General features: G+C 42.2%; 15 protein-coding genes and 1 long non-coding RNA gene across 28 annotated transcripts; 7 read left to right on the top strand and 9 right to left on the bottom strand.

Annotated features, from left to right (window-relative positions):
- Positions 1–4,270: 4,270 nt before the first annotated feature.
- Positions 4,271–10,419, bottom strand: LOC102706186 (uncharacterized protein At1g51745-like). 3 transcript variants are annotated; one of them, XM_006652687.3, is made up of 4 exons: positions 9,789–10,419; positions 6,787–7,802; positions 5,629–6,197; positions 4,271–5,511 (listed from the first exon to the last, which is right to left on the bottom strand). In XM_006652687.3, the coding sequence occupies exons 1-4, from the start codon at positions 10,019–10,021 to the stop codon at positions 4,861–4,863; spliced, it is 2,469 nt and encodes an 822-aa protein (XP_006652750.2). In that variant the 5' UTR covers positions 10,022–10,419; the 3' UTR covers positions 4,271–4,860. The 3 variants fall into 3 exon arrangements, with proteins under 3 accessions (XP_006652750.2, XP_006652749.2, XP_006652748.2); XM_006652686.3 differs by having other exon boundaries at positions 4,271–4,739; positions 4,846–6,197; XM_006652685.3 differs by having other exon boundaries at positions 4,271–6,197; positions 9,789–10,418.
- Positions 10,420–13,270: 2,851 nt separating this feature from the next.
- LOC107303970 lies at positions 13,271–20,121 on the top strand. Its single transcript, XR_001549995.2, has 4 exons — positions 13,271–13,440; positions 13,582–13,719; positions 19,299–19,397; positions 19,604–20,121. It is a non-coding gene; the product is annotated as an uncharacterized LOC107303970 (long non-coding RNA).
- On the bottom strand, positions 14,063–17,564 carry LOC102706837 (transcription factor EAT1). Of its 2 annotated transcripts, none has more exons than XM_006652688.3 (4): positions 17,343–17,564; positions 15,789–16,706; positions 14,494–14,913; positions 14,063–14,397 (listed from the first exon to the last, which is right to left on the bottom strand). In XM_006652688.3, the coding sequence occupies exons 2-4, from the start codon at positions 16,668–16,670 to the stop codon at positions 14,302–14,304; spliced, it is 1,398 nt and encodes a 465-aa protein (XP_006652751.1). In that variant the 5' UTR covers positions 16,671–16,706; positions 17,343–17,564; the 3' UTR covers positions 14,063–14,301. The 2 variants fall into 2 exon arrangements, with proteins under 2 accessions (XP_006652751.1, XP_015691323.1); XM_015835837.2 differs by lacking the exon at positions 17,343–17,564 and adding an exon at positions 16,812–16,966.
- Positions 20,122–22,107: 1,986 nt separating the features above from the next.
- On the top strand, positions 22,108–27,301 carry LOC102707114 (altered inheritance rate of mitochondria protein 25). Its single transcript, XM_015836875.2, has 11 exons — positions 22,108–22,571; positions 22,959–23,045; positions 23,427–23,468; positions 23,580–23,624; positions 24,828–24,893; positions 24,958–25,014; positions 25,127–25,188; positions 25,319–25,439; positions 26,079–26,156; positions 26,345–26,451; positions 26,539–27,301. The coding sequence occupies exons 1-11, from the start codon at positions 22,182–22,184 to the stop codon at positions 26,567–26,569; spliced, it is 1,086 nt and encodes a 361-aa protein (XP_015692361.1). The 5' UTR covers positions 22,108–22,181; the 3' UTR covers positions 26,570–27,301.
- A 4,502-nt stretch (positions 27,302–31,803) lies between these two features.
- On the top strand, positions 31,804–46,229 carry LOC102704420. Its single transcript, XM_015836359.2, is given in 19 exon segments — positions 31,804–31,884; positions 32,944–33,456; positions 33,458–33,481; positions 33,577–34,421; positions 34,548–34,716; positions 34,831–35,155; positions 36,118–36,373; positions 36,461–36,707; positions 38,282–38,625; positions 38,842–39,369; positions 40,286–41,349; positions 41,352–41,381; positions 41,384–41,484; positions 41,626–41,982; positions 42,176–42,413; positions 42,854–43,852; positions 43,937–45,405; positions 45,498–45,619; positions 45,725–46,229. Coding segments are annotated over 19 exon segments (8,040 nt in total). The 3' UTR covers positions 46,053–46,229.
- A 4,673-nt stretch (positions 46,230–50,902) lies between these two features.
- LOC102704978 (P-loop guanosine triphosphatase YjiA-like) lies at positions 50,903–54,122 on the top strand. The gene is made up of 10 exons (XM_015836335.2): positions 50,903–51,172; positions 51,438–51,503; positions 51,693–51,873; positions 51,965–52,161; positions 52,295–52,345; positions 52,421–52,512; positions 52,622–52,689; positions 52,939–53,024; positions 53,162–53,266; positions 53,643–54,122. The coding sequence occupies exons 1-10, from the start codon at positions 50,915–50,917 to the stop codon at positions 53,778–53,780; spliced, it is 1,242 nt and encodes a 413-aa protein (XP_015691821.2). The 5' UTR covers positions 50,903–50,914; the 3' UTR covers positions 53,781–54,122.
- Positions 54,123–56,232: 2,110 nt separating this feature from the next.
- Positions 56,233–59,212, top strand: LOC102707393 (cell division cycle 20.2, cofactor of APC complex-like). Its single transcript, XM_015836199.2, has 6 exons — positions 56,233–56,994; positions 57,089–57,361; positions 57,476–57,745; positions 57,852–58,442; positions 58,537–58,694; positions 58,842–59,212. The coding sequence occupies exons 1-5, from the start codon at positions 56,854–56,856 to the stop codon at positions 58,684–58,686; spliced, it is 1,425 nt and encodes a 474-aa protein (XP_015691685.1). The 5' UTR covers positions 56,233–56,853; the 3' UTR covers positions 58,687–58,694; positions 58,842–59,212.
- A 1,252-nt stretch (positions 59,213–60,464) lies between these two features.
- LOC102707669 (clathrin interactor EPSIN 1-like) lies at positions 60,465–65,270 on the top strand. Its single transcript, XM_006652690.3, has 11 exons — positions 60,465–60,815; positions 60,935–60,986; positions 61,617–61,696; positions 61,781–61,859; positions 62,024–62,107; positions 62,206–62,351; positions 62,708–62,926; positions 63,290–63,393; positions 63,787–63,977; positions 64,117–64,723; positions 64,828–65,270. The coding sequence occupies exons 1-11, from the start codon at positions 60,775–60,777 to the stop codon at positions 65,019–65,021; spliced, it is 1,797 nt and encodes a 598-aa protein (XP_006652753.1). The 5' UTR covers positions 60,465–60,774; the 3' UTR covers positions 65,022–65,270.
- Positions 65,271–67,680: 2,410 nt separating this feature from the next.
- Positions 67,681–69,897, top strand: LOC102707954 (myb family transcription factor PHL11-like). The gene is made up of 6 exons (XM_006652691.3): positions 67,681–67,822; positions 68,285–68,361; positions 68,468–68,528; positions 68,639–68,717; positions 69,178–69,247; positions 69,341–69,897. The coding sequence occupies exons 1-6, from the start codon at positions 67,687–67,689 to the stop codon at positions 69,752–69,754; spliced, it is 837 nt and encodes a 278-aa protein (XP_006652754.3). The 5' UTR covers positions 67,681–67,686; the 3' UTR covers positions 69,755–69,897.
- LOC102705530 lies at positions 67,681–71,999 on the bottom strand. Of its 6 annotated transcripts, XR_005811672.1 has the most exons (6): positions 71,602–71,999; positions 71,446–71,487; positions 71,173–71,343; positions 70,586–70,912; positions 68,625–68,783; positions 67,681–67,981 (listed from the first exon to the last, which is right to left on the bottom strand). XR_005811672.1 is itself a non-coding variant. In XM_040523454.1 (4 exons), the coding sequence occupies exons 1-4, from the start codon at positions 71,821–71,823 to the stop codon at positions 70,694–70,696; spliced, it is 654 nt and encodes a 217-aa protein (XP_040379388.1). In that variant the 5' UTR covers positions 71,824–71,999; the 3' UTR covers positions 69,890–70,693. The 6 variants fall into 6 exon arrangements, 2 of the variants coding, with proteins under 2 accessions (XP_040379388.1, XP_040379389.1); XR_005811670.1 differs by having other exon boundaries at positions 67,681–68,783; XR_005811671.1 differs by having other exon boundaries at positions 67,681–68,800.
- Positions 72,000–72,244: 245 nt separating this feature from the next.
- LOC102708236 (ubiquinol oxidase 1a, mitochondrial) lies at positions 72,245–74,649 on the bottom strand. The gene is made up of 4 exons (XM_006652692.2): positions 74,227–74,649; positions 73,954–74,082; positions 72,699–73,187; positions 72,245–72,595 (listed from the first exon to the last, which is right to left on the bottom strand). The coding sequence occupies exons 1-4, from the start codon at positions 74,542–74,544 to the stop codon at positions 72,536–72,538; spliced, it is 996 nt and encodes a 331-aa protein (XP_006652755.1). The 5' UTR covers positions 74,545–74,649; the 3' UTR covers positions 72,245–72,535.
- A 1,807-nt stretch (positions 74,650–76,456) lies between these two features.
- On the bottom strand, positions 76,457–78,037 carry LOC102708516 (ubiquinol oxidase 1b, mitochondrial). The gene is made up of 3 exons (XM_006652693.3): positions 77,601–78,037; positions 76,873–77,490; positions 76,457–76,759 (listed from the first exon to the last, which is right to left on the bottom strand). The coding sequence occupies exons 1-3, from the start codon at positions 77,916–77,918 to the stop codon at positions 76,700–76,702; spliced, it is 996 nt and encodes a 331-aa protein (XP_006652756.1). The 5' UTR covers positions 77,919–78,037; the 3' UTR covers positions 76,457–76,699.
- A 1,404-nt stretch (positions 78,038–79,441) lies between these two features.
- Positions 79,442–82,069, bottom strand: LOC102705815. 2 transcript variants are annotated; one of them, XM_006653671.3, is made up of 5 exons: positions 81,730–82,069; positions 81,187–81,317; positions 80,533–80,658; positions 80,235–80,362; positions 79,442–79,876 (listed from the first exon to the last, which is right to left on the bottom strand). In XM_006653671.3, exons 1-5 carry the CDS (start codon positions 81,956–81,958, stop codon positions 79,561–79,563), a joined length of 930 nt encoding a protein of 309 aa, XP_006653734.2. In that variant the 5' UTR covers positions 81,959–82,069; the 3' UTR covers positions 79,442–79,560. The 2 variants fall into 2 exon arrangements, with proteins under 2 accessions (XP_006653734.2, XP_040379298.1); XM_040523364.1 differs by having other exon boundaries at positions 79,450–79,876; positions 80,533–80,628.
- A 1,135-nt stretch (positions 82,070–83,204) lies between these two features.
- LOC102708793 (putative protein Brevis radix-like 3) lies at positions 83,205–88,111 on the bottom strand. The gene is made up of 5 exons (XM_006652694.3): positions 87,920–88,111; positions 84,562–85,019; positions 84,320–84,464; positions 83,710–84,173; positions 83,205–83,557 (listed from the first exon to the last, which is right to left on the bottom strand). The coding sequence occupies exons 1-5, from the start codon at positions 88,022–88,024 to the stop codon at positions 83,479–83,481; spliced, it is 1,251 nt and encodes a 416-aa protein (XP_006652757.1). The 5' UTR covers positions 88,025–88,111; the 3' UTR covers positions 83,205–83,478.
- Positions 88,112–94,940: 6,829 nt separating this feature from the next.
- LOC102709073 (GPCR-type G protein COLD1) lies at positions 94,941–100,385 on the bottom strand. The gene is made up of 13 exons (XM_015836820.2): positions 99,925–100,385; positions 99,718–99,825; positions 99,419–99,539; positions 99,171–99,300; positions 98,493–98,571; positions 98,327–98,415; positions 97,253–97,345; positions 97,017–97,043; positions 96,827–96,913; positions 96,422–96,493; positions 96,015–96,145; positions 95,480–95,682; positions 94,941–95,405 (listed from the first exon to the last, which is right to left on the bottom strand). Exons 1-12 carry the CDS (start codon positions 100,238–100,240, stop codon positions 95,529–95,531), a joined length of 1,407 nt encoding a protein of 468 aa, XP_015692306.2. The 5' UTR covers positions 100,241–100,385; the 3' UTR covers positions 94,941–95,405; positions 95,480–95,528.
- Positions 100,386–101,660: 1,275 nt separating this feature from the next.
- Positions 101,661–105,889, bottom strand: LOC102709359 (growth-regulating factor 3). 4 transcript variants are annotated; one of them, XM_040523481.1, is made up of 5 exons: positions 105,451–105,889; positions 105,154–105,377; positions 103,911–104,307; positions 102,088–102,509; positions 101,661–101,990 (listed from the first exon to the last, which is right to left on the bottom strand). In XM_040523481.1, exons 1-5 carry the CDS (start codon positions 105,537–105,539, stop codon positions 101,983–101,985), a joined length of 1,140 nt encoding a protein of 379 aa, XP_040379415.1. In that variant the 5' UTR covers positions 105,540–105,889; the 3' UTR covers positions 101,661–101,982. The 4 variants fall into 4 exon arrangements, with proteins under 4 accessions (XP_040379415.1, XP_040379413.1, XP_040379414.1 ...); XM_040523479.1 differs by having other exon boundaries at positions 101,709–101,990; positions 102,075–102,509; XM_040523480.1 differs by having other exon boundaries at positions 101,709–101,990; positions 102,075–102,509; positions 105,154–105,371; positions 105,451–105,888.
- Positions 105,890–117,362: the final 11,473 nt, after the last annotated feature.

Consider the following 117,362-nt stretch of genomic DNA (forward strand, 5'->3'; position numbering starts at 1 on the left):
GTCGCCTGATCCGCGTCGCTCACCTCCGCGTCGGTCCAGATCAGGAAGCCGCAGTCCGATACGCGGCTGCCGGCGCGCCGCTCATCCCCGCCGTCGCTCCAACTTGCGTCGTTGGAGAGGGAAGATCATGTGTGGTTGCAGGAGCACAGCGCATCGCGTGCCGCCGCCAGAGATCGTTGCAGCGCCGGAGAGGATGGACCACGTGCGGGCTTCGTCTGCTGCTGCTACAAATAATTGAAACAAATTATAATTCTCTAAATTAGGTTGGGAACGAGAAATTATCAGGACTAAAAGGAACAAACACAAAGATAGTAGTGGTTGGCTTGATATGTGCAGTCGACAGGATGTTCATCGGTGCAGCGAAGAATGACACGGCGCCGGCGAGATAGGTGATCACTGACGATGAGGTGATAATATCCAGATGCAACGTCCCATGGAAGTAGGCCACCAAGCTAAAGTTTGCGTCGCTGGGAAAGCTGCATAGCGCCATCAAAACTGGAAACAGGAGTAATATATTGTGGACTTCAGTTTCTGAAGATAAGCTTGTGTGCTTACCAGACTTGCTCAAACTTACTCTCTTTTTTTATGAATTTGACTATTTGAGGCAATACAGTTTGATTTTTGCTTCTGAATTCTGATCGAAATCTTCTAGACTCAATATTATGTGCAGGATTTTCGGGTTGGTCTCTTTTAGCTGATTTTTGTGTGTCAGAAAAACGGCGGGTTTTGAATGTACTAACGCTTCATGCTGCCGAGGGCATGCAGTTTAATATATATTCTAGTTGTTGTCATTTGGGCTCTTTTAAAAATGGTTAGCATGTTTGATCGGTCGTAACCATGCCTGTTGCAATGGCACCTCAAAGCACTACATAATTAAGCACAATGACTTATTGTTAGACTATCTGTTTACTTTTGCTGTTATGCAATCAACTATTTAATTAACAAACATCATTTTTCTCTGTTTAAACGTGAAAATTAGTTCATCTCGGTCTTAATATGTTACTTTGTGTTTGTATGTGTAATTATTTTTAAAGTTTGTCTTTTTGGTTAGTGTTAGTATACTTGGAACAAAATGTGTGCTTTAAAATAACTAATATATTCTTTTTAAATATAATTCCGTTATAAAGCATCGGCATGAAAGAGCAAGCTGTCTTGGTAGTCACACCCTGCAAACGCCAAATGGGCCAACTGGGACGTCTAGGAATCTAGCGGTGGTTGCTTCGTCAAATCACGAAACTCATTCACTAAAAGGAATTGTCTCGACTACTACTCTGTCCAAAAAAGAAAAAGAGTATTGGTTTTTAGTTTGAGCGTTTGACTATCCGTCTTATTTGAAAATTTTATTAGAAAATTGAAAAAAAATTAGTCACACGTAAAATACTATTCATGTTTTATCATGTAGTAACAATAAAAATATTAATCATAAAAAATTTTCAAATAAGACGAAGAGTCAAAAATTCTAAACAAAAACACAGAAATTCGTTTATTTTGAGACGGAGGTGGCAGAAGTTAGGGTGCTTTTCTGTTGATGGTCAAGATGATCATCCATATTTTAAGAGACATGGTGATCTAGATTTATATTTGGTTAGATGGATGGATGACCCAATGTTTTATTTGGTTGGATAAGCATGGATGGGATAAACATATTTAATTACTAATAAATAATATTATTAATTAATCAACGTATATCTTATCCTAATTAGTATAAATTAACAATGAAATATATCTATCATCACTAATTAACACTAATTTAAACTTGGTAATTACTAATTAATAACCAAACATGCTAATTATCACTAAATCATCAGTAATAAACACCATTAGTAAAGGTGCACGAGCTCATCCAACCAATTTAACCGGACCCATCTAGCATTTTTAGAGAATATTCTCTTCTTGGGTCATCCTATCTGTTTTGCCCGCGAACCAAACATCAAAAGATTAGATGACCATCCCCATTCAAGAATATCCAGCCAACCAAACATATCCTAAATCTAAATTTAGGGCATATGATATCGACCACAAATCAAAGAAATGGCGCAGACGCTGGCCTTTGGAAGGACCTGCAACATGCGTCAACAATGTGATAACATAGAGTCGAGCATTGGATCAAGTCCTGCTAAAACTTTCGGAAGGTTGCCAAGGACAAATTTATAAAAGAAAATTAATTTATGAATAATTTTTTTATGCAGGTATGGTTAGCGATTTAAATCTAAGACTGAAAAATAAACTATGATAATAAATCTTAAAATTAATTGAATATTTAAATTTTGGTTTAAAATATAAGTAGAAGCAAGAAGACGAAATGACTTTACTTAGTCACGGTGGGACTAATTAAATAAACATATCCAATATACCAAAAGTATAAGGAATGGGAATATCCGAGCACTTGGAACTGCACACAGGAATACAGGATACAAAATAGAAGTGGATTCCATGCTAAAACTATTGTTATTTCTCTTTTTTTTTGTCGAACAAAAAAAAACTAATTGCATGCCCTTACCTAGTACTTGCCTGCACGAATAATTAATCTCGTGAGACAACACACAAGCAGGGTAACAATTCAGCTTCAGTTAGGATGCCCAAGCCAAACTTCGCTGAGGTCCAATTCAGCTTCTTCTTTCTTTGCATTGAAAAAAGATGGCTCTGCCTTGCCACGTTTATTGACAACTGTTGTTGTCTTGTTGCCCTTGACTGGATGATAGACTTGCAACAAGCCAATAACCATCTTTCAGCTAAGATGAGGCGTATAATCTTGGGCACTCCCTTCCCCCGTGGCTAGGTGCATGGGATCGCAATGAATACGAATATATCATATTTATTGACGGCGCAAAACACAGCAAGTCTTACGTTGATTATAAATGTTTGGTTTCAGACTGATGAAAACATGCATAAACCTAGTAAGTGCTTAACTAAATACTACGGAGTACTCCCTCCATGATTAAATATATGACGTTGGTTAATTTAATTTTAAATTGACCAACGTCATATATAAAAAATAAGAGGGAGCACTATTTTACTGCCACCATCGAGAGCTAATTTTACCATATTTGGAATTGCAATTTTCGTACTGAACCGCAGATTACCCCCAAAGCTTTAGATCTTTACCTCACCGTCAGACGCGTCAGTGTCAGTCGCAGCAACTCCACGGCGGGCACAGCTCCTGCACGTCAATTCATAGGCAATCAACTCGACTCCAGGGCCGTAGGGAGAAGATTACCGGCTCCATTGGCGCCTCCAACCCCACCGGCCCACCCCGCCTGGCGGGCGCTCCGATCCACCGACCCCACGGCCACCCGCCTGGTCAGCAAGTCCCTTCGGCGGTGGCGGGGAGATGGGAGAGACCGGGAGCAGCTGCCGGGAGAGTGCAGACCGGCGCTTTCATCTGCGGCTGAGATTTAGGAGGCGGTGGCGGTGGGCAAACTATAATAATATTATTTGTTAGGACGCTAGATAAAAATTTTCATAATTTTCTTAATCTTCTAATATGATAAATTAATAGTCAATCTTGTATGTCTAAAGAGCATTTTAGACATTTATTAGATCAAAGGTATATTGTAGAGAAAACTGTTAACCAAGGGTATATCTTAAAACTCGACAGGTCGTTGAATCGATACAAACTCAATGGTATGGAGTAGATTTTCTCTTTAAGAAATTATCGATGATCCAAATTTCAAAATTTTGACTAAATCTTATTCTACACAATGAATATTTTTAACCGGAGGGAATGTGCTTATGGTCTTTGGGTGATTATTTAGCTTTTTCATACAAACGACATATTTGCAAAAAAATTGTGAATAAAAATTATATATATATATATATATTGATTTAAAAGCTAAATTAAAAATAAACTTAGGTAAAAAAAATCTCAAAATCAATTTTAAATTTAAGCTTAAAAATTTTAATTTTTAGTTATAAACAGAAGCAAAGATAAGGATATTACGTACAAGGCATGCTCACGTGTCACGTGTGCTCGTGTTCTTGCATGTGTGATCAATGCTAACACCGGACAAGGAAGCAGATGTTCTAGTGGTAAGCAAAAATATTGTTCCGTTTTCTTGTACACGTGATCATCAATACTAACATACAGCACATGTAAATTGACTTTTCCCAAAAGTATCCAGGAAATAGAGATGGTTATGCACTGCGATAGAACAAGAAGTCAAATACTCACTGGGATAATGATGTCCTTGCATGAAGATGTGTGCGTAGTATATCACACTTACAATCCTAGATCTGTCCTTGACACACGAATGCCATATATAACAAAGGATTGTAAAAGTTTTCAGAACCACCAAATCTGGTTATTGACATATACTTGATAAGACGGTTATCAGCGAAGGCAAATTGTTTACATCACTTGGTGTACCTGTTCTGATATATTACATCAACTACCTACGTATGTGCTTCTCAGATTCTGAACGTACAGGTGAAGCATGTTTCCTAAACAGTAAATAACTAGTACATCTAACTATGGGTGAAGCAATATACATGACACTATTGATTGTTGGCTATGTATGTAAAAATCCAACTAAACAGACATTGGATAAAATGCTTGAGTTAGTACTTTACAGTACAGGAGACAGCCAATCCAAGTAGTGATCACCATTCTTGTTGCTCTGTGAATAAGCTTCAGGGAGGCGATTGACTATTCTCCGGAGGAAGTATCCATCAGATGCCTAACCAAGATTTGGCATCTGGAATGAAATACAATTAATAGTCCTCAATCTTTACATCAGCCACTGCAGTCAGAGATCAGCATGTTTGATGTATCAATAGTATGCCACTGCACTGCCAGAGAATGTACATATAAAAGTTAAAGTCTGAGCCAGATCAAACTATACCAACCATAGCAGGCTAACACTAAAGCGGATCCCGTATGGCAGGACTAGCCATTCTGACACGGTGAGCGACAGAAAGAGATGGCCTCCCAACTGCTTCCATTATCCTACTGAAGACGACCTTTGCAGGAACACACGTGACAAGTGGAATTGATCCCTCTGGTTTAATCAAATCACCCAAAATGTTGTGCAGCTTTGCTTGGCCACCTTCTCTCTGACGCCTTTTTCCAATTGAAATGGAAGAAAGGGCTCTGACTTTCTGGCTTGATGAGCTTCCTTTTTTGGAATTGGACGGCTTCTTTTGAGATCTATGTGACAATGGGCTCCGAAAACTGGTGTTCCTTTGTTTTAAAGACCTATTCTGCTGACTGAAAGGGGTGGAAGACCTACTAAACGGCCGTTTCATATCCCACAGGCCCTCATCATCACCACCATTCAAGGTCACTCGTGTCGAATTAGAACGTGGAACCCTTGGCATTGCAGTCCTTCTGCCTGTACGCCAAGCAGGTGATGCTGATGTGCTATGTTCCAGAAAATCATCATTGGCCAAAACAAGGTGGTCAGTTGAACCATCTTCTAGTATTTCAATCTGGATAGGATGCCCAACAATAGCTTTGCCATTCAGTCTGCTCATCAAAGAAACCAATGGAACACGCTCCCCCTGGTAGCCAGCCTGTACATTCAGGTCAACATTAAATAAAATTGGTCCCACATAACCAAGTTGGGAGGCATAATTTTGTCGATATAATGAAGCTCCTTCCAAGAAAGTTTTCCTGCCAAAACAAGATACCTGATCTCCATTATTATTACGCGGAGAAGTCATGCAATAAGTTTCAGAGTTGTTGAAAGAAGTGTAATTCTGTTCAAGATCCCTTGTAGGTGTCAAGGATGAGGGGTAGTCTTCACCATAATATCCAACTTCTGCATGGCCCCTAACTTTATTAGTTAAATCTGTGTCATCGTAATCATAATCCAACTCTTCTTGGGTCTGATAAAAACTTTGACTAAAATACTGATGGCTGGATGCGCCAGTACTCTCCATATTCGGATTACTTCCATTGACCCTATACAGTGACCCTTTCAGTGAACTATTAGATCTGTCCAACAATAAATTTTCATCTGTCTTACCCATAGGCCTCTTCAATGCATTACGTTGGTTGCGTTTACCTTTCATATTCCACTGGGATACACCTAGCTCGGATGAGCCATCATCCTTTAAGACATGTTGTTGAGGAATACCAGTAGAAAAGGTCAGTATATTATCACCGGCATCACCATCCACATGCTTTGACTTTTTAGAAGCATGAATGGAATAAGGATCGCATGCATTTGACTCTGGGGACTGCCTCTTCGCATACGCTGCCCATAATATTATCACAAGGTATCAATTTGTGAAGTATCCAGAGAAGTAAAACTAAATTAAGAAAAGGCATTCGAATCAAATATACTGTTTCCAGAGTCATGATTGATGATACATGCAGTCAAAACTTTTTAAGCTTTGGTTTTGATACCTGTGTATGTAGAACGGGCATACTAAAAGAACAATGCATGTAGATTTGTCCAGCTAATTATTTGCAATATGAGAATTTACTAGGGTCCATAAATATTCTATAATAGAAATTTCAAGCCAAAGTGTATTTTTGCGAATGTGTCAGTGTCACTCAAATGATCGTTCTTTATGATTGATGGGAGTAAACAGGAAAAGAAGTATATGACACTGTGCAGCAAGATAGAAAGCATTATTGCACAAAAATCTTTCAATAATGAAGTCCCACCTCATGCACAACTACATGATCCACAGTAGCTGATTATATAAGTGATTATATAAAGAATATAGGAAATTTATGAATGATCAGGAATCAATATTCCACACATGACTACTATTGTGTATTTGTGTCTGTCAAATAAAACAATCAAAGGAACGGCAGGGAGAAATGGAAGCACTTACTTTGCAAAAGTTCAGCATCATCTTCTGTCTCAGTTTCTGAACATTCCCTTTCACAAGAATCAGATCCTTGTTTCTCAACAAAATCCGAAATTGTTTGCTCTGCAGAAAATGAATCAGGCAGTTTTAGGTAACCTTCAGTCTCAAAATGTGCTCCTCTTGAAGTCATTTGTATCGGAGGTATATCTCCATGGTAATTAGTTTCTCCCGAATCATTAGACATATATGTCGACCAGTTCTGTTTCACCTTATATATAGCAGTCCGAGGGTCATTCCCTTCTTCCATTAAGACAGTGCCAGAATCATCATCACGCTCAAACGGATGAGGCAATTTCACACTACTCTGTACAACTTGGGCAAGTGGCCGACATCTGTCATGCTTTTTGACAAGAGATTCTTCAAAAACACTTTCCTCTGATATTTTCTTTTTGACAGATGTATTTTTTCCACCACTTTCTACATTTGATCCTGCTTGCATATGTTCGAAATGAGAAAATCCATTGTTCTGATTACTGAGAGTATTTTCTGCAGCCTCCAAAACAAGAGATTCTGGAAATTCTCCTTTTGGACCAGTATGTGGAAAATTCCGTTCAATTCCTTTTGTCTTTCCAGGGAGATTTGAGCTATCTCCTTTTCTTTTTTTACTCTTTTTACTTTTGTAACGAGTACTGCTCAGATCTTTGCACTGTTGACTTGCTGAGTTTCCTAAAGGAAACTGAGGTTTTTGTGTATCGTTCTTTGAGTAATATTCTGAAGAACAGTTATTGAAATCTCTCCTCATTTCAGCAAAGGGAACACTAGAGATGTCACCACTTCTGAAATCTTGATTCTGGTATTTTGGCGCGAGCTGCTTTCTCTCCAATTCAAGAGCGTGAAGAATAGCATCTTCTCTGCGGGCATATTTTTCTCTTCTCTTCACAGGAGTTCCTCGAGAACACAACGCCTTCTCAATACAAGCATCAAACTCCCCGCACCTGAATGCCTTGACACGCTTTGATTTCTCAAGGTTATACCAATCACTGAAAAAAAAAAGGAAACAAAAAAAGACACGGATCAGTACAAAGGATTGTAAGAAAGCCAAATCAATGCCAAACAAGTCACTAGATACTTTGAATATTCTTGCTTTCACCATGAATGAAATAAAATGCACCTCAAGATCAAGATTCCATACAGAAATTTTGCAACTGAAAGTTAATGCATGCTTGAATAGCAGGAAACCTCGTTCCCCAACACATTGGGCATTTCCATGCCGTTGTGATCCTTCTGATGGAGAACTGACTAGATATTTCGAGCAGTAAAGTAAATATATAATGTTTAAACAAGACTCTCAATATATCCGTAAAAAGAGTCGAACTTGGAAAGCTTAAATAACACCATTTTTATTTTATGCGCATAAACATTCCAAAAACAGGTATCGGAGGATCCAATCAGGGCATGCACTTCTTTTTCATTTAGACTTCATTGAAAACATTGAATATCTCTGGGATTATCTTTCAGAAACATTTCATTCCATTGTAGCAGCTAAGATAAACAGTAGCACAGAAGCAAGTTAAGGCAAAATAGCAATTTAGAATTAGTTTTTTCAAAGGAGGATAAATTTCTGGTTAGTACATCACAGAGAAAGTACATATCAGTATGTCATAAAGTATTCATCTCTTTCAGTTCTAACTTCCAAAAATGCCTAATAAGTTGGCTTTCTCAGTACATTCAATAAAAATGAAAATGCAAAAACATCATAGCAAATCTGAAACATGCTTACAACTTATTTAAGCTGTATAAACTGTGAGAAAACAATTGGTGGCCCTTTTTCAGCTCTGTTAAACACTTAAACACATGATAGTATCACAATATTGTATTCATATGTCTCCAAGGAAGACTATAGAAAACATCACCACAGCACCTAAACTATTGGAGTTGGAAAAATAATCCACAGAACCAAAAGCCAGGTCTGCACCTAAATTGCCAGCATCACTTGGTTCGACCTCAGAAGACAGGATGAACAGAAAACATGTCTGGACATCCCTCCATCCAGGTACAATAGCTAGATTGTTTATATTATAAATCATAGGGAGGACAACATTTTACATCCTTTTTATCAAAGCCCAAGACATATCATAACCTACTCTCGTTCTTTAGTAGAACCACCAACTCGCAATTAAATATGCATCACATAAAGGAATTTAACTTTTCACATCAAAAGAACATAAATATAATTTCATAAAATTATTAAATCCCCATGAATTAAATTCATTCGTCCAATATAACAAACAAGAAGTGCACTGCACCCCAGAACAATTAACGATGGGTGTTAACATATCATATCATCAGCCTACCAATAGTACCGCACCATATTGGTTCAGGAATGATCCTCTATACCGTATATTGTCTGACATTATTTAGGGCCCCTTTGAAACACAGGATTGTGAAAACAGCAGGAATAGAAAAAAAAAATAGGAATGGAATGCCATGTCCACTAGATCCCTATAGGAATTGAAAACACAAGAAAGTTCAAAACCATTCTTTGATTCATACATAGGAGACACACAGGAATTTAGAGTCATGGGAAGAAGAAAACATGAGGTCCTACCCCATGTTTATTTTCCTCCAAAATCTCTATAGGATTGCCCAGCCCATTGGAATTTCAAGCAAAGGATAGGGTGCAATCCTTTGTTTCAAAGGCTCTCATAAGAACTTTTTTCCACAGGATTGAAAACCTCCAAAGCTTCTATGTTAGTTCTGAGTAATAGGCAATTCACGGATGACTTATTTAGCGAGAACAAAATCATTAGCTGACTGTTGTCATTTTAAATACTCTATTGATGGTATTTCGAGCCCCAACCAACAAAGTATTCCCTTGTTGGTCCTTAACCAAACAACTCCGAATCTAATCAACATTGAATCCTAATCAAGCATTCTGTTGTAAAAGGGACACTAACCGAGCAGTAGAATTATAGAACTAAGCAACAGAATACATAATTAGATTTGGGGGGTAGAGAGAAACTCACACGCTTGCATCCTCACGGCCGAGTAGCTTGACCGGAGTTCCAGTCTTCGGCGACATTACCTGCGACGCCGGAAGCTCGTCCGGTCCGAGTATCCTCCCTGGCCACCATGACCCATTCCGTCGCCGCACCCACACGATTATCCCCGGCGAGCAATCCGTGATGCCGCCGGTTTCCGCCTCCCCACACCCCTCCCCTCCTCCTCCTCCCCCTCCTCCTCCAGAGCTCCGACCCATCCCAGTTACCAAGTACGAAGCCCCAACCCCACCAGACCTAACCCTAGGTCTCAGCTCAGCCCGCTTCTAGAAGCCTCCTTCGCCCCGGAGATCTGCCCCCCATTCAAATCCCAGAGGGCCGCATCTGGAGGACACCCGCCCTCTCCGCGCCCCCGCCTCGGCCGGGGGTAATTTAGGGTTCCGGCGACCTGCGAGCAGCTTCGGTCTTCTTCCTCCTCGGTGAGCTCTCTCCTCCTCCCCACTTCCCGACGGTGTGTCCCGGGGTGGTCGCCGCCGACGAAGTGGACAGGTGCCGGCGCCTCCCGAATTGTAAATTTTTTTCCACCTTTTTCTCTCCTATTTTCCCTATCAAAATGTGCAGAAAGAAAATACCGATAGTGTGGCGAAAAATTGTATAAAACCGAAGGGAAAATAGACGGGAGCGTTTTCTTTTTCCGGGTTGGTTTGTGCGGGTGGTTTTGGTGGTCCAACGCGTGGGGCGAGCGAAATAACTGCAGGCTCGGCCGGTCGGGCCCAACAAGTACATGGGCCGGCGGAAGCCGGAGACACGGATTCCGTAACCGGGGCACCGCCTCTTGTCTCTCTCGAAAGTCGAAAAAAAAGAAAAGAAAATAGAATAATTTTCGCCAAAGCATATATATTAGAGCATCCAAACAGCTCATCCATCTCATTCTCAATCCTAGAAATAAAGGATGAAGATTAAAAGTTAAACTCCAGCAGAATATCTATCTCATCATCTATTTTTAGATGTCATACTGTTTTCTCTCCAATCCTCCAAATAGATATAAAGGATGTTATATAGATAATCTGCTAGAGTACAAAGAGATATAAAGGATGAAAATATTTTATATGATCATCTAAATAAAGATATGGATGACCAAATTTAAATGAGTTGTTGAGGATGCTCTTATGGTCTAAATTACACGAAACTGTAGGGTTTAGTCACGTGGCACGTAATCTGCATATTATGATATAATTTTTTTTACAAAACCACGCTATCAACCAATTTAACTTAATAATAAAAATATATAAACCTAGGTGATCGGTGGTGATTGGAACACTTTTATATTCGACATAAATTTACGTGTAATTTTATAACCCTGGTTGCATTGGATTAAATAATGTTTGATCAAAAGTGTTACTTTACGAAACTCAGTATCCATAATACCTATATTATATAACACCTATCATAACTCATGTAGTGTTGTGAAATTAGGTCCATAATACACGTGGTTTGTAAAAAATTATTTAAAAGTATAAGAAAGGCAGTTGTGTTGTACTTCTCCATTCCAAACCATAAATACTCTAGATTGTGTTGCAAATATTAAAGTTATATTAAAAGAATTTCCTTTTAGTAACTTCAGTAGTTAATTTTTTTAAAAAAAAATTGAATGCTTGGATTCATTTTTCAAACACCTCATTGGCTTAATGATAATCGAAGTGATTGGAAGTACAGGAATCAGTGTATAAATGTTTATATTATAGTATAAAATTGAAATGCTTGAAATATTTATATTTTGGAATGAATGTGATACAAAGATATGAGTAGAGAGACAGCAAGTATGAGGTGATTGTGTATTTGCATTCATGAAAGTGGTGCATAAAAATACATAGAAAAGCAATAATTTGTACGCGATGTTGCTGTTTTAAAAGGTATAATGTGCCTCGTTCATATCAGCAAGGATACATAAATTTATAATCTGAACAACGTATGACAAGTAGCAATTACTGCCTCCATTTTTAATTTTTGACGTCTCAAAATTTTGTACAAATATATAAATTTTAAATTATGTTAGGCTTTAAAATATATAATTATGCTTAAAGCAGTTTTGATAATAAAACACAACACAACAAAATAATTAATAAATAAGTATTTTTTAAATAATATAAACAATCAAACATAGATAAAAAAACCAATATTGCTAAATAAAAAATCGGAGGTAAGTAATACCGAATCCATACGATCTTTTACCATTAAAGTAAAATTGACAATCTGAGTTGTGCTTTAAGAGTGGAAAATTGGTGCAAGAGAACAAGGGAAGATGGCTGCGTTTATCGATGGGTTAAACCCATATATCCGTCGTGCCATCTGGACTATATACAGTGGATGTATGGTACCCTTGATTTGTTTTGGTTTGTTAGCCGAAAGTTTGCTCAGCTAATCTGGCGCATCAGCACGCGCAGCAAGTACTTGAACACTATTCCATTCGTAGACTGCCGCGTGCGGCGGAGCTCTCCACGGTTGCCAGGCCTCGGCTCCACCGCTGGTTCATGTCTCGTTTTAGTTTTGTTCTTTTTCCTCGCGTGGCAAAATAAAGTCCGTTTATCGGATATGTTTCGTATGTATTTAATGTATATCAACTTGTTTGTACTCTAAAACAATAGTTGTTTGCAGCTTCTAACGGTCTTTATAAGCCTAAATAATAAAAACACATACAAAATCATAAATTTATATGAATATACTCTACGCTGCATGTTAGACGTTGCTTTCGTAAGTAGCAAAGTAACCATTCTATTTTCTATGCCTTAAGACGCAAGGTCATCAATCTTATTAGCTGATATATTATGGAAATCCTACCACGTATTTCTCCATGAGAATATTCTAACATTTAACTCCATAGTATTATCTAGGATATACACGTATGTTAATTATCGCTACCCACTAAGTATAACATTTTTCTAGTTTAATCTTTTTAATGAGAATGTTTTAGTGGTAAAAAATATTAGGGAGCTAAAATAAATAGATTATCCAAATTTACATGACCCAAGAAACTGTGTACAACGATTTCTCTCAGTAATCTTGTTTTTCTAAAAGTTGTTTGAATTTACTACTGTGCTAGAATAAGGTAAGGGCATTCACTTCATTACCAAAAAAATTAGAATGTTACCAAATGTTGGGAAGGTTGGATGGTTTTAGACCCCAGTAAATATTGGTAGAAGTTTTGTGAGTGGAAAATTCTTACCAAAATTTGCCAGGGCTGTGTTGGTAAGTATTTGTTTAGTTTGTTGTCTTACCAAAAAGCCTTTGTTACTAATTACTAATACTGTGATAATGGATATGGGTTATTATTAAACTCTTGGTAGCAAATCAAATCCGGCGAAATGCAAATTGGTAGGCCAAATTTTAGATTCGAAACAAACCCTTGGTTTATTTGTTTTCAGCCTTTCTCCTCGTCACAGTTTATAAACAACACTGTCGCTAACCCTTTACTCATCTGTAGCCCAGCGCGCCCAAACTGCTTCCCGTTCCCTGGCGAATCACTGGCTACCCGCACCGCGCGCTCCCCAAATTCCATGGCCAATCTCGTCCTAGCGAGCCTCCCTCCACGCGGGCAGCGGCTTCTCGACCATCCTGGGTGACGCAGGAGGTGCTGTCGGAGCGACGGCAGCGGCACCCACGGCTGCTGCAGATCTTACCGGTAAATTCGTTTTTGTGGGTTTTCAGCGGCAGGTGGTTGGGAATGTCTAGTCTAGTGGCTTCGTGCAGTGCAGGTCACAATGGCATCGCATCTCGTGCTGATTGCCTGATTCGATTATGCGTGTCCATGATCTGCTTGTAGGAACGAGGGCTCGCTGTGCCGGAGCTGTGTTGCCCGCGAGGTGTTCGCGGAATTGCGTGGCTCGAGGAGAACATAGAGCGGTCTGCCATTAAGCAGTTTACCACAGATAAAGGAGATGCGCATTATGTGAGCTATAAGGTAAGGATGTGCTAAACCTAAACAGTTCCCCTCTTGGTCACTGGCTCACTGCACCAACCTGCAATTTGATCATACGCCTTTTGCATTTTAAGGATTCTGATTATTCTTCCTGGTCATCATATTCGGCTCACAATACGATAGTGCAGTGAGCTGATAAGCTATTCAACTGTTTGGCAAAAGTTACATTCATTTTACCCATTTTATGCTTATGTATTCCCTTTTAGCGTGATGTCATCTAAGCTACTCAACAAAACATGCCTAAATCAACTTGTGCAGCTACCTTAATATTTTTCAGATCGCATACAGTTACCATATGAAATAAGTCCAAAATGCACCAAACATATTGAGACAAATACACAAGATAAAAGCATCGAAGCATTTCTAGTCAGGCTAGTTAAGGGATACAACCGGACAGCAGGAAGAAAAGTAGAGACATGGCTAAATTGCTAAGAAGCTTTTCTAGGTAGCTAATGCTAAAGATAAATTCTCCTGAACCCGGGTCAAATAAGTTTTCTCAGCAACATAACTGAAAAGAAAAACATTATAGGACATTACTTGAATGATCAGTACTTTTGCTAAAGATTAGTTGAATATGTCAATGGCCTGGTGTTGCATCTCCACTGCTTGAAGGAGCCTCTTAGCTACTGCACATGCATAAACAGCAGAACCTTCCGATACCTGAGTTACCATGGACGATGGAGCATTACTATTGATGCTAACAAGTAAAATGGAAAGAAATCTTGATTCTACTTTAAATATATAATTGTTAGTTACCTTAGTGTTGAACATGAATATATGGTGATCACCTATAATCCCACCGACTACATGGATGAGCTCAAGCTGGAACTCATCTAGTACTTTTGCTGCATGAAGCAGAGAGTTGGTTTTCTTCTTTTCAGTGAGCTTGATGTTTACTTCATCATCCACTATGCGGACATCAACATGGCATTCCTTTGATCTTCTCTGAACCCATGAGCTCCTTATGGCTCCATGGAGCTGATTGTCTAGATCATCCCTCAGTGTCTTCGTTGATGAGCTCTCGCCATCACCAGCTGCCTCTTGATCCAACTTTACCATCTTTCTCCTGTTATTTCCATGCCTCTTCTGTTCCACCAGGATCTTCAGCTCCTTCACCGTTCGATTGAGCTCATCTATGTACTCAATGGCATCACCAACTATTGAGGCCCTGTCATTCTGGAGCACGTTTTGCAACACGTTAGTGCCACCACCAAGAAAATTAAGTGCTACAATCTTGTTGAAGGGTAACATTGCGAGGATGATAACATTGTGGAGTGTGCTGGCACATAACAAAAAGTTAAAAAAAAAGCACATGAAATATTGAACTGAATGTTCTGTTGTTTTGTCCTCACTAACTAGAAGGATTACCCCACTTGGTTGGGATGAACACAGTTAATAACATGGCGCTGTCACCAGCAATGTGCATCATAGTGATAAACTGTTTTTTAATCACGCTGAATGATATACATGAGGCAGCATATTCCATACACATATTCTGCAAAACTTGGCAATGCTAATTGAATAAATTTTGGACAGATAAGTTCTTACACCAGATTTATTACTACCTCCGTCCTATAATAAGGTCATTTTTCGATTTCTATGCCCAATGCTTTGACCATTCGTCTTATTTGAAAAATTTGTAGAAAAACTTAAAAAAATTAGTCACACATAAAGTACTATTCATATCTTATCATCTAGTAACAAAAAAATATTAATTGCAAAAAAAATTCAAATAAAACGAAGAGTCAAAACATTGTATCTAAAAACTGACAAACGACCTTATTTTGGGACGGAGGTAGTAATGTGTTTTTGCTGATCTATAGAAAACATAGATTTGCTGAACTGGAGCTATATTGGTGTTGGAAGTTTTTGAATCATTAGTTCTCTGAGAAGAAATGGGTGAGGATATTTAAAATTTGATTGTTTTTAAAGAGACCAACAGCTACAAATATAATTTTTAAAAAAATCTGAGTGATTGTCTGTTCATGTAAGAATCCCCAAGTTATTTGAAGCCTAAACAACTAAATTGCAAGACAATGAATAAGACTAACCTTGGTAGGATTTGGGAAGAGCATTCTTAAAGTCCTGAACTTCACATTTAGCTGCTCCCGCCTCTCTCTCTCAGTTGCAAAATTAGCTTTTCCCTTGACCTTTCCGTACTCGCCCTTCCCTCTCCTGCATTCCAGTACACTGTCAAACTGCCTGTCATCTATATCCTGAAAAAGATCTCCTCCTACACTTCCAACACCAATAATCACATCTCTTTCATCCTCACTGGGAAACAGCCCATAATTTTGGGGCAGTGAATGGCAGATGTCCTTTATTAGATGAGATTGAGTACCATGATACCCTAACTGGAGAGCTGAGTCACTAGCAAACATCAACTCACTCCCACTGTCTGGAACTGCTGCCATTCCTGTAAGTTCACCGTTAAGATCCAAATAGTTAGTACCATTCAGTGTTGTATCACCGAATACGGGTGTCGTTGCAGGGAATGCTGGAGCCATTGTGCACTGCATAAGATTAAGGAGATCTGGTGCAGGTGTGTAAACACCATTTGGATAAAGTGCAGAGTCATACTGCTGGATCTGTTGCTCCACCAATATGTTTTGTGGACCTCCGCTAAACTGGTTGATGATATTATCTGGGATAGTGCAGATAGATGGATCCCAGTTTGCAGTTTCTACCGGGGAAACCTCTTGCTCCAAATCAATTTCCAGTTGATGCTGAAGGTGGTTAATTGCTCTTGCAGCCTCAGCCAGATTAGTTGTATTGGAGAGTGCTTCGGTGGAGTATGAGTGCACTTTGAACTTTTGGAGATCAATGCTTGTGTTTTCACCACTTGCAGGAGCTTGATTTGAGTCATGGATCAAAGCTCCTGCCATGAGTCTTTGATCGTGGGAATCTTCAAAATAGCCAGCCCCAGAGATCATTTTGGCAAAACAGTGCCTGGCACCTTCACTCCAAATCTAGAACCAACACAAGTAAAAACATATGAGCAGAAGAGCCGAGGACAAAAAATGAAGGGCAAATTATATGGGAGCTAATCCAGGGCTAAAATAGAAATTACTTACAATTCACATATTGAGGGAAACAGGACTACTCAACATGAATGAAGCAGTGGATAGAACTAAATCAGACATGAAAATTTTTGGTTGGGTTAGCTGTTTTGGTTGTTTCAAAGAAAGATGGAGCAGTGGAGTTTAAGCTACGAAATGTGTCTGTCTGTCTGTTTATTCCGTGTAGAGAAGTTGCATATAGCATGATTAATGAGACATGAAGCAACTTTGCTGGTTGTAGACCTAACAAACTCCTTACCATCTTTCTTTGCCTCTAGTCATATTCATATTGATGTTTGATAAAATGTGCTTCAACCACCCCAAGTTTACTAATTAATCGGTAAAATGCTGAATAGTTTGAAATCATAGACAATGACAAATATATCTCATTGATTGTAAGCTGATCAGTAAAAGTAAGAACTGTAAATTCGGAATTGTTGAAAATTCTATTGAAATTCAGGAGTGATTTACAGAAACATAAACCACACTACTTACAAGGATTTACATCCTGCAAAATGTAGCAACAAACACTAGAAAAGAACATACCTAGACCTTTGCCTTGGCCAATGGTTGAATGAAAGGAAGTTATGTTCATGAAGTTGTGGCTCAAAGACTCCTGAGTTCCAGTGCTATGCCAAGACTATTATAGTGGCAAGACATGAAACAATACTTTGGTGTCACACAAAATTGATTCCAGAAGCAAATAACAGATTATGCTCGTAACAGTAACAATCATTTTGCAAAGGGCCTTTCTGACCATATAATAGGTCAAAGTGAAGTTCTATCATATGATTGTTATTGTTATTATTAGGAGACACAGTCGAGAAAGACGGAAAGCTCACACCCTTTGAATTTGGCATCTTTGATGTTATTCACCCATAAGAAGTTGAGAAATGCAAGTCATGCTTTCTGCCTCCTTGCCATATTTTATGATTTGTACTGCTCCAGTTATGCTTTGAGAAACTAAACGTACAACTACCTACAAGGCTTCAAATATTCAAAGAGCACATAACATTGCACTATGTAGTAGGTATTGGTATCTGTAATCAGAACTTGGTTGTATTTTTTTGCATATAGCAGTGATCTCTTCTTGGCCTGCTTAATTCCAGAGGTTCTAGACCTTTCCGGTTTTACCCATCGGGGTACTGATCCTCGCTCGAGTTTCAGCACCTTCCCTCAGACTTAAATTGTGAAGCATCACACACTGTGTAAGCTTATCCAGCTTCAAGCGCATGTAAAATAGACGGATGACCATGATATGAGTGCAGGTTGCATGTCAATAATGTTGCCTCATACCTTCAGATTTGCCTTTTTTTCATTAGAGTTAACAATATGTGTATAATTCGACTGTAAAGTATTTTCTTAAGTTCAAACTGAAACTTGCCTAACTGTTTATTACGGATCGGTGATTGACTGGGATTTGAGCTATACAGTAACAGGTGTATTATGTAACATTCTTTCACAACAGACATGTTTTTCTTTTCTTTTTCTTTTTTGCTTAAGTTGCATGGCCTGCAATATAAGACCTGCTGTAGGAGATAACCTGCATTGTTTTTATCCATCATATTAGGTTTATTTTATAATACTGGAATACTACCCCATTATGAAACCATTCCTTAAGATGATGCAACTACGTGAGCAACACCACTCTAAGTTCTGCCATTAGTGGTGTAACTTCTTTTTCTGTTTCATGGATGGATTCCTCGTGGTGTGCCTGCCATCATCATTGGATGCATATGAATTTAACCTTGCATGAGTTATGGATTGGTAGTACGGTCTGTTTTGATGCTTGAAAATGGCCCATTTTAATCTGTTTTAGGTAAATAAAGAATCAGTGACCCCTGCATACCAAATTGTAGATGAGTGCCCAGACTGAGGTTCTCTGGTCCTTGTGTGGTAGACTTATTTTTAGTATTAATCCAGAAGTATGATACTCCCACTAAGGGGTATATACTTCCAGATTAACACCGCAAGGTATTACTCCCTTAATACCTCCCAAGGATCGGAGGAAAACTCATAACTATATTATTCAAGTTTGCTGAGGATACTTGATGCTCATCAAGAGCAGTCTTCATGACTTCAGCAAATCCTGTTACATTGGATAAAAGGAAGAGGCTTCTCGACCCAAAAGGAGCTTGACCGGTTGATATCGCTTATATACTATGATCCCAGTGGCACGAAACCATGAAACTCCATTTGTGTGTTCTTACTCTTTTTACTCTTTATAGCTTATCGTGGGCTTGTGGCTTATGCTATATTGCCATTATCTTATCCCACCTCGATAAATCTTGATATTATCTTCTCAACATAACTAACCACTACCTGTTATATTCCGTTTATCATGTGGAACTTTTATGCATTATCGACTTATGGCAGTTATCATGAGGTGGTCGGGAAGACGGGAATCCATTAGATTTCTCTCCGTAACTTCTGGGAGCTCGTATGCACAATGGCGCTGCCAATAATTCAACTCCTGAAATTGCATTCTTCTTTGTTTTGTAGGTCAACATTGGAAATGGAGGACCATGACGGCATGATAAGAAAAAGGACCTGATGGAAAAACTAAAAAGAAGAGGCTATGAGCACAACTTTTTCTCTGTGGTATGAACAAAGTGCATTTGAACCTGAATGTTGAAACCTTTCCTGGATATTCAAAATTACAACTTTAAATTTGTAGTTAATTTTAGGATTTTTTTTAATCAGAGTTTATTTTCCAAGCTTTGTTTTTAGCTCGCTAAGTACATGTATATAAAAATTTTATTTACAAACTATTTTTCATTTGTAAATATGCCATTTGACTTTTTCAGAGAAAAGATGACCCATGGAATGCGCAAAAGCTTTTTCACGTGGCAAGCTGATGCTAAATGCTTCGTCGAGGTCGAGGGCAAGGGCGCGTATACAGTTAACCTCCACGGCTCTCTCGCCTTGTAGCATTTGTGCAGACAACCTCCTTCTTGGCTTGGACGCTTGGAGGGAAAGGGAGACGTCTCATGCTCTCCTTGCTTCAGCTGGATTCGCGGTGGGTTGAGGCACGCGGAACGCATTTGCACGGTCGAATAACCGCATTCTTTTGTTCAACAAAGTACGGCATCATATTGCAACGTACTAGTACATGTCTCTCGCTACTAGTCACCACCTTATTCCTCTTCATTTCTTGACCTTTCTTCTCTCTTCGAGGGTCACATCCCTTCTTCTTATGTATGAAATCCGTAGCTCTTGTTTTGCTCCAGTGAATCCAGTTCTCTCCTCCGTTTTTTAGGCATCTGGTATGGTATGAAGCAATTTGAAACGTTAGTATGGCACCTCACGTACTCCGGCCGATGAAGGGCAAAACCATGTTTCTTTATATATGTGTTCATAACAACTTAAAGACAAAAACTGTAAAACAAAACACAATAAAAAAATCGTAAAATTAAACCTAAAATTAAGTTTTAAAATTTAAATTTTGGCTATAAGTAATTGTAACTGTGAAGCGAAGAGAGCTTTGCTGTCTCCCCTTCATCATTGTTTAGCTGATCTCTTCTGGTTAATTCTTAATCTCTCCTTGGCGGGTGCTTAGTGCTTACCCATGGATAGAGCACAGGTTGGTACGTAACGGACGGACCGATGAGTTTTTGAGTTGCATTCACCTCGTGGCGCTCGATCACAAGAACGGCTCACGTTGCTCGAGTGCGTCATTGCGCGGATATCAGCTGAGACATGGAGATGAACAGGTGCAGGGGAGGAACTGTTCACGCCATGGCTGAGCCACGGAGATGACACCATGGAAGGATAAATCGCCGGCGGGCGGCGGTGGGGTAAGCAGCCCGTAGCCCTGGATCGCTGGCGGCGACGGGAGCCGGGAAGGCTACTTTTAGCCCATCGTTTTGATTTTAACAAGCATAAACAAAATAGCTTATTACTAGCAATTAAATAATAATTTATATAACTTTTATATACATATTCTCTAGTAATCTAAGCAAATGCTGAAAAATTAAATACAATAAAAACTCTAAAATTTATATCAAATTTAAATTTTAAAATTCAAATTTCAGAGAGACTCTATTGCCGCCACCGCTCCGATCTGCTGCGTCGGATGTGTAGGCCCGGTCATCATCCAAAGAGCTAAGGCGGTTAACTTTAAACGTTGGTACAGTTACATGTTCAAAAGAAATGACGCGGCACTAGTGCGATATTTAGCTTTTCTTTTGGTGCATGATAGACAAAAAAAACACTCACGTGATAAAAATATTATGTGATTTTGTAAAGAACTAATACATTTTATGTGTGCAAATTCTTTTGCTCCATGGGCAGTTCTGTTTATGTTTCCTGGCCCTGCCATTTGGGAGTACTTTTCTCACCTAGTAACTAGTAAGCACTGTCATATAAAACACAATCAGTTTGTAAAATGTTTTTCTTTAAACATCACATCGGATATACAGGATATACAGACACACATTAAAGTATTAAATATAGTCCAATTACAAAATAAATTACAGATTCCGCTAAGATGGGTTAGGTGAACGTCAGGGCTAGGTGAAGTTACCCGCCACCGCTCGCCAAGCTGGTGGCGCACGACTGGTGTCGACTGAGGCCACGTTCAGTTGGCACGGAAAACGTTGTAATAGATTAGTATATGATTAATTAATTATTATTATTAAAAAATATAGAATAGATTAATATGATATTTTAAAACAACTTTTCTATAAAATTTTTTTATAAAAAATACACCGTTTAGCAGTTCGAGAAGCGTGTGTGCGGAAAACGAGAAATACATCCCAGCCAAACGCGGCGCTGAGTAGATGGAGCATAGTACCACATCGGTCGATGTGCCCCGTTATGGTGGTGTCCCGTCATAAGTATATTGTTGCAATTCTATTTTTATTTTTAAGTGTGTATTTATACAAACAGTTGAAGAAAAAAAATACTCGCTCTGTCTTAATATAATTGCATTTTTAACACTGTAGAGCCAAATTAATACGAGGCGATAGGTACAGAGAAGTAAAATGATAGATATTTAAATATGTTGATTAATATGAAAACCAGTGCTCCGTAAATATTATTTAAGATAAATTTAAATTTCAGAAATGCACCTATTATATGACATACGTAGCACTCTATACTATTTTTTTTTTTTGTTATGACGAGCATAAAATTTATAGAGACGCTTGCAAAAAGCCTAGATGGCATTTCCTCTCACGGCCCATCTGGACCAAAATAGCCCAGTCAGAAACAAGCCCACCCGATCCTCTGTAGATCGTGGACCGTGGACCGTGGTGCGTGGAGAGTGGAGACAGGTGACCCCATTTCTGCATTTCCTCAACCTCAAGTCCTCAATCGAACATTCTTCTAGAATCCTCTGGAACCTCTTGACCGCGCTCGCATCTGCAGTTCTCTCCGTCTCCGATGAGGTGGCTGCCCCGGCTGCTCTCCCAAGCCGCGGCGGCGGCTGGGAGGGCCGCGGCGAGGGACAGATGCAGCCACGTCGGGGGATCCAGTGGGTTCGCGAGCGGCCGCGGGGTCGGCGATGGTACGGCGGTGCCTCGGGAGTGGCTGCGGAAGCTGTGGACCGAGGAGCTGAGGAAGCAGAGGGATGCTGCGAGAAGGTGGGGGATGCGCGCGGCCGCGGCCACCGAAGGCGGTGCTGCTGGTTCGTTCGGCGATTTCTCCAAGGCCGCGCGTCCGTTCGCGCACCCCGAGACGGCCGCGCCCCGGTTTGCTGAGGAAGGGGCGAGCCACGAGGAGGCACCATCGAGGAGCTACCAGGACGATGACGGGGACTTCGCGCCCGTAGAGGCAAGCGGACTTAGCTGTCTACTTCCTGGTCATTCAACTTGGTCGGAATGCCGATGCTGTCGTAAAATCTATTGCATGCCAGATTGAAAAGTGCATGACGAATAGATTGAAACTATACCCATTCTGAAATTGAGATTTTATTTGGGATTGGTGGTAAACTGTCTTGAAGAATATCTGGATACTAAAGATGACCAATTTCGTGGTTGGGTGGGATAGGAATAGGAGGATACTGGACAATCAGTATTTTTTTTTACCCATTTACCGCTTTAAAGTTCTATTTAATGGCTAATGTTTAACTTATGTGAGCTGTTTTGTCATGTTAAAAAAATTATAATCATTATCTAGTACTACTTGATTAACTGAGAGTACTTGCCTGTGTGTTTGCAGACCAAACTGAATCCTCTCCTCTCAAGGGCCAACCTCCTTATTGCTAGGGACATAGAATGGGCAAATATCATGTTTGCTTTTGAGCAGGTAATGTATCTGCGAGTCATTACATGTAATGATTAGGATGCTTTTCTCGCATTGGAATTGAACTTGTAACTTGTAGTTAATTGGCTTCACTGTATTGTTTTTGTTACTGTATAAAGCAACCGGTAGCTTTCATGTGATTCAAGGAGGATCGCTCATAGCTCATATTTGAATAAGTGCTTAATTCCTTGGCAAAAAAACCTGAAAGAAGTTACATAATTAATTTTCCCTGCAAAAAAAAAAGTTGCATAATTCATTCTGCTCTCCCTGAATATACGCAGATCTATTTGGGATAGGATATTTTCTCCCAATTTTTTAATTATATCCTTCGATTGTTTCAAACTTTCAGTCCGTTATCAGTTACTGATGTTATTCGTACTGCAGGAGAGTAGATATATCATAATGGACCCACTCTTTCCTCAATCAGTATGTTTTTTTTCAGATCTTCATTGGTTGAATTGCTGTATTACTTTATTGTTGTATTACTTTATTGTATTAGCTTATTATTGACTTGTATTTTTTTTGTCAAATATCCAGCCTGTTGGTTTTATTCGAGAGAAAAGCAATGTCATATTTAGGCAGGTATGTCCTGTGATTAATTTATCTTTAAACAAATCAGTATTAGCTCGTGGCCTTGTTCTATCACTTCACAGTAATTTAGTGGAATAGAGGTGGGATTTTGCATACCCTGCATAGCAATACTTAAGTGGCATATATGATATCCTGTTCCAACTATTAAACTAGTTATGTTATAATATGTTGGACCTTTCAGATTTAACTATTCTTCTATGCTCTAATGTATAGTACAATACTTTTTACTTGTAGTGTGCTTAGTCAAGATCTACTGTATTTAAGCTTTCATATCTCATGTATCATGTGCTATCAAGCTATGCATTTCTCCTCCTAGTGCTGAAGAACAGCTGCTGGTTATGAGTAGGTTAGACAGATACACTTTTTCTTTAGCTATAGCACCATTAACTGCTTCTTTTCTTTTGTGTTGAATATTTTTTTTTTGGTTGCTCTTTTGGCTGGGAAAGGAGTCTCTTGGCACTTTCCCTATAATTATTGATGCTACAAACTTCTAATTAGAGTTAGCTGTGATGTTACATAAAATTTAACAACGAGCAGTGGAACGTGCAATATTTCTATGTCACTTAAATGGTAGTATATAGCATTAGAGAGTGGGAAAATAGATATATGGAAGGGAATGCAGATTGTGCTTTGGGCAAGGCGTAAGGCCATCACTTCTAGATGTTTGAATTTTGTGGAAAAATAGTTAGCCTCCCATTTTTTAATCATCTAGCATGTAAGATGTTACCATGTTAAGAGGTCACTGGGATGCCAGGGGATTGGTTATATTCTGTGCTTTTGTTCTGTTGTTTTCAATTTAATGGAAACATATTGTATCAATTAGTTATCATGCAGAGTCTTTTATGTGTAATTTGTCTCATTGATCTGGTTTATTTGAGGTATAACATAAAGATTAGAGAATACTGTCTAGCTGGTAATAGGAGTAGGTTTGAGGGGGGACAAGTTGTTCTTTGATGTGCATGCCCATTTCTCTGTTAAGGTATGCTGTGTGTTGGCTTGTTTATTACTTTATTTATGACCTTGTCAATTCACAGTGTTTTGAAATTTGTTGCCTTATTATCTTGATTGTCATATAACTTTTAACTGTGATGGTAAAAACTAAATGTGCATCAAGTTTGTATAACTGCTGTACAAAAAGGTCGTGTGTTTATTTCCATATCTTGATGTACAAGAACCATTTTGCTAATGTTTCAGCTACTTCGCTCAAGAAGGCCATTTGTTGCAGAAATTACTGATGCTATGGGCAATGAGATATTTACGGTAATATTTCAGAAAGCTATTATTGTATTCCTTTGTAAATATATTCTTAAGCAATTGAGTTCAGGTTCGACGGCCATTTTGGTTTATCAACAGTTCCATTTATGCAGAAGTGAATGGCAAGGTATGAAAAAAAATCTTTGACTTGCCTGTGCAATTTTTTTAAACAGGAACATTGCGCTCAAATAAATGTGCAGGAATGTACTGACATAGTTTCACCATTTCAATTTGGTTAGGAGGTTGGTGTAGTCCACAGACGTTGGCATCTCTGGCGTAGAATTTATGACCTGTACTTAGGGTAAATTGGTCTTCTGATCTCTGTATTACCTTTTCTCTTTGACTAAGCTCAAATTATTCAGTTCTTTGTGTACCTTGTAGTACTGCTTTACTGCCTGTCAGCTTGATTTGCCACCTTTTGGGTTCTTTAGGAATAAGCAATTTGCTGTGGTCGAGAATCCTGGATTTTGGAACTGGACTTTTACTCTCATTGATGAGGATGACAATGTGCTAGCCCAGATTGATCGTAATTGGAGAGGAATAGGTTTTGAGGTAAATATCCATTGTAGTAGAGAATTTCCAAACAATATGCATTTTCTAAAATATCTGTGAGTGTTTAATGCTTATTTGATACTTTCTCTAGTCAAAAACATTTGACGTTTAGGACAATATTTGGTTAAACTTCTAAAATTCCAACATCAATTTTGTGTTAGAGTAAATTTATAAAATATATTAAATTGTTTTTTGTTTAAACTAAGTATTTAAGAAATTATTGATGGTTGGGATTTTAAAATTTTGATCAAATTTTGTCCTAAACAACAAATATTTTTGACCGGAGGGAGTAAGAAAAACAGAGACGTATAGGTTCATTATTTACAAACTGATCATAAGAGGTAACGGCTGTGCTTCCAAATTTATATAACGGTCTCATTTTACATTGCTTAAAACCTTTTAGAGAACTCATCAATTATACAAGACACACTCATTGCGCAGCAATATGAATTTGCTTTATAGTGACTCCACTTTGGTGCGTTTTGATAGAGATGATTACAGCTACATCCCATATCTTTTCAGACGGCAATTTTTCATTTGTTACACACTTACGCTACAACTATTACTAGCTTGCATAAAGAATGGCAACTTTTAAGCACTAATTCGAAGAACTAACAAACATATCCTTGGTTCCTCCAGCTCTTCACAGATGCTGGCCAGTATGCAATTCGATTTGGTGATGCAGGACTAGGCCGTAAACTTGGTCTCGCTTCAGATGTAAGTTCTTTCCCATTTCTGTACTTCACTGTCTTTCACAGTCCACACACATTGGGTGAATATTTTTGTGGCCTATGCCTACTTCAGTGTCTTCACAGTCTACACACATTGGGTGAATATTTTTGTGGCCTATGCCTACTTAGTGCTGTTTAACCTGATGAAGATCTATGTCACAATGATGGTCACAGACTGATGAACTACATGTTGTTCGCCAACTGACTTTACCTGAAAGGGCTGTTGCCCTCGCTCTTGCGGTGTCTCTAGATTGTGATTATTTCTCTAGGAGAGGTGGCTGGTAAGTGTCTAGACAGATCCTCTGTAATTTTTGGTTTACATACTGTTGTTGGGAAACTGATTGAAATGCTTTTTTTTTTCCTTTCAGGGGACTTCCTTTTCTTATTGCCACAGAGTAGCGCGTATGACCTACCATTTTCAGGACACAAAAAGGAAATCAATTACCAATCGTCACATTGTTGAGTATTGAAGAAACTTAGGGCTTGACTGTTTTACGCAGTTGAGACAGGCACCGAGCATAAAATGGTTTTTGTGTGACTGCATGTGCTCTGCTCATCTCAGCTGTCTGCTACATATCTGAATTTCGAAAAGCAGTCACTCGAAAAAGTTTGAGCTTAACGTTCCATTTTGCATCCACTTGCAATAGTTCTTCATTTGATCGATCTAGCAGATTTTAGGCTGCAACCTGTTCCGTCCTTATATCCTGTGGATACAAAGGCAAATCCCATGTATGATGGAGACGTGCACTGAAGTTTCGATTTTTACTGCAAGACTCCGGTGTGGCGCACTGGTGCTACACCACTGTGACTGTGAGTGATAAATTACTAATGACGTGCGGCTCTACGTTGTACTGTCGTCGGAACTCGGAACCTACCTCTGGCAGCCTAAGCCTAGCTACTGTACAGTATTCTTTCTACAGGAAAAATCAAAATATATCGTATCTTTTGCTTAGAGTAAGTTCAAAAGTTCAATCGTATATTCAATTGTTGGCTCTAACTTGTCTATAGTCGACTTAATAGCTAATTTATATAATAGTATAGACTGCACAACTAATATCAGGTCCCATCTGTCATATAAACATGTGTCTTGGAGTCCGTGTTGTAGTTGGCTATAAATTAGTAGCCTGTTGCTCTTGTCTCTCCTCTCTTATCTTCTTAAAATATGTTTATAGTCAGCTTATAGCCTGTTATTGTACCTGCTCTTAGAGGATGTTTAGATTGAGCAAATTTTTGAAAGAAATGTCATGTCAAATGTTTGACCGAATGTCGGAAGGGGTTTTCGGACACGAATGAAAAAACGAATTTCATGTTGGTTACTGTAACACTTATGGCTAATCATGGACTAATTAGGCTCAAAAGATTCGTCTCAAGATTTCTTCTATAACTGTGCAATTAGTTTTTTGATTCATCTATGTTTAATGCTTTATTTAGGTGTTCAAAAATTTGATGTGATGTTTTTGGGAAAAAAATTTGGAAACTAAACAAGGCCTTAGAAGAGGTAAGTCTGACTTAATAGCAGGTACAATAGCCGGCTATAAGTCAGCTGTAAGTATATTTTAAAGAGATAAGAGTGGAGAGAAGGGAGGTGAGCTACTAATTTGTAGCCAGCTGTACACAAACTCTAAAACAAAATATGTGTATGACATGTAGAACCATGTATTAATGTTTGGTAGGTAACTATTATATAAATTGTTTATTAGATTGACTATAGATTAATTGGAGCTAATAGTTGGCTATACTATTGAACTTGCTCTAATATGCAAGGTTATTGTGCCTTATTGCGTGGAGGACGGAGATGATGGGAAGGAAAGCATCCGGTCGAGGTCTCGGGATTACTTTAGAGTAAGTTCAATATATAGCCAACTACGCGTAAGTTCAATAGTATAGCCAACTACTAGCTCCAATTTCTCTATAGTCAATCTAGTAACCAACTCATAGTTATCTACAAAACATCAATATATGGTCCCACATGTCATACATATATTTTTTCTTGGAGTCAGTGTGCAGCTGGCTACAAATTAGTAGCCCACCTCCCTTTTCTCTCATCTTATCTCTTTAAAATATGCTTATAGCTGGCTTATAGTCTGCTATTGTACTAGCTCTACTAGCTCCAATTCATCTATAGTCAATCTAATAGTTAATTCATACAATTGTTACATACAAAACATCAATACATGGTTCTACATATCATATACACATTTTGTCTTGGAGCTCGTATGCAGCTGGCTACAAATTAGTAGCTCACCTCTCTTGTCGCTCCTCTCTTATCTCTTTAAAATATGCTTATAGCTGGCTTATAGCCTGCCACAGAGCGCGTGGGCTTTCCGTACCATCTGACGTTCTCACTACCCATAAAGCAAAGCCTTGCAGGCCGAAAGGTGAAAAGCTGTGGGCTTTTTACATTGTGGTAGGGTCTCTTCCTCCCGCCTTTGCCATCCCTCTCGCGTAGTCCCATTCACCCACTTCCCTCTCCTTTCGTTTCTGTTCATCCTCTTCCTTCATGTGAAAAAAATTGTAGTCCCTTTGTTCTAAAATAATTTTAAGTTTTACTCATCACACATATAACAATATAAATACTAAAAGATTAGAATGCAATACACTTTATCAAATTTTAATGTAATTATCTATAACTTTATCTATTCTTAATATAATTACTTCTTGTTTTCACAGACTCCAATATAATATATACTCATATATGAATTTATTTCAGAACATGCTAAAATAAATAAAATAACGTATTTTAAAATGGAGGCAGCATTACAGTCGTATTGAAGAAGCGCAGTGTGCTAGCGTAGAGCTACTTTCACCAAATTGTGCTCGTTGCGAAACGTGGAGGGCATCCGCGTTCCATGGGTCGTTTATTTTCGGGAGAATGGTAGTTGTTGCGAGCCTTTACCCCGGATGGTGTAGACAACTAGACACCGTTCCACCGAGTGTTGTTACAGTGTTCTCGTTGTTTTTCTCTTTTCATTCGAAGACTACGTCACTACGGTATTTTTCCTTCTGTTAGACCTATATTTAATGATATAGACATAATTAACTATTAGAAAGTTTAAATCTATTTTAAAAATGTGAGATAATAAACTTATATATATATATATATATATACATATTACATATTTAGCAATTCGGGCAACACACAAGAGCTGGTGAAAAATCTGTGTAAAATAACATATCCCCTGTGTTTTGAAGAATATCAGTTGTTTCATTTATCTTGGATCATTTTTATATTTTTCTTTAACTTGTACGTAAACACTTCCCAAATACACACGGTAGACAAGTTCATCATTTTACCTTTTTAAACCAGATTTTTAACTTTATAGTAGTTAATTCTATTATTTACACTATTAAATAGCTATCACAAAAATTAGATAATCTTTTATCTTCAGCTGAAAAAGAACCCAACCAATAAACCAGATTTCATCCATGAAAGTTGCATGATGTTCGGCTATGTTCTTTTGCACAATTTTTCTCGGATTTTGCCGCACTCTTACCGAGCGGTTAAAGGTTTATTTTTTTAAAAAGTTATAAGTTCATTGTCTTATATTTATAAATAGTTTTTAAAATTTTACAGCAGTAAATTTTATTGCTTATAATACATATTAAAAATTGTCAGAAAATATTTCATATATAAGTCTCTGTAGACAGAAGGAACAGCCGAAATGGTGCAATTCCACGACATGCGCCAACCTTGTACTACTTCCATTGTTTTTTTTTGTTCAGAGTACTACTTCCATTGTGAACTGATTTATAAACGTTAATAACACCATCAGATGTATATTTCCATGTATTTCATGACCTTCAACGTTTTACTTTTCACATAAAACTAATGCATTGAGTACACTGTACTACACGTTGTCTGTAGGCTGGGAGTCAGAGCATACCCAACAGTTTATCTAAATTTTATCATCTATATCTTCATTTGGATGATCATCTAAACTAGTTTCATCCTTCATATCTTTATGTAACTCCACCAGGTCATCCATATATGACATTCTATATCTCTTTGTAGTCTTCATCCTCTATTTTCAAGATAGAGGATGAGATAGATGAGCTGTTGGGGGATGCTCTTAGATCCTGAGCCTTGTTTGGTTCTTGAATCAAGATCACCCTATCTTCCTCTTTCTTGTTGCTATGTTAGAGCAAGTTCAATAGTATAGCCAACTAATAGCTCCAATTCATCTATATATAGCCAATCTAATAGCCAATGCATATAATAGTTAGCTACAAAACATCAATATATGGCCCCATATGTCATACACACATTTTGTCTTGGAGCCCGTATACAGCTGGCTACAAATTAGTAGCCCACCTCTCTTCTCTCTCCCCTCTTATCTTTAAAATATGCTTATAACTAACTTATAGCTTGCTATTGTACCTGCTCTTAATCTGTTGTATCTGAAACTAGCACTGCAGCATAGAACGATGCTCGCTAGCAAGGTTGTCCATGCCACATTAGAGCAAGTTCAATAGCACAGTCAACTACTAGCTCTAATTCATCTATAGTCAAACTAATAGTCAATTTATATAATAATTACCTATAAAACATCAATACATGGTCCCACATGTTATACATATATTTTTATCTTAGAACCCGTGTACAGCTGGCTATAAATTAGTAGCCAACATCTCTTCTCTCTCCCCTCTTATCTCTTTAAAATATACTTATAGCTGACTTATAGCATGTTATTGTACATGCTCTTACGTATCCATAGTCTATAACACAAAACAACACTTGTCGCTAAGATACTCTGGTTGAGTTCTTTCGTTATATTTCATAAAAACTATGTAATTTTTATGTTAGCTATTTGATAAAATAAACAATAGAATCAATTGCTGCAAAGCGAAAAATCTATAAAAGCCAAACACTCGCCCCTTTTCGTTTATTGGGCACATGTATGTGCTCATTGGTTGGATTTGACTAATTTAACAAAGTCATGTATCCTGTTATAAGTTATATGTTACCAAATAACCCAGATCAGTCTACAGCGATGAAATTATCTGTGCATTAGTAATAATAGTGAGATTGTTTCTCAACTGGTATTACCAATAAAACTAAAGCCATTTATGTATTGGCTATACACTATACCTCATCAATTCATTTTAAAAAAGAAAACCGTCATTATAATTTTGCTAAACTAGAGACATGTACTATGTGTCATTAACTAACATGTGTTCTAATCACTAAGATACCAATGACTTTGAAAAAAATATAATGATATGGTTACAAATTTTCTTTTTGAAAACAAAGAAATTATTTTTATACTGGCGATCCATTGAAAATGGTGAAAATCATTTAAATAGAGTGAAATCATTTTTGCGCTGACAACGGCGATACAGTAATACACTACGCCGCGGCCGCGTCTTTGCCTTCCCCATAAAACGGGTCCACTCTCCGATGATCCAAACCACAGCGGAAGAAGAACCGCCGCGTCCCTTCCTTCCTTCCTTCTCATAGACGCTACTCCCCCCGCCATTAAACCCCTCTACCTCCCACTGATCACTCCGGCTGTTCCACGAGCAAGCGAAGCGACCGTCTCCTCCCCCCTCTTCCGATCGAGCGAATGCAGCTTGCGGCTTGCTAGCTGGTGCTGATGAGAGAGAAGGACGACGACGGCCCGTGCCGCGGCGACATGGGGAAGAGGGATTTGGGCGACATAGTGCTCTCCTGGTCTGTCGATGATGTCATGGACGACGACCTCTACAGAGGGAAGGTGATTGATCGATCCTCCTTTGCTGCTAATGACTTCGCACGAGTGGTAGCAAACTTGAGCAATTTGTTGCCTTTTTCTTAGTGAAAAAAATTGGTTTGTGGCGTGGGGGAACTGCGAGATGGATGCATGTGTCATGTGTTTTTGGTGTTCGATTTGTTCCTCTATGTGAGATTGTGAGTTCGCTTGTAGTGTACTGCTGCTTAATGCTTGTTCTGTGATATATATAGAAGCTGGATTCGTAGCGAATGGACTGGTACTCCGTTGTCCGTACACTCCGCAACTTTTGTAGCCGGGAGGGTTGGGAGATGTAACTGATACTAACTCCCAGAAAAAGTGCATTTTTGTACCATTTATTCAACGTTTGGCTGTTTGTTTTATTTAAGAAAGCTTTATGATTAGCATTTTTATTGTTATTAGGTAATAAAACATGAATATTATTTATATGTGACTATTATTATTATTTTTTTTAAAATATTTAAATAAAATGAACGGGCAAATTTAGATATGGAAATTCATAAATGCATTTAAATGCATTTAAAAAGTTGCTCCTTTGATTATGCATGGGGATTAGGAAGCCACACGTGGCTGGCTCAAAGTGCTACATCCGAATGACCTGCGCTAGCCTAGCTAATTGTATGATATAAATTTTACTGGAGAAGCATGTGATGCTAATTTTCTGTGAGCACGATGCATGATCAGATCGTTTGTGAGGTTTTTAAAGTACTCTGTTGCATGATCTAGCATAAGGTTCATACACGCGGGGAACTTAACAGTTCTGTTGGGTGATGTTTGGTGTCTTATTCAAATTCTTGTTGCGTAATGACAGAGGTATATGCTGCAATGTCATTGATGATTAACTACAGCTTACCTCCTGTCTCCTGATGTGATCAGCTTACATCTTGTATTGATTCTTGCTGGTTTGTCCGTCTATGAAATGGTCTAGATGGTAGTTCTGTTAGCATTAGTTCTTGCCATTATATATGTATTCCAACTGTTGCTTCAAACACATTTTTGCCGAGCGCTTTTATCACATCTCCAGTTATATATATATATTTGTAGGTTGAGAACATTCCTAGCAGCTTTATGTCTATAGATCACTACTTCAAATCATATGCCGCACCACTGCTTGAAGAAACAAGGTCAGATCTATGCTCTTGTCTTGAGCTCATATCAGAAGCACCTACTTCTAGGATACTGTCTATGGAGACAGGGGGAAAATCAGGATCGTATTTTATGGATGTGGACTTCTGGGATAACGGAGCTGGTTTTTCTTCTGAGGCTTATACAGCTCGGAATGGTGATATATTTGTTTTATCTAGCATGAGACCAGAAAATGCAGGGGACTTGAACCGCTATGGTGTGACATATTGTCTGGCTATGGTTACTGAGGTTTCTATGGATGATGAATACCAGAAGGGTTTCCGAGTTAAAGTTGCTAAGAATATTGCTTCAGAACAAGGCATAGACAAACTTAGACATGCAATATTTCTTAATAATATTATGACAAACTTACGGATATGAAAAGCAATTTCCTTTGATATGGGTATGAACAACAATTTCGAAGTAATCAAGCCCACTCTTTGCCCCCACATATATGGTAATTCGTTGACTAATTGCCCTTTAGGTTAACTTAATAGCGTGTGGTGGATGCCATACTTTGTAGCTAAGCCCCTCTTTGATGGTTGACTGTAGGGTGATGATGTCTGTAATGTCTGTGTCAAACATGAAGGGCACTGTTTGGCTCTATTTACAGAGCAATTACGATCAATTAATCTTAATCAATCACAATTGGATGCTATTGAATCTGTCATCTCAGCTGTGCAGTTCAGGCATTTAAATCTCATGAAACTTATATGGGGTCCACCAGGTACCGGAAAGACCAAGACGGTTAGTGCTATGCTTTGGGCTTTGGCATATTTGAAACGCAGAACTCTTACATGTGCACCCACAAATGTTGCCATTGTTGGAGTTTGTACCCGATTCCTGCATATTTTTAGGGATTTTAACAAGAATTACATAGAAAACTGCCTACCTCTTTCTCTTGGAGATGTTTTATTATTCGGATACAAGTGTAGAATGGATATCACCGAGGAGCTTCAAGATGTTTTCTTAGATTGTCGGGTTGATGAACTTGTTGAATGCTTTTCATCATTAACTGGGTGGAGGTACAGAATAGCTTCAATGATATCCTTTTTTGAGGATTGCGGTTCTCAGTATGATATGCTTCTTGAGGATGATGGAAGAAGTGAACCTATGTGCTTTCTGGACTTTATAAAGAAGCAATTTGATACAACAGCCACAGCTTTGAAGAAATGCATAATGAATTTATTGATTCATCTTCCCAGAAGGTGCTTTTCACGTGATAGTGCCAAAAATATATCCATGCTGTTGGATTTACTGGAAAAAGTTGAAGTCTTTTTATGTAATGAAGCTTTAACTGATGATGGTGTGAAACGGGGCTTTGGTTTTTTGTCTGTTCAGATCTCTGCTTGTCCAGAGTCTACGTCTGTTGTTGAGAAGGAACTGAATAACGCAAAGTCAACATGCCTTCAATTGCTGAAAGATCTCCAGGGGTCACTTGGTTTGCCCACTGGGGTAAACAAAAATTGGGTTCAGAAGTACTGCATGCGTAATGCAACACTCATTTTCTGTACCTCCTCTAGTTCTTATCGGTTGCATCACATGGAAATTGAACCTCTTGATGTGTTAATTGTGGATGAGGCTGCACAGGTGAGGGAATGTGAATTGGTTATTCCACTTCGTCTGCATTGGCTGAAACATGTTGTTTTAGTAGGAGATGACTGCCAGCTGAGGCCAATGGTCAAAAGCCAAGTAATTTTCTTTGCCACTGTATATTTACTTAGTCTAGGCATCTTTGTTCTATTATTGATTTTCTGTTTGGTGGTTTTAAACTAATAATAATCTTCTTTGATTGTTCATCTTCAGGTATGCAAAGATGCTGGTTTTGGAATTAGTCTTTTTGAGAGATTGGTTACTCTGGATTTTGAAAAGCATTTGCTGAACATACAATATCGCATGGATCCTTGTATCAGCTTGTTTCCAAATGCTCGGTTCTATGCGAGGAAGATTTTAGATGGTCCAAATGTCACATCTTCTGTCTATAACAAAGATTATAGAAACCTCCTGTTTGCTAGCTATGCTTTTATAGACATCACTGATGGAAGGGAAGAAAAGGAAGGCACTAGAAACAGTTGGCGAAACATGGTGGAAGTTGCTGTTGTTTTGCATTTGATCCAGTCAATTTTTAAAAGTATGTAAGCTGAATCATTTCCTTCTTTTTTCACTATCAAATACCATTTGATCTGAATGTCTTTATAAACTAATTTGGTGATTTAGCATGTCTTCCTTAGGAGTTAATGATATCTTCCTTTCTAGCTCTTTATATGAAGGACCAACATGACTGTAGAAGGGGGGGGGGGGGGTGTTGAATATAGAGCGATTCACTACAACCCTACAAAATACCTGCAAAAGTCTAACCAATTCGAGTATCAGAATCTTAGCGATTTGGGAGCTAGATTTTGACACAAGTGAATCATGAGCATGTCTAAGTTAAGGGCTTTTGAACCCTATCGCTAGTCATAGATGTCTATCAATATTTGTAGGAGATAATCAAAAATAAAACTCTAGTAGGGACTTAAACGGTTCAACCTGTGGATTTTGATCTAGCAATATAGAGGTTGACTCCCTTTTCATTTTAAGGCCGAACAAGAACCAATAGAATTAGGTAGAGGAGAAACTTACGCCACAAGCATTTAGAATGAGGGGAGTATTGTCAATTGTCAAGTGATTAGTAAAAAAAATGCTTGTCATGTTTTCAGCTGCAACAGTTGATGATTTTGATATATAATGCATATAATTTTTTTAGGTATTAACTGCTATAAACATTTTTAGATAGCCTGGATTTATCAGAAAATGCCTCCATGTGTTCATGTTTTTTTCGCTTGACAGGAGCAACACTAACATTTTCTAATGTATCAAAGGAATCTGTCCTTAAAGAATGAATTGTTATTGTCGTGGCACTATTTCTAGCATTGGCCATTGCTTGCTCACTTACTATGTTCTACGTTTCATTCGGTAAAAAAATATCCTTGTGGGTGGAAGTAACATACTATCATTAAGTGAATAAGTATTTCTATTGCTATGAATTCTCTGTTAGTCATGCTAAAACAATTAACTTCTGAGGAGATCATAACCATATCAGTTTGTTTGCAGCTTGGAAGAAGACTGGACAAGCGCTCAGCATTGGTGTGATCTCTCCATATAGTTCACAAGTTGATGCAATAGAAGGCAGACTTGGCAAACGGTATGATTTGTGCGATGGCTTTCATGTGCGGGTCAAATCTGTTGATGGTTTCCAAGGAGAAGAAGATGATATAATCATACTATCAACAGTTAGGTCCAATGTGAAAGGCACTGTTGGATTTCTTGCTGATGAACAAAGAAAAAATGTTGCTCTTACTAGAGCAAGGTGTGCATTGATACTTTGTTTCTCTATTTTTTGAAATATTGGTCAATTGTGATAGAACAGAATAATCTGCTGGTTTATTTGATGCAGGCACTGCCTTTGGATTCTCGGCAATTCTAAAACACTGTATAGAAGTGGTACAGTATGGAGAGATCTTATTGCTGATGCTCAAAGACGCAAATGTATTATAAATGCTACTAATGATGAAGCAATTTGTAAGTTGGTTTTGAAAGTCAAGAATGAGCTTGATGAACTTGATGATTTACTTAATGCTGATTCAGCAGTTTTCAGCAATACTAGATGGAAAGTAAGTGTAGTGTACTGTTTTCTTAGCTTGGTTTTAAATTTACTTCTGTGAATTGTGGAAGGTAACATGTCTTAAATTGCCCTTTTTTATTTTTAAGATTTAAACTTTTATGTTTGAACAAATCACATAATAATATACCTATAACCAGTGGTCGATCCAGGAATTTTTGTTTCGTTTGCTTTTTTATATGTGTTAGATATTTGCACTTGCTTCACTTATTTCTGTTTGGTGGTGGTGTGGGGTGAGGGTGGTTGCACAGATTGTGGATAACTTCTGTCCTACTCCATCTCAAAAATAAATGATTACACCCCCTTTAGGTGCAATATTTGTGCATGTTCTCATTTAATCTGGTTTCTTTCCTTCTAAGTTTTAAATTATTTACTTGTTTTTTGGATAAAATTTATGGCCAAAGTGGTCGTACTTATATTCGAATTGAGGGATCACGTAAATAATGAATGCAACGCCACTGTGGAGGATCTAGATATTTTTGAGCTCAAGCAAGCCTAATAGATCGACAAATATCTAGCACTTAACAATTCATTTGTCTTCTTATTATGTTAAGCACACCAATTAATTAATACATTATCTAAAAAATAATTAAGTAATGCATACAATGGCTATATATGACTGGGACAATAACTAGATAAACATGGTAATTAGGCATTATCATGCTTCTTGCATTAGATGGAGCCTGGGCACTGGCCTAGGGTCACCAGACCCTTGCTCCACCACTGCTTATCAGTTATGACCCTAATGGTATATGCTAGATTGCAGGCACTAAAGAAATTTAAATTTTCAGTAACCTAAAATTGCGCGTTGCGTAGTTTAGTGATGCAATGTGCAATTTTAGTTTATTCTCACTGATTTTGTTGATATATATGGTATTACTTTATTTTAATATAAGTTTGAATATTTTTCTCATGTAATGTTGTAAAATTTTTACGGGATATAGGTTTGTTTCTTATTATTTGAATTTTCTATAGGGCTCTTTATCTAAGGAAGGATTTGTTAAAATTGCCAATAGTTGGACTATTTTAATTTTTTATTAGAATTCTTTAAACTTTATGGGACACCATTACAGTGGTATGTCAACAATTGGACCTTGTGGCAATGGAGTTTTTTACCTAGCAGCATGATTCACAATCTAGTCTTCGGATTGATGGCCATTAACCTTTATGTTTCGGAGTTCTCTTTTCACTTTTGTTCTTTGCTACTTTTTTGGCTGTGTGCATTCTAATTATGCAGAGGCCAGAGATGGTCTCAGTTTGATTGTATCACCTTGATGCAATTGGCTGAGACCAGTAAATCTTCATTTATCTAAAAAAGGAGGATATATTTAAATATTTATCATTTATTCACTATCCACTACCCACACCATAGTGTGGACAATTTTATTTGAGGGAAGTGGGAGGAGTGATCGACACATATACACCAGCCATGGATAATTCGCTAGTTTATTTCAAGAACATGACGTTGCTAATTCTATTGACCAATATATTTTTCACTAAGCATATTTTATATGTTTGTTGATTAGGTTACTTTTAGTGATGAATTTAAAAGTCCTTCGCAACATTTTTCACTCAATAATTTTATATGTTGATCAGGTTATTTTCAGTGACGAATTTAAGAAGTCATTTGCGAAGCTAAAATCACCTCAGCTTAGGAGGGAAGTGCTCCAAAAGCTTGTCAAACTTGGTGTTGGTTGGAGAACAATGAGGAATTTGGATGTATTTGATGCTTACCAGCTTGCAAAAGTATACAAAGTCAGGGACCTTTATCTTGTTTGGAGTACTGATATCGAGAAAAGTGAAATGTATGTTCAGATTATAAGAATTTGGGACCTGCTGTCTCACCAGAACATTGCAAGAACTATTCAACGTCTTGAAAATCTGTTTTCATTGTACACAAATGAGTACATTGATCACTGCAGAAGAGTAAAGACAGATTGGTATGTGCTATTTTTTCACCATTGACTTTGGCTCTATGAATATCTTCTCCCTTTCATGCTTTATAAACAGTTAAATCTACTTTCGTCAGAAAGATGATGCCAATATGATTGTATTCAAATGTATAAAGTATAAAATATGCTTGACTCTTGCTGTTTGCAGATGAACTGGTCGATCATGTATCCTAATTTCTGCTTCACTTTTATTGTTTATAATAGGAAACTGGCAGTACCTGTGACTTGGGATGCTGAGCAGGATATTATTCGTTATAAAAAGTATCAGGAAGTTGATGCTCAAGAAGACCATGACCATATGGATCTATCATATGCTATGGAGAATTCAAAAGTCAGTGAAAGCTTCTTGCTTATGAAGTTCTACTCTCTATCATCTGGTGTGGCAAAACATTTGCTAACAGCTACAGATGGATCTGAAATTGATATCCCCTTTGAACTGACTGATGAAGAGCAGGCAATTATTAGATTCCCACTCAGTAGCTTTGTACTTGGCAGATCAGGCACTGGTAAAACAACTGTGCTGACAATGAAGCTGATTCAGATTGAGCAACAGTCTTTGATTGCATCACAGGGGCTAAATTTGGACGATGCTGATATCTGTGATGCTGAGAACAAACGTAGTACACCACCGAAGGATTCAAGTAAAGTAGAAACATCTTTAAAGCAAGTGTTTATCACTGTTAGCCCAAAGCTATGCTCAGCCATAAGGAATCAGATTTGTAAGCTTAAAAGGTAAATACCTTCAAACTGGGTTCTCAAGGTCAAGTTCATTAGTTTTAGATACGGAAGTTCCCTGCCTCTTCATCTATGATGCATATGTCCAGTGTGGGATAATTTCTTTTCTTATGTTATAAAGTTTTTTATTCTTTATAAAAGCATCCCTAACAGCTCATCCATCCTATCCTCCATACTAGAAATAGAGGATGAAGAATAAAAGTTCATCCAACAGCTCATCCATCCCCAACAGCTCCAGCAGAATATCTATCTCATCATCTATTTTTGGATGTCATCCATATTAGGAGAGAGAACCTTTATATTTAGATGTTCTCTCTCCAATCCTCCAAATAGATATAGAGGATGTCATATATAGATGATCTACTGGAGTACAAAGGGATATGAAGAATGAAAGTGTTTTAGATGATCATCCAAATGAAGATATAGATGACCAAATTTAGATGAGCTGTTGAGAATGCTCTAAGGCTATGATTTAATAGATACTCAAGATTTTATAAGTCAAATCAAACTATATTAATAGCTTGCAAGCAAATTCATTTGTAAACCATTGACTACGAGGAAAAAAGGAGAAGTTTACACAAACAATGCACTTACTGAACAAATGCAAAACGCCATCCAGCAGGACCCTTAGATTAATTCTAATAACCTTTGTTTAACCTGTAAAATTTTATTTTGAAGGATACCAAAGCAAACTCCTAGTCCCTCTGTCCCAAATTTTATTTTGGGACAGAGGAAGTACATTATTTTCAGTTTACTTTGAGTGCATTATATATTAAAATGTATTTTTTTCTGGAGTTACACACTGAAAATTGGTTCAGTTTGGTCCGTTAATAGAAAAGGAAATATGCTTTAGCTTGTGAATTATATAAACTGTGGTCCTTTGCTAAGCATTGCTTATTTAAACCATCTGTAGATATGGCTCTGGTGATGTTTCTGATCGGTCTAGCATTCTTCATATGCCTGACATGGTTGATGACCCTGAAGACTTTACAGATATACCCGATAGTTTCAGTGGTCTTCCTTGCGAACACTATCCTCTGACTATTACATTTTGGAAATTTTTGATGATGGTGGATGGAACATGCCAAACTTCATTCTTTGATGCCTTCTATGGTGAATTAAAGTCTTGCACGGAGAAAGGGTATTCAAAATCTCGTGCACTGCAAGTTTTTATTGAGATGAAGGAAGTTACTTATGAGAAATTTGCTGCTTCCTATTGGCCGCATTTTAATGCTGAACTGACCAAGAAACTTGATGCATCCACCGTCTTCACCGAAATAATCTCTCATATAAAGGCAGGGTACCAACCAACGAGATCTTTTGGTGGCAAACTTGAAAGGCTTGATTATTTGAAGATTTCTGATAAAAGATTTTCATCTCTGAATATTGAGATGAGAGAGAGGATTTATGATATTTTTCTTGATTATGAGAGAGCGAAATGCTCTGCCAGAGAATTTGATTTGTCTGATTTTGTCAATAGTCTTCATTGCAGTCTTCTTTCTGAGGGCTACAATGGTGATATGGTGGATTTTATATACATAGATGAGGTGCAAGATCTTACAATGACGCAGATAGCACTTCTTAAATATGTCTGCAGGAACTTTAAGGAGGGGTTTGTTTTTGCTGGTGACACTGCACAGACCATAGCAAGGGGTATTGATTTCAGGTTTGAAGATATTCGCTCGCTCTTCTATACCCATTTCCTCTCAGAAATTGAACCATGTGGTATAGGAATTAGTCATGGAAAACAAGTTCGCATAACAGATATGTTCCAGCTTACCCAAAATTTCCGTACACACTGTGGAATCCTTCGTCTGGCTCAAAGTATCATGAGCCTTCTGTACTATTTTTTCCCATCATGTGTTGACAAGCTTAATCCAGAGATTGGGCTTGTATACGGGGAAGCTCCTGTGCTACTTGAGTCTGGAAATGATGAGAATGCAATTATGACTATCTTTGGAGAAAGCAAAAGTAATCATGCAACTTGCATGGGTTTGGTGCTGAACAAGTTATCTAGTTCGTGATGATGCTACTAAGAAACAAATAATTGACCTTGTTGGTAAACAAGCTCTTGTTTTGACAATTGTTGAATGTAAGGGCCTTGAGTTCCAGGTATGAGCCTACATTTAATTTCATTTATGCTCATGTTCATAAGAACTTTCCTATTTACTGTAAGTTGCTTTTTATGACTACATTGTGTTGTATTAATTAAATTAATTGTATACTTATTTCTTTTATAAAAAAATTGTGTAGGACGTGCTGCTGTACAACCTTTTCAGTTCATCACCTTTAAGAAATAAGTGGAGAGTTGTGTATGACTACATGAAAGGGAAACACATCATAGCATCGTCTGACGAAATATCACATTCTTTTTTCGACAAAAACAAGCATTTTCTTCTCTGTTCAGAGTTGAAGCAGCTCTATGTTGCAATTACACGGACTAGGCAAAGGTTGTGGATATGTGAGAATACAGATGATAACTGCCGACCAATGTTTGACTACTGGAAGAAGTTGTGCCTTGTTGAAGTTAGACTACTTGATTCTTCACTCATTGCAGCAATGCAGGCAGGAAGCAGCACGGAAGAAGATTGGAGGCTACGGGGTACCAAGGTTAGTGTTGTGTACATATGTATTTATTGATGGGAAAAGGTAGTTCCCTAGGCCTACCTGTGCAAGTTCTTCCATCGTCTTTCGTCATGATGCATGGTCTCACATTATTTTTTTCAGTGCTAATGATGGAAAGAATTTTTATACAAAAATTGTTAAGCTATGTTTGTAACACTTGCACATCCTGTCCTTGTAGTTATTCACTGAAGGGCAATATGAGATGGCTATGATGTGCTTTGAAAAGGCTGGGGATGCATATAGAGAAAAGTTGGCAAGAGCTGCTGGACTTGTAGCAACTGCTGACCGTGTCATCTCTATGAACTCTGAGATGGGCCAGTCTTCATTGCAAAAAGCTTCAGAAATCTTTGAGTCTATTGGCAAGTATGAGAAAGCTGCCACTTGCCATATGAAATTAGGCGACTACAAAAAAGCAGGTATTGGCTATCTTGCATAGTTATTTGGTTGTGTATCAGTTTCATAATATTGATGTCTTCACATTTCCATTTTGTTTTTAACAAACAGCAAGATGCTCTTAATTATTTTCCCAAAAGTTGAGGGTTGTCTGTGAATAACTCCGCCCCAAAAGAGAATTGTTCAAAACAAGGTAGAGGGAAAAAGACCAAAGTACCCTCATTATTAGTAAAGTAGTATGGTAGTTAGATAATGAGTTGGTAAGGGGTATTAAAGGAAGAAAATGCATCGATTTGCGGATAGTGGTAGATAAGGGAAGAAAAGAGAACTTATTTTGGGACATATGGTAGGAGCTAAAAGTGAAGTTATTTTGGGACGAAAGGAGTAGTTTAAATAAATGGTCTCACCCAGTTCTCAATGTTAACATTTTGAAAACGTCTAATGTGGCTTTTATTTCAATTAGGAATGGTTTATATGGAAAAATGTGGTAATTCTATGCTCAAGGATGCTGGGAACTGCTTCGAACTGAGTGCTTGCTGGTCACAGGCAGCTGAGGCATACTTTAGAGCTAAATGTTACACCAAGTGTTTGTCAATGTGTTCCAAAGGAAAACTGTTCAATCAAGGTCTTTTGTTCTTGCAACAGTTGGAGGAGGGACATTTTCTTGAAAATTCCAATTTCAGAGAGGTGGCTGCCATTAGAAACACATATCTGGAAGATTGTGCACTACATTATTTTGAGTGCGGAGACATAAAGCACATGATGCCATTTGTTAAGTCTTTCAGCTCTATGAATCATGTCCGTGCATTCTTGCATTCTAAGAATCTTTTGGATGAACTGCTGAGTTTAGAGATGGATATGGGTAATTTTGTTGAAGCTGCAGGGATAGCAAAGGATACAGGGAATGTCTTATTGGAGGCAAACATGCTCGAAAAGGCAGGTTTTATTGAGAACGCAACACAGCTTATACTCCTCTATGTGTTTGTGAATTCTCTCTGGGGCTCGCATAGAACAGGGTGGCCTCCAAAAGGATTTACGGGGAAGGAGCAATTGCTCGCAAAAGCCAAAGAAATGTCAATGAAGGTGTCAGAGTCATTCTATTCCCTTGTTTGCCTGGAAGCAGATGCCCTTTCAGATGATTACAAGTCTCTTGCCAGCATAACTTGCAAATTGCTTGAGCGCAGTAAATGTAGAAACATGGTAGTTGAGCTTATAGCTTCTCGCTTGATTCTTGATGTTCATCTTCAGTCTGAATCCTCTAACTACAGCTTTGAATCAGAGCCAGGATCTAAAGATGAAGTGCATTATAATTGTATGCTAGTTCGTAATCATATATCACCTGAAACTCTAGTGTATGCTTGGAATTCCTGGAGTTCAATTATAATCAAAGTGCTCACGCATCTTCATCATCCTGAGGACATAGAATCCAATGATTCCGCAGCAATCTGCGAAGATCTTTGTGGTAAGTACTTTGGGTGGAGAAAAGATGGTGACAACAACCGATATGTGGTTCTTGACACGGACTCAAGCTGGCTCTCTAACACAGGGAGAAATAATCTGCAGCAAGAAGGCAGGAGATGTTGGCTGAATGTTCTCCATTGTCATTCTTGTGGTAAGGATTTCTGGATCAATGAACTTTATTCTGTTGGTTTTAGTGTACTCAAGAAGTTGGAATCTATTGTCCAAGTTTTGCCAACTCCATCATGTGCCCTTGGACGAACTATTCTAATTATGTACGAAATTACAAAGTTTCTGAGGGAATCAGAGTTTCGTTTGCTAAAAAATATTGAAAAGTTCAACAATTTTATTAAACGTTGATTCTTCACGCTGGTTTTCGTTGACGGGACAAACGAGACACCACCAAAGAGTCTCTTGCATATACTTGACTCACCTACTACATACAGTTTGCTCGGTGATATCATTAGTTCAAGGAACAAGAAATTGACTCATGATCATGTTGTTAGAATAGCCATGCTTCTGCTCCATGCAGAAAGGTTGGATGATTTGCTGATTTCACAGCTTCTGCAATGTCTGGTCAGAGATTCTGATTGGGCAACTTTTTTTCAGTCCTTGAAAAATTTTCTTGACAGTGGTGTTGGCAGATGTCAGTTAGTGTCGAACTTTAAGCTTGGTCTTGAATGTACATCTAACACAGACTGGAGGGCTAAACACTACATATTCCCGATTTGCTATGTAGATCTCGTCGAGTGCCTTTGCTTTTTCTCTACCTCTTGTCTTCTACTGAAGGACTATATGTTGAGCACAAAATCTCTGTTGGTCAAGATGCTAAACTGTCGCACTACCAAGATTTATTTTGATACATGTCTGGTTCCTGGCAGTGATCTCGATCTGGACAATGTAGGTTATTCAGCACGGCGTTTCTTATATCAGACAGTCAGATATCTTTTGGAAAACAAGTGTATGATTGAACAGTGGGTTCGGAATACATCTACTCAAACTAATATCGTGCTGAGATTAGTTATTACACTTTATCTCGTGACACTAACTGATTACCCTGAAGATTGTTATGAGGTCACAAATTTCCTGTGGTTACGTGGAATTTTTGAGGTTTTACCTCGTGATTTCTCAGCAAAGATTGTAACTGCTTTGAAGATGAGGTATCCCACTAAGAACTTCATAAGGGTATTTGCTGATGCACTAGCTGCGATTGGAAATCACATGGTAGTTATGGGTGATATTCAAAAAGTTTGGACACTTAAAGGCCAGCCAATCTCTAGAGACTTAAATGCTTATATGATTAGCATCGTGGATTTGAGTGATGCTGAAAAGGTAATGACACTTCTTTCCCTAGAGAAGTCAAGTGTTTTAAAGCAGGAATCTCAGCGGCCAGATAACAGATCAGATGGTAACAATGTCTGGAACATTAGTTCTGGTAACTTTCCTATGACTAGTTCAGGAGATATCAAGGAGAGTACAGGTGAAGTAAATTTAAGTGATGAAAATCATACTTTGTTGGATAAGTTGGAGGCTTTTCAAGTCAATTTGTCTAAACAGGTGAGTTAGCAGGATTAATTGGTTACCTTGCCTTTTTTTTCCAATGTTTCACTATTACCAGCGCTTTGACATATTGGGAAGTAATTTTGCAGAAAGATGCAAGGGTTATATCTCAATTCCATGGAAGTATCATTTCCTGGCTAGAGGCACAGATGGCACCTGCACAAATCTTCGAGTTGAAACAACTATACTATCAAGTCAAACCGTCTTTTGGGTAAGCTGTTACTAGCACCACTATCCGTTCATACGCTGTCTTACTGTAGCAGGTTAATGCCATATGCTTTGCAAAACTTGTTTATCCATTTGTTTGCGATCACAGGGAGGAGAGAGCGAATGACTTCGATCCAAACTGGGAAGATTTTGAAAGCCAACTTGCGGCGATCATTGATGTCCTGCGTGCAGAATTTGCTGGCGAAGCTGCAACTGTTGGCGATGTGCAAGCAAGCCAATCTCACCCTGACATCGCTGGCGAATGGAGTGGGTGCTCAGACGACGAGCAAGAGACAGGAGGAATTAAATCAAGTAATGTGGTGGAAGAATCGACCAAAGAAGCAGTATCCGCGCCCAGCTCCAGCTCGAAAAACAAGCCTCAGAAGAAGCAAAAAAACAAGAAATCTAAGAAGTCCAAGCGTCGTGGCATGAATTAATTTCTGTATTTTTTTGGTTTTGCTCTCTTTTGCCCGACAAAACGTCAGACAAACTTTTGCCTGTACCGTTGTAATTCTGGCAGCATGGCTAGCTCGCTTTCCAGGATGTTAACGTCAGACAAACTTTTGCCTGTACCGTTGTAATTTCTTAAGTTTCATGTCAACTGCATTTTGGGATGGAAGGAGTAGCTTTTGTACTCTAATATTTCTGTGATCTATCAGTGCCTTTGGTTATCCATTGTTGGTGCAGAAAGCACTTCTGTTAGTGATTTTACTATTCATTCCATTCTAATTTTGTATTCATCCATAGCAACCCTTTCTCAAAATCAAAAATTTACAGGGTGTGCACTCTGTTGGAGGGATGCCCAGCTAAATCATGGGAGCCTGATGAGAAAAGAATCAACAAACTAGTATTTATTGGAAGGAATTTGGATGAAGCTGCACTTCGAAAAGCCTTCAAAGGCTGCTTACTGTGAACACTCTGGTCACGTATTGATTCCTATGAGGCCAAACATGATATGCTACATGACAAGTAAATCAAGCGCATGATCAAACTATACAAGACACTGTTCCTTTTCAGCCGATGTTTGCTCCCGTTCACTGATAAATCGCTTACTGTTTGTCACCAATGTACTGGATTTTGCACGTGATACACAAGGGCATGGTTTACGTTTATTTATATTTTATGGGATCCCCATGTGTGTCAGGATCATACTAGTGTATTATGGAGTATGGACAGTGAGACAACAAAGTATTTTAAGAGAAAACTAAGATTGCATGTCTCCATGGTTTTATTTGCGAATGCATGGTTCTGCCTCTGGTTGTTACTCGTTGATTGAACCTTGAGCATCAGTTTATCTCAAGTACTCTAGCCAGAAGATTACTCTGCTTCAATGAATATCGGAATGCAAACATTGAGCTGACAGTAGAATAATGAAATAACATCACCATACTTAAGGACGACTACAGCTAGGGGTGGGAAGGCAAGTCTCGTGAGTTCTTTCACAACCCTAATTAATTCTTAGAAAATTTTTAGCTCAAAACTCTATATAATTTTATTTTCAACTCGTTTTAAACCCGACTCTTAAATTTTATAGGCAATATGGTTGGACCCATTACACCCTAGCAAATGATCTCGTCACGAGACGGGATACTTTATGAGGCTTATGTCATCTTGTGCCTCCCACTTCCTCCTCGGGCCTCGTTTGGCTGCAGGGGACTAGAAACCCTGGGAACAAATCCCGTGCAGGGATTTTCCTGTGCACATTGCAATCCCCCTCCCACCCATTCTCCACAGGGGATATTTCCCCAGTACCATTTGGAATCAGGGGCTAGGGTTTAGCTAAGTAACTAGGTTTCTCCACCTATTGCTCCTAACGATAACAAATATTAGGAGAACACACAACATGATTTGTGTACTAAAAATGCTAATAATTTAAAATAAAATAAGAAAAGCAAAAATAAGATAAAAATCATATAAAATTTGCTGCAATTTATGTAATGAATAAATTTATGCTTAAAAGCATTTAACCTAATATTATATGAGCATCTAGCAAATTCACTGCAACAAATATAAACATTGGTACAAGTAATCCAGTTATGAATTACATATATATTTGAAGTTCTTTTTCCAGCATTCATGAGCATATACAATGCACTATCTCCATGACTAGCTCATGTTTAAGAATACGGTTAAACCATCATAGGGCATCCAACAAGAAAACCTAATGTAAGAGGATTTATTGAGGTGAAAAAACTAGTACAAAATTAAAAGCATCAAATAAAATAGTAAAAGATAGTTTTCATATGATACATCCAGAAATCCATCAAGGCAAACACTAAACTATCCCTAGTTCATATAGTTATGAGCAGTAAAATTTCTAAAGAGTAGCTTGTTCAATATTGACAAGCATTTATAGAGTACAACGTATTGAACAACATGTTAATACGTGCATGCACTGTTTTTTGTTGGCTGTCTATGATTATATGAATTTTGTTCTCTCGTCTATTTCCAGGACCCCAAGTGTTCTGACGCTAAATATTTCAAAATTTATTCTTCACCGGTGTGTAGGCCATAACTATTCTTGTGTTAGATATATGCGGTGACAATACCAAATCACCAACGTTTGACTTCGAGTGCTTTAAAGAACATATAAAAATGAAGGGGTGCGCCCCAGAATGATTTGATTTCTAGTCCTTTAAAGAACACATAGCACATGAAGGGGTACAACAGAATGGTTCACTATTGAAGGAATTGTAACACGGTGTACCCTGTTTCTTACTTTTCAGAGTATCAGGTTGTCCCAGTGCCCCAATGAGTTGGAACCAGCTGATAAAAGAACACATGTTTATGTGAATGTGATCAAACGACAGGAAGAGTACCAGGTAAGCTTATCATTCTTGTATGTCTGTACGGTTTTGAGTTCCATGTATATTAACCTTGTATGTTCTTTTGTTCGTAGGTACCTGTAAGGCCTCCATCACCCTTCCAGGGTGTTGGAAGAACCCTCGGTGATGTATCTTCTGTGGAAGAGAGCCTAGCACCAACTCCTGCCACTCAAGAACCCAACAGGTCCATTGGCATAGTGGTGGATGACTCGCTGCCGCGGACATCCATACAGCTAAGGTTTGCTGATGGCACTCGCATGGTTGCCCGTTTCAACATGCACCACACCGTTGGCGACATCAGGTCTTTCATTGACGCCTCTCGGCCTGGGGCTTCAAGGCCCTATCAGCTACAGACTGGTTTCCCGCCGAAGCAGCTGGTTGATCCAACGCAGACCGTTGAGCAAGCCGGTCTGGCGAACTATGTCATCATTCAGAAGATGTAGGCCTCTGGGGCATATGCAGTCTTTTGGAAAAAAGAATTCGGCATTCTTGAATTGTCGATTATCATGCCAGATACTGTACTGGAATACATCCTCAATTGACCCAGACTACTGGTTTCATGGCCATGTCGGTTTTTAAATGACATCAGTGAAATTTATAATCCTATCAATAGTAACTACTAAAATGCAGCAAATTGTTTGTGCCCCTCTGAATCTGATGCTGACTGGTTGTCATCTGAGGCTCCTACCTTATGGCCTAATGCATATATGCCACTGTCCAAATTTGAATTTTTAATATGGCCACTGGCCCAACCGAATAAAGAAGGCTATCCTTAATTCTAGGAACACAAAAATAGCAACAAGATTTCTTCTATTGTTTAGTTCTCAAAAAGTTTTCCCAAAACATTCCATTGAATATTTGGATATTTAAATAGAGCATTAAACATAGATGAAATAAAAAACTAATTGTAAAGTTATGAGAGAATCTTTTGAGCATAACTAGTCATAATTAGCTATAAATGCTACAGTACCAAGTGCTAATGACGGTTTAATTAGGATCAAAATATTCGTTTACAGCCAAGCTTTGAAATTTGTTCTTTCATTCGTGTCCAAAAACTTCTTCCGACATCCGATCAAATGTCCAATGTGCCCTATCCTCCAAAATTTTTTGGAAACTAAACGACGCCTCAGCCACTGGACGGAGCCGCTGTGTGCTCGTCACGCGCGCTCAGCCGCCCGGCGCATGTCACGCTTGCGCCTATACGTGCGGCCGTACATGACACTTTTTATTGAAGTTATTTTAGATTTTGATTTTAGAATTAATTTTAGTCATTTATTTTTTCGCTTCTGCTTTTAAGTTTATAAGCGAATTTAAATTTTTAACCTTAAATTTAGAGTTAATTTTAAGGTTTTTATCGAAGTTTATTTTTCACCCTTAGCTTTTATAGCTAAGAATATGTTATAAAACAGTTCAATATAAATTATTTATACATATATGCTATCTGGCCTTTTCATGAAAATACAAACAGTCACCCCCTTAGGGGTTAAGTGCCTTCTGTCAGTCGTGTTGTCCAGTTCTCTTTCCAAGGGCTAAGATGAGAAGTAAAAAAAAACATTATGTTGTACATAAATAAAAAACATGCTTTAATTAAACATCTGCTCTCTCCGGTTCTATAATACATTTCTTGTTGGAGCCAAGAACATGGTTTCAATAACAACTATCTGGGCACTTTGTTTCTGTTACAACATAAAAAAAATATAAACATGTGATTTATTAAAGTATATTTTAAGATTAATATATACATATACTTCACCATGTTCCATACTAATTCCTTTTTTGGAAAATTATAAGGATATCATTATAATTTTACAAAATTGAAGATATGTCATCCTGACCCACATGTCATTGACTCACGTGGGTTCTACATGTCATTGAGATACCAATGGCATATCTCCAACTTTGCAAAATTATAATGACACGTTTATAAATTTCCCTTGATTTTTTGGATAAGATTGATATCAAACTTTCAAAACTTTAGCTATAAATGTTTACTTTAGAAAAGTGTTGTGACTACATGTATAGTTTAATCTTAAAAGTTTCTATCTTGGTTTCAAAACGTAAACATTTTTAAGTAGAAATTAATATTGAGAAAAAAGTGATATAAATGCTTATAGTTTAGTACAAAATTCAAATAGAGGTAGTGCATTGATAAAATCGTATCTTTGTTAATTTTTTATGTTATAATAGAAAATAGTGGTTAAAGTTTTTTAAGACTGTCTTCTGGTCTAAAACAATAAATATTATCCGAATAGTGAATCTGAACTTAAATATTTTGGAAGTTATTTAACGTTTTACACTGTAAAGGTTCTAAAAGTTTGAATATAGATTTGTCCGTGCTCCGTAATGACATGGAACCGGCGTTACCGGCGGGGGTACGCTGCTAGCCTGGGCCCGGTGAGGGTTGCGCTTGACAAAACCCCACGAAAAGCCTCAGCTCCCTGCTCCGCCGCGCGCCTCCCCGTAGCCGGCGCGAGATGGCTGCTGCGGCGGCGCGGCTGCTGCTCTCCAGGGCGAGCAGAACAGCCGCGTCCTGCTCCTCCGCCGCCCTTCTCCGCTGCCCTCTGGATTCGTTCTCCCAGCGCTTTCGGAGCTCCCCGTCGCCTCTCCTGCGGCCGGCTCCGTTGCCGTCGACCGTCTTCCCGCGGCGTCTCTCCGACACGGCCTTCGACGCGCAGGCGCTGGACACCCGCGTACCCGCCACCGTCATCACCGGCTTCCTCGGCTCCGGCAAGGTGCGCAAGCTTGTACCTGCCCTTGCGGCCTTGCCTTCCCTTGTACTGCAGTATTTAGAAGTGTAGTATTTGAGAATCGCTTGAAATAGAATGCAAGAACTTAATGCTATGGCTGTAAAATCAAATTAAAACCATTCTAGACTCTGGATCTTTGAACTATGTTGTGCTTCCCAAGATTTAAATAACATATATGATGATGCAGTTTATAGGAAACTTATGCTTGTGCAGTAAAGATAGCTAATTGTTGCGAGTTTACCTTTTACAGACCACCCTCCTGAATCACATTTTAACTTCACAGCATGGGAAGAGAATTGCTGTAATTGAGAATGAGGTAATTGGAAGCAACCATATGTCCTGTGGACTTGTCAAAATTGCATTGTTTAGTTATGTATGACAGAATATTCAGATCAGATTTTCTGTTGTTTACCTCGGATTTGATACTATGTTTTACAATATATCGACATTTGCATTCAAGTATCTTGGTGACTGTTGGCCACATGTTAACTCTGTTATTTCTTAGTTTGGTGAGGTGGACATTGATAGTTCACTCGTTGCAAGCCATTCATCGGTTGCTGAGGACATTGTAATGGTGAACAATGGCTGCTTGTGCTGCACTGTCCGAGGGGATCTTGTAAAGATGCTTCTGAAGTTGGTTAAGCAAAAGGGGGACAGGTTTGATCATATTGTTATTGAAACAACAGGTGGGTCTCACTGGATAATATTTCTACTATATGGAATTGGGAATGCCTCCTTCTCTTGAAGATTCATAGTTTTACAATGTCAATAATCCAGGTCTTGCAAAACCTGGCCCTGTCATTGAGACATTCTGTTCTGATGAATTAGTCTCTAGATATGTGAAGCTTGATGGTGTGGTTACTATGGTTGATTGTAAGCATGCCATGAAACATTTGAATGAAGTAAAAGCCAGGTGGGTTGTAAATGAGGCAGTAGAGCAAGTCGCCTATGCAGACCGGATTATATTGAACAAGGTATAGTACATAGCCCCATTAGTCATTATTATAATTATTATAAAATGCTATCTTTTCTGCATTTTCTGGTTTAAAAATACAACTTCGTAAAACAATGCTATTTTCCTAATGTTCTTAATATCCATTGTTGCAGACTGATTTGGTTGATGATGCAGCACTTGAGGTGTTAATTAACAAAATTAAGGTAAATTGATAGAGACAATTCCTTCAGAAACAAAAATACAAGCTGGTTTTTTTAAGCTGATTCTTTTTTGTGTAGCTCATAAATGGAATGGCACAGATGAGAAAAACAAAGTTTGGTGATGTTGACATGGATTTTGTTCTAGGAATCGGGGGTTACGACCTTGAAAGGTTAGTTATGCATGGAGTCTTCTTTTGGGGGGTGCTGAAGAACATTTAGGCTTTTATCCTGAGTTAGAAATTATATTTGTCTTCCCTTACTGAGATAAGCTTTGTGTAGGATTGAGTCAGAAGTCCAATTGCATGAAAGAAAAGAGACAGGTCATTGCGCTGCTGGAGATGAACATGGTATATTTTACTTTGATATCCCAGATCATCATGCCAGTGTTTCCAAAACTCTATGAAAGGGTTAGTGGTTTCCTTCAGGAAATCTTTAAATAAACATTTTAATGAAGAAATGACGATAGGTAATTTCTGAAAAAAACTGAGATAGCTGCCAGATCTTTACCGCAAATTGTCTGTGTCTGTATTCTTTTACGCGCTTCTTTCCTCAATTCAATCAGATAACTATGTAGTTTGTACTCCACTGATTTGTAGGGCACCAGCACCATCATGGACATGTCCATGATTCAGCTGTCTCAAGTGTTAGCATTGTTTCGGAGGGAGTACTTGATCTTGATGAGGTAAGAGTGTACGTTTGGGCTAAACTAATTCACTGAGAACATCTATTTAAAAATATGATTATTCGTAGGCTTTTAGCCCTTTGCTACTAGAATTATACTCAGCAAATCAACTGATCAATCACTAGTGTCTTTGTCAGGTGAATGACTGGCTTGAGAGACTGGTTGAAGAGAAAGGGGAGGATCTTTATAGATTGAAGGGTGTAATCTCCGTAAATGAGTCAACTGGGCGTTTTTTGTTCCAGGTTAGCTAATATAGTACTCTGTCCGAAGATAAAGCTATTTCTCTCGCCCACCCTTTGTCCCAAAATAAAGCTATCTCTTCACCTACTTTATCATTTCAATGAATCACAACCATTCTTCATTTAATTTTCTTACCTGCATTCTCTATCAATCACAACATTTCTTTAATCATTCTCACATATTTTCTTAAGTTTCATGTCAACTACATTTTGGGATGGAAGGAGTAGCTTTTGTACTCTAATATTTCTGTGATCTATCAGTGCCTTTGGTTATCCATTGTTGGTACAGAAAGCACTTCTGTTAGTGATTTTACTATTCATTCCATTCTAATTTTGTATTCATCCATAGCAACCCTTTCTCAAAATCAAAAATTTACAGGGTGTGCACTCTATGTTGGAGGGATGCCCAGCTAAATCATGGGAGCCTGATGAGAAAAGAATCAACAAACTAGTATTTATTGGAAGGAATCTGGATGAAGCTGCACTTCGAAAAGCCTTCAAAGGCTGCTTACTGTGAACACTCTGGTCACGTATTGATTCCTATGAGGCCAAACATGATATGCTACATGACAAGTAATCAAGCGCATGATCAAACTATACAAGACACTGTTCCTTTTCAGCCGATGTTTGCTCCCGTTCACTGATAAATCGCTTACTGTTTGTCACCAATGTACTGGATTTTGCACGTGATACACAAGGGCATGGTTTACGTTTATTTATATTTTATGGGATCCCCATGTGTGTCAGGATCATACTAGTGTATTATGGAGTATGGACAGTGAGACAACAAAGTATGTTAAGAGAAAACTAAGATTGCATGTCTCCATGGTTTTATTTGCGAATGCATGGTTCTGCCTCTGGTTGTTACTCGTTGATTGAACCTTGAGCATCAGTTTATCTCAAGTACTCTAGCCAGAAGATTACTCTGCTTCAATGAATATAGGAATGCAAACATTGAGCTGACAGTAGAATAATGAAATAACATCACCATACTCAAGGACGACTACAGCAAGTGATCCCGTCATGAGGCGGGATACTTTTATGAGGCTTATGTCATCTTGTGCCTCCCACTTCCTCCTCAAAAGCCCCCAAAACAACGTGATTCCCACGATAGCAACAAGGAGTGAGTGTGAAGCTACCGAGAAAAGGTGAACGAGAAGGGAAGATATTGGCAATTGGGATCTGGATCCTCTGCAGTAATGTAAAGGAGCATTGTTAATGTGAGAGGAACAACGAATCAATGCCATAAACAGTAAACAAAAATACCGTAGCATCAGTAAACCAAAACACTCTTAGCTACTGTAGCGATAAATCTCGGCCATCCATTTTAATACAGCGGCTGAGAGGTATACCAAATGCACTGTACTGTAGCTCATCTGCATTTTCTTCTTTAATGTAGAGGATCTCATTCCTGGCAATTGACACTCATTGGTTGAGCAAAGAGCGATGATGATGGGTGGTACATAATACCCATAGATGTCAGCGGACAGCTGGTACCTGGGTTTCTTTAATCTAGTGCCATAGGTATCGACTGGTACCATGAGTATTGGTTGGTATCCGGTATCATGGGTATCGGCTGGTACAATAAGTAATACCCATGAGTATCAATTGGTACCTATATACCATGCATGATACATGTGGGTAATAGCTGTGATATACAATTATTGAGTTGATATATGTTATTTGCTGATGAGGTGTCATTAAAGTATCACTATGATATCTACGAAGTTATCGGTGTATCAATAGAAAACTAAAAAAAAGGGTAAAAACCCTCACCCATGGTAAAGCCCTACTAGGTCATTGTTGTTGTCGTCGTCCCTATAGAACTGTCCTCTCTCATTGCTCACCGTCGTAGATCCATTGCTTCATCTCATCGACACCAAATCTGTTGTTCCCGTGCCTTGATGCTAATGAATCTAGTGATCCTACTCTTATCATTGACTCGTGCCTAATCAACCAGGGACCCGCCACCATGCTTGAGTTGTGTCGCTGCACTCAAGCTTTGCAACATTGACTGCCATACCTGATGTGTCACTGTTCACGCCGCCAACAATGACCAGTGTGGAGAGGAGGTGTGAAAGATGAGCGAAGAGGGAAGGGAGAAGATATACATTTACACGTCAAAGAAAAAGAAAATAAAAGGTACTTGCCTAAATTTATATGGATGCTAATAAATTTAGACATATATATCAATTATATACATTCTTTAATTGATGAATTTAGATAAGGCTAGAAAGTCTTACAATATGAAACAAAGGTAGTATGACTTAAATTTGTGATCCCATTGGCTAGAAGAATTTCATATGGTAGTGTTTCTGATGACAAATTGATAATCGTTTAGTTTTATTATCTAATATTCCCTCCGTTCTGTATTATAAAACTTTCTGGTCTTGTCTAGGTTCATATTTGTATTAATGAATCTAGACACATATACAAAATATATACATTGATACATGAATAAATCTAGACAAATAAAAAAAATCTTATAATATGAAACTAAGGGAATATTAACCCATGAGTTACACTTTTAATATAGGGACTATTGCAAATTTACCACTGGTTTAAAACGTTATTGCAAATCTATCACTAGAAAATTACAAAAATGCCACCAGAACTGTCATCCTTGCAATTTAAAAAAAGACAATGACAAATTTGCAAAAGCTCATTTAATGGGAAATTTGTAAACGTGTCATTATAATTTTGCAAAGTTAAAGATATGTTATTGGTATGTTATACCGATGACATATGGAACTCGCATGAGTCAATGATATATGAGTCAGGATGACATATCTTTAATTTTGTACTTGTAATTTTCCCTTTAATTATACCAGATGACGATGGTCTCAGCTCAGCTAATAGCTACTGCTAATACTCCGTAGTATTGTGCCTTAGTGCCTGCTAACTTGCTAACCCAACGGCTATTTTTCTCGGACACACGGCTAAAAGCCGTTGCGGTCGCCAAGACCCCTCTTCCCGCTTCCGTTCCCTACAAAAATTGTCACGGATCTACCAATAAACCCCACAAGGATACTACTTCGCGAGGCGCTTCTCCCTGACTTCCGTGCTATCTCGCGAGCGATTCCGGCGCTGCCTCGCGACCCGAGCTCTCCAGGATCCCCCGCTCTCCTCTTCGGTCTACTGATCTGAAATCTCTGCGCTGCATCGCCTGTTTGTGCCTTGATTTGCTTGTCCGCGTCGTTGATTTCGCTGTGATTTCTTGATCTTTGGTGGAATTCCCTTACGTTCGGATTATCTTCCCCTGTTGGTTTTCTTATCGATTCATCTTTGGTGGAATTCCTTTGCGCCCGTGGTTTTTTTCCTTTCTTTTGTGAGGTATCTTGATCTTTGGGGGAAATTTCTTTGCGTTTGGATTATTTTCGCCTTTTGGTTTCTTGTCGGTTCCCGGTTTGAGTTGTTCGTTGGCGTGAAAATTTTCCTCTTTCTGATTCGTCAGCGGGTGTTGATTTCGGATTGTTTTTGGATCGATTTGTTCGTCTGCGCTGATCTTGTTCGTGTTGGATTCATCTCTTCTTCTTGTTGTTGTTGCTGCGCTGTGCCCTGTGTATTGTTTCTGCCTTTGCTTCTGACCCATGGATGCAGGTTCGCGCTCGATCTCATCGGAGAAGAACATGCGATATGCGGCGCCGCGACCGCCGCTCCAGGAGGCCGGATCCAGACCGTACATGCCGTCGCTGAGCACGGCGTCCCGCAACCCGTCAGCCAAGTGCTACGTGAGTTAACTGTTCTAACTTCTAAGCCTATCCAAGGCGCGCGCACAAGCTGTTTGACGAAATGACCGAGCGGGTTATCCTCCTTGTTTCGCAGGGTGACAGATTTATTCCGGACAGGTCGGCGATGGACATGGACATGGCGCACTACCTGCTGACGGAGCCGAGGAAGGACAAGGAGAACGCCGCGGCGTCCCCGGCCAAGGAGGCGTACCGGAAGCTGCTGGCCGAGAAGATCCTCAACAACCGCACCAGGATTCTCTCCTTCCGCAACAAGCCGCCAGAGCCCGAGAGCATCCTCACCGAGCTCCGTGCTGACGCGGCTTCCCTCCAAGCCAAGCCGGCCAAGCAGCGCCGATACATTCCCCAGGTATGAACACCTGGTTCTAGTGTCCATTGCTGAGCTCTCATTGTCTAGTGGCTTGTGGATTATGGTTGCTGATTGCCTGATTGGATGTGCGTTGGTTGAAAAATCCTGGTACAGTCCGCCGAGAGGACTCTGGATGCTCCAGAGCTCGTTGATGATTACTACCTCAACCTGCTGGACTGGGGAAACAGCAATGTGCTGTCCATTGCTCTGGGAAATTCGGTGTACCTCTGGGATGCCTCGATTGGTTCTACGTCTGAGCTCGTCACCGTTGATGAGGACGATGGCCCTATCACCAGTGTTAGCTGGGCTCCCGATGGCCGGCATATCGCCATCGGTCTCAACTCCTCTGATGTCCAGCTCTGGGACACCAGCTCAAACCGACTGGTTAGTTCCTCTTGGTCTCTCGTGATCATGGGTTTCAATGTTTCTATTAACAATGCCTTATGCCTGTACTGTTGTGCTTAGTTACTGATTGCAATTGATTATGCAGCTAAGGACAATGCGAGGTGTGCACGATTCGAGGGTCGGTTCACTGGCATGGAACAACAACATCCTCACAACTGGTGGAATGGACGGCAAGATTGTGAACAATGATGTGAGGATTAGGAACCATGTTGTGCAGACATACCAGGGGCACAATCAGGAGGTGTGTGGCCTGAAGTGGTCAGGATCAGGGCAGCAGCTTGCCAGTGGTGGCAACGACAATCTACTGCACATCTGGGACGTGTCCATGGCATCCTCTATGCCGTCTGCCGGCCGAACCCAGTGGTTACACAGGCTTGAGGATCACTTGGCTGCTGTAAAGGCTCTCGCGTGGTGCCCGTTCCAGAGCAACCTGCTGGCATCTGGTGGTGGTGGTAGTGACCGGTGCATCAAGTTTTGGAACACACATACCGGCGCATGCCTCAACTCGATCGACACTGGGTCACAAGTGTGTTCGCTGGTCTGGAACAAGAATGAGAGAGAGCTGCTAAGCTCACATGGATTCACTCAGAATCAGCTCACGTTGTGGAAGTACCCTTCGATGGTTAAGATGGCTGAACTCACTGGCCATACCTCTCGTGTCCTTTTCATGGCTCAGGTAATCTTTGCTCCTTGTACTCGCCGTTTAAATTGACATATGTTGCTGTGAACAAATCGCTGACTATTTGTCTCGTCTTGTGGTAATCTTGCAGAGCCCTGATGGCCTCACAGTAGCATCTGCTGCAGCAGACGAGACCCTGAGATTCTGGAACGTATTTGGAACACCTGAAGCACCCAAGACAGCAACCAAGGCTTCCCACACTGGGATGTTCAACAGTTCCAACCATATTCATATTCGTTGAGGAACAGAGTAAGTACGTTTACTCCTGTTGCTCTAGTGCTTTCTGCAAATTACTTCAGCAATTTCGTCAGTGTGATGTCCAAAAGCTTCATGTGTACTCCTATATAACAACTACAGTTAGCTCATTGTGCTGTTGTGTTCTATGTGTTTTTGCAGGTACCTTGGTTCTGTCGTCGAGCCATAACTGATAACTCGTAAAGAAGCAGGCTTGGTGTGCAGGGTCATTGCGTCACAGGAGCTGACGCTAGGCAGAAGATATCATCATACATTACATGCAGAAGAATTCATCCCAAAAGAAAAGCAGAAGAATTTAATTTTGGCGCGTTTGGTGTAAATGGTTTTCTAGTATGTTGATAACTTGTTTTTATGTACATCAAGACCTGTTTGATGTAAAGAGAATTTAAAAATATAGATTTTCTGTCGGTAACATACTTGCTCTTCTTTTCTTTGGTTGTCAACCAGCAAGAGCATCCCCAGCCGCACATATATCCCATTCTCCATCCAAAAATAGATAATAAAGAGTAAAATTCGAGCTCCAACAGAACATCTATCACATCATCTATTTTTAGATATCATTCATATTAGGAGAGAGAAACATGTTATCTCTTCGTTCTTTAAAGAGATATAGAGGATGTGTCATATATAGATGATTCGCTGGAGTAAAAGAGGTACGAAGGACGAAACTATTTTAGATGATCATTTAAATGGTGATATGGATGACCAAATTTAAATGAGCGGCTGAAGATGCTCTAAAAGCCATGTTCGGGACTCCTTTCTAACATATATTCTCTCGTTAGTGCGTATGATTTATGAACCATTAAACGGTATGTGTTTTTTTAAAAAAATCTATAAAAATTTGTTCTAAAAAATTATATTAATTTTTCTTTGAATTTTTATAGCTTATAATTAATTAATTGTATATTAGCTTGTTGGTACATTTTCATCGTGGGCTAATAAGATAATTACTAAACGAGGCCTAAGTTATTCGTTGTGTAACTTGTAATTTGATTGGAATTATTGTCAAGTCAATTTTTCTGAGACTCTTTGGGCAAACCAGGAAATCGTTGAGATGGGTCTTCTACGCTTCTCCTTCCCCCATTGGTTTGCCAGTCATGATATTGTACAATTTTACTTTATATTAAGTGGCAGTTCATAGTGTCGTTTTTAGCTTCCCAAGCTTCTCTTTCAGCTAAGAATTTGCATTACGTGTGTCGGCCCATTTGTGCGCTTCAGGTGGCAAGGAACAGCACATTTGTCGTTTGTGATGTTAGGCTGTTGACTACGAGGAAAACACTTGACTGTCAATTACATTGATCTCTCTTTTTTTATATCATAAAATATTTTGTAAAGTCAACTAAATTTATAGAAAAAGTCTAGAAATATATATAACACCAAATAATTTTATTAAATTCAACACCAAATTACCATAGTTTATCTTCCTAGTCCAAAGTCAGTTCAAAAGTATTTTTTTTACTGAACTAAAAGATAACTTATATAGGAATGAAGTAAGTATTTTCTAAAAAACCTTGTCAAACTTAGAAAATATTTACTCAACACATCTTACAACCTAAAATGGAGATCGTAACTTTTAGCTACTTACATTGCATTTTTTTTATTAAGGTTTGATGGACTGATCATGGCCCTTTGATAGGGTTTCCCTCTCTGGCGCCATGCTGTCCGTCGGATAGTGCCAACTTGATCCTGGCCATCCATCGTAGTCTCCAACCACCGGCCATCGCCCACCGGCCCACGAGCGCCACCATCTCCTCTGCTCCGCGACCGCGAGTGGCCTTTCGCCGACCTCGCCGCTTCCCCCTCCTCTGCTTCCTCCGGCCCGCGCCATCCGGCGGACCGACGAGCTCGCCATCGAGCTGCTCGCGCCCGTCAACCCCTAGCGCTCGCAGGGATCCGGGAAGCCTTGGCCGCGTCCCCCACCCCCACCGGGCCTCTGGTAACTTCCACCGAACACAGTGTGAGGCGAGCCACTCTCGTCAGCGGCCACCGCGACTCGGCGCCTCGAAGCCCAGATCTCTCGCTTTAGAAACCCCAGGGGTGGTCTGCGGTTGGTTCCGGAGGGTCCTCTCCGGCGATGGATTTCGTGAAGGTTTTCGATCAGGCCGTGCGGGAGATGTAAGTTGTGGACCGAGCCGAGATCTCGCCATTGGTGTTTCGATTTTTTCGTAGATATGGCGTGCGTTGAGTTGGATCCGCGAGATCCTGACCCGTTCTCCGTGCGCGTGGCCTTGCAGAAAGAGGGAGGTCAATCTGAAGGTGCTCAAGGTCCCAGAGCTCGAACAGAAGGTGCGATCTCACTTTTATCTTAGCTCTATATGTGTAATTTTGTAGTGAAACAGTAACACCTGGATTTGTTCGTATGATGGATGTGGGAGCTTGGGTTTGGTGCATAATCGTGTGGCTTTGATACGTTTGTTGTCTGACTCCGTGCGGTAGAACTCATGTAATCATGCTGCAGCAGTACTTTAAGGAATTGGGTTTCAGGAGTACCGAAATTAAGTTTGCAATGTGTTTACTATTTAGGACTTAAGAGGTAAACCAGAGATCTCTAGTGATTTCAATTGAAATATCTATATTGCCAAATTTATACAGTTGAAGGCTATTGTCTGGAGCTGATGTGTGGATATTGTTAAGTTCGTGCTACATTTTGTAGCACTCCTGATAATTGATATTTATATTACTTTAACAATCGCTTACCCTATCCATGGTGTAGATCATGACTGTAAGGGTTTTCATCTGTAATACTACATTCACCCCATTCTGTGCATGTTTGATTATTCTACTATGGTAATAGATTACAGATATATATTTTATTAACTTCAACTGCGAAATTTATAGGAATATGTTAGCTTTGAATTTTACCTTTGATGTTTTTCTTATATAATGAGCATTATTTCTTTCTTTTGAAAATTTCAGGTGCTTGATGCAACAAGCGATGAACCTTGGGGCCCTCATGGAACTACTCTTTCAGAGCTATCGCATGCCACCAAGAAGTTGTAAGTTCCAATCTGTTATTTAATATGCATCTTCCCCTTGTATTTGATGCTGACATAGTGACATGGTGCTCCCAAATCCTGTAGCGCTGAATGTCAGATGGTAATGGGTGTCCTCTGGACTAGGCTGTCTGAGCGAGGCCCGAAATGGCGTCACGTGTATAAGGTTTAATTCTTGACCTTTTGTATTTTCTTTGTCAAGTACCATGCTTTGTACTATCAGTTCTGCATTGTCACTGTGCCAAAACCATTGAACAAAGGGAACAGCAAACTTCGGTATGTGCATAGTTTTGCATCAGCAATGTTACTCACATAATTATTAATTTCCAGGCTCTGACAATTATTGAGTACTTAATAGCCAATGGTTCTGAGCGGGCAGTTGATGACATTCTCGATCACTACTCAAAGATCTCGGTATGTCTGGTTTGCTCTTTTGTTTATGATTTCTTTCTTTTCTCCTTTTGAAGTTTATGCCATTAAACATTTCTGTTCTTTGTGCTGTATTGGTTAAGGTTCTTTCAAGTTTTGAGTATGTGGAACCTAATGGAAAAGATGCTGGAATAAATGTGAGAAAGAAAGTTGAAACTATACTGGGAATCCTAAATGACAAGGAGAAAATAAAGTCTGTGAGGGAGAAAGCAGCCAGTAATCGTGACAAGTGAGTTCTTTAGGAAAACAATAAGTTGTGTTACTGCCCTCCAGTGTGATAATTCTTGCCGTTTTGGACAATGACACGGTCTCGACCTATCTTTTGACTATAATTTTCTGTTCTAATATGCAAAAACAGACATATATTTATTTTTTTTAAGTACTTTTAAGGCTCATCTATACATATTGTCCTAGTGTCTTCAAACTAAATATTTTATAAGTTATTGATAGTTAAAGTTTTAAAAGTTTGACCTCAACCTTGTCCAAAATGACAAGAGTTATGGAACCGGATGGAGTATATCATTTTTGGCTGTCTATTCATGCTGTACAGCTCTAATTGTCATCATATCTTTATTGTGGATGAAGGTATGTTGGTCTGTCGTCAACAGGAATATCATATAAATCAAGTTCTGCTTCATTTGGTAGCAGCTATAGTTCTGGTGAACGTTATGGAAGTTTTAGTGGCACAAGGGAAGCTGATTCATATGGTGACAGTTACAGGGATAAAGAACCTGTTAAATCATCTCCAAGTTATACCGGTGGCCAGAAATCTGGCAGCAGGATAAGAAAGGATGTGAATAGAAGGTGCTTCAAGATTCCTTACATTTTCCATACATATAGTAGCAGCTGCTGATTTTTATAGTTTAGCCTGGGATTTTATAGCCATTTAAATTGGCTAACCAGTACGATAGAATCATATAATAGCTTTAGATGGTAAATGTGTTGGGTGGGTTTGGTGGTAAATTGGTTGAATGAGTTGCGTCACTTTTATCCCAAATGTGAATTAAAATAAGGTGCTGTGGGAACACAATTTATGTAGTAATGCTGAATGTGTGAGCCCTTGTTATGGAGCATGATAAATGATGACCAGTAACATTCCTGGACTCCAAGCATCAGACTGGCTTTGTTGCTCCATCCCCCTGATGTTGTATCTGTTTGAATTACCAGGACTGAGGATTCCCATTCACCCAGCCCCTTGAAGTCCTCGTCTAATGCAAAAAGCAATGTGGATGACTTCGATGACTTTGATCCTCGTGGATCTTCTTCAAATGGTAACTTGTTTTATTATGCTATTTCTTTACCAAGATATTTGTTTTTACTGTACTATTGAATGCATTTCCAGTCTTGGCAGAATATTTCTAAACTGTCACTTTTTCAAGCATCTAATCTCTCAATTCTGCATTTACATCTTGCAAGTGGTGCAATTATACTATTGTTTTCTTCCCAACTGTAGTTAGAAGGTCATCAGGTGAACGACCTCTTACAGGAAACATAAAACAAATAGATCTTGATCATTATATCTATTTTTGGCTAAACGGAACAAGTGTATGGGTTTTCTCCATTATCATGAAAAGTAGCAATTTTATATGATGTCTTGTAAACATGAGGATAATAATTATATATATGTAGCTGTGATCCTTAATTCTTTCTATCTTTATGTACAGGTGCAGCTAATGCAAATACCAGTGGCGTGGATCTTTTTGCCCCAAACTTATTGGATGATTTCATTGACGTGCCTGCAGCAGCAACACCTGAAACAAACAACTCTGCAGACTCTCAGGTTGATCTGTTTGCTGATGCAGATTTCCAATCAGCAGCCCCAAGTACAGAAACAACTGCACGTCCAGATGTCCAGGTCTGGTTATCATTAGACTAATAGATATATTTTATTCTCACGGCTTTAAATATTTGGTTGTGCTTTATTAAATCTAGAAATCATATAGTTCTTCAATCCATTGTCATGACACAGCGTGTTTATCGAAATGATACTGCAGGGTAATGTAAACCTTTTTGTGGAACAGCCAGCCTTCACAGCAGCCTTTCCACCGCAGACAGGGTTTATTCCACCACCAAGTTCGGCGACATCTGAAGCGAATACTTCAACGTCTAAGAACACAGTTCCTGCACCTTTTGATCCTTTTGGTGCTATTCCTATAAACAGCTTTGATGGATCTGATCCATTTGGCGACTTCAACTCCAATGTTGGATCATCTAGTATACCACCACCCACGCAGGGTTCTGTTGGAAATATCAGCACACCAAGTCAGAAACCTCAAGCAGCATCTGACTTTGGCGGCTTTGTGTCAAGCACTGTAGAAACAACAGCAAAGGACCCATTCGATTTTTCAAGTAGCAATCTTGGGAAAACAGCTTTGGCAAATCCTCAGGCCGATGCATCTGATTTTGGTGCCTTTGTATCGCACAGTGAGGAAGCAGCTAAGGATCCTTTTGATCTTTCTTCGAGTACCATCTCTGGAAGGACAAACCAAGCACCTCTGGCTGCTCCCAAGTCAGATACCAAGAAAGAAAATTTTCAGGTGAAGTCTGGCATATGGGCTGACTCTCTGAGCCGTGGATTGATTGATCTGAACATAACTGGACGTAAGTTCCTCTTTTTCTCCTTGCCCTTTTGACAAGGATATCAGCTTGCCATATCTTGACGGAAGAATTACTAATGGTTTCTCATTGTTCGTCGCGAATTGCAGCAAAGAAGGTGAACCTAGCAGACGTTGGAATTGTCGGTGGCCTCGATGATGGGTCTGAGGAGAAAGCTATGCCCTCATGGACCATGGGTGCAGCAGGTTCCAGCCTAGGAATGTCGGGGATTCCTTCATCCACACAAAGTGGTGGCGTCGAGAGTTTAGCCAACTACAACAAGTACCAGTTCGGCTTTAAATGAGCTTTCTTGTGAGGATTTCTCTATGCTGCTTACTGTTGGAATGCCGGCTTGTGCCTTATTTATTTTTGTTCGATTCAATTTACCCCCTCTTTTGGTGCTTTCATTCCTTCACAGTCGCCTCCATCCAAGTATCGTGATCTTGGTTTGTCTTGTCGCGCTTGTATTGTATTTATTGGATGTGCGGATAAGCGACTCCTATGTCACACCCTGATTCAATTCAACGGTGCTATTATTCCGCGATTATGTAAATCATATTTCTTATTGCGATTTATGGTTCGACAACATGGGATCGTTCCATATTTGCACATTCTAGAATCCTGTGTGAATTATACTGTTTCTTCTGTGACAAAGCAAAATCAGGTGAGAACTTAGGCCTTGTTTAGTTTAAAAAAAGTTTTGCAAAAACATCACATCAAAACGTTAAACATACATTTAAAGTATTAAACGTAGTCTAATTATAAAATAAATTTTAGATTTCGTCGGGATTAATCCGTTATTAGCACATGTTGGTTACTGTAGCACTTATGGCTAATTACGTTCTAATTAGGCTCAAAAGATTCGTCTTAGTATTTCCTTCATAACTGTGTAATTAGTTTTAATGTTTATATATATTTAACGCTTTATGTAGATATCCAAAAATCCGATAGGATGTTTTTGGAAAAGTTCTTGTGAACTAAACGCGGCCTCGGTTGAGATTTGAGAAATGAGAACTCGTTGAAGTGAATTGATGCTAGTGCATCTTCTTGTCCGAGAGAGAATAACCTGGCCCTGTATCTAAAGAGATCCAACGTCCCAAACTGACTCGTAACTTTCGGGTTTCAGTAGTACGGTACAACTGTGTGGGAATTCAGTAGACAGGTCAAAACTGGTTGTATGCATAAGATGAGTCTTCTCTAACTTATAAAAGATCAAATAAATCAATTTTTTTCAAGTTTTTAGATGATTACTACTTAATTTATCATATGTTAATTATATTTATTGTTTTGTTTGTGGTTAATAAGCCAAAACCAACCTCTAAATATAACACGATCTTAGCTAGGACTTATTCGAATTAGAGAAATTTTACAAAAATTTTAGAAAAAACCGTTCAATTACTCTGCTCCGATCAGATCCCTTGCATATCTCTTCACACCAGTCCGCGAAGTTGGCCGCCAGTCACAGGCGCGAGAAGTCAAGAGGCAAAGCTGGCGCGAATATTCGAGCGACAATCAACGCCAACATCTTCCCCGCCTCTCTCGCTGCACATCGGCCCCACCGCTACCCTCTCCTCCCTGCCACCTGGCACCCGAATATTCCTTCCACCGAAACTGGTTTCGTTTGCGTGGCCCCAAATCGCCGCACGTCGTTAGGTTTTACATCCATTTATCCACAAAGATTTGATTTTCATGCAGTTATCCGGTCTTTTCACTTGAAGTTTAATAGTATAATCAACTACTAGTTTCGATTTACCCATAATCCATCTAAGAGCATCTTCAAGAAAATAATCATTTCACTTGCCATACTTAAATTTGATAATTTTACATAAAAAATATCTTTCAAAAGAGGGACTATTTGACTTGTCATGTCATTTGAATGACTAAACTTGAGTTCTCAATGACTAAATCTGGCAACTCATTCCCTCATTAGCAAAATTGCTATCCGTGAGTCCCATGTCGGTGGGACCCTCTTATCATTCTTCCCTTGACAGGATTTGGAGAGTGGGGATGAAGAGTACCTTAGAGATGCTCTCAGAATTCAAGTTGTCAAAACTAAAATAAATTGCTAAATTCCGATTTAGAGAGTAAAAATTTAATCATTCTCTTAAAGATGCTATAATAGTCATCTACAAAACATATACTACATTGTTCCAATTCATATAATAGTTATTTATAAAACATATACTACATTGTTCCATCTATCATACACACATTGTTTTATGGAGTCTGTGTTACAGCTAACTATAAATATTTTATAGTTCACTGCTCTTATTTCTTCTCTTTTATCTCTTTAAAATATATTTATAGCTAGCTTATAGCCTTACTGCTATTGTACATGCTCTGACACTACTGCACCTTTTCTTTTGTTGGCATAGTTGGGACTAGCGGTGCTCATGCCAATTGCAGCGCAGTGCTCGCAAGTATCCAGTCTGGTCGTATAAACAAAGCTGTATACGTGAAAATCAACACGGTTTGTGCCGCGCGCTCGTGCCAATTGGTGAGCATTATATCTATCGCGTCGCGTACGTGCCGGCGCCGCCGTGCTGGTGGCGAGCGAGCGAGCGGCGCGGCCGGGTAACGTGGCTCCTCGCGGTTGGCGCGGGCGTTAGCCGAGATGCTCTCGTTGGTTTGTTGGGCTCTTTTTTTTCTTTTCCTTTTTGGTTTCTTGTGCCATTGCATTGCACTTGCACCCCAGCTCAAGCCTCCCTAGATTCCGCGCACACACATGGATGCTTTCTCCTTCCTCCGCGCCACCGTCTCCGCTTCCCCTCTCGTCCTCTTGTCCTCACGTAGAGTAGACTTGTGCAGCTACCTTTCACTGCTCTCTCTCTCTCTCTCTTGACAGCAAGCTGGCTGTATATTACTGGTAATCCATGAGCTAGAGCTGCTTCGTCTTGCTCGATCTTTGACCAGCCGGTGGAGAGGAAGAAGCGTGTTTGGGTTTTTGCCGGCGAAAGCGATCGACGGAGATGTTTCAGGGGATGGAAGGGTGCTACGGCGGAGTGACGGCGGCGCCGGCGCGGGACCCGAAGCCGCGGCTGCGGTGGACGCCGGACCTCCACGAGCGCTTCGTCGACGCCGTCACCAAGCTCGGCGGCCCAGACAGTGAGTCCTTTGCTTATATTGCTCCTCCTCGCGTCACGGACTCACGGTGCAATGATCGGCTTTAATTTGGCCCTTGTCTGCTGATTTTTCCAAACTAAACTGCAGTAGTGCTGTTGGCTGTTGCATTGTTCAGTCCAAATCTTGTTGCCATGCCTGACTCTGCAGCTGACACAAGCTTCATAGACTTGTCAAGGCAGCGGGCACCGTTTGTGTTTAAACAGTTAGTCATAACTATGCATAGCTGCATGGCTAATTTTGGGCATGCAAATTGATTTTCAATTTCAGTGTCAAGAATTTCATTTCGAAAGAACAGTATTAGTATACTCACATCATCTGTCATGCTAGGTAAAAAGAAATCATGCATAGTCCAGCCTGATCTTATATTCTTATGCATGATCTTGCTTCATTTATTAGCATAGAAATAATTAATTGTCTCCATTCTGATCGTGCTTCCTGTAACAGAAGCAACACCCAAGTCGGTGCTCAGATTAATGGGCATGAAAGGACTCACTCTGTACCATCTAAAAAGCCACCTTCAGGTTTGAACTCGGTTCCATTTTCTGAAACATGGCATATATTTGGTCTTCATTTTGTTTGCTTGGTTATACTAACACCGTGCTACTGCAACTTCTATTGTGTAATTAGAAATATAGACTGGGAAGGCAGAACAAGAATTCAGGAGGACTGGAACTAGCAGAGAGCGGTGGTATGTACCTTCAAATATTACTGAATATCAAGCTAATACTACGAGCAGAATGAAAAGGGTCAGGTATTAAAGCTAAGATTTCTCCACATTTTCTACCTTTACTTTATCAGGACATACGGTGGAAGGCATCAGTTTTTCTATCGGAGCCCCTCCAACTCCAAGGAACCCTGCTGGAGGAAACGACACAGGGTAACTAGCAATTGCCTTCTGCTTGTCCTCCTAGTTGCAACTCCAAGTGACATATCAGTATAACACCTGTTTTTTTTAATGCACTACAATAGATTCATCAGTCTATTACAGATACAGGGGGTCATCTTTTGGCATTTTGGGGGAAAAAAAACAAACGACATATTTGCAAACGAAAAATATATATACATGTTCTTAGCTATCTAAAAATAATTGCTGAAAAATAAACTATGATAAAAAACCCCCAAAATCAACACAAAATTAAAGGTTAGAAATTTAAATTTTGGTTTATAAGCAAAAATAGAGGAGAAAAGATGAGGCTGACAATTGTATTTGTAATGGGATGTAAATCCTACTGGATGCTTTCTGTTATGTGGTTTTTGGGGCCTTTTTGCCCCTTCAGTGGAGGTTTTATGGGTGTGATTTAACTGATCATGTCTATAACACTTCCCATGTGAAACAGGGAAATACCGCTCACAGATGCGCTAAGGTATCAAGTTGAAGTCCAAAGGAAACTGCAAGAACAACTCGAGGTTAGACTTTTACACAGCTTTTGCATCGATGCATAAGCTTCTACATGCCAATGCTCACTTCCATGATTGCTAAAAGTACATGTCCACCTTCAGGTTCAAAAGAAGCTGCAGATGCGAATAGAGGCCCAAGGGAGGTACTTAAAGGAAATACTAGAGAAAGCTCAAAAAAACATTTCACTGGATGCAAATGGGCCTGCTAACCTCGCCTCAACCAGATCACAGATTACAGACATAAGCCTAGCTCTTTCAGGTTTCATGGACAATGCAACACAAGTTCACGAACAAAACAATGAACTAGTTAAAGCTATATCAGATGACAATATAAAAGTTAACAATTTAGGCTTTCAGCTCTACCATGTAGGAAGTCAGGAGAGTGAGGATGTCAGATGCACTCCAAAAACTGAAGATTTGCTTCTACTAGACTTGAATATTAAAGGAGGATATGAACTCTCTTCTAGAGGAACGCAAGGATGTGAGCTAGATCTGAAGATCAACCAGCAAAGATAGATAGTTATTTCGCAAACCTAACAGTTTTGGAAAGTTGACTGTTTGTTATTAGTTTATTCTTTTTTTCCATGTGCCAGTGCTGAGCACGCTTGTTCACAAGTTTGTTTTACTGTCTGCTAATGTTAAATTTGCCAAAAGAGACTTCTGAATGAATAAGGTATTATTCAGTAATTTGAAGCTTCAAATGCGTATACAAATGCAGTGTGGAGAATGAGAAAACATCAAACACTCTAAATTTGAGATATGTACATTCTATCCTAACAGTCCTATAAAATGATATTTTGTCGCTGTTCAAAGCAACCACAAGAAGTCTGGTCAAACATGCCACCCCACCCATAGAAACATTGAACTATTAATCTTTGCCCATTGGTTTATTTGACATCAAACATTTTGCCGTACCTTGCATTATTCAGATATTAGTAATTTACGATGTGCAGTACTTGATTGCCATACTAACATACCTTTTTTATTTATTTCAGAACATAAATCAGATCCCTACTATATCTCATGCAGATTGACCAGACTGTATATTCAGCCTTTGCAGCTATCATGAAAGTTCAAGAGTGAAACTCACATGTCAGTGGTTGTAATAGCAATGTCATTATGGTAGAGAATACACAGCCGAAAGGTTCAAAATGCACAAAAATTTCTGATAAGCTTTTTTTCACAAAACTCAGTAAAAAAAAAGCAAAAATCAAACTATTGTCACCCAACTGCACAAATTAGACAATAACTTGAATATCTTGGCAAATAACCAACTGAATAATGCAGAAAAGTAACACCCTCAGAAAGAGCATGGAAAACAGAAGGCTCTAGTAAAGCTAGACTAACCTAGTTGGATCCAATGTTCATACAAATATGCAGAAGAGGATGCATTATTTGCTTGCTCATCTTGTTGAGGACCAGGATTCTAACTGTGGACATGGGAGGATTGACTCTTCACTTTCCCCATTTTGAGAGGATCAAGCAACCGAAAATTGTGAAGCATACTGCAGCCACGGAGCCAACCACAAGTGCGAAAGCATACATCTGGCTTGGAAGGTTAAGTTTCTCTTGAATACCCTTCAAACCTTTGTCAATCACCGGTGCCAACGCAGCTGCACCAGCAACTCGGAATGGCCTAGTAACATTGTTACCGGTCCACATTAGGATAACTATCTGCCACATCAGAAAACACATGAAGCTCAATCTGACTAGCCTGAAAGTTTTGCATTGTACACAAAGCAGACAAAGTTACATTTTGTCTGCCGTATAGAAGAGTTTATTCATTAACAGAGCATCAGCACTCCCCAATAATGATGCTTTGTAAAGAACTATGATCCCCTATCTAATTCCACACATAAATTGGAGGCAATGTGCACATAAGCAATGAGAAGGTGGCAAATTTAAACGTAAAGCAAAGCATATGGAGTTCATACCCCAAGCAAGGCCTTGAGATTGGCTGCAGGGTTCTTGCCGGTGCTCTTCTCGTAGCCGAGAAAGGCGAGCACGAAGAACGTCGTGTAGGTGACGGCGTCGAACAGGCCGTAGGCCAGCACGGCGGACAGGCCGAGCTTGGCCACCTTCGCCCTCATCTCCGCGCTCTCCGCCTACACGCATCCACCGCCAAGAAAAACTCCATCAAAATCAACCAACCAAAACTGGAAACGCTTCGCAGTCTCTTCCACTGATTTCGACGGCCACAAACTCACCATCCATTTGGCCCAGAACCCGCCCCTCGGCTGCGGCTCATCCTGCAAAGTCGACCACAAATTTACACAAGAGCTTAGGTGAGGATGGGATTCAGAACCTCACAGGAGTTTCAGAGTTAGTTCAGGTGTGGTTGGGTTAGCTAGACGGTGAGACACCTGAGGGTCCGGATGAGGGTTTGCGGCGGCGGAGGCGCGGGGGAGACGATAAGCGAGCCTGCTCCCTGCGATGGCCGCGGCCGCGGCCGCAGGGAACGGGGACAGCGGTGAGCGGCGGCGCGGCGGCGTCGCCTGAACGGCTGGGTTTGGGGGCGCGAGACGGGAGTGGAGACCGAGCTGGTGGAGGGAGACCGCAGGGCGCTGCAGGTGCATGATGTACATGTCGGCGAAGGAGACGGCCGCGGATTGGGAGTGAGGGTGCGGCGAGGGGTGATCGGTGTGCTGCAGACGGATCGCTCCATTTCTGTACGGAAGAAGACAAAACAAGATTTGTAGTACTATTTAAAATTCTTATTTAAATTTATATCTACATATATAAAATTATAATACATACTTAAAATTTCTATAATAATAAATCATATTATAACAAAATAATTAATAATTATATAATTTTTTTAATAAGACGAATGATCAAACGTGGATCTAAAAGTTAACGGCGTCATATAAAAAAATATGGAGGAAGTCCTAGAGTATCGACCACCAAATTGTGACATATCCTATGAAGAAAACTATGCCACGAGTCTCTGACCAGCTTGAACAAAAGAATAGGATGATACAATTCAGGTGCTATTACATTCAAGAATTTAGAAATGCACTTGCCACGCATAAGACAGGGGATGGAATTTATGTACATGTAGACAGTGTGGCGTAAGAGAAAAAAAAAAGGTCCAATTCAGAGCAAAATGGTTCAAAAATCTCCCTAAATTTTGTACTTCAAACAAGGAGATTCCTTATTTTTCAGTACTCGGTAGTAGTTTCTACTAGCGAAATGCCAGATCCGATACAGCTAAAGAGTTCTCAATTGCTTTCCCTGAAAAACGAAGGACTCATTTGATTATTAGCGATGCAAATCCTCAGCATTAGACAAACATCCTCAGTGATATCCGATCGGCGCAGGGGTCTGCTTCAGCTCCATGCCCTGGTAATGGATGTCCTGCACATCACAAGCCAGACAAGACAAAACATCAGAGCCAATTCAACATACAGGCCCAAAAGATAAGATCAAAGATCGGCAAGATCGCTGATCATGGTTATACCGATGCGAAGTGATTGACGTCACGGTGGTGAGCCTCGTCGGCGCGCACGACGGTGACGACGTCCTTGAGCGTGGCGTCGGCGGGGAGGCGCCAGTAGTCGACGGCGATGGCAGGGGCAGGGACGTTGTCGATCTTGCCGGCCTCGAGGTCCTTGAGGAACTCGGTGTAGGAGTGGATGGCCTCCTCCTCGAGGTACCCGACGACGCGGTGCGCGAACTTGGGGGAGAGGAGGTAGCCCAGGAAGTAGGCGTTGAAGAAGACGCCCTGGACGGTGATGACGAGGGCGCGCTCGTACCACCTCGGCTTCGCCACCTCCATGAAGGTCATGAGGTGCATGCGCTCGTTCTCGGCCTCCTCCAGCAGCGTGCGGATCCACCCGCCGCTCTGCTCGAAGCGCCGGAGGGAGCGGAGGTGGAGCAGCATGCCGCCCACCATCCCCGGCACTGCCGCCACCGTCTCCAGCATCATCGCACGGCAACCATACCTCCTCTGCATCCAATTTGCAGTGTTAAACGATGGACAGTTACAACCGAGCAGAGATCCACTAGAGGATTATGATTTACGCATACTACTAGAAATAGAGGGCATTGGAAGTTTGGAACATGACAATCACAAACCGAAATACACGACGGAACAGTTGGATCCTCACGTATTGTAGTGCAAACAGTAGACCTATGATTTAATGGGCGGGATTTTAACAAATTAAAAATAAAGTCCTTTTCAAAGTGCGTGTCCCTTTCTTGTCGTCGTATGTACTCCCTCCGTCCCAAAATAAACCAAATTTTTATTTTTTATCTATAATTTTTGACTCTTCGTTTTATTCAATTTTTTTTGCGATTGATATTTTTGTTTTTATTGGATGATAAATCATAAATAGTACTTTACATGTGACTAATTTTTTTAATTTTCTAAAAAAAATTTAAATAAGACGAATGATAAACGTTGGACACGAAAACCAAAGAATTGATTTTTTTTTTTTTGGCCAGAGGAAGTACTCCTAGACAACAAAATCAATCCGCACAGGTGGATCAGGTAGAACCCACGCGTCACTAATACAAATGGCATCTTCCCGGAAGAAAGGAAACCGAAATTCTCGAGGGCAAAATAAAGTGCTCTTGTTGCCTCCTATGGCACGCCAAGAGGCAGTTTTTCCCTTCGACAAAAAGTTGAACAAACATAACACAGCACTCATCGCCACCAGGAACATCAAACGGCGGCGCGCCGTTATCGAGTCATCGAGTAATTAAGCACAAACCTGGAAGAAGATGTCAGTGGGGAAGCGAAGCGACTTGACGGTCCAGTACGCGATCTTGTCGAGCAGCGTCTTGGGCACGTGGTGCTTCGTCAGATCGATCGAAGTGTCTGCGGTATAGGTCTCCCATGGCTGTGGAAAATCAAACCAAAATTAAAACCGCTCGACGAGTTTATCAATGCACGTATCAATCAGGCGATCGACCTACGGGAAGAATGGAAACGGGAAACCGATCGGGAGCAAACAAAGCGAATTAGAGCGCGCGCACGTACGTACCCTGAAGCAAGACCACTTCCACTCCGTGCCGTCCTCCCGCACCAGCTTCTTCGACTGCTCGATCCCCCAGTAGCTGTTCACCACCACCTCCTTCTTCTCCGCTCCCGCTTTCTTGGCCTCCTCCTTCGCTGCCTCCTCCGTCGCCGCCACGGACGACGTGGACATCATCCGCATCCCCCACACCCCGGGGACGGCGTCTCCGCCTGCGAGGAACGGCCTCGCCGCCGCCGCCGCCGCCGGAGAGTTCAACGTCGCGGTGAAGATGCGGACGCCGCCGACGTGGCGGAGGAGCGCCGATCCGGCCATCCTGGAGCTCATCGCCGCCGGTGACGGTCGCCGATCGAAACGCACGGGGCTAGACAACGCCAAAAGTTTTGGAGGAATTCTGAGAGGCGCCTTTTGTTGACGAGATAGTTGCGATTTGCAAATGGAGTGGATTTTTCTCGGTGGAATTTATACAGGGAGAGAGAGCGCGCCACAGGAGAGGAGTCGGTGGTGGGGCCACGCCGTCAGTGACGGGGGGAGCTGGGGTTTCCTCGGGCTTTCCCGAATCTGAGGATTACTAGTAAGTCTTTTCTTCTTCTCCAAGTTGATCGGCTTAAGTACTAACCGCTATGCGATTATTTTCCAAACAGCCTGTGACTAATAATAAAAGGTTCACGTGTTTTCAGAGCCAAACTATGTGATGTGTGGTTGGTACACGCATCAGGAGTCTCAACCTTGGTATCCATTAAACTGATTTATTTATATAAGAAAAAATGGGATAGTACTACTGCATAAAAGCATAATAGGTTAATATAACGAAATGTACAAAGTCAATTTGAAAAAACACCACTTGTACAGGTGGAGTACAAGTGTAGTACAAGTAGAATATTCCGTTTAGAACCATTTCACACGAAGCAAATTAATTAATGCTGAAAAATCCAAAATGCCCGATAGCACAAGGCAAACGTACAAAGCCAAAGCCAAACGGGAAACGAGTCCTGGTTCTGTTGCTTGTCTTGTGGACCAAGAAAGACGCCATCCATCCAGGATCGATGGCAGTCAAATTAGGCAACTGCTATTATTAGATCCTTAATCTAAGCACTGACAATTCCAGAACGTGACTAACAGCTATGTTAATTACGAACTGACGCAAATATGGTACTACGGCAGCTAGAAACATCCGGGACCTTGCTTCGGTTCGGAGGGGCCTTCATGGCGCTGTGCTTACCACACGAACCCATAAACTCAATACACAAACGTGTCGATGTTTACTCAGAGTCAATATCGTCTTTGCAATGGTCAAATAAAGATTTTAACCATTATATTTTTAAAAAATATATGTCATTCAAAGCTTTTATTGTATAGAGGCTAATAGACATTATTAACTGTAGCAATGATGTTTACCTTTTCCTCTCTTTTCTACTCGATATCAACAAATATTCGTCCAAAATTGTGGGGGTACTAAATTTTCTCTGTGTTACCTCCAAAATTAACTTTCTTCTTCCCTCAAAAAAAATTAACTTTCTTCGTATTGATGTACTGAAGTACAATATTCGTCCCAAAATACCTGTGGCTCTAGGTTATTTAGTAGTAAAAATTAAGATTTGAGAAAAAAAAATAACTATAATAGCTATTGTTAAAAGATGTATGGTTAGTGTAGGGGGGTAGTTAAAGGTAGAACAGAGAGAAATTTAGACTAACAAGTTTTTTTAAGACAATGTTGAATGTCAAAGTGACCAGGTTGTTGGGACGTATGAAGTGTAAATCAGTACTTAAATATGTCACCTAGTGGTAGCTATTTTCAGAAAAAGATAGTTGAAGAAACTAAAAAATATAGGCCTCTTATATATGCGGGTTTCATATTATTTTTGCTGAACTCTTGGGGAAGTTTTCCTAAGGACATAGTAAGATGCAAGAATTCAGTCAGTTTAAGTTTTGGAACATGTCTGAAAGACCTCGAGTATACAGCATGTCAGCATTTTTTTTAAAGGATATTCCTTTACGAAATACCGTATACACTGGAGGACCGAGTCCTGGTCTTAGTTGAGTGCACGGACCTCATGTGGTTACACCAAAAAGTAGAAAGACTGTATACTTGACGAAGCATAGCCATAGGCCATATAGCCCATCGGCAATCGCTGCATCAGGCAACAGCTAGCCGTGTGATTCTGTAGTGAACGGTACATGAACCCTTTTGACGAGCTGCTTGGTCGAGTCTCCAATCGGATGGACAAGTTTTGCCAGCTGCAATTCTGAACATGTACATACTGCTATTCCAAAAATCATATTCTTATTGTTATTGCATATGTACAGGGCGTAGAACAGAATGACATCAGGGTGAAACATCAGTTCTTTACATACGAGTAGAAATGTAGAATAGAACAATTTGTCCCAATTCCCATACAGGGTGTGATATAGTAATACGCATGTACTCCAGTAGCAATAATGGCGATGAACTTTAGCAAGAGCATCTATCGTTCACTGATGATCAGTGGTAGCCGATAGGCGCGGGCGTCTCCTTCAGCTTCATCCCCTGGTATTGGATGTCCTGCACAAGTGATGGACCAAACCAGAGAAACCCGATTAGTTTAGCTCAAACTGTTCATGGCCTGTTCACTAATTAAGCTGGAGATTGTTCATTGTTGATTTTGGTGTGCGTACCGATGCGAAATGGTTGAGGTCGCGGTGGTGCGCCTCGTCGGCGCGAATGACGGTGACGACGTCCTTGAGCGTGGCGTCGACGGGTAGGCGCCAGTAGTCTATGGCGATGGCCGGCGCCGGCGCGTTCTCGACCTTGCCGGCCTCGAGGTCCTTGAGGTACTCGGTGTACGAGTTCACGGCCTCCTCCTCGAGGTAGCCGACGAAGCGGTGCGCGAACTTGGGGGAGAGGAGGTAGCCGACGAAGTAGGCGTTGAAGAAGACGCCCTGCGCGGCGAGCACGAGGGCGCGCTCCCACCACCGGGGCTGCATCACCTCGAGGAAGGTCATGAGGTGCATCCGCTCGTTCTCGGCCTCCTCCAGCAGCGCGCGGATCCAGCCGCCGCTGTGCTCGAAGCGGCGGAGGGAGCGCAGGTGGAGCAGCATGCCGCCCACCATGCCGGGTACCCCGGCCACCGTCTCCAGAAGCAGCGCGTGGCTGGCGTGCCGCCGCTGGAAGAAGAGGTCCCTGGGCACGCACAGCGACTTCACCGTCCAGTACGCCAGCTTGTCGGGGAGGCCCTTCGGCTCGTGGTGCTTCGTCACGTCGATCGATGTGTCCGACGTGTACGTGTCCCACGGCTGCAGCCATGCACGCACCACGGACACGTTACAACCAGATCGGATTCACCGTGCAGAAAAGCACATCATGAATGCAACAATGGAGCTAGAAATGAGTCGGTAGTACTCACCCTGAAGGAGAGCCACTTCCATTCCGTGCCGTCCTCTTTCACGAGCTTCGGCGGCTGGATGCCCCAGTAGCTCACGATGCCATTCTTGCTCTGCAGATCGGTGGCCGCCGCCGGCTCCGGCGTCTTCTCGGTGGCGGTTTCTTTGGCGTCCGCGTCCGCGGCCGCGCTGGTGCTGCCCATCCTAGCGGGGAAAATCCTCGCGGCGGCGGGCATGACGCCCCTCGCGCCCGCACCGAGCCCTGAGTACACCGGCTCGGCAGCGAACAGGCGCGGGCCCAGGTGGCGCAGCAGCGCCGCTCCGGCCATTCGGGAGCTCATGTCAATCACGACGACGACGACTTCGCTGTGATCGATCTTCCGCAGAGCGCGAAAAGGCTGGAGAAAAGTATTGTCGGAACTCGGAAGTGGGGATTATTGGTGATTTGGCTTTGTTGCTGCTAGTTGGCTCGTTGCCGGTAATGTGGCGAGGCTACGTGATTAGTTGTTGCGTTTTATAGTGGGGCGTCTCGCGCCGGCGCGATGCTTCCTGGACAGCGCAGCGGCCGGGAGCACGAGCGCGCGACGGCTAATTTGATTTTGTTATGGAGTACTAACGAGCCCAGTTCCTTGCCGTGCCGGCGTGCGATTTGACTGGATGGACCAGACTAACCGGCGCTACTGGTCTTCGTCATCTTCCGGTGAAGTTTGCGAGAGATCGGAACAGGTAGCATATGATGCACTGATGCGGATTGTGTTGTGTGGTTGACTTGACCTTTCAACGGGGTGTCGTTTCTAGGCTTGCCTCTCTACGCTAGCGTTGGATTCTGCTGCGCGATGGGAGGAGCGGGTGTCAACATGGCATGGAAGGTGAATCCTGCCCGTCGGTTTCCGTGCCGTCTGGCGACTGGCCGGCAGTAGTAATTCTGCGTTGGAGGTCAACCGGCGAAAATGGCTTTGGCATTTCGCCGTGGCTGGAAAGGTGGAAGTGTGAAACTATAGGGAATTAAGATGCATGCGCAAACGGGTTTAGGAAGCATGTCACCATGACATCTTGCATAACATCCCCTAACCATCCACGCCCACGCTTAGGTTGCACTTACCTCACACCAACACCTTGGCTGAGTAAACTACCTTCTTGCACCACGGTAGATAGGACAACCAATCAACCCAGGCCAACCAAGCTCCACCCTGTGTACCCTCACCTCAATGTCCAGGAGAAGAGAAATCTATAAGTTTAGCTATGCACATGCCTAATTTTCGTAAGTGCGGTTATCACCATTAAGCCATATTTTAGTTGTCCATCAACTACAATTAACTCAAAGCCTAAAGATAAATAAGTTTACTAGTTTCCCTTCCCCATAAATGAGTTAAATTATCTAAGCAATGCTAAGCACAAAATAAATTAGCATCTAAGCTAACCCAAAGTGACAAGATAAAGGGAATACCACGTAACGTCTTAATAGCACAAGAATAGGATTATCCATAATACATGTAATTGTAAAATAATGCATAAGTAATTTGAATTTGTAAAAATAATTTAAGAATAAGGATCAACATGATCAAAGGAGATAGTGTGACTTACCAACCTTGAGGGTCTGAACTAGCTTAGGCTACGATCTCATAGTAAACGGGGGCATCAAAAACTCTGAAATCTAGAACAATCAATTAAAAATATTAATAGTAAAAAAATACAGTGGATAGTAAAAAAGGAAAAAAACTATTTTTAATAGATTCTTAACAAAATATTGATTCGCTTCGCTGTAATTTGAACAAGCTTAAACCGATCCGAATGAATTAGTTACGAGTTTTAGTAGATCTGTTATTTTCTTAACTAAACCTGAAAACGAATTAACGATGATGATACACGCGCCATGGTTGAGGCAGCAGCATTCGTGGCTGCACACCTCTAAATAAAGAAAAAAAAATCCCTCAACGGCCATAATCGGCTGATATCATATACAGAGCTGCATGTGTCTATAGTTTACAAGAATCTCTCCATGAATTCATAATCAAACAGAAGTTCTTTTAATCCAATCATTTTGCTGTACTGCAAAGTAATCCAGCCAACAGCTGATACATATGCTACAAGAAGGCAGGCACGCTTAAACCGACAGGCAAACACTCTGATGCTACGCTTGCTTACGGTGGACCCAGCAGCTGCAAGGAGTAGTCCTCGGAGACTTCTCAGTAATATGGTTATGAATAAGGCACTCAAAATCCCAGTCACAACCCCTGCCATTAGGTATCCAAGCATTCCAATTGAATTGAAATCTTCTGAAATATAGGACTTCGAAAACCTTCATAATCCAACATATTGGAGATACAATAAGCATCAGAAGGGGAAAAAACATTGTAAATAATAATGCAGACATGCAAGCAAATTATGTGTGCCTTTAAAGGAAAATATTAAGTTCCGACTTCCTAGTGTCTACCACTTAGAGCAGGCGATAAGGCAGAACAAGTATCTAAACATCACCCAGTTCATAGGTGGTAAGCTAGTTAAAATGAAACAGAAAGTAACAGCAACTTCCTGCACTTAAGCAGCTTATCATCTTCTGATGGAGCTAATTTGCACATGTGGATTAGAACAATATGCAGGTAGTGCAGTGTTGATGCAGTCGATATTTGGGATTTTTTAGAAGCGGATATACGTACAATACAAATATCCTCTTGAGCATCTCGATTGTCGAAGGTTCCTCGGCGGTGCAATTGAACAGCCTATCTGAATAAATATCAGCCTTACTGCTCCCCAGTGTGTATCTGCAACTGTACGATTCATTTACCTACATGAAAACATGGTGATGAAAAGGTAATGTCGAAAGGAACTAGTGTCTCCAAGAAAACAGGAAATGGATAAAAGGCATGCACATTCCTGAAGATCTATAATATCACAAGACGGCATTTTTAACTACTTTTTACGACAAGATAACAAGATGCCTAAGTAGTAGCTTACCTTGAACCTCAATGTTGTTGACCATGCAACACCAAAGTCAGGCCGACAATTCTGTGGAAGAGCTTCCTTTGGGGCCTCTGCAACCGCATAAGATGTCTGACCAGAAAAATATTCTGTGTATTCAACCTTCAGAAACATAAATGAGAACAAATTGAATAAATAAACAGATCTATTAAAATATGTATTAACTTATTAACAAAACGTGATAGAAAAGAGCAATACTAAGCTAAACAATGGACAACAGGTAATAAGCAGGCTGTGCAATACTACAAGTTGATGCAAAATTTAAGGAAGTTCTCTATCTTTGGAAACAATTTATGCACAAACTATTAAACACTAGAGACAAAAGCTATAAGCGCTCATCAATAGCTGGGAGTTGAGCACACATAAAAATTAACCATGATCTATTATCTGTAAGCATCAGTTACAAAATTTTATAAAGCTAAATCTAGGGGCAATGAACACGATATCAGCCTCATAACAGTTAGCATTATACTCTAAACCATTGTTGTGCTAGCAGAGTGGCAGAAGAAGAGCAAGTGAATGAAACATTCACCAATCGCACTGTTATGAAGCGCTCATAGATAGGCCAGTAATTAGGCATAATTATATATATATATTAAGAAAGAATACAATTATACTAAAAAATCTCACCTGGAAAACTGAAGCCCAGTAGTAGTCATCATGGCATCGAAATTTTCTGTTACTCGAGGGGTAAAATACATGCTTAGCTCTATAGTTAAACAGTCCAAGCTCACAAACTTTTGACGACCTAAGATCAACGCCTGAAATGTGCCAACAATCACATCAATGTTGGATCAGTTCATATATATTAATCAACTTGAGTTGATATGGAGAGAAAGAAAAATAGTGCATAAATCATTAGCATTCAAGCACACTAAGTCCAATATACTGGAATAAATAGCTAATTACCACCTCACTATAGTAAAGCTAATTTTCTAGCATAGTAAAGTCAGCAATATGTCACAACTAGTTGTACAACGGATCGATAAAATGTACTACACCACAAAACAGAATGAAGCTTAATTGACAGTAAATTTTTGCGGTCTACAGCCTAGATAGCTTATCCTCGTCATAATTCCAGCACCGTGCACAAATCAGTAAGCTCTAGACTGCAATAATTTCAGCATCGTGTACACATCAGGATCGGACTGAAGGGAGCGGAACGCAACTCACCAGTGGAGAGGATGCGGCAGGTGGAGGGCATGGAGACGGATGCAGTGGAGGACAGACCACCGAGGACGAGACCCGCGAGGCCGACGAGGAAGGAGAAGAAGAATGACGCCGCGAAGGGGGCGGCCACCCCGAGGGCGCCGCGGACAGCAGCCCCGGGTCGCCTCCGGCTCGGCTCCGCCCCTCCGCCCGTGGCGACCGGTGGCGCGGGTGCTTCCGCCGAGAGATCCATCACGTGGTCGGCCGATCCATCGGTCGCGGGGCCGGCAAGCGGCGGCCGCTGGACGCCGGCGATAGGGAGGCAGCGTACGTGCAGTCGGGTCGAGTCGTCGACGGGGACCGGGTGGGTGGGTGGAATTGGGGTCTTTTCGTTGGGCCAAGACTATTTGGGCCGCACATATGCCACGTCCGCGTGTGGAGATTGGTAATCCACTTCACAACGACGCAAGTCTTTTCTACCCTTGCCTTGGATCTTTTCTACCCTTGCCTTGGATTCATTGGTCGATCACGTTGAATCTAATCAATAATTAGATTATTATTTATTGTTGGATGAATCTAGTATAAGGTTGAAAAGAATTATAATATAAAATAATAAGAGTAGTATTTTAATATTAGATAATATCATTGATTTTCTTCCAGTACATGTTTGACAATTCATTTTAAATTAAATTTTTGTGCAGATATATAAAAATAAGTTATAATTAAAATACATAGTAATAACTTTAAAAAATAATTATGTAAGTTTTTCTAACAAGACAAATGATCAAATATGTGTCAAAACGTCAATGGCATCATCTACTAAGACAGAAAGTAAATACTAGACTAGTGTAAATAAACTTATACTTCATGAACTTATTAGTCCAATTTTACCTATGTGATATTTAGAGCATGTTTGTTTCATCCCTAAGTTTGTCGATCCACACGTTAGGCATACAACAATTTTTAAGGTACACGTCTTTTTTTTGTGCAAAAACTTCGGCTTGCACCATATCCCACCTATTGTAGACTTAGTTATTACCCACAGCTTACTCAAGTTACAGAGGTCATTTTCTTCGCCATGTGTTTGTATGGCATGCCAAACTTTACGAATGTGTGGCAAACTTAACCACATACCAAACAAACTCTTAGTTAAGAATGGCCGAAACAGATTCCAGCCCATATGTGGTCTACCAAAGAGATTTGGTGGTAAACTAAAGGGGAGTGACCAAGCGATTTTCTTGTAAAAAAATCAAACAAATCGAATTATAGTATAACTATAATGTTATCTAAATTTTAAAACTTATTTTTTCAAGTTGATTTAAGGTTTTTTTATCATAGTTTATTTTTTAAGTATCTGTATTTAAATATATAAGAACATACACGCTATATATATATATCATAAATTATTCTTTTATTATTGATACGTTTCTACAGTTATAATAAGCCTAAGCAAAACGATGAGTCGGTCATAGTAGGGAAGGAAAACAATGGAGGATTTGACGAGTTTACGAATAAATTGAACCAACGAATATTACTAGGAAAATTTAAACGGCAACCAAGCCAGCTGAGCACACATCACCACGTTTATACATGTCTACACAGAGAGGGGCACAGCATCAAGATAAATCTCTCTCCTATCCCTCCCGATTTTCACTCTCATTTTTTTTTTTACCTTGCATTGTAACAAGGTCAACGGATCAACGACCAACAGCGACATCACCTCTGCCTAATATATTTCCCTTTTTTCTCTTGATTTGCTCGATGCATGCCTTGTTACAGATACTGTGCTTGTATTCTATCTCTGTTCTGCTCCCACCAGACCTTCGCTCTATCCTCGCCAAACCTCTCTCGGCTGCAGAAGCAGAGAATCAATCGAGTATGATAAGTATGGATAAATCAGAACACGTATATGTATAAAAATATGATTTCTAGTGTTGATGACACGGTGATCTTGTCGCGAGATGTGTTTGCGATCCATATGCTTGATCAGTGGCACGTATATACCTGAACCGGATCCGGCGAAGCTCGCGGGTGCCGTCGCCGAGCTCGCGGATGGTGAGGCAGACGCCCGGCTCGTCCTGCTCGATCCACTCGGTCGCTTCCATGTCGCTCGCGTTGCTGATGGACACGGAGGCCTCGTCGCGGGACGAGGTGGTGCCCCGCGACGGGTCGTAGCACGACGGGACGCCGCCGCCCGCCGCGGACGAGCCGGCCGCCGCGGAGTTGAGCATGTTGAAGTGGTGCGCCCACACGTGGTCGGACGGGTCGGGCACGGCCGCCGATGGGTAGCACGCCGCCCTGGTGGAGGCAGCGGCCGCGTGATTAGACGCCGAAGCCGACCCTGCCATCGCCTTGCACGACATGCTCCTGGAGACCGGCTCCTTGGCCAGCGACGACGACGACGCTGCCGGCGTCACCACCGGGCTCTCCCTGGTCGATCCACCCCTGGAGCAGAACGACGACTCCCTCTGCATACATGCATGCACGCCCCCAATTATTTTCAGTAAGTGGCATTAGTTGATCATGCCGATCAAAACAGAAAATCTATGATAATTCGAAATCGTGATCAAGAATGTACGAAGTCTGCACACGTGTATGCATGCATGGTACCGACCAGCACAGAGTCGTCGACGGAGGACGTCGGAGTGGAGACGCCCTGCTGCCGGCCGCTGAACGTATGTACGTTGTACAGCTCGACGATGCGGTCGTAGTTCTCGCCCCACCAACGCTGCGCCTCCCACTTGTTGAAAATCTCTCGGCTACACACACCAACACGTACGTGAGAGAGTTAACTTACAGTACGGAGAACACATCAACCGTGGAAATAGAATAGAGATGATCAGTGTCAAATTAAACCTGAACCGGATGCGCTTGAGGTCATTGCCACCGCCGGGGAGGGTGACGAAGGTGATCTGGACACCGGGCTCAACTTGCGCCGTCCACTCTCTCGGCACAACATCCTCCATGACGGTGACCTCGTCGCCGGCCTCCTCCTCAATGCTCGGGATCCATGTGGCTCCGCCGGGGCTCCTGCCAGCATCCTGCTGCCAGACGCGGTTGCTCTTGCTCCTGGTCATGTCCCATGTCGCCATCGACGTCGAGGCGGCTCGCACAGGTGGCGCCGCCGCAGTAGCGGTCGCCCTCGTGTACATGTAGGCCTCGCCTCCCGGCCTGGTCGTCGTCATGAAGGCAGAGTCATCGATGAAGCCCGGATACGGACGGCGGTAGCTCCTGCTCCTGAACGACGGACTGCCGGCCGCCGCCTTGTAGTGCTGCTTGTTGGAGCCGGAGAACTTGAGCACCATGTCCTTGAGCTGGAGGCAACACATTGCATCGTAGGAGCCTAGTTAGCCACCACCCAGTCACTCACGGTCTCGTCACAAGTGTTATGCGCATCAGCTTTCACTCGAATTACTGGCATAAGTAGCTATCACATTGTATAATATCTGGGATGTATTTACATGTGTCAATGCTTAGCTTGCTTGGATCAAAAGCAAACAGTTTTTAATCGTGAACATCCACGAACATGTGTATCCATGTGTTTGCCTTTTAAATTAGGAAGACCGAGAATGATGCCTGCTGAGTGCTGACCAACCTCTTAGGATGGGTGGAGACTATCTATCGCAAATATGTTTAGTAATTAGTACGTAGTACAAACTAAGAGTAAAGCACAGCAAACACGTTTAAATCAAACAATCTAGCTAGGTCGCAAAAAGGAAAATTGCTAGTAACACAAAAATACAAATTAAGGACCACTCTAACTGGCTAGTGACACTGCACGACACAGGAGGGCAATCTTTACCCTTTTGTCTGAATCAAGGAACCGTGGTAGCACGCATGCATGCCTGCATCTATCGCAGCCTAAACTCAAAGCAACATAGTAACCGGTGCGGGCGATAATGACAGCTCCTCGCCGCGCAAAGGCGCGCGCGCGGCCGCGCGCGCTGATCGCTCTGCGGGACTGACTGTGGCTCGCTCTCGCATCGCACCACATGACCCCGGCCGGGCCGGCCTCCACCACGGCATGCATGCATGCACGCACGCACGCATGATGCGTTGCGTGCGCCGTGCGCGCTCGCTTAAAAAGACACGACCCGCGGCGCGGCACGGCGAGACAGACATGATACGATACGAGCCGCGCGCGCGCGTTATTTGCGTGGCCCTGGAGGCAGGTGCAGGGGCCCAGCCTGGGGCCCTAAATCCGTGTAGCTCGCGTGGCCCGCTTGCTAATTGCTATCCCGGCTTTATTCCATCTCCATGGCAGCAAGCAAGGCAGTCGGCAGATCGTAGTTTTAGACTTTGTTTTGCTCGTGGCTAACTTTGCCATTCCTAACCTAACAAAATACTGACACACCGTAGATCTAAGTTAGACAAGGAACCATATCATAGATGTTGGACTATGTGGCTCGAAATATGGTATGTCACGATTGATTGCAGCATTGAACCAAATGACCACCTAAGAAACCATGGCATCCAAGTATCCAACCAAACACGTTACACCACCAAAGCATGACTTTCCACCAGGGAAAAGGAAAAAAATGGACATCAGGCAGGCAGCCAAAGGGGCACCCCTGTATCTACGTTATGGGCATCTCTTTAGGGCAAAGGGAATGACCGAGTGGGAAAAGATGGTAGTACCTCCACTTTAAAGTATATGGTGTATTCTGTCTCATTGGTACAAGTGATTTGATTAAAGATTAATATACTAATATATAACTTATGTGACAAAATTATAATCATAAAAATATTTTCAAAAATAAATCTAATAATATCAATTTCATATCTGAAAATTATGCTTTAGTAGAATAATATTTGATCAAACACTCGTTCTAGCTAACGAAACAAAACAAAATCTAGCACATATTTTAAGATGGGGAGAGGAAAATGTGTGTGCATGGGAACAAAATCAAGCCACAGTGTGGTTGGCAAAGTGGCAAACTGTCCAAAGTTTAAGGGTGGTGTGCCCGACCGGCCGGCTGGGATGGGGATGGCCAGATGGGGGGGGGGGGGGGGGGGGGATCCAAGCAAAGAAGACATTAAAGTGGCCTTAATTCTTTCTCCCACCACATCTACTCATAACCCATCCTCCCTTGACCAGCTTTGTCGAGGAATGTTGCGAGAATTTATCGATGTTGAGTGCTAAAGGGAAACGATTGAACCACTGTCATTCACATCGTACTTTTGGGTATGGTTCAACATCAACATTTTCCTAGCTGCTGTAGCCAACAGATAACAGTCATATCACTGTTGTAAAGTTGGCCAACGTAGGTTAGGTTTTTCAGAGAGAACACACAGTATTATAGCTAGGGACATCATCTTGATCTCTGCTCATTGATTTGTACTACCTCTGACAATATATATACCACCATAGTTTATCTGCCTATGCGTACCCAAAAAAAAAAGGCATTTCTTAAAACGTAAAAGGTTGTGTGCCTGTATATGCAGAACTGAACAAGAAGTCAAGAACACACCGTGACTCCTGAACAGATACAGCTACAAATTGAAAGCGTTTTTTAGTATGTTTGCATAGGACAATAGTTGCCTGTATAGGTACTGAATTGATTCTCTGCGTCTGCATTACGTGGGGCGGCGGAACTAGCGATCCTATTAGTGAAGGGCCGAAATAATGGCAGCCGTATCTGCAGATTGCAACCTACGGACTAGTACGTAGACGGCCACGGCGCATGACGAGGCTTTGTTCGTCTCTATCGATCATACGTTCATCCCAACCACCGTGAACTTGGGCCGTTGCCACAGGAAATGGCGACGCTTTGCTTGTCCATCTCTACCGATCTGCCCGTGTGGCCTAACCAATCGGACAAGGGAATTCAATTCAGTTGCTACACGGCGCATACATCCCAGATGGCCTCTTGCTTGGGCAATTCCTGGCAAGTAGAGTACTGTGCTCTTCTCTCTCTCTTTCTTTTTTTTTAAAAAAAATGGGAGATGGGTAAGCAGACAGAGTACTACTAGTGATGCTACTGTACAGTAAGCTGTCAGAGGTCGTCCATCTCCGCTGCCACGCTGGTCTTTCCCTCGTCTATTAACTGCCTCTCTACCATAGACTCATACAGTCATACATACAGACAGCTAGCATGTACTACTTCTAGTATACTCGTATAATGCAGTACCGATAGCAAAGTAGTAGCAGGTGTAAATTCGATCCAGGAGTAGCATGTACGAGAAGAAGAAGAAAGGGACGACAGAGGGGTACCTGTGAGGCGAGGGACTTGACGGCATCTCTGCTGTGAGGCGTGGCCGCGCCACGGGACCCGTCCTCCCCGCCTTCCTTGGAGGAGCACGCGATGCATGCCAGCATCTTCGCTGACACCTCCCCCTATCTGCCGCCTCGATCGACGACGACGACGACGGCGCGGGTCGATCGATCGATCAATCAGTAGTCAATCGATCGCTCCCCCCGGCCACAATCTCACCCTGTACTGCATCGCATTGCAAAGCCTGCATTAACGTTAAATGGTACTATCAGAAGCCGCCGTAACGGAAGATCGCGTTGGATCGATCAGTGCTCATGCCATCATGCAGACACTACATAGCCCACGGCTACAGTTGCATGCATGCATGTGAGAGAATGTCTATCCTTGAGGTGGTCAAACTTTGTCGTCGTTCGCATGCATGTATGTCAAGAGAGCATAGTACATGCACAGTACATGTGTTTGCATGATAAATGAATGCAAGATTTCGTGTATCCACGCACACCCATGTACGACCAAAATAAATACACGCCGAAAGTACTATACCAACAGTGCCACTACCACTCTATCCTCCATAGCCATAGCCACAATCCATAACGTACTGTGTAACGTAAAGTGGTCTCCAATCCGGTGCATGACGCGATCCTAGTACAACACCATTTCGACCAGACGTGCCCTCGCTCTCTCTCGTTGCATCAGTACATGTAAACACGCGGACACAACGTACATCTGGCCCACTATGCAAGCACAGCATCGGTCCGTGACCACGCACACGTGCGCATGCGTGTGCGTCGGAGCCGCGAGCAAAGCCGGCCATCCAGCCTCGATTTGTCCGGCCCGTTGAGCGAGAGCATGAATGCATGCGTACGAGAGCTTAGATAGATAAGAACTGCAGCTAGCTTCGTTCGCTACCCGGCCGGCGCCTAAACGGGGCAACAGCTAAGCTGGTGCAGTGGTGCCTGCAGCGACAAAACAGTATAGCACCAGTATAACCGAGCAAGCAAGATCAGTGCAACACCCATGCCAATGGCAGCAACACCAGTCACACAGCTAGCTGTGCCTGCCTTGCATGCATGAGCAGGCTGCTCTAACACAGTGGAAGGAAACGCTACGCGGACAAAGCAGATCGATGGGCAGGCGACAGTGATTCTTTAAACACACATATAGGAAATCAAACGGAAAGGCATGGTGGTGGTAGTAAAATACAGTCAGGGAAGCTTCTGATGTTTATGCACATGGAAAATTTATTAACCACCAGTGTGCTAGCTCCGCCCGTTTGTGTGTGTGCACAGTGTTCATGCAGACGAGGCGCAGCTACCCACGCGAGGCAGGCAGGTACGTATGGGGAAGACTCCAAACGACGCCCAACAGCAGCAGCTCGATGAACGAGGCAGGGAGCCGCTCAGATGTATCAGCTACTACAGTCTATGCGGCTGGGACCCGCGGCCTCCCCGAGATCAACGTACTGCCTGGACTTTATTTTTTTTTTCTGCCCCGTTCGGCCATCCCTACACAAAAAAGTGGGCCCTGCCTAAAGTGACCAGCTATCGAGTGACTGCATTGTGGAGCCCGGAAGGGGTTTAGCTGCTTATCTTTTGCGCTTTTTGATAAAAAAACACGTCGTGATAACCTTAAACACGGTATCAGTGTGTGTGTTTTCTTATTTTGCCTGGTAGTAATTTCTTTTGCACAGTAGTATAGCAGCTAATTAATTAATGATGCTGTAGAGCGCGACAGAAATGAGAGAGCCACAGTGAGGAGTGATGAGATGATGCTTACAGGTAACTGACGGCAACCAGATAGCTACGCTCTAGCTATCTCTCTCTCCTCCGAGTTTGTTTGCCCGCCGTGTAAACAGTGTGCGTGCACAAACCGCCAGCAAATAGGCGCTGACCGGGTTGCTCCTCCTCGATCCTCTTCCTCCCTCCGGCGTCTGAAATGATCCGGACGAAAATGTGCCAAAAATTAAAATATGTATACTTGTGACATGAGCCTCGAAGCGAGAGCGGGATGCAAGGAGAAATGGGCTTTGACTTGTGATGAAACAGCACTGGAGAAGAAGCCCATGCGAGAAGACAAAACAAAAACAGAGAGGAGAAAGTGTAACTGAAAAGAAGAAAAGCAAAGCGCGGTACACAACGAGGCGTCGCTTGCGACCGTCGGCATCGCCACCATTACCTTCTCCTCCACGTCGCCGGTGAGCGAGCGCAATCTGCCGCCGCGTGCTCGCCGCCCGCCTTCGCCTTCGCCCGTCGGGTTCGAGCTCAGAATCAACTGGGAAGCCTTCGGAAATCCAAGAGAAAAATGCTTCCCTTGTCGGGATACGGATCGGCCGGTCGGTCGAGGGGTCGGTGCGTCGTCAATGACGCCAGATTAACAGCGGCGGCAAATCAAGCAAGCGGAAGCTACGCAGCGACGCACAGAGAGAATCAAAGATTCCTCTCGCGCGCAGAGGAAGGCACGACGCGAGAGAAGAGGGGAGCAGAGCACGATGGCCAGCGGGTCGCGCTGCACCGTCGGATCCTTCCCCGATACACGACACGCGAGACCGGAGAGGATGCAGCCGTCTCGGCTCCGCGCTTCCGCCCCATATATAATGCGTGCCCCCGCCCCCGGACACGCGGCGGTCCCCGCGAGATCGCGGCCGTCCGATCCTGCGCGGCGTGTGGTCATCTCCCTGGACCTGGGTCCCACGCCGGCGATACGATGTGGGCCCCTCGGGGAGACCCGGGCCCCGGCACTGCCTTGGCCTGCCACATCTTCCCCTCTCGCCTGGGCCTGCGGCTGCGGGTACTTGCGCTTGCGCGCCAGAACGCTCGAATGCTCGATCCATACCGCCCGTACCGACGGCGTACGTGCTCGCTCGCATCGCGATCGGGGCCGTGCGATGTGGTACGTATGATGACAGGACCCTCTGATCTTGGTGGTGCACTGGTGCTCGCCGCGGCTCTGGGTGGCGCAAAGTACTTCAGAATAGGCGTAAGCCATAGCGACGATGAGAGGGAGACAATTAGGGCGACAAGTAGACAATGCCAATAGGCTCACATCAATAATTAAAACCGTGCAAATCGCTATTGGAATTGAGGTCAAGAGCGTCTATAAAAGGACTCTACGATGACAGATTCTTGTTTTAACTGCGGAAGCAAAAGTAGAGTAAACACATCGCCATCTGAAAGGAAATGTACAAAATACAGTAGGTAGGTGGGAGGGCGGAACACTTGATTTTTTCGCTAGAGACAGAAACGGATTTGTGTCATGTGGATAAGTTCAGAGTTCCACATATGTACGATTTTATATTCTACAAGTTTTCGTTTGAATTTGATTGGCCCCTTGTAAAATTTATTTGCCAACACTTAACATGCAAATTCTCTATAATTGTGCAAAACACTAATAAGTTTGAATAAAACATGAGAATTTCACCCCTAAAAACACGGTGCTAGTACCATACTCATACCATACAATACAGGTAGGTTCTACAATGTTTTAGGCTCGTACTACTTACTAGCACTGGCACGAATCCAAGCGTTTCGCAGCCGACTAGTCCTATCTCCGTTTCGAAACCATGGCGTATCTGATGAAAACAGTTAGATTCCCGCTTAAATGCGTGAGCCTATTCCATCTATCTACCGTCCTGTGCCAACACATGCGCTTCTTCTGAACATTTTTTAAACCAGCTTCCGCTGTTGACTGCTGACGAGGCAAATATTTGGATGCTTCTTTTCTCAGCTTCTGTACGTACGGCGGCACAGACCACACTGCAATCATACATGATACTCCATGGCTGTGCACAGCAGCCAAGCACACCGGCCGGTGCGCTTGACCGAACCAAAAGAGCGATATCAAAGGATATCGAAATGAAATCATAAAATACTAAAAAAATGTCGTTTCTGCCTTTATTCCGGTTCAAAGTTCAAACAGGAGCTGGGAGAAAACGCTGGCACACGATGCATCTGGTGGATTGATTTGCGGCTCACCCTGATTCTAATTTATCTGGACCTGACGATCTGCATAGTTTCTTGAGAAAGCATGAATACGGAAAGCTAGCGTATTTGTTAACGTTACTATGACAGAGCGAAAGCGAAAGAGGAAAAGCGGCAACGTGATCGAGTGATAGTTAAATTTCTTGAGATCGATGGCAAACGAACTAATTAAAGGAGTTTACATCGAGACAATAGGCGAATGCATCCCTGTTGGCCTATATCAATTCGCCAAGCGTCGCGACGGAAAGCGTGCGGGAGTGCAAGATCGATGGCAAGCCCCCCCCCCCCCCCCCCCCCCAAAGGCCCAACCACGCACATCTGGCAATGTTTTGTGATCCCAATGAGCATCACATCGCCCTGCGGCGCAGCAGGCGAAAGCAGATTCCCCCACCCAGAACGTCGACGACGGCAAGGCCGAGAGGGAACAAGCGATCGCGCGAGACGGAACGGAGCCAACGCGCGGGCGCGGCCGGGGACGCAGCGCGGACGCGCATTCGCCCGGCCCGCATTTTGATGGCTGGCGCGTTGGCCGGCCACCCAGCGCGCGTGCACACGCCACGGCCCGCTCTCCGCCCGGCCGGCTCGGCTCGCGCGGGCGCGCGTCCCGGCGCCTCCGCGCGGTGGCGTCGCGGTCAAAGTGGCAAATCAGGCACGTCAGTGCCGGTACGGGAGCGCAGCCTTAAGACTGATCAGCGGGGAGGCCCCCTTTTTTTTCCCGTCGAGTTCTCTGATTCTTTCGTGTTTCGTCGATCGATCGATCTCGCTTGCGAGTGTGCGACGGCGCTCTTCCACGGCGACTTGGCATGCATGGATCGTGGCGGGCTAGTGAAGCCCAGCTGGCCATTTTCGAGGCTCGCATACGAGTGTACGACGAGGACGCGCGACGACGATCCAGCCGGAGGGAGCCAGTGCGGCAGTGATCTACCTGCGCCGCTGCATGCGTGCATGCGCAATGGTCGCAACTTTTCATGGCTTAGGGGGCTACCCTGGTCGCTAGCCCACTGTGCCCGCAACTGTGGCTTGTTTGTCCCCCTCGGCCCGTCGGCCCCGCGTATGAGCAGGCGCGAACGTTACTTCACCATTGAAAAATTTTACTAACTGGGTGTTAAAACAGTTTTGAGAGAGATCCACGGATAATTACTGTGGAAGCCACGCGTTCGAGCTCGAGACAAAAGCCTAAACCGGATAGTTATCCGGTGTCCACACGTGTAGTTTGCCGTTGTACTAGACAGGTAGTACTGTGGTGTTGTACTAGGATAGTGGTTTTGTTCTCTGGTTTCGCGCTGGGATGCTTGGCCAAAGAGACGGGGAGGGTGGAAAATGACTAGACGACCGATAGAGATGCGTGTTTGTGGAGTGGACAAATCGAGGTTTTTTTTGTGGGTAAAGCTATAGCTGGCTAGCAAGCGAGCAAATCTTTGATCAGGAAAGGAGGTAAAGGCGAGGAGCCAGGCAGCCAGCGCCCAGCAGCAACGCACCGAGGCCGAGCCCAGTGGGACGCTGGCCTGGCTGGACGAGGGACGGGTCATGTGGTTTCGCGTTGTCGAGCGAGTCAGCCTTTCGGAAAAGGCCACTCGAAGTCGAGTCCACCCACCCAAACCCCATGCGACGAATGACTGATTCGAGATTTCGAGTCCACCCAGCGGGCGACCTGGTACTCCCGTGGCACGGCCCCGTCCCCCGCCGCAGCCACCAACACCTCGACGACGCACGACACGCGGGCGCGTGAAAGGGATCGCGATTCGCCCACGTCTCGTCGACGCGCCCTCCTCGAACGTTTCGTTTCGTGCCTCCCTTTTCTCTAGCTCGTCGTACGCTCGCGCGCGGCGCAAGTGCGCCACTGGCGCCGGCGTCACATCGGTGTCGCGCCATTTTGAGTTGCTCCGGCATGAAGGGGACGATATCAATCGATCGATCGAGATAGCATTGACCGTGTCAGGCAGCGAGGCGCACGGCCCCAGCAGCAAACCATGCAAAGGCGTTGCGCACCTGCGCCCCCTCACTCGATCGCTGGCCTGCATATGCTTTTGCCATCGCTGGCAAAGCGATCGAAGTACGCGCGTACGTGCGAACACACGCGTGCGTCAAAGCGGGCACACCGGGCAGCTCGTCCCTCCTGTCGCTCCAAGAGCCAAAGGTCTCTCTCGCACGCACGTACCACCAAGGAAGCAAGGGACGCGTACGGTGTGCATGAATGCATGCATGCGAGCAACTGTCCATGCAGCCGGCTGAGTCTGCTGACCGACCGGACGTGCTCGCGATCGATGGGAGCAACGTGCAGGTTTGTCTCTGCGGCTCGCGATGCCGGGCGGGCGTGTCTCATGTGGCAAAGCTGGGCGCGTCGGCCGGTCGGCGCTGACGCGGCACAGGCAGCACTGGGAGACAGGTGCTAGTGCGGTCCAGTACGTGTCGAGAGCCACGCACATCCTGATCCCGTGTTATCCTGATCGTGTGCTACAAGCGCATTGGCATTGCCGGGGCGTGTGTGTATGTACGATGCAAGGCATGCAGTTGGAGCGCAGTGATGGAACGCTTCGGTTGTCATGCGGCTGCGGTACACCGTACACTGGTGCTTGCTTGATCGTCTCGTCGCGTTTTGACGGTCTATAAGTGGAAATGGGACATATGCTCCATGTTTGGATATTGGCGGAATCCATTACGAGAAAAAAAAAATGACCGTAAGAACAATCCTGTGCTCCTGTCCTTGTGGTTAGTTTTTTCAGAACAAAACCAGCAGTCAAGTAGCACTTCAATGCATTGGGAGCACAGTCATTGTTCTCGTGACTTTTGGTAGCATCGGCAGTTCGGGACGAAGGACTGCAGTGTTAGTTGAAAGCAAGAACACAACGCATCATCACAAGAAATGGAACTGTACCGCAAGTCTGTGACGGTTCCCACAAACAAAACTTGGCTGCTCGAGCAACGTTTATACTTTCCACAAACTACAGTTCATCTGCATTTCCATCTAGAAGTATGACTGCTGAGGCACGGGATTATGATGAACAAGACATCATTAGTACAACAAAATTATCTAAGATATCACTTCAAAGTACTGGAAAATAAGCATACTACTCCCGAAGAGATTGCGGTCACATGAATAATATCTACCTTTTGAAGTTGTGGGCAAATGTTACACATGTAGAAAGAGCCAAAAAGAATTGTGTAAGATACACCGATTTCACATATCATGCTAGCACGCTACTCTCAAGCTATTTTACATCGTCAATACTTCATTCCTGCGAAAGGACATCTTCTCTTGACTTCAAAAAACAATTATCACGTGGACATAACATTACAACTCGTCCTATTTGCATCATCACGATGCAAAGCATTCCTAACGACTTGCATATGGAGGAACTGTTTTTACCATGATTCAACGCCAACTGGAAACATACTCCAAAGCAAGGAGACACCTTCATGTTAACTGATGTATTATGTTTTGTAACTGTATATTGAGGTCCATGGATAAACGACAACCTTTGGAAACTGATAGAATGAATGGGTCAACCTGACCAAACAAACACAAACATATCACCAAAAGTCAGAACATTCAATTAATGCAGGAAAAAGGACAGGCACTACCTTGGACAAAGTGGTTAAAAGAACACTATGCACAAATCGTACAAAAGCATCAATCAATTGGGTGCTTGTCTGTTTGCCGGGAGGTATATTGGGCAGAAATCAGAAGCAAGGACAGAAATGCACTAGCCACAAATATAGCATCAAACCAGCGGTGGTAAAAGTCAAACTGGATATCACCGCCCAATACATCTGTAATGATAACCCTGTGCAAACAAGCATTAAGAAACATCAGTTTTAACAGTAGAATATTATCGTGATGCAAATTTGAAATCTTGCCAAACACAAAGTATAGAAGTTTCAGAGAAGCATAGCTCCATTTCAAACAACAACATTTTTTAATTGTTATCATCAATTTATTCACATATATATATTTTGAGACATTGTAGAAAAGGAGTTATGTTCCATAACTATGTATATACCTCTGCAACTGTAGTCCTAAATGCAAAAACAGAGAACAGAAACCAATTAAATGAGCAAACATTGATCTGGGATACAGGGAGTCGGGGAGGGACACTCTCAAGCAATAGAGATATACCTATACTCATTTGCCAGGCTTTTCCTTATGAGAAGAATGGATGATATGAAGTACATTCCCATGATCTCGGATAGGAAAAGGACAACATTGGTTGTTGAGCCACTCCCAACTCTAGAAACAGCAAAGAAGAACTGCATAGAAAAAGGAGACACCAACATCATGGTGTAATGCTTTATTAACAAGGGTACAGTAACAACAGTAAGTCCGTTCAATGAAAAATGAAGACATGATAAAATGTTTGCATTAGAAGCAACAAAGATGTACTAATGCCTATGTTACAATATTTTATGAGCAGTACTTGGTATTTAATGAATCAAACCTTATAATATAAAGAGGGTACAATAAATAGGTTCAACAATTCATGTGCACACAATAAAAGTTAGCGAAAAGAGAAAAAACTCACTCACCTTCATAACATTTGCCAAGAATCCTCGAACAGATATCACAACCAACATCCCAATAAACAAGAGAGATATATACTGCAACCACAAGGGAAAAGATGACATATGTAAGTTACACAGCACGAACAACGAAGAAACAAGAAAATGAGGTAACCATGTTACACAAAAGTGAAGCAAAGCCAATTTAAAGCACCTCAAAATAAATATCTAATCCATTAATGAAAGAGTTAAAACGCAAAAGCCATTCCAAAATATACCTGTATACAAATTTTATGGGTATTTTCAAAATATGCTTACTACTGTAAAAAGTGATCCAATTAACATCGTATATAAAGAGAACTGCAGTTCAGAGTAATAAAAAGTTTGTTCTAGATTCTAGAATTGTTCATCTATAAGTTTTAGCAGGCATACCTGTGATAAAAGAGTTACATCGATACCAATGTCAAAATGCCTCAAGAAAATGGTGATTGTCATGGTTACTGGATCAACAGAACCTGCCTGGGAGGGGGGAACAATATGTAGGTCAACGATGGAAAATTCCATGAATTAGAAACGCAAGCAACTGGGTTTGAGATCCATGAATGCAATGAAGTGCTTGTACCTCTTTAAAGACAACACTCTGCAAGGACTGCAACAAAATCAAGAAAGTATAAGTAAGACACGCTCCACAAGGTTGATTAAGGAACAACAGAATAAAACACAATCTCACGAAACAAAATTGTAGCAGTTCGCAAACCGCAAGTTTGGAAGCTAGAAGCAAGGCAATGACATGGACAAATGGATTAATCAAACAGTATTGTCATGGTTACATATAGGCACATGGAATTGGTGATGTACCTTGAGCATCTTATAGACACAATACACTGACAAGGCATATCCTAGTAGATTCTGAACATGGCCTCTCCAAGTTCGAGAAAATGCAGCGGCTATCTGGAAAGAAATCAAAGTACAACGTAGAAAAGTTTAAATAATATATAATGAGAAAGATCTACAACAGAAAAGTGATACTAAGATATAAGAATTTGCTAACTAAGGCCCCCATCGTTTCGCTTTTTGGAACGGCTTATTTGTAAACGAAAAATAATTTATATACATGTCCATAGCGATTCAAAAGCAAATTCTGTAAAATAAACTATTATAGAAAACCACAAAATCAACCCCAAAAATAAGTTTTAAAATGCAAATTTTGTCTTATAAGCAGTTGAAAACGAAATGATGGGAGCCTAAAAGGCAAAACAACGTATGCAACCAAACAGCAGTGCAATATTATTTGAATGATTATCCCTGAAATTAATCTGATAGGTTCTCTAATAAATGCCAGTGCTTTAATGTGAAAAGGAAATGAAAAGAGAACAAGGCATCGACAAGAATACCAGAAGTCCCCATATGTGGAAGAAAAATAAACTATGCACCCTCAGTTTCTGCTTCTGTTTATACTATATAAGTCCAAATTTGAATTTTCAACCTTAAATTTAGATTTGATTTTGAGGGTTTTCTCATCGTTGTTTATTCCAGCCCTTGGTTTTAGATCGCTAAGAATACGTATAAAAAAATCATTCACAAATTATTTTTTGTTTGCAAATATGCCCGTTTGGCTTTTCCCTGAAAAAACCAAACAATCACCCCCTATAAGGGGGAATATGAATAGTATTTAACTGTAACAGAAAACAACCAATTAAATCGAGCAAGTGTTGTAACATTTATGTGTCTGCTCCAATTTGTTGGGACATACGACGACAGACTAACAGTTATCTTACTTATCTAACCAAATCATTGCTAAGTTGCCAGTAGCCAATACCACAATAAAACAATGATGGCAAACCCATAGTATTCACAGTATTATGTCCTGTCAATCGATTTGGTTCTCAACCTCAACACTGTGATGATTGATGAAAGGTGCAAAAGGTATACCTTGGCTTGGCGGAGTTCGTATATCTCAAGGAATAGTTGTTTGGAAAGTTCTTCTAGTGCCTGGACCTCTGCTTCCAAGCTTTTGATATCTTCCAACAAACAAGTAGGATTTCATGCATATGATTGATAAACAAAAATGGGGAACAAAAAAAGCATTACAACATACCCTGCTCAGTTTGATCTTCCTGCACAGATCGAACAACTGTACCAACTATGCGCTTTAGAAATGATCTGGCTTTTAGTTTCTGCAAGTATTAAATTTTGTATTCAGCCAATCTGCACAGAGTAAACATCAATATAATAACAGACCATGTTACTTGCAACTTGGCATTTTATTGAGTTAATGTGATAAGATATTTTGCAATGCTTATTTATAGAACAGACCCCCTATCCCTTAAATCACACCATGTGTGAACAGTTCTGCATAGTTAAATCATAAGCATTTAGTATTTCCTACTCCCTCCATCTCAAAATATAACTTCTAGCACTCAAAATTTGTCCCGAAATATGACTTCTACACCTACATTCGTTTTCCATCCAGTCACAAATTACCACCAATAAAGTTTCCCACCTACCTTTCTTAACCAATCATAACCAACTCCATCAACTTCCTTAATACCCATGTCTAGTTCTAAAACTTTTCATATTCTGAAACGGTGGGAGTAGTTCCTATTGATGGAACAGTGTCTGATCGGTTCAATCACACTAGATGCAAGTACAGACAATGAAACATGACACTTCTGCATAGCTAAATCTCTTTATATATTTTGCACCGAGAGCAGATTTCCATGTTTGCAAACTGATAATTAATTTTTTTTCTGATCCGGTTGAATGATAAGCATACCTCTTCTGATCCTTGAATCCTCTCCATCTCCATTTTGGACAGAACAATTTTCTTTTTCTTAGCAATACATGTCTCCATGGATTGCATGAGCTGTCTTTCCAAAGTTTTGATGTCCATTTCATCAATTTCCCTGTAACACAGGATCGGCAAGCATAACATAGAATTAAAATGAAATCAGCGCACGCTGTCCGCACATGAAATTTGAACTTTTATGAGAGGTTAGCGTATAGGCATATCAAAGTTCGAACCTGATAAACAGTGACAGGTAGCTATACGGCAGATTGACAGCACCAAAACCAGAAAGAACAGCCATGACACTCACTCCAATAACGCCAATCCTACTAACCAACTGGGGCATCGTGAAAAACCCTACAAAGGGCAGAGAGGATCAAACCCAATCACAAAGGTAGTCATGAAGTGAGCAACATCAATGAGACATATTTGCCTAAACCGCAGTAAAGCCTAGCTCTATCTTCTACCGTAAGTTAATACGGTAGCTCTATCTGTTGTGGGAGTATCAACCCTCGCCATGACTGTAACACCAAACCTTTTTCCGGAGAAGGCATGGGAAAATGAATCCCCATGCGCCAGAAGCCATAGAGGAAGACCAGCAGGAACAGTGCCGCGACGAGCAGGGCCCGCTCCCTCCGCACTCCTGCAGCGAGCCCCGAACGATCAGCCGATCAGAGAAGCCCCACGGAACGCAAAACGATCAGCCAGTCGAGGCGAGACGGGACGGGTTCGAGATGGGCACCTGAGTTGCGCAGCAGCAGGTAGCAGTGGTAGTAGGGGAGGACGAAGACGAGGAGGAGGATTAGGCAGAAGAGGTCGAGGTGCCAGTTGAGGAAGCGCGCGTCCTTGGAGAGGACCGGGAGGATCTCGAAGAGGACGAGCTGGAAGAGGTTGCAGGAGAAGGCGAAGACGAGGCCGAAGAGGATCTGCACCAGCGCCCGCCGCTCCTCGTACTCCTTGTACAGCCGCCGGTTGAGGAACCACAGCCCCGCCCAGCCGAGCCCCACCAGCGACGCCCCCACCACGCCGCCCTCGTACACCACCGCGCCCCACCCCATCCCCCCCACTCCACTCCTCGCGCGCGCTGGCGCCGGAGTCGGAGTCGGATCTCGTAGGGGGGAAACCGTACGCGAGGAGCAGCAGGTGGAGGTCGTCCGTCGCGTGAATCTGCCGTGCCGTCGGTCTCCCCCACCGCCGTCTCCCTGCTGCGTGGGGGACGCGGTGCTCGAAGGCTGGGCTGGCTAACTTCGTCGTGCGGCCCGTATAATCTGGGCCGGATCAGTAAAGCCGGTTTCCATGTCGGCCGTTTTAGCTGGGCCAAATTTGGATTGCGGCGAAACGTGCGGTCATCTTTGTTGGGCCAGAACGGTCTTGTGGTTTGGAGGGTCTGGGGCCATCGCGTTTCATGCGCACGAACCGTCGTCGCCTGGTCGATCGGGAGTCGGGACCGGCCGGCGGCCACCACCACCAGGTAGGGATGGCACACAATTCCAGAACGACATAATGGACGGAGAGTTGCGATCTTTTGCCATTGCCATGAAACGCAACATGTCTTCCCAACCACGCCCGGTGTCCTGTGGTCGGCAGGAACACGCAGCACAACGTTACGCACCAGCTAGAAGCATTCTAGATAGGAACATGGATAGCCAGCACGCTTCACTCGGGGACCGGCCGAAGCGCACTCACCATTCCACCAACCATGCCTCGTACGCCCGACGACCTAAAACTGGTCCACGGGCCGTGACGAGAGGACTCCAAAAACATGCGCACCGCTGCGCGCGACGCAATCCGGCCGCGCATGCCCCGTTGCTTCTGCCGGGAGATGCGAGACCAGACCACGCGGCCATCTCCTCCAGAACCCTAGCTAACGGACTACCACCACTACACCACAGCGATCAGGCCACACAGAATATGAGATGCCGTGTGCGCTCCGTGCAGGTGTACCGCCTACGCCTGCTTCCGAGACGGGCAACAACAAAAGCGCCAGCAAGTGCGTGCGCTTTGTTGTGTTGCACGCCGGCCCCACGTACGCAGAGCTTACAGCCTGTTGCTCCACCAACTCCGGAGGCTTTGCGGCAGATCCATCGCAGCATTATTGCGCGCTTTCCTCCTCCCTCCTCTCCCTCCAAAAGCCTAAACAAACCCCGGCTATCTCATCACCATCATGATGATCATCAGTGAGGTGCTTGCCCATGGGGGCTTTCTATCGTGTCCCCTTCCGTCTCAACACGCCAAAGCAAATCATAAAGAGGGGCATGGAGACCGGGGCTCGCCCATGACATGAAGAGATGGAGCTGAGCGCGCGAGGGGGCAAAAGATGCCAATTCGCCATGCCGCGTCGTGTGTGAGCTCGAGGATTGCACGGCAAGGTAGCTTAGGTGCGAGCTGGGATCGGGGGACTTGCTGCCGCGACAAAGCAAAAGATCACTACTGTTCCAGCCATGTGAAGAACATCGCATTTGCATCTCAGTCATTAGACAAGAAAAATGGTACAGCAGAAGAGCACCGGTGGTTTGACAGGGCAAATTAAGATTGAAAACGAGGGAGAAATCGATTGGTTGATACTCAGAAATGGGGTTTCGATATCAAGTACATGATATTCTGATCGACTTTGACTTCATACAATTCTCATAGGATAAAAACATAACAAAAACATAGAAGAGCATTGCTCGAAAATTACATAAACATATTGATGCAGTATTGTTCATGCTTTTTTGCGAAAAGGAGGCGCAGTCCAGGACTCCATACAATTCAGCAAATGGTGGTCAGCGCTTCATACATATTGGGATCCAGATGGTATTCACTCATCTGCAACGATTTAAGGATAGTTCAGAATCAAAAGTTTTCCAGATTTGATGATCCAGGGTGGGAAATTTTTTGATGCGCATTTACCGGGAGTATATACCGTTGGGTGATCGGGAGCTGGTGGTCGAGAAGTCAGAGGTCGCCATTGGAATGGAGATTGAGAGTTGGGTGGCCGAGAAGGAGGCGAGGCTGTTGTCATCAGCTAGCTCAGGCCAGGAGTCCCTTGCCTTCGGCCACTCGTCGAAGAAGGGGCGCAGCGTCTGGTTCTCCTGCTTCCCGGAGTCCACAGTCACATAGTCGCTCCCAAAGAACGACAATGGCTCCCTCTCCGCCTTGGGCAGCGAGCAGATGGTGTTCTGATCCAGGTCACTCAGATTTCCAAGCATGGGGTAGCTCGAGACTGAAAATGCGGAGGTCTGAGGAGGCAGCAAGCGCCATGAGCTGTCGATAGAGGTATCCATAGCTCCAGTGATGAGTGGGTTGTGCTCGTCCGCCAATGGTCTCACTCCATAAGCAGAATACCTGAATATTGGAAAGTCAGATGTGAAGGGTACAAGTTTGTACATCAGTACTAACCACCATGTTGCACCAATAAAACTCAGTATTTACAACTGGGCATTTAGTGAAGGTGCTGAAACAACAGTACAAAACTGTCTGTGAAAACTCAGGTGCAGTGATGTATACCACTATACAGCTAAGCAAGTACTTAAAACTTGAAAGAAGTGCTGATTGCAATCTGTCCTGAAACATATTACAAGCTCAGAACTTAAAAGGACAAAACAAATCAATTGCAAGCGTTTTGCCTAACAGTGAGAAGAGCAAGATCAGTTTCTTATCCATACATGATCATATAATTGCAATACTACTAAAAACTTAACCGGGGCTAGGCCAGTAGGCCTCATGGTTTTACTTAAAGCCTGATACACGATTCTTTGACTGAGAATGACAGGTCAAGGGAGAAGGCAATTGTCACAGCACATTTTCAAGCAGTTCGAGACAAAAGTGAAAAACAAAACAAAATAGGAAACTACCATCCAAGCAAACATGATTGCCAGCAACACCAATCATGTGCCAACTGCCTTGCAGGTAACCCTACAGTGACAGAGCTTCACTAAAGTTGAATTGTAAACTCACAAAGTGGAGTCCTGAGGTAAAAGGATTCAGATTAGGTAGGCAAAAGGAGATGGGCTTCCAGTAATCATGTTAGCCCTTTTCAGATTGGCTTCAGGCATATAGGGACGAGGAGTTTTTGGTCAGAAAGTCAGGAACAATAAGTTTTGCAGGCGCAGACAGAACTGCCTGTATTTCTAGTTCAGCCAGAAATGAGAAGCACAAGAAGACCAACAGCAGTCAGCAGAAGAATAAAGAAGCAGAATACTACTAGTAAATGCCAGGACTGCGATCGAGCAGGTAGCACTAGCTATGAGCATCGAACCCAGACAAGTTGCAACTTTTAGTTGAAGAGACTACTATGTTTGCAATCACACAAGAACCCACCCGCTGCCCTTCTATGATTCCACCAGATCACCAGCACCATTTCCAGGAACTAACAACGCTACGTTCAGATTTTTGTGAGGCGAAAAAAAATCTGGTCCCAGAAAGCATGGCCAGAGCAAAGGTGCGCAGCCTAAACACAGATAACAGCAACTCTTGTGCCAGAGCCGACAAACATTTCTAATTAAGCAGCGCCTCATGCACATTGTCAGATGAGCACTAGAAGTACTCGTAATGATGCTGCGCTAGCGCTAGTACTCAGATTACCACTAATGCCTGCAGATGCAATCAAGCACAATAACGAGAAAAACATCAAACGCTATCAGGAGTCATCCAGCTCTTTGTCCATCCATCTGACATCCATCATGCAGTACTAGTAAACAATAAACAGCAGGGAGTGTCTGTAGAAAACTAAACTGCGGCTTGTACCTGAAATCTTTGTTTCCGGCACCAGCAGCAGTCGAGTAAGACGCAGCATTGTCCATGTGCAGCTGAGTGTTAGACCCCAAGGCGAACGACCCAGGCGCGCTGCCACCACCGCCACCTCCACCGCCGCCGCCATTAGCGATCGCCGGGTACAGCGAGTGGTTCTGGAAGGCGGTGGTGGTGACGGCGGCCGGCGCGGTGGCGGGGGCCTGCGAGTGGGGGGCCGCGAGCTGCGCTTCCACAGGCTTTCTTGAACGGTTGCGGCCGCGGTGCATGTGTCGCTCACAGTACTTGGAGTCCGGCGCGGCCTCCTTGGAGCACCGCCATTTCTTGCCATCCGTACGCCGGCACCGCCCGGGCTCCGGGTCCAGCTTCTTGCCGAAGTAGGAACCGTATCCAACTGCAAGCCAACCAAGCACGCAAGAAGAGAAAAAAAAAATCCAAGTCAATGATGTGACATGCGCATCCCGGAGGCATCCAATCCACCAACGTACGCATGTGTCGGTGCGCATTTGGATTAGAGAGAGCAATCCTGGAATGGAACGCTTTCCAGCCAGATGCAAGAATCGAAATTTTTTGGAAGATGCTATGCGTCTAATCTTTTGCAATCAATCAGGCGGCGGCTTGGCCGGACCGGAGGGCAGGCGCCGCCGCCGCCGCGACGTGTAGATCTATCTACTCAATCATTCACGCGCCAACAATGTATACGGTGATTAAAAAAAACTGGGGAAGATAGGGACCTTGACTGTACCAGTACTACTACTGCTACTCGTTTCTTTTGGTTGTTTAATTTTTGGGGTCCATTTGATGCAGTACAGCTTGCTTAATCGCAGCAGTAATGAATGCGTGGGTAAGGCTCCCAACAACCAGACAGGAATAAGCCCTACGAAAAGGACCAATAAACTAACCACCTCTTTTGCCTGGGGTCAAGTCCTGTGTGCATCCAATCAACCAGACTCAAATAAAAAAACTGCAATAAAAAAACAACAATAACACAGGAAGCTAAGCTACAGCCTAGGAGCAAATCTTGAACTTGAGCACAAGCTAACTAATCTGGAATATAAAAACGCAAGCTTTTAGGGACTAAATCCAGTAGAGGATTAACAAATGACCAGACCAGATTAACAAACCGGGGCCAAGTACACCTGAATCCCTCGATCCGAATAAACAAGCGAGACAAGCATGTGGATGCATGAGTAGGATAGATAGGGAAAAAGACGGAGGAGAAGGGCGGCGGGGCACGTACGAATAGGGTGGTGGTAGAAGCGCGAGGCGAGTGAGTCGAGGCCCCGGCGGATGGGGAGGAGGAGATCCGCCGGGACGGGCACGCCGGCGACGAGGTACTTGTATATGAGCGCCTGCTGCTCCAGCTCCTCGTACTGCGCCGCCGTGAAGGGCGGCGGCCTGGCCGCCGTGACCGCCGCCCACCTCGCCATCATGTGCTGCTGCGCCTCCTCCCCGACCCTGCAACTACACCCACATTAGGCCACCGCGGCAAAAGAACGAAGAGCGAGCCAAAGGCGGGAGCTTTGAGACGGCTTACGCGGAGAGAGGGGAGGAGCGGCAGAAGGGGAAGATGGAGGAGGGGCGGTGGTCGCCTGCCGGCGACAGGGAGGCAAAGGGCATCGCCATATATGCTGCCGCTATCTCTCTCTCTCTCTCAAACACACACGCTCTCTGTGCGCCTCTCTCTCTCTCTCTCCTCTGCCCGCTGCTTGCGCCCTCTCTCTTTTAATGTGCTGTGCTTTTGCCTTTTACTTGGCTGGCTCTGTCTCTTTCCCTGTGTCTCGCTCGCTGGTGGTGGCGCCGTGGGCTGTAAGCTGAGGTGAGCTGAGCTGCAGGGCGACTCTGCCTGACGAGGGGAAGGAGGAGGGGGGAGACGGGGACGATGGGGGCTATATAGCCGGCCGGATAGCTAGGCGCGGTGCGCGGGGGTGAGGAGGCCGACAAGGGAGGGTTCCAGCTAAGGGACAAGCACCTGCATCCTCTCCTCCCTCTCTCTCTCTCTGATCGGTTTCTTTGCCCTCGGGTTCGCGTGGGGCACGCTTTTATTCGGTTTTGCTATGTGCTTGCGGATATAGATGCATAAAATATGGCCAGTGACGATCGAGTCGAGGTGACTCAGGTGAGCTGCACCGCCTGCACGGCGAGGCAAGAAGATGAGGATGAAATGCAGAGGGGAATAGGCATTGTACATGAGATTTGTTCAACTCTAATAAAAAAGTATCTTAAGATACAGTACCAAATTATTTCTAATAATTGAATATAATAATACATATTATATTCAATTAGATCCAATAATGAAAAATAATTTAGTACCTTAAAGATATTTTTTATTGGACTAGAGTAAATCTCATTGTACACAAGCACGATGGAACCCTATATTATGAGCTTTCGCATTTTACCTGTGAAAAGAACAGAAACAAAGACGACCCTACGGTATTGCATGTTTCTGGACTTACGAAAGAAAAGACCAACCAGCATCCTCGTATTTTCACTTTTATTCTGCTTATAAGTTAAAATTGAAATTTTTAATATTAGATTTTGAGTTCATTTTAAGATGTTTTATTATAATTTACTTTTCAGTATAGTCTTTTAAATCGATACGAACAGATGTGTAAAAGTTATTTATAAATTATTTTTGTTTGTAAATTCTAACATAAGATCATTTTTATCCACTTTTATGTCTCCAAAATGAATTCATCTTTAGCAATTGTATTAATTTTATAAAAGTAGGGAACAAATGCATTGTAACTGGATAAAATGAAAGATAATTGCATTGGGATTTTGTAAGTGGAGGTATTCCAGCCTTTTACTTTTGTGTTGGTATAGATATGTGCAAAAAATAAAGTTATTTTGGTTATGGGGATATCTTATCTAAAAAATATACATTTAAGAACAGTGGTAGTGCAGTATTGTTTTGAATAAAAATAGTGTGGAAACATACTTCTCCCGTTTCAATATATTGCTAATATCGAATGATCGGTACACTGCCAATAGAATGTCACTTGATTTATTTTATAAAAAAGAATTAGCATTGCCAGATTATTTTGTATACACTTTTGATATCAATACAGAATAGCATACTCAATCTTAAAGAAAAAAAAGAAGAAGAAACAGAGACTTGTCAAATCTTGCCATTGTCCAAAAAATTGTTAAGGCTAACAATGCCTTTAGACCGAGCATGCTGCCAAAAAACTTAACATATGTAAAATAATTCATACAATTCAATTTGGTGCACATACCACATAGGAGTATATTTCAAAAAATTCAATTTGGTGTGCGTATTTACAAATAAATAAATCGAATTCGAATTCACCTAATAAAACAGGACCAAATGAGTAAGGCCAGGATCAAATCATATTAGCATCATCAGTAAAGATTGATGGAGTAGGGTCAAACTACTAGTTCGTTTTTGAAAATGATGGTCAAATGAGCAAAATAAAAAATATGGTCATTTTGTTAGGTAATATCCAAAACAGGGTCAATGGAGTAATTGTTCCTACATAGAAACCATACCAATTTGATCAATTGATCAACGAATGAATCAAATCATGGTTACCGATTTTCAGTACAAAATAGATAGAGTATAATGATTACGCCACAAGGAAAGTACAAGTCTACTTAACCCCTCACTCTTATTCAGTGATTCTATCAACTAAACTAATAAAAAAATATCTAAGGACCCCTTTCTGCGTTCTTTTGAAGAGTATTGATGAAAAATAAATATTATCTGATTTTGTGATAACTATTTAGTGATATATTCAACATAATTAACTACTAAAAAACTATTTTAGAAATGTGATACGATAAATTTCTCTACAGACACTCTTTATAAAAAAGTAATATTTTTAGTTTGGAAAGCGTGCATGTAAAAAAAATCTATGAAAAATCTAGCCTAAAAACGCAAGCCGATGTTATTACAATCTGTTTTTTTTTTCACCTGACACTAACATGGATGGCGACATGGTAAGGATATTTCAGAAATAACTCAACATGATCACATGATGTCATTGACTCCAGCCTAATACCTTGCTTTATAAAACAAAATCAAATGGCAAATATGTTAACCATTGAGAGAGACATCTTCTTGCTTGAGACTCCGTAGACATCTTCATCATTTGAGTAATTGCGTCACTATATATAGTACAATAGATCTATACAGTAGCAAAATGAGCATATATCACGTCTTCGACGAACTGTATCATAGGTATTACCTCTTATTTAAGCAACTCATTTAAGTTAAATGTAGGAAAGAAATAGAGAAATGAAAGTAATAACGAGACGAAACGATAAATGATCTACGCCTAACGTGAGACCAGGAGCGGAGCAGCCTAAAAATTAAATTAAGTAGGAACACTTTATTAGAATTGGTAGCGTGCTAATTTTTTTACTTAATTATACATTAATAATATACTAAATATTAAATTTGAGCACAACACTGTGCATCCGCCCCTGGGTGAGACCACTCTTAAAACTGCGACATGGGGTTATTTACATGATTTTTGTTAGTTTCATGCTAGGTTAATTGTTTCATAGACGGGGGAGTTACGTTGGCAAATCTAAATAAATATTTGTTCCCAGTAGAAACAAACATATCAATATCGTCTTGACAATAAAATTAATCATGTAAATATTCTCCTCTTAAATCTTGTGGTTCAAGTTTTCTTAGGGTACACACACGATTGTGTCGGAGTGGTGACTTTTAATCGCCCTACACGTTCCACACACTTGGCTCCTACACGTCCACGCAAAAATCTACTAACCAGTAACCACCAACAAACATGTTTATAAAAAAAATAAAAGGATGGATGGAAAATAAAAGGACGGAAGGATGATCAGTGGGATCAAGGGACAGTTCTACGTGTCGAATGCTAATTTTTCAGTTTGTCTAGTGTCAGTGAATAGTCCTGGTGTCATGTTCTACATCAGAGTCAAAATAACGTGGTTAAGGAGGACTAAACTGCGTTGTGATAAACTGCTCATGAAGGTCGTTTGATGTTAACAGAACATGGATGGCACAACTATTTTTCAACCGTATAAAAGGACGTTGTCGATAACCCGAGGGGTGACTTCATCAGGGGTTTCAGGGACCTTGGGGGTGTTTATCTATTCACCGCTCGGTCTTTGTTTTGCAGACCGGTCGAGAGAGAGCCAAATCCGCGCGTACGGGCTTCACGTGCAGCGGCAGCCACCACCCACCGTCAATCCGGCAGTGATCACAAGCGCATGACTCCTACCGTTGTTTCTTTCACACACAAGCTGCTGCTGCGCTAGCTTGTGCGCAGGCGGACGGCCACCCCAGCGACAAAATACACGCAGGCGAAGCCGCGAAGGGATGCGAGATCAATCGGGCATGTAACTTTCCGTTGCCTTACGGCTTATGCAACGGCTAAAGCTAAGCCCTTGCCTTTTGGTGGTTCCATGCTTTGCATGCTGGGAATGAACATGTGCAAGAACAGGATGCTCACCGCTCGGTACGCCAAGTTCTGTCCCTCCCTGTTTGATCGCATTAGCGCACACGGCGCCGTTGTGTTGAAATACAGAGGGTTTTCTCCCGTTGTTTTGTTTGATGTACGTACCGACGGTACTGCTACGTGAGTATGGCTGGGTCTAGTCCAATGGACTACGCAAAGATTTGCACTGTTCGTCGTAGCATCAACCAGACCTGAAGTACACCCGACCAGATTGACCAGAGCCCAGCAGGTGAAGAAGGCGAAAAATAAAGGAATAAAGCCGGAAGCGAACTGCCTGTCCTGCACGCATGGCAGCGATGGGCTCTTTCTCTTTTTTTTTTCTCCCAGAAATTGCGAAGAAATATCTGCACTTGCAAGTGGATAAAGAGAATACCCCTTGCAGCGCTGGACGCCGGCAAGGGGCTAGGTAGCCAGCTTTGGTTGGGATGAGGAGACCTCATCAAGGAGAGGATGGTCCAGTGGAGGTCCACGGCCACCTCGCCCGCGGGAGGGAGGGGATAAATACTGCTGCATGATGCACGGGATGAGGGCACCTGTACGCGACGGGTCCGTGCATGCGCCGTGTCGCGCGTACGTCTCGGCTGCCCGCGAGTAGGTGTCCGGCTACGGTTGGACTTTGCTGGACAGCTGGTGCACGTGATGGGCCGGGAGGGGGCATGCTTCCTCCCCGTCAGTCCATCACCCATAGCTAGCTGTAGACATTCCTTTATCTCTCTCAAAAAAATTGAAAGAAACGAAAAGCGTCACTCGTATCATCCATCATCTTTTTATTCATTTTTCATCGCGACATAAAGGATCGAGTTTACCGTATAATTTATTTTCCATGCCATGCATGATATCTCGGTTGTTGCAACTAGGCGGACACGTTGCATCTTGCCATGTGAGGGGTCGATCCCAGGTCCCAGGCTTGTTAATTGTACAGAACCCAAACACCTCCCCATCTCTCGTACACCTACTGCACCATTTTTCCTTGATTCCGTCGACGCCGAGCAGTTGCTTTCTCACAACTACTTGCGTCGCTACTACATGAGCCCCAAAAGCGACTCTACATGGTTTGCGGCATTTGAGCCGCTCTCCCTTTGTGGACTTGTAGGGGACACGAGAAGTTGTGCAGAGGCACAAGTTTCAACGGACAGTTGGCTCGTTAAATCCGGCACTGTTGGAGGGTAGCCGGAATATAATCTGGCCTTTAGCAATTCAGGGCGCTTGCTTGATGTCCAGCTCTCCAGCTGTTCTCCTCAAACGTGGGACCGACGCCCACACCTTGCACACTGTAGTTTGTAGTCCATGGGACCCATCCTGTGGCCTGACTTTCTTGAGACGCGTCTTCGATCTCTTCTCGGCTAACCTGCGTTTAGGCTTGCTTATTTATCAGTCGTCTCCTACTCTACTTGAAACTATTAATCACTTTTCCTTGAAAATCTAGATTGCTTTGAAGATTCATCTAGCCCCTATACCCTTCTCACCCTCTCCGCTCGACTCGACCGCATCACTGCTAATTTAGCGCACGTAACCCCAAGTCCCTAGCCCTCACTGACGGACGGAGCTAAAACAAAATATAAGTGAGTGTCACCTATTTGTTTTGAATTTTTTTAAACTATTACGTGTGCCTACAACTAAATTGTTATATACTATGAAAATAAATAAACTCACCTAAAAAATATTCAAAACTAGGTCCTAGGCACCCCTAAACATAGACCAATTCCGCCCCTTCCTCCATCTCAATGGTGTCATAAGCTAGTACCAACAAGTCTAGTTGATGGCATGTCATCACCCTCCCTCTTACTTCTTTCCTAAATATTTCTTTCGTGGATGTAATTGTTATAATGTTTAGCCATCTTCTGCTCTCTCCCTACTTCTTTTCCAACCATCTCTAATAGCTCATATTGTTGAATCTATTATACCTCTTAACCACAACAACTCTTGCTCATTGACCTTATCCACCACGTCCCTCTAATTTTGTGGCTCTGGCAACATCACTATTGCTTTGCCACCTTTACATGTTTGTCGCACATTGTAGCGCCACTAGGCCTACCACTAGATCTTTCCTTTATATATGCTCTCATTGTTTCATTCCCACATCCCCTCATTATCTTGAAACGCTAATTCGTGTCTTTGAGAATTCAATAGCCATTGTTATCTATGCTAAAAAGGAAATACACACCAACTGTAGAAGGAGGTGGTGCTCATAATGTTTATATCTATGGTGATTAGTGAGAAAGTTCTTTTAATATTTTTGGAAAATTATCTCGATAAATGATAATTTTAATATAAAAAATTTACACTAAAAATTTTGGTATCCCAATATACTTTTTAACAATGGTAAAAATCCTTTAGCGAGATACTCATTGTCTTCGCTCACTCCTCTTTACTTGAGGATGATGCCCATGTCATTAGATCACAACCCAGTGAATATACTAGACAATGAATATACTAGACTAGGATGTCTGAAATTTCACATCGTAAATTGCAAGTGCGTATTTAGTTCACTTGGGTTAGTCATTATTGCACATTAATACACTATGAATTATGAGTAAGGTCTGCCTAGTTACTAGGGAAGAAGAGGTTACCACACCCAAGTGAACTAGGTAACCGCACATGTACCACGATGAAGTCATAAAATCAAACACTATTTACTAATTTTTATTTATTTGTTCTTTAAAGTGGTGGTGTCATACAACCAAAAAATCGGAAGTTCTCGCACCGAATTTTTTCCGTCAATAGTTTTCTGCATTTTCGCTTAAATTTAGTTATAGAAATATTAAATTTATCTCTTTGCAAAGTACTCTATATCTCAAAATATAATCATTTCTGAGATTTAAATCTTATACCAAAATATAAACAATTTTTGCACTATTCACACAATACTACTTGTGATATCTTTCACCCCATCAATCTTTCAAAATTCTTCGTAATATATCCCTCCCATCCGTTCACCCTGTTCGTTAAGGGTAACAATTTTTTCTTGTTAATCTTATGGCCTCATCTTTTCACTTGTGCTTGTAAGCCAAAATTTAAATTTTCAATCTTAACTTGGGAGGTGATTTTAAAGTTTTTTCATCTTAGTTTATTTTTCAGTCATGACTTTTAGATCATTAGGCACGTATATATAAAAGTTTTTTTATAAATTATTTTTCGTTTGTAAATATGTTATTTCAATTATTTCTACAGTAAATCAAAAGATGAGCACCAGTTTTTTCAGCATTATTCTAAAATTGTTAATATTTTGAAACAAATGGAGCAGATAAACCGTGATAATGGCCGTTGATCTTTTCAATTCCGCGCCATCAAGTGCTGCGATAAGCTAGCTGCTACTAGTCGTGGGAAAATTAACTTTTTGCCACTCTTATAAATTACACTAACATATTTATCATTAGGTCCACATGTCATAGATATATGAGAGTCCACGTGTTATAGACAACGGGTGACAAATATATTATGTGTCATTTATAAGAGTGGCAAAAAGTTAAATGCCCCAACAGTAGTATATCTCTGTTGGCAGTGGTAAGCAGCAGACGAGCGCCGCGCGGCCGCCGTCTAATCCCGTGCGTCACATGCCGCACATCGATCGATCTCTCGCCCGTCGGGTCGTACGACGTCCGTTCCCTTGTCAACGTCGGCAAAACTGTGCCGGCCCAGCGACCTAGCACTGTACGTCTGCACGGGGCGCACGCCATCGACGGCGGCGGCGCGTTGCTGTTGCCTATCAGTGGTTGGCACGGCTCGGCTGCATGCGGTTGTTTGCGGCGAGGCAGGCGGCCAAAAAAGAGGAAGGCGCCGCTGTGCGCTACACGAGCGTAGTGCGTCGTGGTGCCCGGCCGGCCCCCATCCAAACAGGCAATAATGCAGGCGCAAACCTTACCCAACTCGGCCGCGCGCGGTGCTGCATCTGCATGCCGGTGGGTGCGAACGAACGAGCGGCCGGGCGCGCGCGGGTCCACCGCGTCACGTGACGCGGTAGGGTTTCGAGTGTGGTGTGTTATTTTCTTTTTCGGGTTGGTTGGCCCGGATGGGTCACCCGGGCTCGGGGTTGTGCTTGTTGGTGCGAGGTTCACCTCGTTTGGTAGGAGCGGACGAGGCTGGCGATCGGGTGGAGGCGGTTGGGCGTGTCCCCGCCGGCCGCGGGCCGCGTCGTACTGAGTTGCCCATGCGCCGACGAGTTGTCTCCACGACTACACGATCTCGGCGGGTCAGCTGATGTATTATGCGTGTCGTGTTAGGGGTGTTTTCACTTGGATCCCCGGGGCCCTCCTAATTCTAACGTCCGAGTGAAGGTAACCAAGAAAAGGTATACGGAAAAGGTTTAGACGGAAGGGGGGCACGATTAGCCTCCAGGTTTAAGCACGTACGTCTAGATCTAGATAAGAGCCGGTCTGTAGCGGAGGCCAGGGGATCAATGCATGTGGGCATTTCTTTTATGGGTGAAAAATTAACTTATGAGTTACCCGTCGCTTGGTGAGAAGGCTGTCCATCTGGACCATCTCGGTCTCCAGTCTCACAACTCCAGTCTTGACCGTCCGCCCCACGCTGCAGATCTGTGCGCTGGTCCAGGGTTCCAGTGCAGGACAACGTCTCGTTGGCACGGCAGGCGCCCCAATAATGTCCCATGCGCACACGACTGCGGATCGGAGCCGACTGCAAACTCCCCAGACCAAACTGACGGAACAGTACGACTCCTACGCGCGCAGGGAGGATCAGCTCTTCAAACTCGTGCACGAGTCTAACCAAAAAGCACAAAACCATCGTCAAAAGGCTGCACGCACAAAACGTCACCCGGCCACATGTACGAACGCACGCACGTACGCCGCCGGTACACTCCTGTGATTTTTCTGGCCTGCGCGTGCAGCGAAAACGCCTGAGAAATCCCACTACGGCCCCCATCCGGCGCGCGGTCTGCGGCGTGCGTGCATCGCCCATGCAATCAGCACTGCGACACCACCCTGCATGCCATGCCTGCCTCCCTGCGGCCAACTGATGACATAAAATGAATGAATGGATTGGTTTTTCTTTCCCGAGTCAACTACCAAAGCGGAGCCACCACTGTCAGAGAGGCGTACGTAGTAGAGGGGCAGGCAATGATACCTGTATATCTCTGTCCCGTACATACGTGTTATGTGATGTAGCGTCCAAGCAAGTGTCCCCTTTGCGCCGTGGTACGCACACTCAAACGCCGGTCACATGCAGAGCTCGTAGTGGCCAGATCGATCAATCTGGATTTCAGCCCAGGACAAGCGAGGAGCGTCCAAAGTTTTTACAGCGGACACTACTGACCCGTTTTGATGAAGGTGTGTCCAAAGATCTCGAGTGCTTAGTAATCGCTACGTGTCCACGGGGCCCCGGCTCTGAGCGACAGTAAATGAGAGGCAAAACGCCGAGGAGATAGCGGCGAGAGAAGCCCAGGCCCCAACGAGCTGACTGACCGGCTCGGCCCAGGCCGTGAGGCCCACGCGCCCCGGCTTTACCAGACAGCACATGCACGTGACGGCACGGAGGAGGCAGCTCTTCACGGCCGGCTATGGCCGCCAGAAAGGACCAGCCTTGCTCCTCACCTCTTGAGCTGACGCCGGGACCCGCCTGTCAGTGGTGGCGCGCCCATGAAGAATCTAACCATGTAGCAGCACAGAAGTTCGTGATGGTGAACTTTTCCTTACATTTTCCTCTCTTATTTGCGATCTGGTTTCCTAGAGATGTACATGTACGGTGGGCTCCTGGGGAGTAGGGACTAGAGGAAGCAGTTCGAGAGGACTCCGAGAGAAGGCGGCGATCCCAGATGGCCAGCTGAACGGACCCAAATAAAGTCAGAGAGATCTGCATCCCCATACCGATCGAGCGAAAATAAAATAAAAATCTCCAATGAGTACTACCTCCGTCCCATAATAATCTCATTTTTTATTTTTCTATGTCTAACGTTTGACCATTCGTCTTATTTAAAATTTTTTTGCGATTAATATTTTTATTGTTACTAGATGATAAAATATAAATAGTATTTTATACGTGACAATTTTTTAAAATTTTTTATAAATTTTTAAATAAAACGAATGGTCAAACGTTGGACACGAAAAAATGACAAATAAAATTATTATGGGAGGGAGATAGTTCATAGGTTTGTCCGCCTGCCGGGCACAGAGAGACTGCACCCACAATTCAGCACCGATCAATGCTGCTAGTACCAGTACTAGAGATATGTAAACATACGATGATACAGTGCAATGTGTTTAAAGTAACGCACCTACAGCTAGCTAATGGCGGTGTACCTGCATAAAATTTGATTACTCATTAGTGCTACCCAAGGGCGTGTACAGTCCTTTGTCACATGGTGCATTATTCTCGTGATGACGCGACTTGGGAAACCATCATCAAGCAGGCCAGTACCAAACAGGCAACAGTAATGGTCGCCAACGACTTGTTATCCCTTTCTTACGCCCGGCTACAGCTGGCAGTTCGCTTCCAGATCCCCTCTCGGTGACAAGACATCTATCGCCACCTATAAAACCCTATGCAGTCGGCCCATGCTTCCCATCAGCGACCACAGCACCTGAACTCGTTGATAAAGGACATGTTTAACTTTTTCTAAAAATATCACATCAAAACTTTATATATTTAATGAAACAATATAGATAAAAATAAAAACTAATTATACAGTTATATAAAAAATCGTGAGACGAATCTTTTAAACTTAATTAGTGCATGATTAGTTATAAATGCTACAGTAACCAATATGTGCTAATGATAAATTAATTAGGCTCAAAAGATTCGTCTCACGGTTTTCAGGTGAATTGTGAAATTCATTTTTTCATTCGTATGCGAAAACTTCTTACGATATCTGGTCAAATGTTCGACGTGACCCTTTTGCAAAAAAAATTAGCAACTAAACAAGGCCAAAGCTAACACATCTACTACTAGCTACTAGTACCGTAATGGCTACTAGTAGCATTATCAGCAAACTTTCTTTCCCTTTTTTCCCATCAAGAAACTTGGACAAGGACTAAAGCAACATCATATACCCTACTCCTCCTTAATAAACGAACTGGCGCACCGCACACAATGACAGGTTGGAGGCTAATGGTAAGTCCAATCAAATCATCAAGCTACGGCAACATGGGCTGGGCGCTCCAACGGGGGCCACCCACGTGGTGTAAAGCGGCCGCGCTAGGCTGCAGTGCTGCAGCGGCCGGGGGAACGCGAGCGAGCGAGCGTGAAAAGTTCGTTGGGAACTTGGGATGGCTCGCTCGCGCGCTCGCCTCCTCGGCTTGGAGCGGCAGGTACGCGTGCCGCCGATGCGCCGACAGGCTCTCCCTGATTCCACTTGGCTCCTCAGGCCCATCGGTTAGCTAGGTCTACATGCTTAGGAATTAAGGTACTCCTGCTGACGCTGTTGATTGGTGCTAATGGTCCATGCGTCGCCCATGTACATACACAGGGGCTCTGGATCGAGTAATACGCCATGCGATCATGATCCCGATGTAGCGTGCCTTTTACATTGTGTTTTCTTGGAAGTATGCATTGACCTGATGAAATATTTCACTGAAAATATGGTACCATATGTAGTACATAACATGGTGATGGGATGGGGGTAATGTAGACATTTATACGTGACAGGGTACAGTGTGTCACGCTACGAAGATACAGCGCCACTTATGTTGCTGTGACTTTTAAAAGGTCCGATTTCTGTAAGAACATTTGTTGGTTGCCGTTACCCATCTGGTAGAAAATGCTTCAGAATGTGAACTCCTGTATAGTACCGCTAGCAGCTCTTGCTTGAAGGACCACTAATAATTCGTGCAGAGATTAGTCTTGCTGGAGTGTGCAAGACACCATGATGTGGACGAACAGTTTCGTAGTACATTATGCCGCATTTACGTGTGCCCCATACGCGTGCGGCATGTCCATCGTGTGCTCGCTGTTTTGTCCAGTTGGTCTTGTGTTTTTTGTTCCTCCAACTGCCGAAAGTCGAGCATATATAAATGGGCTTCTTCCT

Source organism: Oryza brachyantha, chromosome 4 (genome assembly GCF_000231095.2).
Source record: "Oryza brachyantha chromosome 4, ObraRS2, whole genome shotgun sequence".
NCBI classification, from domain to species: domain Eukaryota; kingdom Viridiplantae; phylum Streptophyta; class Magnoliopsida; order Poales; family Poaceae; genus Oryza; species Oryza brachyantha.

What these genes read in the sequence shown, in the direction of transcription:
- LOC102705815 (XM_006653671.3), bottom strand. Translation starts at nt 81,958, where the DNA reads ATGGATCTCTCGGCGGAAGCACCCGCGCCACCGGTCGCCACGGGCGGA. An exon ending in CAACAACATTGAGGTTCAAG is followed by an intron (nt 80,363 to 80,532) that starts GTAAGCTACTAC and finishes GTTTTCATGTAG; the next exon opens with GTAAATGAATCGTACAGTTG. An exon ending in CTCAAGAGGATATTTGTATT is followed by an intron (nt 79,877 to 80,234) that starts GTACGTATATCC and finishes TGGATTATGAAG; the next exon opens with GTTTTCGAAGTCCTATATTT.
- LOC102708516 (XM_006652693.3), bottom strand. Translation starts at nt 77,918, where the DNA reads ATGAGCTCCCGAATGGCCGGAGCGGCGCTGCTGCGCCACCTGGGCCCG. An exon ending in GGAAGTGGCTCTCCTTCAGG is followed by an intron (nt 77,491 to 77,600) that starts GTGAGTACTACC and finishes GCATGGCTGCAG; the next exon opens with CCGTGGGACACGTACACGTC. An exon ending in ACCTCAACCATTTCGCATCG is followed by an intron (nt 76,760 to 76,872) that starts GTACGCACACCA and finishes TCACTTGTGCAG; the next exon opens with GACATCCAATACCAGGGGAT.
- LOC102707114 (XM_015836875.2), top strand. Translation starts at nt 22,182, where the DNA reads ATGAGGTGGCTGCCCCGGCTGCTCTCCCAAGCCGCGGCGGCGGCTGGG. An exon ending in TCATGTTTGCTTTTGAGCAG is followed by an intron (nt 23,046 to 23,426) that starts GTAATGTATCTG and finishes TTCGTACTGCAG; the next exon opens with GAGAGTAGATATATCATAAT. An exon ending in TGGGCAATGAGATATTTACG is followed by an intron (nt 24,894 to 24,957) that starts GTAATATTTCAG and finishes AATTGAGTTCAG; the next exon opens with GTTCGACGGCCATTTTGGTT.
- LOC102707669 (XM_006652690.3), top strand. Translation starts at nt 60,775, where the DNA reads ATGGATTTCGTGAAGGTTTTCGATCAGGCCGTGCGGGAGAT. An exon ending in GATCAGGCCGTGCGGGAGAT is followed by an intron (nt 60,816 to 60,934) that starts GTAAGTTGTGGA and finishes GTGGCCTTGCAG; the next exon opens with AAAGAGGGAGGTCAATCTGA. An exon ending in TCGTGGATCTTCTTCAAATG is followed by an intron (nt 63,394 to 63,786) that starts GTAACTTGTTTT and finishes CTTTATGTACAG; the next exon opens with GTGCAGCTAATGCAAATACC.
- LOC102706186 (XM_006652686.3), bottom strand. Translation starts at nt 10,021, where the DNA reads ATGGGTCGGAGCTCTGGAGGAGGAGGGGGAGGAGGAGGAGGGGAGGGG. An exon ending in GGCCGTGAGGATGCAAGCGT is followed by an intron (nt 7,803 to 9,788) that starts GTGAGTTTCTCT and finishes TTTTTTTTTCAG; the next exon opens with TGATTGGTATAACCTTGAGA. An exon ending in TGATGCTGAACTTTTGCAAA is followed by an intron (nt 6,198 to 6,786) that starts GTAAGTGCTTCC and finishes TATTATGGGCAG; the next exon opens with CGTATGCGAAGAGGCAGTCC.
- LOC102707393 (XM_015836199.2), top strand. Translation starts at nt 56,854, where the DNA reads ATGGATGCAGGTTCGCGCTCGATCTCATCGGAGAAGAACATGCGATAT. An exon ending in ACCCGTCAGCCAAGTGCTAC is followed by an intron (nt 56,995 to 57,088) that starts GTGAGTTAACTG and finishes CTTGTTTCGCAG; the next exon opens with GGTGACAGATTTATTCCGGA. An exon ending in ACACCAGCTCAAACCGACTG is followed by an intron (nt 57,746 to 57,851) that starts GTTAGTTCCTCT and finishes TTGATTATGCAG; the next exon opens with CTAAGGACAATGCGAGGTGT.
- LOC102708793 (XM_006652694.3), bottom strand. Translation starts at nt 88,024, where the DNA reads ATGCTGGCATGCATCGCGTGCTCCTCCAAGGAAGGCGGGGAGGACGGG. An exon ending in TCAAGTCCCTCGCCTCACAG is followed by an intron (nt 85,020 to 87,919) that starts GTACCCCTCTGT and finishes TGTTGCCTCCAG; the next exon opens with CTCAAGGACATGGTGCTCAA. An exon ending in CTTCGCCGGATCCGGTTCAG is followed by an intron (nt 83,558 to 83,709) that starts GTATATACGTGC and finishes CTGCTTCTGCAG; the next exon opens with CCGAGAGAGGTTTGGCGAGG.
- LOC102707954 (XM_006652691.3), top strand. Translation starts at nt 67,687, where the DNA reads ATGTTTCAGGGGATGGAAGGGTGCTACGGCGGAGTGACGGCGGCGCCG. An exon ending in GGAACTAGCAGAGAGCGGTG is followed by an intron (nt 68,529 to 68,638) that starts GTATGTACCTTC and finishes TTACTTTATCAG; the next exon opens with GACATACGGTGGAAGGCATC. An exon ending in GCTGGAGGAAACGACACAGG is followed by an intron (nt 68,718 to 69,177) that starts GTAACTAGCAAT and finishes CATGTGAAACAG; the next exon opens with GGAAATACCGCTCACAGATG.
- LOC102706837 (XM_006652688.3), bottom strand. Translation starts at nt 16,670, where the DNA reads ATGATCTCTGGGGCTGGCTATTTTGAAGATTCCCACGATCAAAGACTC. An exon ending in TCTTCCCAAATCCTACCAAG is followed by an intron (nt 14,914 to 15,788) that starts GTTAGTCTTATT and finishes AACGTGCTCCAG; the next exon opens with AATGACAGGGCCTCAATAGT. An exon ending in TATTCATGTTCAACACTAAG is followed by an intron (nt 14,398 to 14,493) that starts GTAACTAACAAT and finishes ATGGTAACTCAG; the next exon opens with GTATCGGAAGGTTCTGCTGT.
- LOC102704978 (XM_015836335.2), top strand. Translation starts at nt 50,915, where the DNA reads ATGGCTGCTGCGGCGGCGCGGCTGCTGCTCTCCAGGGCGAGCAGAACA. An exon ending in TATTGTTATTGAAACAACAG is followed by an intron (nt 51,874 to 51,964) that starts GTGGGTCTCACT and finishes TCAATAATCCAG; the next exon opens with GTCTTGCAAAACCTGGCCCT. An exon ending in CTGGGCGTTTTTTGTTCCAG is followed by an intron (nt 53,267 to 53,642) that starts GTTAGCTAATAT and finishes AAAAATTTACAG; the next exon opens with GGTGTGCACTCTATGTTGGA.
- LOC102709073 (XM_015836820.2), bottom strand. Translation starts at nt 100,240, where the DNA reads ATGGGGTGGGGCGCGGTGGTGTACGAGGGCGGCGTGGTGGGGGCGTCG. An exon ending in CCTGCTGCTGCGCAACTCAG is followed by an intron (nt 99,826 to 99,924) that starts GTGCCCATCTCG and finishes GGCTCGCTGCAG; the next exon opens with GAGTGCGGAGGGAGCGGGCC. An exon ending in ATGTAACTCTTTTATCACAG is followed by an intron (nt 96,494 to 96,826) that starts GTATGCCTGCTA and finishes TTGTGGTTGCAG; the next exon opens with TATATATCTCTCTTGTTTAT.
- LOC102705530 (XM_040523454.1), bottom strand. Translation starts at nt 71,823, where the DNA reads ATGTACATCATGCACCTGCAGCGCCCTGCGGTCTCCCTCCACCAGCTC. An exon ending in ACCCTCATCCGGACCCTCAG is followed by an intron (nt 71,488 to 71,601) that starts GTGTCTCACCGT and finishes TCGACTTTGCAG; the next exon opens with GATGAGCCGCAGCCGAGGGG. An exon ending in ATCTCAAGGCCTTGCTTGGG is followed by an intron (nt 70,913 to 71,172) that starts GTATGAACTCCA and finishes CTGATGTGGCAG; the next exon opens with ATAGTTATCCTAATGTGGAC.
- LOC102708236 (XM_006652692.2), bottom strand. Translation starts at nt 74,544, where the DNA reads ATGAGCTCCAGGATGGCCGGATCGGCGCTCCTCCGCCACGTCGGCGGC. An exon ending in GGAAGTGGTCTTGCTTCAGG is followed by an intron (nt 74,083 to 74,226) that starts GTACGTACGTGC and finishes GATTTTCCACAG; the next exon opens with CCATGGGAGACCTATACCGC. An exon ending in CCACTGACATCTTCTTCCAG is followed by an intron (nt 73,188 to 73,953) that starts GTTTGTGCTTAA and finishes AATTGGATGCAG; the next exon opens with AGGAGGTATGGTTGCCGTGC.
- LOC102709359 (XM_040523479.1), bottom strand. Translation starts at nt 105,539, where the DNA reads ATGGCGATGCCCTTTGCCTCCCTGTCGCCGGCAGGCGACCACCGCCCC. An exon ending in CGCTCCTCCCCTCTCTCCGC is followed by an intron (nt 105,378 to 105,450) that starts GTAAGCCGTCTC and finishes ATGTGGGTGTAG; the next exon opens with TTGCAGGGTCGGGGAGGAGG. An exon ending in GCCGGAAACAAAGATTTCAG is followed by an intron (nt 102,510 to 103,910) that starts GTACAAGCCGCA and finishes TCCAATATTCAG; the next exon opens with GTATTCTGCTTATGGAGTGA.